General features: G+C 42.9%; 9 protein-coding genes across 11 annotated transcripts; 5 read left to right on the top strand and 4 right to left on the bottom strand.

Annotated features, from left to right (window-relative positions):
• The first annotated feature begins 425 nt into the window (after positions 1–425).
• LOC306779231 (L-serine dehydratase/L-threonine deaminase-like) lies at positions 426–2,998 on the top strand. Its single transcript, XM_079271060.1, has 8 exons — positions 426–479; positions 616–773; positions 942–981; positions 1,073–1,212; positions 1,423–1,514; positions 2,015–2,242; positions 2,339–2,463; positions 2,562–2,998. Exons 2-8 carry the CDS (start codon positions 621–623, stop codon positions 2,753–2,755), a joined length of 972 nt encoding a protein of 323 aa, XP_079127186.1. The 5' UTR covers positions 426–479; positions 616–620; the 3' UTR covers positions 2,756–2,998.
• A 1,958-nt stretch (positions 2,999–4,956) lies between these two features.
• hectd4 (HECT domain E3 ubiquitin protein ligase 4) lies at positions 4,957–46,305 on the bottom strand (the record flags this gene model as incomplete). Its single annotated transcript, XM_079270374.1, has 76 exons — positions 4,957–7,030; positions 7,552–7,774; positions 7,942–8,137; positions 8,256–8,422; positions 8,512–8,733; positions 8,863–8,966; positions 9,061–9,216; positions 9,297–9,416; positions 9,539–9,685; positions 14,192–14,382; positions 14,737–14,860; positions 15,483–15,586; positions 15,679–15,824; positions 16,019–16,242; positions 16,339–16,546; positions 16,635–18,034; positions 18,210–18,389; positions 18,492–18,697; positions 18,811–18,941; positions 19,046–19,251; positions 19,343–19,524; positions 19,616–19,776; positions 21,626–21,762; positions 21,881–22,018; positions 22,700–22,826; positions 22,920–23,056; positions 23,222–23,459; positions 23,614–23,777; positions 24,059–24,138; positions 24,288–24,436; positions 24,558–24,719; positions 24,846–24,949; positions 25,064–25,179; positions 25,401–25,570; positions 25,667–25,831; positions 25,960–26,142; positions 26,331–26,466; positions 26,588–26,790; positions 26,932–27,013; positions 27,110–27,296; positions 27,439–27,719; positions 27,848–28,001; positions 28,116–28,300; positions 28,407–28,553; positions 28,694–28,860; positions 28,979–29,123; positions 29,211–29,346; positions 31,328–31,490; positions 31,575–31,667; positions 31,777–31,881; positions 32,359–32,551; positions 32,621–32,866; positions 33,121–33,284; positions 33,411–33,515; positions 33,608–33,727; positions 33,863–34,061; positions 34,262–34,365; positions 34,473–34,626; positions 35,027–35,151; positions 35,570–35,698; positions 35,807–35,927; positions 36,079–36,184; positions 36,271–36,341; positions 36,494–36,636; positions 36,731–36,966; positions 37,059–37,199; positions 37,313–37,426; positions 38,177–38,338; positions 38,451–38,643; positions 38,747–38,917; positions 39,201–39,339; positions 39,897–40,005; positions 40,315–40,442; positions 40,528–40,617; positions 42,630–43,183; positions 46,159–46,305. The coding sequence occupies 76 exons, from the start codon at positions 46,303–46,305 to the stop codon at positions 6,894–6,896; spliced, it is 13,353 nt and encodes a 4,450-aa protein (XP_079126500.1). The 3' UTR covers positions 4,957–6,893.
• A 1,616-nt stretch (positions 46,306–47,921) lies between these two features.
• On the bottom strand, positions 47,922–54,516 carry LOC306779297 (group 3 secretory phospholipase A2-like). Of its 2 annotated transcripts, none has more exons than XM_079271162.1 (7): positions 53,901–54,516; positions 53,056–53,188; positions 52,201–52,335; positions 50,699–51,699; positions 50,179–50,308; positions 48,534–48,653; positions 47,922–48,387 (listed from the first exon to the last, which is right to left on the bottom strand). In XM_079271162.1, exons 1-7 carry the CDS (start codon positions 54,385–54,387, stop codon positions 48,210–48,212), a joined length of 2,184 nt encoding a protein of 727 aa, XP_079127288.1. In that variant the 5' UTR covers positions 54,388–54,516; the 3' UTR covers positions 47,922–48,209. The 2 variants fall into 2 exon arrangements, with proteins under 2 accessions (XP_079127288.1, XP_079127289.1); XM_079271163.1 differs by having other exon boundaries at positions 51,404–51,699.
• Positions 54,517–55,306: 790 nt separating this feature from the next.
• On the bottom strand, positions 55,307–71,682 carry LOC306778109 (rabphilin-3A-like). Its single transcript, XM_079269494.1, has 17 exons — positions 71,657–71,682; positions 63,630–63,731; positions 63,273–63,398; positions 63,004–63,133; positions 62,756–62,839; positions 62,500–62,668; positions 60,859–61,044; positions 60,551–60,733; positions 59,220–59,299; positions 58,999–59,073; positions 58,443–58,552; positions 58,191–58,317; positions 58,043–58,099; positions 57,780–57,934; positions 57,613–57,694; positions 57,357–57,453; positions 55,307–57,268 (listed from the first exon to the last, which is right to left on the bottom strand). The coding sequence occupies exons 3-17, from the start codon at positions 63,383–63,385 to the stop codon at positions 57,138–57,140; spliced, it is 1,779 nt and encodes a 592-aa protein (XP_079125620.1). The 5' UTR covers positions 63,386–63,398; positions 63,630–63,731; positions 71,657–71,682; the 3' UTR covers positions 55,307–57,137.
• A 1,404-nt stretch (positions 71,683–73,086) lies between these two features.
• Positions 73,087–78,283, top strand: vps33a (VPS33A core subunit of CORVET and HOPS complexes). The gene is made up of 13 exons (XM_079269862.1): positions 73,087–73,203; positions 73,509–73,574; positions 73,702–73,829; positions 73,939–74,125; positions 74,370–74,486; positions 74,580–74,754; positions 74,884–75,077; positions 75,534–75,660; positions 75,830–75,897; positions 76,088–76,225; positions 76,415–76,552; positions 76,654–76,822; positions 77,390–78,283. The coding sequence occupies exons 1-13, from the start codon at positions 73,102–73,104 to the stop codon at positions 77,581–77,583; spliced, it is 1,803 nt and encodes a 600-aa protein (XP_079125988.1). The 5' UTR covers positions 73,087–73,101; the 3' UTR covers positions 77,584–78,283.
• A 3,157-nt stretch (positions 78,284–81,440) lies between these two features.
• Positions 81,441–93,097, top strand: LOC306778888 (serine/threonine-protein phosphatase 2A 55 kDa regulatory subunit B alpha isoform). Of its 2 annotated transcripts, none has more exons than XM_079270612.1 (10): positions 81,441–81,501; positions 82,663–82,740; positions 85,428–85,525; positions 85,686–85,851; positions 86,043–86,155; positions 86,493–86,670; positions 87,272–87,436; positions 88,416–88,585; positions 88,732–88,823; positions 89,199–93,097. In XM_079270612.1, exons 1-10 carry the CDS (start codon positions 81,483–81,485, stop codon positions 89,476–89,478), a joined length of 1,359 nt encoding a protein of 452 aa, XP_079126738.1. In that variant the 5' UTR covers positions 81,441–81,482; the 3' UTR covers positions 89,479–93,097. The 2 variants fall into 2 exon arrangements, with proteins under 2 accessions (XP_079126738.1, XP_079126739.1); XM_079270613.1 differs by lacking the exon at positions 81,441–81,501 and adding an exon at positions 82,001–82,268.
• Positions 93,098–93,839: 742 nt separating this feature from the next.
• Positions 93,840–97,954, top strand: bnip3la (BCL2 interacting protein 3 like a). Its single transcript, XM_079269640.1, has 6 exons — positions 93,840–93,918; positions 95,017–95,290; positions 95,385–95,466; positions 95,554–95,660; positions 95,763–95,912; positions 96,357–97,954. The coding sequence occupies exons 1-6, from the start codon at positions 93,867–93,869 to the stop codon at positions 96,403–96,405; spliced, it is 714 nt and encodes a 237-aa protein (XP_079125766.1). The 5' UTR covers positions 93,840–93,866; the 3' UTR covers positions 96,406–97,954.
• A 1,227-nt stretch (positions 97,955–99,181) lies between these two features.
• LOC306778462 (dihydropyrimidinase-related protein 2-like) lies at positions 99,182–106,938 on the top strand. The gene is made up of 14 exons (XM_079269955.1): positions 99,182–99,444; positions 101,895–101,983; positions 102,115–102,299; positions 102,476–102,640; positions 102,860–102,921; positions 103,056–103,136; positions 103,224–103,292; positions 103,433–103,553; positions 103,654–103,810; positions 104,030–104,171; positions 104,291–104,461; positions 104,898–105,077; positions 105,204–105,411; positions 105,510–106,938. Exons 1-14 carry the CDS (start codon positions 99,403–99,405, stop codon positions 105,599–105,601), a joined length of 1,764 nt encoding a protein of 587 aa, XP_079126081.1. The 5' UTR covers positions 99,182–99,402; the 3' UTR covers positions 105,602–106,938.
• Positions 106,939–110,772: 3,834 nt separating this feature from the next.
• On the bottom strand, positions 110,773–114,574 carry adra1aa (adrenoceptor alpha 1Aa; the record flags this gene model as incomplete). Its single annotated transcript, XM_079269628.1, has 2 exons — positions 110,773–111,317; positions 113,677–114,574. The coding sequence occupies 2 exons, from the start codon at positions 114,572–114,574 to the stop codon at positions 110,773–110,775; spliced, it is 1,443 nt and encodes a 480-aa protein (XP_079125754.1).
• Between the last annotated feature and the right edge of the window lie 7,322 nt (positions 114,575–121,896).

Raw genomic sequence — 121,896 nt, 5'->3', positions numbered from 1 at the left:
ATTGTATTTAAACCTGTTTAGAAGACATTGCCATGCTGAGCAACCTCATAGTAAAGCACTTTATATCCCAGTCATCCTGAGACAGCAGCTGACGTCACCACACCGGATCGTTCAGGTTTGAACCGTCCTCACGGAGGCTGTTCCCGCTCCCCGCTTTTGGTAGTCGGGGCATCGGGGCCAAAATAGTCGCGACTCTTTTGGTAATGTCTGCGGAGCGTGCAAGTCCTTTAGAGGGGAAGGCAACACGCACATGACAGCGCATTAAAATGCCACGGGGGGGTGCAAAGGATGCGATAAGACGGTGAAATGATGTAATGACTGTTGTTGAAAACTGATTGGTCTGACAGTGGGCCTACTATGCCAAGCCCACAGCTCAAGTTTGTATAAAGGCACGAAATATCAAAGAGTAAAGTGAATAAGGAAGTTTGGGATCAGTGATACACAGTACAGTTTGTTGTCCTGCCATCGATCTGATACTGGTAAATTGAAGCAAACTTAAAATATCATCTTTGTACCCTTTTTATTTTTGTGAATGATCTTTGAAAACATTGATGTTTTGAATTATTTGGCCCTTGTCTCTTGAGAAATCATTTCCCATGCTGGTCTGTTCCACAGTGGTGATGAAGACCCAGCAGTCTCTTCATGTGGCCACTCCAGTGAGGCAGAGCCTGGCCCTGACTAAAGTAGCTGGGACCTCTGTTTACCTCAAGTTGGATTCATCTCAGCCTACCGGCTCCTTTAAGATCAGGGGCATCGGACACCTCTGCAAAACTGTGAGCAATTCTCCTCTGCTCTGGTGTGAAGTGTGTTGTCCTGTTGTGTGGCTGAGATGCTGAGCATAGATCCATCTGAACCAGTATGGACCCGTTTTCAGCTCTAGTCTGAACACTGGGACGATGTATTCGTTCCCTTTTTGACTGTAATGTTGTTTTTTCTTGTAGTGGGCTGAGCGAGGATGTGAGCGGTTTGTCTGCTGTTCAGGTAATAATTAAAGAAAAATCAATGAATGAACTGCCCATGCCTCTGTCGGTGTGTTTTGGTGTGTAACCTTTGGCACTTTTGGCCCCAACAGGAGGAAACGCTGGTATGGCAGCAGCTTATTCTGCCCGTCAGCTCGGGGTACCTGCAACCATAGTAGTTCCAAGTGTTACACCAAACCCAACAGTGGAGAGGCTGAAGGACGAAGGCGCCACTGTGGTTATCCACGGCAAGGTTAGTTAACATCATGGATTGTTTTATTTACATCAATCGCACTCGATTTTAAGCATAAATAGATACATGTATTGTTGGATTCTGGCAATAATTGTGTGCGCAGTTATTATAATTTTCTTAATTCTTGTCACCGAATTGTCACATTTAGAACAGACTGAGAATGCAAAATGATTCATCCGATGAAATGAAGTTGTATCTGGTCTCTTTCAGGCTCTAAATGAAAGCATTGAATACGGACAGCAGCTTGTGGCAAATAACCCCAACTGGATATTCATCTCTCCCTTTGATGATCCCCTCATCTGGTGAGACCATCTCTGCATGTCTGTCCTTCAGGGATTGCGACAGCATGTACGGTACACAACTACATGCACCGTGCAGAAATTCTCGCAGAGTAATCTCTCTGACGTAAGGCGATAAGAGACGAAGACACGATAAGACAGATTCTTCTCTTTTCTCTACAAATTGAATTGTTTTAAGATGTGCAACTGACTGATAGTAACGCCTGTCTTATCATGCGGGGTTGCAGGGGTTAGATGAGGTGTTATGTCAGATGCATGGTATCTTATCACGGTGCTACCTTTGAGGGACTGTCAGATAATGTAGCTACCCCACGTCACAGACCGTAAATTACGAACACCACTAAGGGCTACTATTGACATGATCAGCATTTTTACAGCGCACCTGCATTCAAGGAAGAATTATTGAAGAGAAAGAAATCAGACTGTTTCTTTCTTCACATTACACTACAATCAAACTGAGTTCAAAGGAAGTGACAGGGTTGGGTTGTGTTTGTGTGTTGCAGGGAAGGCCACACGTCTCTGGTGAAGGAGCTGGAGCAGGACCTACAGGAGAAGCCGGGCGCGATCGTGCTGTCGGTGGGAGGCGGAGGCCTGCTGAACGGAGTGGTGGAGGGACTGCGTCGTGCTGACTGGGCTGACGTGCCCATTGTAGCCATGGAAACCATGGGAGCACATAGCCTCAATGCAGCAATTAAGGCTGGGGAGCTGGTCACTTTACCTGAAATCACCAGGTAAAATCTACTCATGGATATTGTATTCAAATAACAATTTTCCTCGCGTAGTTCCTCTTTGTGTGTCAAAGACTAACCCTTATTTTTGCTCTCTAGTGTTGCAACCACGCTAGGCCTGAAGAGGGTGTCCTCACAGACTTTTAAACTGGTGGCCGAGCACAAAGTCTTTTCAGAATTAGTCACAGACCAGGAGGCTGTAAAAGCTGTGGAGCGCTTCATAGGTGAGTGCAACCTGCACCTGAACAGATGCGCAGCAGATCTAAAAATGGCACCAATCAGCTGTGAGACTGACCTCTCCTGGTATCTCTATTTTCTGCAGATGATGAGAAGGTCCTGGTGGAGCCTGCCTGTGGTGCTGCCCTGGCAGCTGTGTACAGTAACATTATCAAAAGGCTGCAGGATGAGGGCAAACTGGCTCAGCGCCTGGGCCCGGTGGTCATTGTGGTGTGCGGCGGCAACAACATCAGCATGGAGGAGCTAAGGAGGCTGAAAAAACAGCTCGGTGTTATCTAGCGTGGCCGACTACCTCGGGTCCTCCTGACCTTTCCTCCATTCCTCCGTCAGCTGGTCTCAATCCACAAAGCCCAATATCCATGTGCTCTATAGACCAAATCATTCCAGACTGTGAGACTATCCTGAGCACTGAGACTGAGACAAAAGTGAGAGTGAGAGAGCTGTGATGCTGCTCTGGTATAGAGGTCGTTTTTGACCGGAGAAACCGCTTTCAGAAAAACTATAACATACTGACAAATTTAGGTTGCATTTCTATTTGTATTGAGTGTTGTTCTGCTTTTGTACATTGAAATATATTTAAAAAATGAATAAATTATATTTCTGAATATGTTGTCCGAAATCATTTTCCTGCCTTGACAAAGTTCTTATTCCTGACTGCAGATTTGTGAAATACACATCAAACCTCTTCTTCACACCATGACCAAAAGCAAATGGACTTTTTAAAATGTGCTTTCTATACGGGAGCTAAAAGATAAGTCTGAGAGGCCGATATTAGCTTATTGCAGATATATTGTAGCGGTGTATGTCGGCCGATAAAAGACATTGCTTGTGCAAAAACTAAACCTGACGTAGTTAAAAACAGTGTCACAATTGTTTAGTCCTGCTTAGTATGCAACTTGGTCACAATTTGTAAAAAATCGAAGGAATCTAATTCAAGATTGTTTGCTTATGTCATGTAAAAAAAACAACACTGTTGGCCGATGTGTTGATATCGGTATTTAAAAATAGATTACCAGTCACGCTGTTCTATACACTGTATGTCTCTGATGACTAGAATGTCACAACAAGTCTTTAATGAATGGATCATTCTCCAAATAGATTTTGGAAATCACAAATTACACTCTTCAAAACATGCATCCAAAAGAAAACCAAAGTACGTTAGTATTTAAAATGTATATACTATGTCTACATGTATACGTGTTGTGTTTGCTCTAAACCACTGACGGGGATGTTTAAACATTGAGAGCACAGCGCAGTGCATTGGGGCCACAGCTTAATTACAATCTCAGCCATACCATGGAACTACTCATTGTATGACAATTCATTAATAGCGCTGGTCTCAGTAGCTTACTTTCCAATTAACGTCCCCTCTCCTCAGTGAGTGCTTTGGCAGGCACGATGCATACAGAACTACATTCTGAAGCAGCTTTGATCCCTTATGAATGAGTCTATCATGAAGTTTTTAAATTTGACCAGTAACTTTCAAAAATGAATCATCCTAGAATGAGTAGACAGCATTGTATTCCAGAGCCAGGTCAAGTGGCCTCACTGGCTTGCAGACAGAAGCGGTTACTGGGTCAGTCACATGTTGCATGAGCACCGCAGACATCGTCACACCTTGTGACTACGCTGAACGTCACAGCATTCTATTTGCTGGATTTTTAGGGATGTGGCACTTTTCCTGGCCACTCATTGATCTGACGATCATTAAAAAAGGGTGGTGGGTTCCTGCATGTCACAGAGCGAGACAGCTGTTCCTTTGAAAGCATCAAGTCAACATGCAGGAGACATTCCTAGAATTCCTCTTGGGTAACCTCGTAGACTTGGTATTAAAACTAGACATTTTCCATCAAAATATTAGGGAACTCGACCCATAGAGATGCTTATTTTGTTAAAGATTATCTGACAGACCACAGTTCTAAGAGACACATCAGTAGCTCTTTAATAATAGCTCAGCTGAAGAGCTATTATACATATCTCCTATCAACCGAGTTTGCAGCGGAAATATCTGACCTATTTTTACAGAATTTTAGCTGATGAAACATTGCGTCAATAGTTGTAGATGGTCCCCTTTGGATATAGCATATAACGGAGCTGGAAGGACAGGTCGAGTCGGTGAGGAGCATGACTGGAGATCCAGCTAGAACCGGCCTGGCCCAGCACTCGCTGCTTTCAAAAGGTGTCTGGTGACATAACCAGGGTTGGTCGCAAGGGGTCCTGACATGAAAGGCATGTCCTAAAGGAGACAAAGCATGTCTCACAGTCATCATTCATCATGACCAACAGTCATTGTCTGTGCACACATGTAAACAGGCATGTCCGCTGCAAATTACCTATTTTGCGAGAACATCCATTCATGACGCATGTTTTCCCCAAATTCAGATGTTTATCTGAGCAATGCCTAAAAGAAAAATGAACTGAAATAAAATGTACTGGGTCAATATTTGAAACACAAAGAAATGGAATTTGTACATGAAGACATTTTTTTTTTTATTGTGACACAGAAATCTCAAATGCCATCTGATTCTTTACATCTGTATAATCCATATTAGATATGTCAAGTTTCTGATGAGCAGAGGTAAGACAGTAAAAGTTAAGTTAATGCAACCATAAATAATTGTAATAAATATCAAGTAAATGTACAGCACACATTTTATCGCAACACCTCTTTGTATGGATATGTCCTTTTTATAACCTTATCTACCGCCCCGGAGGAGGAGGAAGTAGAGGAGAGAGCGTCCCCGTTAGCAGCGGTGTGTCACCCTTTAAAAGAACTCAACCAAAACAAAAACTTGCAAGCAATTCAACAATCCAATATGCGGCAAATGTTTTTCAGTTCTATCCAAGTAAAGTGGTGATTTTACTCATACAAGAAAACATGTTTCACCATGAGTAGAAGAAATTGAATCCATCCGAGTACAAGACAAAAGGTGTTTAGATTACTGGGTTTTTTTTCCAAAATTCATAAAAAATAACAACAAACTGGATATCCAACAGACATTGCCTAGTTTGCTCATTTTAGAATATTTTCTTGGAAGAGTAGTGCAAACCAAAACCAAAAATTATAAATTGAAGTGAATGAGCAATTAATAAAAACTGCCATCAAACATAACGTCAGTATATTTACATTTCCCCCCCCCCGGATTGTAACCAACAAAGAAAAACAGCAGAACACCTGTTCTTCTTTCAATAAAGAAAATTATGAAAATGCAGAACTCAAGATAATCCGCCGCCCCTCCCCCAGTCTATGTGTGTAGATCGTGTATGTTGGGGAGCGGGGGGGGGGGTTGTTGCACATTCAGTAGCAGTAGCACACAAACCATGTAGGAGCGCAGCTCTTGAGAATATCATCTCAGGAACACAGGGTTTCACAAACCTGAAACGCAAGCATATCAGAGCCAGCAGACCTCTCTCTCCTATCGCTCAATCTACCTGACCCAACATGCCGCCAAAGCTACTCCAAAAATCAAAGAGCAATTTCATAAACTAATAGATTAATATGACTTTTTACACGACTTAAATACCCTCTCTTCAGAGACTTGGATAAAATGTATTCAGTTTATATAGGCATAAGTTAGTTTGTCCATTAGCAGTTCATATTTTTTATTTTTTTAAACAGGCAGTAAACTACATAATATCCTGTACAGCACTTGTTCACATCTTGTGCCTGCTCATAGCTGACATGGTCAAAAATAGGTAGCGTCTCACATTTCTTTTTTTTCTGGTAGTAGTGGTACCTGCGTCTCAAACGTCAGATAATTCTCTGGAAATCACGAGTTTCTCTTCACACACATCCAGCATAACCCTCTGGAGAGAGGCTCCTACAGCGAAGGCCCCCGCAGAGGGGAGACAGAGGGAGGCAGCGAGGGTAAGCATTAGGAGTGATACAGTTGGTTTGTTGCCTTCACAGCAATGCAAAGTTCCGCAACTCAGTTTTTGCTGAAACCGTGCTTTCAATACTAAAATGTTATCAGAAAGAGGATTCAGCAGTCTTGAATTAAATTTGCAACTGTAAAGTGCTGATCTGAAGTCATCCTATTTAGTTGTTAAATTCACAGAACTTGTTAAACCCTCTGTTAAAAGGTGGGGGAAGGGAAAGGCAAACAGAAAAAAAAAAAAAAAGGCACGCCACAGTTGTTTCACTTCAATGCCATCCTAAAAACTCAGTGCAACCAGAACAGACATGTGTTAACAGTGTCAGATTATCGTCCCTGAATTCTTCACAAAAATGCGTCAAACATATCATGAAATGTAGTATTTGTGTAAACTGCAAAAATGAAAAAAAAAAAAAAGCGGGGGTAAACATGCAAAGCAATAATAGCCACCCAGAAAAAAAATAAAAACAATGTGTGATTTTGTTGAAGCAGCAGAGCGTAAAGAGCTGTATAGGCTTGGGAACATGGGGTTGTCGAGTCTTCTAACCGCTGAGAGGGTCCTCGCGGTAGTGGATGGCGTATCGCAGTTTCTCCAGCATCACATCCAAAGATGTGTACTGGGGCAGTTTCACCATGAACATACAGGTCTCTACGCGGATGTAGCGCGAATCTGGCTGACCTGGAGAGAAGAGAAACAGGAAGGTGCATCACAACAAAACCACCTACGACTTCGCTTGCACAATGAGTCTTGTTACGCATGTTTACTGCTGGAGTTTTACATGAAACTGGAGGGACAATGAGTTGCTGAGTAGCAAGTGTTCACGATTTATGTGCTGATAAAAGTGAGTGTCAACGTATCTTATCTGTAGTAAAGCTGAGTAGACAGTTTGTGTTTAGCCTGCCATTCTAAATAGTGACAAAGGAAACTAGGACAGATCCCAATTCTGTGACAGATGAGAAGTTCACATATGTGAACCAGTATCCCCTCCTGCATGGAACAGCTTTACATGTCCATTATACAAATCTATTCATTTAAAAACACAAGATATGACAAACGACATGTTCAAAGTCTGTCTGCGGTTACAGGACGAGGTGCTTTGATTATCACTATCAGCAGTTTCTGCACTCAGAAGAACATCATGCAGAGATAGCAGCCCTGCTGTCCAATCACGGCCCTGTTAAAACCTTGTTAGCCATTACCTGCAGCTCCATCAGGGGGGGCGATCTTCATGGGGTAAGGGGGGACATGGGCGGTGTCTGGCCCCCCATCCTTGCAGGGGCAGGTGAACGGTATTCGCTCCTGGTTGCAGGCAAACTTAATGAACTTGCAGAGCTCTTCTTGAGTGAACATCTCCAAGGCGATCCAGAAGAACTCGATGTGCTGGTCGGTCTCCATCAGACCCACCTGATACATGGTGTGAGCCTACAGAGGGACGCAGCGGGGAATACTCTGATTACATTCTATCAATACTAACCTGTCAGAAAAGAAGGTGTTTCTCATCTAAAACCATATCTATTAGCGATTGGCCCACAACAGGTTTGCATTATACATTTACACAGATTTCAACAGGCACTTTCCCACAAACATACCTTAAGGAACTCCAGGTTGATGTAAGGCAAGCCGCAGGTGCGCAGCTCCATCTCCAGGGGGCTGAGCATGGTGAGCAGCTGCAGGGGAATGATTGAACCGAGCCCTGCGCGCACCGCCGTCATACACTCTTTGTTCTGCAGCTCCCTCAGACGAAGACTCCGCACCGCCCGTGCGTACATATCTTTATTCTCCCAGCTTAACACACAAACAAAGCACACAATGTATAAGAGATGAAGACTTCAGGCTATTGATATCTAGGTCTTACTGATAACTAAGTTGATCGAGTTAAGTTTATCGGCAACGTTTCCTGTACCTGACGGTGAGGCTGCGACCACCCTGACAAAGCTCCACCTCATCACCCAACATAGTGACATAGGTGAAGGTGCAGCAGGGCCAGCTGGGAGAGTCTGGGCTTTCTCCTGAATGGTGTAGGGAGGAGATCTCAGCGCACAGGGCCTCCAGCTCCTCCTCATCACTCGTCTGCAGGGAAAGCAAACGTCTCGTTAAGGTCAATAGAATAATGGTATTAGCAGGAAACAACATTATGTATACACTACTGGTCCCTTTACATTTTCAAACTTTTTGACGTAGTTGTAGGTCAGCACATCGGCTTCCTGCAGGTCCTGCTCTGGGTCGAGGGACTCGCCCACCAGAACCTTCCAAAAAGAGCCCAGGAGGTCCAAAGGAAGTGGCACATCAGCACGGACGGCAATGCCAAGAAGCTGACCGAAGAAGTGCAACAGCTGTTCTTCTGCATAGCTGATAGGGCAGGGCGTCAGGATGTACTTCCCCTGAGAACACCAACAAACAAAGATAAAGACTACATCGTTTATGATTCACTTTCTTGTGCTAGATATGAAGAACAAAAGAGTGACACTGAAAGACATGCTGAAAACATGTCAGATCCTGAACACCCTTACCTTGTTACGGTTGGCTGCAGCACTGGGGCAGAGGAGCAGCAGAGAGAGAGCAGAGCTCTGTAACTCCTTACACACCTGCCACAGGAAATGTCTGAAGGAGCCACCTGGAGAGACACATTCATCAACGCTACAGACTGAAGAGCAGTACAAAAACAAAAAACTAAAAAGAAAAAAAAGATGTGAAGGAGAAATTCTAACTTGTGCCATGAACTTCCTCCCCAGTGAAGCGGATGTTGAAGGCATAGGTCGGGTCTCCGCCGCTGGCAAGTTTCACACAAAGCTGGGACGACGGCACGCAGGAAAGCTGGCGCGCTGCCTGGCATAAATACGTGTTCTCTGATGATCTGATCTCACCTGTAGAACAGATGAAAGAATGTTTGCAAAGATCCAATACAAGTGATATGAAATGGGAAACAAGAAAAAGGAACGCATACCTCCCACCATCTCCAGAGGGTCCAGTGTAATCTCTGGGGCAGCATGGTCAGCTGTCCGCTGTACTGTAGCATTCAGTACTCTGTTCATTACAGTCACCTTAGTGTCGTAGAAGATCAGACCTGTAACCAGTGGAGACAGCAGGTAGTGAGGGAGATTATACAGGTTTTAACAAGGCAGGTTTGCTACATAGGTCAAAACACTTGGGCCATTACGTCCCCTTGACCTGCGAGATCCTGCTCACCTTTGGCCTCACATAACAGCGCTGCAATGCAGTTTTGATAGGTCAGTGTCTGTCTCAGCTCCACTAGCGGCAGGAAGAAACTCTCCAGGGTGTTGTTGAGGGACTGCAGAAGAGCAAAGCGCAAACGCATGCTCTCCACAGGTACATCTGAACACACACACACACACACACACACACACACAAGGTAAATATACTAGACGACAAAACGAGCGTGACTTACAGAATGTAAGGCAAGGCAAGTTTATTTGTATAGCACATTTCAACAACAAGGTAATTCAAAGTGCTTCACATAAAACCATTAAAAGCATCAAAACATAAGGCAAAAGAAAAGGAGATTTAAAAACAATTAAAGAAACAGTGTAAGAAATAAAATTCAGTCGTAAAAAGTAAAGGAGATTTAAAACATACATTGAAACAATAATTGATGTCTCCCTGAGACATTACGCTGCACGCAATCAACCATACACTGCCGCAATTCTGCAATTACTCGCACACAAACCACGTCTGGAAAAGATCTCTGCCGATCTGCGTTTTATAGTGTACGCCTTGCACGAACTCGGTCCCGGAGGAAATGGCGATATATTGTGCAGTCCTTTTAAAACCATTAAAAGCATCAAAACATAAGGCAAAAGAAAAGGAGATTTAACAGCAATTAAAGAAACAGTGTAAGAAATAAAATGCAGTAGTAAAATGCAGAAATGCAGGAAATTGATTAATATAGTAATTGAATGTGGTTCAATTAAAGGCAGCAGCAAACAGAAAAGTCTTCAATCTTGATTTAAATGAGCTGAGGGTCTCAGCAGACCTGCAGCTTTCTGGGACTTTGTTCCAGATATGTGGAGCAGAAAAACTGAACGCTGCTTCTCCATGTTTAGTTCTGACTCTGGGAACAGATAGTAGACCGGTCCCAGACGACCTGAGGGGTCGGGATGGTTCGTAAGGTAGCAGCAGATCAGAGATGTATTTTGGCCCTAAACCATTCAGTGCTTTGTAAACCAACAGTAGGATTTTAAAGTCAATTCTTTGTTGGACAGGAAGCCAGTGCAAAGACATCAGAACTGGGGTGATATGATCCACCCTCCTGGTCTTAGTGAGGACTCGAGCTGCAGCGTTCTGAATCAGCTGCAGCTTTCTGACGGACTTTTTACAGAGACCTGTAAACACAGCGTTACAGTAGTCCAGTCTGCTGAAGATAAATGCGTGGACAAGTTTTTCCAAATCCTGTTGAGACATAAATCCTCTAATCCTTGATATATTCTTCAGGTGATAGTAGGCTGATTTTGTAATTGTCTTGATATGGCTGTTCAGGTTGAGGTCTGAATCCATAACTACACCTAGATTTCTGGCTTGGTTTGTGGGTTTTAACATCAGTGACTGAAGCTGAGCGGTGATTTTCAATTGTTCATCCTTGGTACCAAAAACAATTACTTCTCTTTTATCTTTGTTTAATTGAAGAAAATTCTGGCACATCCAGATGTTGATTTGTTCAATGCAGTTACCCAGCCCGTGTATGGGATTATAGTCCCCTGGTGACATAGTTATGTAGATTTGTGTGTCGTCTGCATAATTATGATAACACACTTTGTTGCTTTCCATAATCTGAGCTAGTGGAAGCATGTAGATGTTGAACAGAAGAGGCCCCAGTATTGAACCTTGGGGAACACCACATGTAATTTTAGTCAGCTCTGATGTGCAATCAGCCACAGACACAAAGTATTCTCGGTCCTTCAAGTAGGATTCAAACCAGTTAAGTGCTGTGCCAGAGAGTCCCACCCAGATGTTTAGTCTTTCTAGGAGTATGGCATGGTCGACCGTGTCGAATGCAGCACTGAGATCCAGTAACACTAAGACTGAACTTCTGCCATTGTCTATGTTTAAGTGGATGTCGTTGAAAACCTTAACAAGAGCAGTTTCAGTGCTGTGGTGCTGTCGAAAGCCTGACTGGAAAACATCAAAGCAGTTATTTACGGCCAAGAAGTTGGTCAGCTGTTGGAAAACCGCTTTTTCAATTATTTTACTTAAAAATGGGAGGTTTGATATTGGCCTAGGGCTGGGCGATAAATCGATTTAATCGATTAATTCGAATGTGTGCTTTAAGGCGATGTGTTTTATTGAAAATCGAGAAAATCGCCCCCACCCCTCCCCCCCGTTGGGTTCCCGTAGTAGAGTGCGCGCGCATTGTTTACAAACGAAAACAATGGCGGCCAGCAGTGAAGCTCTCGTTCTTAAGAGAGGGAAGAATGTGTCTTCGGTGGTCTGGAAATGGTTCGGGTTCGTGTCATCTGACACAGAACAAACAGCACCACGATGTAAGGTCTGTCTAAAAGCTATTGCTACAAAATCAAGCAGCACAACAAATTTAATGCAGCACCTCAAACAGAGGCATGCTGCCGAGTGGGAGAGGTGTTGTTGCCCTGAGGAGGGAGCAGGACCGCGGGAGCACAAGCGACGCCGCCGCCACCTCACAACAACAACCCAGCATTTTGGAGACATTCACCAACTGTACTCCGCATGAGAAGAAGAGTGCCCGGTGGAAAGCCATCACGGATGCAGTCGCGATGTATATCGCAAAAGATATGGTGCCCATATACACCGTGGAAAAGCCGGGGTTTATTCACCTTCTCAAAGCTTTGGACCCCAGATACGTGCTACCAAGCCGTAAACATTTTTCTGACGTTGCCTTGCCTCGGCTGTACAATAGTACACGCCAAAGGATCTCTGCGGAGCTGGAGGGGATGTCATTCTACTCCGCAACAACTGACCTGTGGTCCAGCAGGTTGACCCAGACACCGATCCACTTGACTGGTGGAAGCGTCACCAACTTAACTTTCCAAGGATAAGTACTTTAGCAAAGAAATACCTCTGTGCCAGCTACAAGTGCCCCCTCTGAGAGGCTTTTCAGTGTGTGGGGGGGCATTGTTACATGCCACCGTGCATGCCTGAAGCCAGAGGTAGTAGATAAGGCTTGTCTTCCTGGCAAAAAATATTTAGAAAAAACATGCACTACTGTTTAATACTGTTGGTTATGTTGTGAATGCACTTGATTTTGTTTACATGCACTTATTTACTGTGCAAAATATGTTATGTTGATGTTAGATCAGATGTTGCACTTTTGAAAATGTGAATGTTAAAGGGTCACATACATTTTATTTCATGCTGTGTTTGTATCAGTGTATTCAGTTAGAAAAGCTTACTGTAAAAAGTTACATTTGCACAGTTGTTTACAATGGAAGGCTACTATTTAATGCCATTTAATGTTATGTTTAATTTAATTTTATATTTAAATGATTCAGGGAAACAAAAGAGTGACCAAATACTTTTTGTATACTACAGGCACCTTTCTACAATGTTCAGGTTTTGTTTGCACTTTATTTTTATCAACCTACTTGGGAAAATCATCACAAAATTAAATAAAAAATTGTTTTCAACAGCTTCTGTCATCTGCAAAAATTTGGGGGGGAAAAAATCGATTTAAATCGTGAATCGGATTTTTTGTAAAAAAATCGGAGATTTTGTTTTTAGGCCATATCGCCCAGCCCTATATTGGCCTATAATTTTTCATCGTTGCGGAGTCTAAACTAACCTTCTTTAGGAGTGGTTTAATAACTGCAGTTTTTAGGGCTTGTGGGAAGACACATGAGAGAAGGGATGTGTTTACAATATGTAAGAGATCAGTGGTCATGCAGTTTGAAATATTTTTGAAAAAGTGTGTTGGTAGAATATCCAAGCAGCAGGAGGATGACTTCAGATGTTGTATAATGTCTTCTAGGCTTCTACGGTCGATTGAATGAAATTGTGTCATGATATTTGAATGGATGTTATTCAGAGATCGGGACAACACATATCCTGTGGTTGGTGTGGAGGCACTGACTGCTTGTCTAATTTTCTGAATTTTGTCAGTAAAAAAGGAGGCAAATTGATTGCATGCCCAGGTGGATTGGAGTTCAGCAGCTACCGACACTGGAGGCAAATAAGTAGCAGTAGCAAATAAGGCGTGTGTATTGTTCTTGTTTTTGGTTATGATGTCAGAGAAGAATGACTGCCTTGCATTTCTAAGTTCCAAATTATAATTGCGAAGTCTCTCTTTATAGATGTCACAGTGAACCTGGAGATTAGTTTTTCGCCACCTGCGCTCAGCTTTCCGACACTCTCGTTTCTCTATTTTGACCAGCGTAGCATTTCTCCAAGGAGATCTTTGCTTACCCGAGACAACCTTCACTTTAGTGGGTGCAATGGCATCAATAATATTTTTAACTTTAAAATTGAAGCCATCTACAAGCTCATTGACTGAGAGGCAAGAGAGGGCTGGTGTGGAGGAGAACTTCTGAATAAATAGTTCACTGGTGTTTTCAGAGATGTAACGCTTTGTCACAACCTTGGTTTGGACATTTGTGTGCAAGGAGATTGCACTCTCAAAGAAAACACAGAAATGATCAGAGAGTGCAACATCAGTCACAGCAACCTTGGAAATGTTTACACCTTTGGTGATGATTAGGTCCAGAGTGTGCCCCTTGTTGTGGGTGGGTCCTGTCACATGCTGAGTCAGATCATAGTTATCAAGGACACCACATAGTTCTATAAAATGTAGCAAGAATGCGGCCGTTTTGTTCATCTGGTTGACACAGAGAGTAACAAACAAAGAGGTTTACTTACTGAGCAGGCTGGCCACACGAGGATCAGCAGTATCACCGGGGTCCAGGTAGACTTCATGGGGGTGAAGTCTGGCTGGTGTGATGGCCAGGTGACGGCAGAGCCTGTTGATGTACTGGACCAATGCCACGTCCATTTCCAAGCTCCACTTTCTGCAGGCCTTCTGGGCGTGACGAGTGTCTATACAGGTGCACCTGGTAAAGAGGACGGCTGCGGTTAAATAGAGACCTCCCGTAATGTCTAGTCACTTAGCAATCGATCAGAGATGAACATATTCTGTGTTCAGACCTTTCTTTTTTTACAGAAATAGGCAAATGCTGCATTACACTTCGATAACTAGTGTGAAAATGACATCAATGTAATTTTTAAATTGCATTAATTAATGAATTTCATTCTATGGTCGGAGATTTTGAAATGAATTAGAAGTGACCCGTTTCTTTAAAGAGGGCACATTTCGTCACAACACAACCTGTTGGGTTCCCGGACAGCTTGTTGACGTTACAGCATGCAGAGGGCTGCTTATTGGGTGTGACATTCTCCAGGCTCACCTTTCAAAATGGAGGTCATAACCACAAGCCAAAATTGCCCTCCAGACGCTACGGATGTCCTGCTTGGCACGGTCAACAGCAAATTTATGGAAGCCTTCCAGTGTCAGGTACTTCTCCTCTGGAACTTAAGAAGACAAAGCGGTGTGTGAGGCAGCTTGGTTTCCACACAGGACTCACATTTACTCTTGTACGGTAGTAGAGCATCACAGCAGGGATACCAAGACCTACCTGTCATTTCTAGTTACAGTTGCACTCTAAATTATTCAACCGCCATTGCAAATTAGGTTTATTGGCAAAATGTACAAACTTTCAGCCGTTTTCAATAAACAACTCAAACAAGGACAATTTAAATAGCTCAACACAACAAATACTACAAGTGGTTTCTCCTAATTCAACACAAAATACCACTTTTAATGACTACCGCAGTCTCAAAATGATTCAACCCCTTCATGACAAGCATCTTTAGTACTTAGTAGAGCACCCTTTTACCAATAAACCTAATTTGCAATGGCGGTTGAATAATTTAGAGTGCAACTGCATATAAAACTAAGACAAAAGCAGAAATCTTTACTTTTCTGTCACTGGATTGATTTAACTGAGTTAATTGACTAGTTTTCATTAATTCTTGAGAAAAAAATGATTTGTCTCCGTTAGAAACATTTTGTAAACACTACTTTCACCCCACTATCTATAACTGAAACATACGTATTCGTACATATGATTCGTGTTGTCAAAGTGTGTCAAACCTTCAACTTTCTTAGCAGGAGATTTTTCCACTTCCTTCTCATCAGGTCTGGATTTCTCTGGAGATTTGGGCTTCAGGACGGTCTTCTTTTCACTCAGAGCCGTCCTGGCAGAGTTCGGAGACAAATGAAATCTATTATCATTATCGTGTCAAAGAGTAAATGTACCTACACACGTGCTGGAAAATATATCACTCACCTGACACTGTGGAGCACAGACTTTTCCTTGGTGGGAGGTTTGGTGATGGGCCTCTTGGCGCTCACTACCGTGCCTTGGTGCTGTTCTTTTCCTGCTTTGCTGTATTTGTTCTTATTGGGCTTGGGAGTGCCATACTTTCTGAGAATCTGATACGAACAAATCATATTGACACGCACACAAAGGAACATAAAGTACAGTTGTAACAATATACTTGTGGTGCTTGATGTCGGAGAGAAGCAGGGAAGAGTTTCAAAATGTTACACTTGAAAATAGACAGCAAAAATTCAAACGCTGAATCGTCCTGTGATCGTTTTTTTGCAATCAATGTATTCTGTTATACCTGAGTAAGCTGGTCCTCAAGTACTTTCTTTGGATGCCTGACGTTGGTGAAGAAAGTATGCAGTAGGTTGCCAGGGGTCTGAGCATTGATCTGCTCCTTGCTGAGGTAAATGTCAGACACTTTCACTGGCTTGGCCGGTGTGAGGCTGAGCATCTGCTCCGAGTGCACGCAGCTCTTAAACACATCTGTGAGGACATCTCGTGCTCCGGCTACAAGCTTGTCACCTTGAAACATGGAGATTGATTGTTAAATACTGGGCAGATACTGGCAGGACTAATGTCACTGTGCAAAAACAGACAATATGGTAATCAAACACCAACCTCTGACGGACTTGTCCAGGAAGTAGTCTTCAAGGGCAGAGCTTCCCTGTGTGTCAAACAGGCTTTGGTTAACACTGGAGGCTGTGAGGATCTCCTCATTGGTCAACTCCATTAGTTCCTCTTCACCTTCAAGACTGGACAGGCCGATCAGGTCACTGCTGTTGAAAAGACTGGCACGGATTTTTTCCACTTTTGCCCGAGAACGAACCTGTGATGAACGAAAGAAAGACTAGCGTATTTCAACAACACAAAATCAAAACAGCTTAGATCTATAATGGGGCTTCTAATCAACTCACCTCAATGACAGCATAACCCTTGATGGGCCAAGCCATGACTGCATTGCTCTCAAGTGAGGTGACGGTATGCATAGAGCCCCCATCCGACACGGACGGCGTTTCTGCGCTGTCGAGTGGTTCCCCCAAGCTGCCCAAACTCCCCAGGCTTCCTGTACTGCACAACGAAGTATCTAAACTCTCCTGACTCGACACTGTCTGAGGGTCTTGGGGGCCCTGCTGGGGGTATGAAACAGCCGAAGCTGCAGCAGCAGCTGGAGTGAGAGGTGGAACGGCTAACAGCTCCTGATCGACAGAAAGTTCACTGGGGGTGCGGGACACTCCCTGAGAGGAGCTGCAGATCGAAGTCTGGCTGGTAGAAGCTGAAGCGCTGACGCTCATCGCTGGAGTCACACTGCTCGAGCTGTCGGGACTCTCAGGACCTCCGTTGTTGGGGAAGAGTCGCTCGTGTTCAGGGCCCGCTTTTCCATCCTGAGGGCTCGAAACACCAGCTCCGGCTTTGGGCTTCTTGGGCTCCTCTTCCTGCAGAGGAATGAAGACTTCATCTTTGAAGAGCCCTCCGTGTGCGTTGCAAGCCCTGCGGATAGCATTTCGAACCACGGCCTCTTCCAGGTGCGTGGGGATACCCGAGAGCACCAGCAGGCGACTGTGGGCCGTGGGGCCCACCAGGGCTTGGCAGGCATCCGTCACTGCATCACTGGTCACACTTAAGCCCTGCGGGTCTTTATTAGCAAGATGTCGAAGGATCATCAGGAGAGTGAGGCAGCGGTGGAACCACAGCATGTCCTCAGGTTTACTACCCGCCATGTTCAGCAGGGCACTGTCGCTCTCTGACAGCCGTGCACCTGCACTTCCCCGCTTCCCAGAGACTGCTGCCGCCACAGCCGCCGCTCTCTCGCGCTTCATCTTCACCTTCTTACGTTTGGATAGCAGACTTGGGCTCTGTGGCGTCTGGCCTGGGGACGATGACGAGGATGAAGAAGAGTCGCTAAGGTTCGGGGCGCTGGTGGAGGACAGGGGTCCCACTGAAGAGCCACCAACATTGAGGGGAAGTGTCACCTCTGCCACAGCCAGACACACCTCCATCAGAGCGTGGAAGTAGGTGGAAAACCGGCTCTGCTCCGCCCCGAGAGCCAACGCGACACCTCCAGACGAAGACCCCCCTGCTCCGGCCCCTCCAGCGGTCCATCCCTGAGTCTCGCAGTCGTAGAGCTTTCGGAGTTCTGTCTGCAGGGCCATGAGCACTGCGAGGCAGGGGTTGAGCAGCAGAGCGATGGAGCTGGCGAGACCAGCGGGGCTCTTGCGCTGCTCCAAGTGGTGGATCTTCCGCAAAAGCTCAGCCAGCAAGTGAAAGACGAGTTCTTTTATGGAGGGAGCCAGATCAGTGGTCCAGAGCAAACCACCTAAAAATCAAAGAAAACCGTGAAAGTTGTTGAAATTCACATTTAGGTTTGGTATTATTTATCTTGCAAGCTTTTAAAGTTGTTCTATAATTGATGGAACTAGTAGGGAATTGTCAAATAGAGTTTTAAAATGTAAGGCGCATTAAAGTGTTGTCACAGCTGGTGGTCAACCTACCGAGTAGTTCTACCACCTGCAGCAACACAGATGAGGGCACCGTGTCCAGCTCGTCCTCTGATCGCTCATTGCCCTCACCCAGCTTCCAAGTCAATAGCTGTTCAGCAAATGCCATGGCCAGAGGAAACTCCAGTGGCAAGGAGTGCAGCACCAATTCAGCACCCGGAGGGGGTGACACCCCTAAAATCAAGACAATGGGATATTTAATCCTGTAATAGATGTATTATATGTTTAAGTTGAAGCAGCCTGTATGAATTCCCCTTTTTGGTTTCAGACACTCACCCAGCTTGATGTGCACCTTGTCAGTGGGTATGATAACAGAGGGGTATTGGTTGGTGGTGGGAGGGAGAGTAAGGCCTGTGTTGGTAGGTGAGGCATCTAGTGGATAGCACACCGCCTCCATCAGATTTAGCTGGCCATTTCTACGCACTTTGTGACCCAGGCCATACACCATGACTCGAGCCCATGGGGCCTTGTAAAGGCTGGAGCTAATGTAGCAGAAAAGACAGGAGATAATTTAAAAACATTTAACAGGAAATGGATGGTGAGAAATCTGAGTTAACCATGAATTGCTGAAGTTGAGCATTAGTGAGGAACTCACTCTTTGCGGCAGCCTAGCTGGCTCTCCTTGCACGATATGATCACAAACGCAGCGCCTGGAAAGCTGACATCCATGCTCACCTTTGACTCCGTCACAGGAAACTCCTCGGATGTGAACTGCTCTGGTGCATTCTGTCAAAATTAACAGAATTATATGAAAAGATTAGCATCTGTACAAAGCGAGTAGGTATCCAGAGGCAAGTTTATTAAATCAGGCATTGATTGGCCGAGCTAACCTGTAGGAAGCAGCAGATTTGCTTCGTGAGCTCCAGCAGGCTTTCCTCTCCTTGATGCAAGGCACGGGTGATGGCCACTGTCAGCCACTCCCGGATGGGCTGAACATTGCCCTGGTAGAACAGCTCTGAGGGAGAGCAGCTTTGGCCCTGGAGGTTGTGAAGCATGGACTGTGCCAGTAGGATAGAACTAGAACTAATAGTCCCATCTGCAGGAAGAACAACATCAGGGCAATCAGCACAGACACATTATTATTACACTGAGAGACCCAGCGATTCACAAGAAAGATAGATACTCACCAGGGAGGGGTGGAGCCAGCAGCTGATTGGACAGCAGCTGCAGGTGCTCTAAGGTGATGTCCCGTATAGCGGGTATGTGGAAGAGACGAGTGAAAGTGTGGGGATTCTTTGGGGCAAAGATGTTGAGCAAGGCCATACGGCAGTATAACCGAGCCAGCGCGCTCTCACAGCGAAGCAGTTCCCTGCAGCAAACCGGGAAAACAAGATTTAGTTTAGAGCACTGGTGCAGGATGTAATTAGGTTATGCTCATTCCCATTAGGTTCATACATTACCTGTGAATCTGAATGTTGCTACTGTCCAGTGAGACTAAGCCATTAGCCGCAGTCCGTCGCGATCCAGCAGGCGGCCGCTCCAGAATCTCAATAGGGTACCAATACCGCACGAGCACCCCCTCACTGCGCAGGTAGGTCTCCACCTGTACTAGCTCATTCACCTAGACATGTTGAAGACAAAGGCATATGTATATTTTGGGGGTTTTCATGTAAAGCAAATGTAATTTGTGTATGGCACATGAGCACTCTGTGTCTGCAGAGAAGGTGTTTCATAGGTGCAAATATATCTGGGCAAACAAGTTCTGGAGTAAACTAAAATTGCGTACTTATTGTGAAATAAATATGAATATTCTACAAAAAAAGTTGTTTTTAATTTATTATAGAAAAAATTAATCTATTTATGCCCAAATAACAGCTGTTTTTTTTATGGTCGCTCACACTGTAAACTTCATCTTTTGTTTATTGATATAAAGGAAATGACTCAAATGATGGATATGAATCAGTAACGACAACACAAAATGGTTGTATGAAAAGGAGACATTTGAATTGGCACCTTATTTAAGGAACTCATGGGAGCTAGAGAAGAGAATCTCTACCGGGTATTTCTTTTCTTTTTTTTCTTATTTTTTTTGGTTGACCAGCCTGCTAGGCCTGGGAAGGAAAACTGGTGTATTGTTTGATGTAAACATGTCTTTCAACGCCATGAGGAATGGGCCACGAAATGGCATAACGCAGGGATTCCCAAAGTGGGGTGCGCGAGCTGCCTCTAGGGGGTGCGCGAGAGGAAAAGTGTAATGGCGGTCTGATGGTGTAATAATATTAAATATAAAAAAAAAATGTAATTTTAATTTAAAAACTGTCAGGTGGGACATCTGAAGCTATCAGTCGTAAAAGAGGAGAGGGACAGAGAGAGAGAGAGAGGAATCGGAGGCGAGGGGAACGGAGAGGTGCGTTGGGAGAGACCGGGAGAAGAAATCGAGCCAGAGTCAGAGGAAGATGAGACGGCGCAGACTGGGAAAAAAAGAGGAAATATGATGAAAAGTATCTGTGTCTGGGCTTCACTTGGATTGGCAACGCAGATTCCCCAAAGCCACAGTGCGTGGTGTGCAGTGAGGTTCTGGCTAACAGTCTGAAGCTCTTATTTACGTCGCCACCTGAACACCAAGCATGCCAGTGCAAGCCCCTTACATATTTTAATATCGAAATTGGAGGAGTTACAAAACAGCCAAAAACAACTGGAGTCTCATTCATGTGTTGGTCTATAAATGACGCACTACGGGCTTCATATCTGGTCAGTTACAGAATAGCAAGAAAGGGGCTACCGCACACAATCGCCGAAGACGTGAGCTTGCCAGCTGCCAGAGAGATGGTGGAATGTATGATTGGGGAGAAAGAAGCAAAAAAGTTGTGCATGATCCCGGTGTCCAACAACACTGTGTCGCACCGCATCGATGCTTTGTCCGAAGACATCCTGGCTTCATTAGTCGGTCATTAATTGTAAATTAAATGTGATAATCTGCCTCTGAGCCTGTGCGTGTGTCCTCACATCCGTATTGCTCTTTAAAAGTGACGCCTTGTGTCACTGAAAGTTATTGAAACTTTGTTGCAGTGTTTCAGGGCGTTTTCACACCTTCAGTTCGTTTGCTTTGTTGCAGTTGCTCCTTTGTTCGGTTTGTGTTCACACTGCAACATTTAACAGCGGACTAAATCTTGTAAACAAATGCCACGCGCGAGCAAACTGTTCACTCATTTGTCCGATTCTTATGTGGCTATGAAGGCTTAAAAGGCTCTGTTGCTTCTTTTTTTTATTTATTTTTTTATGAAGGGGCGGGGGGGGGGGGGGGGTGCGCGAACCCGGTCGGGATGTAGAAGGGGGTGCGTGGCCTAAAAAGTTTGGGAACCGCTGGCATAACGCATTAATAAAATTATTCATTCATATATTCACACCAAACAAACCAGTTAGTTTATCAATACATTTCCAATGATGTCACATCAAGTGTTTGTACTTACAGAGTCCACATCAAGCACTACTCCATGCAAACTAAAGGTCTTCAGCATGCCCCGAATGGCAAACTTGGGCAGGGCTGTCCCTCCTGTAGTGCTGTTGGTGTTGTTACTGTCCGGAGAGCGGATGACCACAGTCAACCCTGTGTTGAGTAAGCACATTACTCAAACAAGCAGTTTTAATACAGTGCTTACTCACGATGTACGCTGAAGCTAGCTCATTTGAACTTAAAGGTGTATAGCAGTATAGGTGAATGGTACCTTTGCGGACTTTGTCAATAGTGAACTTGTTGGCCTCATCCTTGATATCCTCAATGGTAGGGAGGTAGAGGTCACGCGGAATGCCGCCATTCTCTTCATACAGGAACTCCACCGTCTGTCTTGCAATGTCAACCATGCCTGTTGTCAGTAGAATAGACCACAAAGAGAAACAGTGACAAAGTTATCCTTATTTAACTGATAATAACCACACATATTTCTAAGCCCACCGTAACATGAACAGAACATATGCACAGGCCCAGTATAGGTATGGCTTAGCCAATCTTCCATATAATACAATTTGACATCAAGCTTATGCTTCAAGCCCTTTAAATAGGGTGCGCACGTTTGTCAATTAATTTCATGTCAAATTGACCTTTAGCACTATTGTTACTTTACCGTGTTCTGATTCATCAAAGGACGACACATTCTGAATTATATTTAAGACAGTGCCCTCCTCGTATAGTCATGAGCTTACATGAATTATTAGCAATGAAGTAGAAAGCATTTTAACATTAGAAGAGTGATTCTAAAAGTGGAGCAAACATGCAGAGGAGGTGCATAACCAGTACAATTGGATACTGACAGAAATGTAATATTTAACATATCAATTTCTGTGTTGCATTCATGATGAGATTCAAACATTAAAATGTCTTATGATTGTTCATGACACCTGCTTTTTAACTAACCTCTACTGACCAGTCAAATCCTTGATCAAACGATGTTGGCAAAATGGGTTAAAGTGTTTTATGTTGTGGCAATTTGCCATGTGTTACACTGGACTTTTAGGTTATGATCTAAATGACTTTCTTCATTCTGTACCTAGCTGCAGAGCTCCTTTGATTTGGTCCAGGCCAGATTTTCTCTCAGCCTCGTTACGAAACCGCCTACGAATTGTAGGGAACACTTTGGTCTCCCAGGCCTTTACCAGCAAGGCATAGTGGTCCTCCTAGAATCAAACACAAATATAAAATAAACAATCAGTGGAAACTTCAAATTAATTTGTGTCCACTTAGTGTGGAGAAGAGGAGGCCGCACTCACTCTTGGGACATCATCGTCATCCTCGTCATCACTCTCATCATCTGCTATAGGAGGAGGATGAGGGTCAGGACCAGAGGTGACCAGGTTCTCAAAGCTCAGCTCAACTTTGTAATGACAGGACAGGTCGCTGTTGTACTCTGTACCAACAGGAAAGGACAAACGGAAAATGCAGGTTTAACAAACAATACAGAGATCGTATCACTGTGGGCCCCACCTGTATCTGGGGTATAGCTCACTCATAGAGGTAAAGGACAAGCATGAACTTTAGGAGGGGAAGGCTGAAATGAAGGCGATGAACATACGTTGCTGGGAATCTGTCACGGCTGCAATCCGACAAGGGGGTCCGTGAGAACCAGAGTCAGAGGTAACACTTGCACCTGCATCATTATCACTGTCTGAGGCCATAGCAAAGGGAAGTGCCTCAAAATTTGCACTTATTTCCTCTGCAAGGTCGACACACAAGTCAGCCGCATTCCTGTGTGCTTGGCCTTCTGCGTATGCAAACGGCCGGCTTCCAAAGTTGGCCCGGATCTTTGAGTTCTACAAAACAATGGAAAGACGAATAGAAGATTAACTGCTTTAACCCTGAGGGGAAATTATGTCACTGAAGCAGCAAAGAAAATGATTAAGCATAATACATATTAAATATTATAAGTGGTCAAATTACTGCTTAACAATATCAACAGAAACTCACCTTTTTCTGAATGTGCACCAGGGGCCACATTCCACCAGCCACATCCTCAAGGATGGGGCAGAGCCGCTGGCCACAGTAGGTAAAGTAGACCCTGCCTTTAGGGGCCTGACCAGGGGGAGGAGGAGTGCCCTCAGAACGCTCCCAGCCTATTCCAGCCACGTCGCCTGTGTTCATACAAACGTATGGTTACATTCGCAATAACAACAGGTAATGACTTATTTTAAAACATGTGATAATTAGATACAGCATGGGTTTAGGAAGCAACATATGCTTGCACAATAGCTTCTTTTTTTTTTAAAGGGCAGCCAGATAAGATGCAATACTTTAAGGAGTTTAGTTAAAATCCATAAGATACATTGCTGTATGGATTTCTCAGTTGACTACAACAAACAAAAGAGATGGTAGACTGTATAAGAAGAAAAAGATATTTTGTCTCCCGTCTCACCAGGAAGTAGAGCCACATCCAGCCTGACACTCTTCCACTGCAGCAGACTGGAGCCGTTATAATGCACTGCCCTACCATTACTGCCGCACACACACACACACACAGACAGACAGACAGGAGACGCACGCACAGAAAGGGAAAACCACAACAGAGAAGAATAGCAGTCAGCACTCAAGTCAGAGACAGAGCAGTGGGAAGAGGATCTCAGTGAATATGCAGGCAAACGTACTTGTGAAACAGACATGTGCCGACAGGGTTGGTCCACGCTCCGTCCCTCTTCTCTGCCTCGGTGGCAAAACCAAAGGACACAATCGGGCCACTGTCCTCCTCGGAGTCTCCATAGGAGACGATTTCTATCTCCCAGTAAAAGGACGGGGCCTGTAGGGGCAAAGAGAAGAACATGGAAGACTTTGGACAGGCTGCAGTATCAGTGCATGATTTTTTTTTAATCTCACTTATAGAACAAACTTAGATGGCATATATTAATGCATGTGCCCACCTGAATTGGCACAGGACAGGTGGCGTAGATGAAGGTGCCTCTGGGCAGGCCTCCTCCAGCACTTGGATCAGCCAAGAAGGTGACGGAGGTCAGACGGGATGAGAACATGCAGGCACGGACCGGAGGGAACACTCTGGATGGACACCAGGTGATCTCCTTGGGCTGATGAGACAAACATATCAAGAAGTTAATATGATGATAATAATAAACATTAGAAGAACAATAGGTCCTTCGCTCAGACTACGTCAGTGCTCGGGCCCTAAATATAAATCTGGTAAAAACTCCCACCTGGCGTCTGTCTGTCTGCAGTGGTGGAGGAGGAGGCCGAGCACAGTCCCGGTACAGCATTCTGACTCTTTCACATTGAGCCTCGACCATGCCGAGACGCTCCCCTGAAACAAGATGACAGAGCTCAGTGAGAGACGTGTCGCGGACCAAATACACTGTATTGTAAATGAAAGTTGTTGGCTGCTCAAATGATTGGTCATGCCAGTATGCATGCTCACCGGGGCTACATTCCTGGGCAACCAGGTTGAGAACTTCAACAGCAGCAGGACACTGCTGGATGAACTCCTCACAGAAGGAGCTATCCTCCAGGAGCTGCGCCATCACCAGACATGCCCTGAAAACCATTAAGAACCGGGTGATTTTTGTCCAATCTATGGTTTTGCAGTGAAACTGCCATTAGGTTTTTTAAATTGAATCACAGTTTCAAAGGGTTTCAAGTTCCCATTTTTTCAATACAGCACATTAAAACAACAGAACTCTACTTTAAACAATCAATGAAAACAAGTTAAAACTGATGACGAACACAAGTGCTCATCTACACAGAAGTTCACTAACCTGGTTCTGATTTCAGCCAACAAGCGTACTGCAGCCATTACTGGGCTGGAGCCATCTCCTGTAGCTGGTAGACAGGTGTGAATGGAGAGACTGCCCTCCTGTGGCAGAAGCATCGACTGCACTGCCTGTACCACCTTTTCTGTGATTGAGAGCTTGTAGAGGGGGAGAGCCTGTTGGGGAAGGGTAGAAAGAGAGACTCAAGTGAGATTGAAGCAGATATTTACATAAACATAAGGACTGTTGTGTTTTAATGATGAAACTTGTACTTCAGATCTGGGTGTGCAGAGGCGTGATATCGGTACTGTCAGGATGTCTGAGGCTTGGCAAGCTCTCCGGTACTCGCAAGAAGGGAACTTCACAGTGGCGATGCCCTCCGGCTCATTGATGGACATCACTATGCCCACACTGCCCAGGACTCCTTTACCGACGACCTGCAGAGGAATCACAGGAAATATGTTAACATTTTAAAGCTTTTGGGGGAAAATGTTCCAACATGTTAAATAGCTTTTTTCTGGGGCGAAAGTACAGCGTGTCCACCGATTCCTCTCCCTTCACTAACCTGGACTTCAGAGCCGATCTTAATAGTTTCTTTAAAGCCCCCAAGGGCACAAAGTGCAGCAACAGCTTGTCTGCCGATGGCCTGCAGCTTAGCCAGTTTCCTGCCACTGCTGCTCCCATTCTCCAGAATACTCTCCGCATACTTCCCCAGCTGAGGGATAAACATCAGGGCCCTGGACAGAACCTAGCACACACCCCAATGGAGAAAGCATTAGGTCTAATAGAAACAGCATCATATAGAACCACATTCAATCAGTCGAGACATTCTGATCATTAAAATTTTTTTACAACCCCATATTAAGCAACAAGTTCTCAATGACCATTAATGAGCAGAAACATTGTGCTGAAGTCCAACACACAGTAGTCCTTTACCTTTTCAGCGGTGCTAGTCCAGATCTGAGCGGTGTTGGACTCGGGGGCAGTGAGCAGGCTATGCAGCAGAGCAATAACCTCAGCAGCCATACTGTTGGCAACATGGCCACTGATAAACGGCCTGACAGGGTCCGACCTGTTCAAGATCAATTGAACACGTATGTTTAGGTGCAGTGTGACCACTACTCATTTACTGATGCCTAGAACTGAATGATGAAGAAATCATATATACAGAAAATGTATTCTTGTTTACTGACCTTGCCAGATCAGCATTCCTGTCCCTACACACGGCGGTCTGAGCCGTTTTCTTCTTGTCACCAGTGGTGATGCCTCCAGCGGCCTCCTGGGCTACAATCTCTAGAGGTGGACCAACACTCACTATCAGACCAGACTGAGCCCACTTGTTGGCCTTCCTCAGGGCAGCAGATGCCTCTTCTGTGATCACTTCACAGCTGCCACTCTAGAGAGGGTTTGAAACGGACAGCAGCGGTAAGGATGGCACTTGGAATAAAGCTACACACGGAACTTCTCATATTGTTAGTGTACGCTTTTAAATTCTGGGACAATTTTTATTATTTTTTTTTTTCAGTAAACCGCTGACCTTTGTCATGTCTCTGTCCATCTTTACCACCTTTTCCATGTTTGCTCCAGTGCCGAGCCGAAAGGGACGTCCCTCTGAGCTGCTGCATTTTGGAGCGGACGGAAGAACGCTCATGTCAAAGAAACCCAGACTAAGCTCACGAATGTGAAATGACTAAGACATTTGGGGGCAAACTTACCTGAGAAGGGGTTGTAGCACCTCATGAGATGACTGGTCCTCTCTCTTGTGGATGAAGATTGACAGCTTGCCATCAACCGCCTCGCCCTCCTCCCCAGCATCCTCAGACTTCAGAGCTCCTTTGGAACTGGCGCGGGACAGACTAGTGTCTGGCTCAGAAGAGCTGGGGGAGAGGAGGGTCTGACAGCCTGGTAACAAAGGTAATATTGTAAATATTAATAATACGATAACGTCATTACTATCCAGCATTTAAATGTTTTGATTTGCTTCCAAGGGCCACTTACTACCACACACACATCTATTTCGTACTCCTAGGTAAGAGAAACCAACCTGGTACGACATAGTCGGCCAGTTTGGCTAGCAGCAAGGCAGCAATGCGGGATGCAGGGTCACTCGCATCTTGTTGCTCAGCATCTAGCGTGTTAATTGAGTAGCTCCACGAGGGTAGGGCCACGTTCCCACAGTCCTCCACACTCATGAGAGGCAGGGCAGCTCGGCATAGCTGCAGGATGATAAGCACCAGCTTTGGTGAAGGTCTCTGATCGAGCAGCAGAGACAAGAGCTTAGAAACACAAGCCGGTTGGCTCAGGATAGCTTTCCCTATGTGGCTCCTGGAATACACAACAAAGGAACATATACAAACACTGTATAGATGCACACAAATATATACAAATAAATGATGATGTTCATACATGACCCAAACAAACGCATCGACCAAAATTACATCTCAACGTTTTACCTGGAAAGGTCATTGAGCAGACTGAGCACATCCTGTAAGGCATCATTGCCCGCTGCCTGATTACCACAGCACTCTGTGGCTCTGGCCAGGTGATTCGTCAGCAGGATGGACACCTGCCGGGCCAGACCAGAGTGCACTGCATCTGTAGACCCACCTTTAAAGAGGAGAAAAACAAAACATGGGTTATTTAGCTTCCATTACAACAAACTACCAACATTCTATTAACTATTAACATATTTTGAGTTATATTGATACAAGCATAAATTACCTTCCACCTTCTCCCACTCGATGCAGCGGTTAGCCAGCACCTGGAAAGCAGCCCAAGCCATGGTGGCCACCTTCTGCTTCTTGGTCTGCTTCTCATTTGAGCTGCATTCCCTCTGACCACTTAAACTACACAGGCTGTCCATGAGCTGGACCAGACCACTCCGAACTAGGCACTGCTCTTCACTCCTGTGACAACGCAGATGACAGACATAGGGTAAGGAATCGGAGGGTTTAGCAATACAGAGACAAATTAAAAAAAAAAAAAGAGAGGCTGCAAGATGAATCATCTTGCCTGGTGTAGGGGATTGTGCAAAGCAAGCCAATACTGTTGGCACAAGCAATGGGGTAGCGAGCACATAGTGACACTACAGATGTCATGGTCTCCCCAAAGGCCTCCTGCACCTGCTCTACCATTCCACCACAGGTCAACTCCTCAATCCTGCACGGATGGAACACAAACACAGATAATATTGTAATATGAATACTACATTGCACACTCTTGTATTGTAAGTCAGTGTGTGTACCTAAGTATGTGTGTAGAGTAGGGTGTGATCGTCGCTAGTGCCTCCTCTTTCTTACCTTGGGCCACCTTGCAGTACCATAGTGACAGGCCCCACCAGGTGGGTGACGCCACCAACTCTGACAGCAGCAGTGAGCAACTCCCTCATATGAACAAGCGCCTGCTTCCGCGTGGTGCCACGTCTCCATCGCGTCTGCGCAGCAGACAGAAAACTGCTGCTCGACACCTACAGAAATAACCGGTATAAAAAGGATCTCAATGTCAGATGCCAATTCACTTAAAGATTCTCATGCAGCTATGGCAAGAAAAAAAAAGTCACAGTGAGTGATGAGTAAGAGACTTACAGCCTGATCAGGATTAGTTCCGATAAAGGCGAAGAGCTGCCCGAGCAGAACACTGTATGTTGGTTTGTCACGGCTGTCCTCGATGGCCAGAGACTGCAGCAGGGTAAATGAGCTGCTGCGATGACTAGTAGGGTGGTGTCGCCGCCTAAAAAAAGGTTACAAATAAATTCATCCCTAGTTCACTTTTATGATTCTCAAAAATGAATTAGATCAAACAAAAATAGACAAATACCTTTGGGGTGCGTGCGTAAACTCCAAGTCCTGGTTAGCGATCATCTCCAAGTCGGAGGGTGCCGACATGCTGCGGAGGAAGACCGGCTGCTTCACCATGGGGATCACTGACTTGGCGTCTGACACAGATTTGGAGGCTGGCACAAAACGATTGTGGAGAAATTAGACAAGAATCAAACTCACCGCTTTTTTGTCTGCCATGACTGATATCTTGGGGGTAACTAAAGCGACGACCAATCATGCATGTAAACTAACAAACACTGACAGACGAAAATAATGATTCACAGAAATAAAGCTGTGATACAATATATACAGTGGGTACGGAAAGTATTCAGACCCCTTTAAATGTTTCACTCTGTTTCATAGCAGCCATTTGCTAAAATCAAAAAAGTTCATAAAGAAAAAAACTGAAATGTAGAAATATTTGCAGATTTATTAAAAAAGAATAACTGAAATATCACATGGTCATAAGTATTCAGACCCTTTGCTGTGACACTCATATTTAACTCACATGCTGTCCTTTTCTTCTGATCCTCCTTGAGATGGTTCTACTCCTTCATTGGAGTCCAGCTGTGTTTCATGAAACTGTTTGGACTTGATTTGGATCCCCCTGTCTATATAAGACCTTACAGCTCACAGTGCATGTCAGAGCAAATGAGAATCATGAGGTCGAAGGAACTGCCCAAGGAGCTCAGAGACAGAATTGTGGCAAGGCACAGATCTGGCCAAGGTTACAAAAGAATTTCTGCAGCACTCAAGGTTCCTAAGAGCACAGTGGCCTCCATAATCCTTAAATGGAAGAAGTTTGGGACGACCAGAACTCTTCCTAGAACTGGCCGTCCAGCCAAACTGAGCAATCGTGGGAGAAGAGCCTTGGTGAGAGAGGTAAAGAAGAACCCAAAGATCACTGTGGCTGAGCTCCAGAGATGCAGTAGGGAGATGGGAGAAAGTTCCACAAAGTCAACTATCACTGCAGCCCTCCACCAGTCGGGGCTTTATGGCAGAGTGGCCCGACGGAAGCCTCTCCTCAGTGCAAGACATATGAAAGCCCGCATAGTTTGCCAAAAAACACATGAAGGACTCCCAGATTATGAGAAATAAGATTCTCTGGTCTGATGAGACCAAGATTGAACTTTTTGGCGTTAATTCTAAGCGGTATGTGTGGAGAAAACCAGGCACTGCTCATCACCTGCCCAATACAATCCCAACAGTGAAACATGGTGGTGGCAGCATCATGCTATAGGGGTGTTTTTCAGCTGCAGGGACAGGACGACTGGTTGCAATTGAAGGAATGATGAATGCGGCCAAGTACAGAGATATCCTGGAAGAAAACCTCTTCCAGAGTGCTCTGGACCTCAGACTGGGCCGAAGGTTCACCTTCCAACAAGACAATGACCCTAAGCACACAGCTAAAATAACAAAGGAGTGGCTTCGGAACAACTCTGTGACCATTCTTGACTGGCCCAGCCAGAGCCCTGACCTAAACCCAATTGAGCATCTCTGGAGAGACCTGAAAATGGCTGTCCACCAACGTTCACCATCCAACCTGACGGAACTGGAGAGGATCTGCAAGGAAGAATGGCAGAGGATCCCCAAATCCAGGTGTGAAAGGCTTGTTGCATCATTCCCAAGAAGACTCATGGCTGTACTAGCTCAAAAGGGTGCTTCTACTCAACACTGAGCAAAGGGTCTGAATACTTATGACCATGTGATGTTTCACTTATTCTTTTTTAATAAATCTGCAAATATTTCTACATTTCAGTTTTTTTCTGTCAAGATGGGGTGCTGAGTGTACATTAATGAGAAATAAAATGAACTTTTTTGATTTTAGCAAATGGCTGCTATGAAACAAAGTGAAAAATTTAAAGGGGTCTGAATACTTTCCGTACCCACTGTATGTATATGTGTGTGTGTATATATATATATATATAAAAATTTGTTAAAGTCAGACTCCTGTATAAGTTACATAACAAGTTGATGGATATTTCGACAACATGCAATTTAAACATCTGATTGAAGGAACAAATCTCTAATCCCAACCCTGCTGCCCAACAAGGTTAGTTATTAATAATGACTAATCAGTAACATAAGAGGACACATAAAAAGATCGACCTGGACCTGGTGTGCCAGCAGGTGTGGTGGTAAGGCTTCTGCAATGTGGAGCGATGGTAACATGGAGCAGCAGCTCAGTGCGGTTCAGCAGACTCTTCACCAGTGCCTTCGTTTTGGCCAGTGAGGTGCTACTTCTGTGATGCATGGTGTTCACCTCTTGAAAGAACTTCTCCCTGTAATTGCAGACATGTAATGTTACGACACAATCTGACCCATGACATCTGCTATTTTGATACGATATTTTGTTAATTACTTGCCTCAATGCGAGGACGACATTTTCCAGATCACTAAAATCGAGTGGGACCTCCTTCAGCGAGCAAAGTAGTTCCAGCTCCTTAATTTTGTTCTGTTACACAAAAACAACAACAACATATTATGAATATCAAAGCGAATGGTTGTGGTAATGGTATAATCTCCAGAGGAAAAGTTAGTAATTGTGTGTAGAGCAGGAGTACCTCAAAGAAGTGGTAGTCGTGAAAGAAAGGAGTGTTGTTCTCCAGCTTTCCCTGCTGGGCCTCCTCTACCTCATTCTGCCACTTCTGTTCCAATTCTCCAACACTCTGAAAGTATCACCGGAGATAATTAAACACAGTAAGACTCCCACTATTGGTTTCTGCTCAGGCTGGTAGCCTGATCTAAACTCAGTTTCTCTCTTCAGCCTCATCCTTATTTTGATTCATACCTATTCTCTTGTTTTTAACATTACTAATTTTTCCAGGTTGTAATTCAATATACTGCCTAGGGTGCAAATATCTCCCCATTTTGTTGTCATGTCAGCAGAATCCTGGTGATTAAAGATATTCTAATTTAATGTAAATATGGCTTAGCTTTGCAACAACACCTTTCAAGTCGCCATTAATAACATAGCCTGAGGCCAACAGGACATGCTTTATTAAACTGTTGAAACTTTCTTTAATAGCCAAATTAAAAAACAGTCAAGATAGCAAATACGCATAGAGCGTCTTCCACTAACAGCCAGCAAACGTAACTTACGCATGTTAATTGATAAAATCCTTACTGTGTTAACAGACGCTCACCTGCAGCTGACGCTCCATAGCGTTGATCTTCTTGAAGGTCTCAGCCATGATCTTACAGACCAGGTCGTACTCCTCCGCGTGGTCCTCACGGTACTGGTAGTTGACAAGTGACTGAAGGGCATCCACCAGGCTGAGGTGCTTTATGACACAGGACACTATAACCTCCTCCATAACATCTGGCCTGATCACCTCCCTTACAGAAAAAAATGTTATATTAAGATGATGTGAAAAATGATAGACCGTGACAGCGCGGCTCTCTTACTTGATGCTGGGACGGAATTGTGGCCGAGCCCTTCCAGACACCTCTCGTAGCCTACCCATGATGCCTGGAGGGAGGCGGATACGAGGCAAGTCAAAGTAAGTCCCTGGCATGAGGCCTGGGGGTGGGATGAGCACATCAGAGGGGTATGTGAACTCCCGATCCTCCTCAATAGTGAGCGGCAGAGGGGAAGGGCTGGGCGTGAGAGCAGGGGAGATTGCACCATTCGCTTCCACCTGCCACTGACACCTAAAGAAAGAAAAAAAAAAAAAAACTCTCATCAGCCTGTCATCTTGGCTGGCAGCAGTTTTGCTGTGTTAAACGAGGTACCACTGAAGAATGTCTACTAATTGTGGTTAATTTTATGCAACAATCACCAAGCCAAATTCTTTGTATGTGCAAACGTACTTGACATAAATAAAACCGTTTCTGATTCCAATTCTTACATTGTATTATATTTATCACACTAGCAATCAATATCCCTTGGAGACATTTTGTGTCACCTTTGCAGCAGCTTCGAGCAGAGCAAATCCTGGCAGGCTTCCTCCTCTCTTGTCACCTCTGGCCCGTTGTAGAGAATGCGGAGCATTGAGCAGGCCAGCACTGACAGACCGAGGGCAAGGTCTGCCAGGAAGGGGAGGCCTCCAGATACATCCTCAGATGACTCCTGAGAGCAGAAACAAACAGCATCTTCAGAATTAACTGTTGTTCTTCATGTTCCACGCTGACTGCCAGTTTGATTCAACAACAGTATTACAGCTGTTTGGGACATGCCAGTGCTCACGCGTTTTACCTGAGCTCTGACAGTGCAGGAGAACCCCCACATGGCTTTATCGGGGGTGTTGTGTTCACGTCCACTCCTCATCTCAAAGGAAAACGTCACCGTGTCTCCTTCAACCTGAAACAGGGCACAGGGCCCATACAGTCTTGAAGAGCTACATTTTGTCTGTGTGTTCACGGTGTATGTTTGTGCCAAACAGCTTATTTTACCTTGACAAGGTCTTTGGGCCATCCTGTCCCCAAGACACTGCGACTGCCATATCCCAGAGTGTTCCCTCCATACTCTGTTACCTTACGACTGTTGGTGTTGGGACCAGCATAGATAACCAACTAAAATACCAGAGAATACATTTAGTGCAAAATATCCCCAAGAGGTGCTTTGCTATGCGTGCGATTGCACACAGTGTATGTAAGAGTTACAGGGGATGAAGGCCATTGGACACACGGTGTATCATGAGTCAGTACCTTGTCATAGTCATACTGTGAGGAACAGCGAGAATCAAAACGAAGGTACAGACAGCGGGCCCCCGGGATGTGTACCGTCTCCTTGAACTTGTAATTGTCCCTCACAGGGTGCACCGTCTCTACCGTCTTCCCAGCAGCCCATGGGGCAGGGATCTTCAGCCCAGTCAGAAAACCGGGCTCCTCCCGCTCGTCAAGAATTCTAATATCAAGGATACAAATGAATAGAAACTGAGTTTGTGAAACACAAAACAGCTGGTACTTACGTTAACCTAAGCTCTTCTATGTACATTTCTTCATTAAAATACTTAATTATGCAGCAAAGGGATCCAATATATAATCAGGCGGATTCAATGAGAATTAGTTGTGAACAGTCTCATGCTGGACCTTCAGGAAACGTACTTGTCATCAGCAGCACAGGCCTTCGCCCCCAGCCCAAGAGAACCACCCAGAGGTGGAGGCTCTTCAGTGAAAAGTGGAGATTGAGTCTTTAGCACTAGGGCAGTCTGGAAAACAGAGATTGGAAATGAATACTTGAATGACGACTACTTTTTGTACTCAAGAACCTTTAATTGAATGCAAGAATTGCCTTTTGGACGGGCAAGACTCCAACCTGGCTGGTGTAGAGGACCAGCTGCACCAGCTGAGGCATGAGGGCGTCAGCGAGAGTGAGGGTCTGCAGGTTGGGGTGCATCAGAGAGGTGAGCAACACTGGCAGCAGGTGCCCAAGCATGGTGGCCTTCGTTACCTGTTCCAGGCCTTTCAACCTGAACAAGAAGAGAGAAGGCACAGATACAATGTTAGGGGGATGAATCAAAGACAAAAACAAGACAAGAAATAGGGACATTTCTAGAGGTAAAACAAAGCTCTGCATCCATAAACGATTTCTCACGCCCTCTTATATTCTTTGTCAAGAGGCTGCAGCATTAGCCAAATTTAGCTTTATCTTGTTTTCACAGTTAAATAGAGGCAACTAAAAGAACATTATGTCTGGTTGTATTTTTTGTCAGTGACATGGTTTTATGATAATAGTTGACACCACAGATTAACATCAAACGTCTGCTCATGCAATATAATAAAATTAGTCGATTTTAAGAAGGTATCCAGCACCATCATTTCCCACCCTGAAAAGGTATCTTTAAAAAAAAGATGCAGTTAAAAGTTCACCTGGTTTCTCTGTCAGCGATGTCACTGTTAATGAGAGCTGTGGTCACCTGCTGCAGGGTCTCCAGCACTTCATCACATCCCACCAAGATCTTGGTTGCAAGGGATAGGATGCTGCTCTGCAGCTCCTGAGGACCACACACACAATATGCCCAAATTTACGTAACACGGCTTTCAAGATGTTCAACGATCATCATGCAATACCAAAGTTATACAAACAGAAGTTCGTTACTTTTATGTCTGCATATTGAAACAAACATTCTTATGAGCTTAATCTGAGCTGTTTGATTACATGGGACTGTTCCGCTTCCATCCTTTTATCAGTAGCCGTGATTAGTGATAAGAAGAAGAAGAAACAACACATCCTTAGTTGGTATAGCACTGTTAACTGATATTATTATGAGTGCAATGAGCACAAATTACTCTGCAGTGGAGTAAAAGAACATTCATCTCCCGCTGCTCCGTTTGGTGGGTTGGTCTCTCATTGACAGACGCACAACAGACTCCACGTGCACAGAGGTAGGGGTATTTAAAGGGGGTGTTTACCTGTACCTTGATTGTTTCCCCTTGTATGGAGCTGTCACTGTCGTCGCCATCATCCGGGCGGATAAGAATGGTGTTACTGAGGAGGTGGTTCTGGACAGCCATGAGGTAGCGGAGACTAGGTGAGACCACCTACAGAGAGGGAAACAACATCTCTCGTTTGTACAAGTGCAATCTCACAAAACATGTGATCTGAATAAACACAGATGGCATTTCGTTCTGCTGAACTGATATTCATACTGGCACAGTGGAGAGCAGCTTCTGGAAGTCGTCTCGGGCGACAGTCTGACATTTGGTGATGACGAGGCAGGATTCCCGGACTACAGTCTTGAGGATACAGTGCAGCAGCTCATCATTCAATCTGTCAAAGAGAGAGATTTCTTTCACTTTGTGATTCACAAATATAGACCTACAGGGAGCAAACTTGTGTTTTTAAGCTGTGCCATGACATTGTCCTGGGCTGTTATCAAAGCCTATTGGAAGTGATACTGCACTCTATAGTTACAGAATACCTGTAGTAGTCCTCTTCTTCACTCCCAAATCTATTCTTCTGCAGTTGGTCTGCCAAGTTGGTGAGAATGACATCACGAAGTTGAGACAGGCCAGTGTTCCTTTCACCTAAAAATACACAGAATATTAGATAAATTCACCACAAATGTTTAAATGGCAGTTATATCAAAATGTGTCTTTACGGTCATAGTCACCCTCAGTTAAAACCAGTTTCAGCAGTTTGTTGAGTTCAGCCTCCCCCTGATACAAAGTATTCAGGCCTGAACTACAGAGAGAGAGAGAGGAAGTAAACAAAGAAAGCCCAGGTGAATACCATTAAGATCACTGACATTTTAACTATTACTTCTGTTTGTATCCATTACACACATTAATTCCACATAAAGCCTATATACTGTACATGTGGAATTTCTGACTTACCTGATGGCCAGGCACACTTCTCTCTGAATCTCTGCTCCTATCTGATCCATTGGAGCCATGAGGAGCTGCCACAGGAGTAGGCCTGACCGACGCACACTCTCCCTATTCTTCTCTGACTGAGGATTGAAAAACCTAAACACCACCTGGACAGGACAGAGAAACAAAAACAACTCAAAAACACAGAAAATGGCTGAGTCATTTTCAGAAAAACTGTCCCCAGCTAAAGTGCCAACTGACCTGGAACACCACCAAGATGCAGCGGATGATGCACGTGTCTCCATTGACCATGGCCTTCTCCATGATGTCGCAGATGCTGCTGAAGTGACGGGCCTCGATGGGGTGCTGTTTACCCAGTAGGGCCCCCAGGGGCAGGCTGTTGCTGCTGGCCGCCAGCAGGTTGAGCTGATGGATACACATGGCACCTACATGATGAAGCAGCTGGTTGATCACCTCGCCAGTGGCCACAGTTTCCTCTGTGAAAGGACAGGTTTTTGCAGAAGTTCAAATGTCTGACACAAACCTGATACAAAGAGCATCTGCTGGCTTCCAGGCTGTATTTATCTACCTTTGGGTTCTTTGATGACATGGCTGACACCGAGCCTATGGCACACATGATGGAAGGCTTGGTTCCCAGGGTTGCACCACTGATCTATGTAATCACTGGAGCAGGTCCAGATCAAGTTGTTCAGTGCGTCATAACATGCCCCTGAGAAGCCAAAAATTACAGAATAATATGTCATTTAAAATGGCCATGCATTGTGTGACTGTCCTCTGCGAGCTTGACACATAAGAGTAGAATGAACCAAAAGCTGAGCTCACCTAGCCCCGCCACCTGGGCTCCTCTGCCTAAAGAACTGCCGGGCGCATCAATGAGGTCTGCACGGCTGCTGAACTGACCGTCAGCCAGGTTAAAAACCAAGCTGGAGGCTAATACTGATCAGAAATATAAAGTTAGTGAATAAACTCATTCATTGTACAGTACAAATCACTGGGGGTTCTACAATCAATGTTCTTTACCACTTTCATTGATTAGTCAGTCGAAAATAATGCAATTCATATTTTACCAGAGCTTTTTCACAAAGAATGGAATGCGGCCGCTGATAGCAACATGAATTTCGCATCATTTGCAACCGCTATCTGCTCCGTCTCAAGGTCCGATTCACAAAAAGTTATCTCGCTAATGATAGTGATAAACATGCCCTTAAAGTTTTGCAGCTGAGCGCAGTTTGCTTTTTGGACTGCAGTCATCCACACGGCAAAGTGTACCGGTAAATAAGCTTGAGGCCAATGGGGCAGGTGCGTGGGGTCAAGCTGAGCCAGAAGCTCTTCAACATGTGTGTCACTGCGCTCAGCGCTGGGCTTTGTGAATTGGAAGGTTTTTTGCAATGACGCTTATTTGCATGGAAAAAGACAGATTTTGTGCTAAATTGTACTTCATACCAAATTGAAATACATTCACAGGAGCACAGGACGGTATTTGCTCGGTAGCTTTGAGGATTTAGCGTTTTAGCGTCACAAAAATCACACAATGCTTTTGTGAATTCAACCCTTGAATGTTATGTACTATACGTATAATGAATCCTTACTGGACTTCATGCTGTTATCAGAATATTTGTTATCCTCCAGCAGTCTTTGTAATGTATCTTTACAATAACTAAAGATTCCAAGTGTCTGTGTTCTTACTTTTGAGAGAGGACAGGCTGCTGGTTCCTCCAAATAGGGAGCGAGTGGCAGAGCTCCCAGATACACCAGGAGGTGAGACCAGCGTCACTAGATAGGTTCCACACACATACATAGGGGTCTTTCTCAGCGTCTTCAGAGGGAGTCCACAGCTCGTGTTCACAGCTATGAAGGAGTGAAACAGAAAAGTGTCACCAAAAAGTCTTCTAATCCGTATGTATTGCACATTAGAGCACATATGGTTTTTGGATGACTAAAAGTTGTGCTGATGAATTACCAGACTGCTCCTCTTTGACGGTGTTGGTGATTGCAGAGCCTGTGAGAGCAGCCAATGTGGCAGAATGGGAGGCCCGGAAGCGTGACATTCGACTCAAGAGAAGCTCATTCAAGCACTTTGAAGACTCGCCTTCCTTGCGAGTTAGAATAACCCTCTCCTGCAAGATGTCTGCAACACACAGCCCTGTCTGTGTCTGCCCCATGGACATGGGGGGGGGGGGGGGGGGGGGGAGAAAACATCAAGGATGGAACACGGACATAAAAACCACTGTATATGGCAGGGCATATACTACTCACAGACAGGTGAAAGACATCCATGAAGACAGAGTGGCCTTTCTGCGTCTTCTCGTTGAGACTGGCTGGGGACCAGACCCAGTACAGGTAGGTCCCATCCGAGCAGAGGTGCAGCGTGGTCATGCTGCTGCCCACAGGGAAGTGGTGGGCTGGCATGGGCACAATCTGGCACACCTGAAAAGCACACAGTGATGACTATGCTTGTAATTTCAAGAAGAGCTGGTTGAATTCTAATCACCGGCTTTTTTTAGGCCCCTATCTTTGTACGAATGTATACATGTATATCTTCAGCGCTTGCATTTGCATTGTGGCTTTCTTGCATCCTGAACAGAGAGAAATGCAGCCTCATTGTGGGCCTCCACGTCTTGTTTGTATGATCAAATCATTTTGCACACAAACACCAAGACTTACAATGTCTAATTTACCGAATGATTCTTGAAATGAAAGTCTACAGTACCTGGAGGGTGAAGGGGTCAATGACCTGGCACAGCTGATGAGGCTTTGCATCAAAAGAGGAGGGGCGGTGGAGGAGGCGACCGCTGCAGAACACCACCCAGCCAGGCTCCAACTCTTCATTTCGACAGTACACAAAACCCCTGCACAAACACAAACACAGAGCATCTATTTACGTGTACTAATGACGGTGGACCTTTTTTGTCGAAACCCCAATTCTTCCAACAGAGTTAAGCCTCTTGTTTACCCTGTTCAGTGCTGACAATGACTATTACGTCCTTCAAGAAAAGAGTTGGCGTGCTAGTTCAAAGCTGTTGTGGGTCTACAAATCTAAATGTTTGCATGCAATTACTAAGAATTGTACTAATTGCTGTCGTATTTGTCCCAATGAGATGATTTCCTTTTAGAAATGTGTTCACCGTTGTTGTTTTTTAAGGAATCAAGAGATATTTCTAGCATACAATTAACTCATAGGCCTAAACCTGGCACATGTATCTTTGAACTCTAAAAACACACTGGGGATCCTGCCACAGTGAGGCCTCTCCCAAATCAATCAGAGACAGTTCGGGAGGATGTGACTGTGTATCGCAGATAATGGTTTGAAAATGTCCAGGAAATAACACAGTGCGAAGGGATGCGTAAGTGGTATTTTTAGTGTTCACCCGCTCTTTCTGTCAGACGAGAAGGAGAGTCACATTACCTCAGTGTCCCGTGTAAACCAGAACCCAGCTTGCTTAGTCCTCTTCCCGAGGAGTTGGTGGTATACAGGTAGAGCCCGTCTGTGGCGAGACAGCGGCCCAGGTCGGTGTCTGCAAGACGCAGGGACAAAAAACAAATAAATAAATAAATACACATATATATATATATATATATATATATATATATATATATATATATATATATATATATATATATATATATACACACACACACATATACACACACACACACACACGCATATGGGCAACGACAGACAGATGACAGATAGTCATGATGAAAAGTAGGGGGAGCTATCAACGGGGGAGTGGAAGAAGTGAAGAGTGGAAGCAGAGAATTCGGGTGCTGAACAAGGTCAAGGCACCGGTTTGCTTTGCAGATGTTTTTTGAAGGGTTTTTACCTTTACTCTCTGCTCCTCCAGCAGAATTATCAGGTGTTGGCAGCATGTCCTCAAAACCCCACGACACACTGTGTTTGACCCCCAGAAGGCAGGATGGAGAGCCTGGGCCTCCTTCCAGGAGCAAAAGTCTGGAGCAGGAGAGATACAGGCTGGTTAAAACGTTGGGAAAGTTACTTATATGTAATTTGAAATGAGCTTGAATACCGCCCTCACCTGTACAGGACATCTGACACAGGGAGCTGGCCCAGATCACTTTGTTTCTGCAGCAGGTGAACTGTGTGGATGAAAGTCTTCAGAGATCCCCTGGAGAATAGTTTAGCACATTTGTCAGGAGGCCTCAGCATGAAAACACAAGTAAAAGCTCATTGTTAAGCATTTCTGGAACTGTAAGTGGAGCAATACTCCGCTTGCAATATGGAGGGGACTCCATGTAATGTGCTGGGCATTAAAATGCCATGTTTAAAAAAAGAATCTGAATGAAAATCTCTTTTCTATTAGAATCCAGCAGAGAGCAGATTTTGCACTGCGACCCTCAGCAGGGTGTAATGAGCAACCTACTGACGTTTGTGCAGTGTTCATTTAGTGCTTCGCCTCATCCAAGAATCAACTATTAACTGAACACGTTCAAGTCGTTCTAGATTCAAGGAAAAGATCTATGCGAGGAGAGGTCTGCTCAAATGATATTCTGACATTCTCTGGTGCAAAAGAAGGGCGGTTCGGAACTGCAGCTTTGAAAAACAGCTTCAACTGGGCATAAAAAGAAAAAACAACATTATTTTAATTAATACAATGTCTATCGTGATTACATCACTTTTACTGCAAACAACCTCACATGTGTGGCAGCAATGGAGCTAAAAAATGTAAACATTTCGACTTGTGTATCACCAACACGTCACAGTGTTACTGGGAAACTGGTACGATCCGGGGAACTCCTGCCATGTGGCGTCGTTTGATTCACTGATACATGTTCCACAGGCAACAGACACAGATGAGTCACATGTCACAGTCCCCTTCTCCACCCGACTCTGTAAATATCTTATCAACAACTGACGTCAATGCACATGGCTACGCAGTCTTTTTGCTTACTTTGCCTTCTCACGATTGTACAGGCGACCCCATCAGAGGTGAGGGGCGGTAAAGCCGATAGCTCTTTAATTAGCTCCCACTATTGGTTGAAAAAAAGGGGGCTGGATGATTCCCCACAACAAAGAGCTCTGCCAGCCCGAACAGAGGGGGAACAAAGAGTGGAGAGTTCTGGTTTCGACACGTCAAGATCCGTTGTCACCAGCAGAAGTCAGAGTTCAGGCGCAAATGCATGAAAACAAGCACATTCGGTTCTTTTGCAGGCCAGGTGACAAACACAACAACAACAAAAAAGAATACATTGCCATTGAGCTGACAGAGTGCCCACTAATGCAAGTGTGTATAGAAATAGCAATCAACAAGTTTACTGTTGCATTCGGCCAGATCCTTCATGCAACATGTACACTGAAGAGAGAAACGAATCAGTCGGTCACTTTAGCTTCGGCTGCCAGGAATAACTGACTCTCTGAATGCTTGTGAGTTACTAATGAAGTAACTCAGTCGTGTTGTCACTGAGATACTTTCTTCTCCACTGTATCTTAACTAGTGGTGTAACGGAGATTATAACGTTATCACGATGTGTAGCTCGTAAAATGTAGTGTTGGTGATAAACTTGAATGAATACAGTTGTTTGAAGATACATCATTAAAACTTTTTTGTTTTAATCCTTCAAAATACAATCTTTTATTTCCTTATCATTTTAATTGTGTGTTTTTATGAAGAAAAAAACCCCAATATGTTACTATAACAAAGTAAAAGTATAACATTTAGAATTGTTGATAGTTTACACAGACTTCAGAGCAGTTTAAAAGATTTTTGGGATAGTGGCAAAGAAATAAAATCGTCTGGAGCCTTGTAGACCAACTGCTATAATCAAACAACAAGGGGAACCGTATCTGCCAATATGGATCATCAATGATCGGCAGTTAGTATTAACGGCAAAAAAACTTGATCAGGGATCTCTCAAAGTTATATTTGCTCCCATTTTTCTTTTCTGCTGATCCGAATCATGATCCGATCCGTGAGTTTATGATCCGTTGCACCACTAATCTCCACTGTATTTAATTCTCAATGAGTCCTTGTTACTTGTGTATAAATTAACAATAGGCCCTCTGTGAAGAGTTTGGCTACTCTATTAACGCTTTACCGAATATTGTTGCTTCACTACACCGTCTACAACAGCCAACAGAGGGTTCCTAGGAATCAGGACGGGAGTAAATGGATGGCCTCACCTGGCACAGGCAAGTGCCACAAGTGCCGCGGCAGCGTTTTCCCTCTGCCTGTGTGTGTGGAGGATCTGCGTCTGAGCATGTCCCTGCGGTTGGCCTGACTCCTTGGCTCCATCTTCCAGCCAAGAGCAAAGCAGCCCCTCAAGGCCGTTGAGGCAGTCGGCGGGCTCTTTGCTGAGGCTGAGCGGCTGGCAATCCCGGAGGCAAGACAGCAGCACCTCTGCCGTGACGGCGCAGAGCGCCGGGTCACTGCGGGTCTGCGACTGCAAAAGGGGAAAGACCAGCAGCAGGCCGACCCGGGAGGTGAAGGGCGCCTGCTCGGGTTGCTGCAGCAGACCTTGCCTTTTGAGGAGGGCCAAGGTCTCCTCGTCGGCCCCTCCGGTGCCCTCTCGCTCCTGCTGCTCCTCCAGGGCCAGCTGCCGCTGCGCCCCCCACAGGCCACGCAGAGCATTGAGACGGTACTCCAGCAGCCGGGCATACGCATTGCTCTGATTCCCACAGACGGCACGCAGACGCTCAGCGAGCTCTACCGGGTTCTTCGTCTCAAATGTTAGAATCTGGAGGACAGGGGAAGATAGCAGGGACGAACAGAAGGAACAAATTGTTTATTTTAACAGCAGTCAAGATTGTGATTTGTCTGAGATAGCAGACATACACACCATGTGATTACTGGTCTGGTCTCTCTAATGCAAATTAGGTTTTCCACTTCAGAGTGAATATTCAAATATAAAATAAGAGCTAAGCAGTGGAACATTTGAATTTAACTGAGAAAGATTTGAATTTGGGCTTGTGTTCTACTTTACCAGATTGACCTCACATTTGGCTTTATCCATAGTCTGTATGCTGAAACAGCAAGGAGATGAAAGTCATTTTAGACAAAACAATGGGTAGAGATGGTCTACCACCAGTAGTCCACATCGTATATTACGTTGTAGGCTAATATGCAGTCAATTATTTTGTAAAAACTAAGTTAATTATGTCTTACATGGCTATAATCCATCAGTAGATCTTCCAGTATTTCCAAAGTACAACTATGAATCACCTCCACAGAATAAACTCTGGTGTCTACAGTTCCTTGTACTGTGAAATATTGCTCAGCGATAGGCTACCTCAAATGTGCCGTGCTATCACGAGTGAAACAATGTGCTTCATGTGCACTTAGGCAGCATTTCAGCTATTGATTACACTCCGTGGCCCAAGAATCATGGACTAGAAAAGAATCCATTATACCATTTAGCAGGCACAATCTGTATTGATTCAATTTCAGAAATGCTACTAATGTTACAGTAACACGCCTTGACTGGATGCTGGGCCTTCTCCACCTTACTCTGCAAAACACCGCTTATGGGTAAAAATAGTTGGCATCACAACACCTACGAACTCAGCACTGAATGACCAAACCAGTGAGTCCTGAAAATAGACGCAGAGAGAAACAGAACATATCCTAGAACAAGAGGAAAGACCTATGTTTTGGTGTGAGCTTTGATCTACTATACACAGGAAGGTTGACAACAACAAACATGGCTGCTTTATTTATATGCAGATGTGCTATATACACATGTGAAAATGGCCAGATTTCTTTACCATTAGATATGATTTTGACTTTCTATATTTTTACGGGCATGATCCCATTTCCAAAAAGTTTTAATTAACATGCAAACCTAATAAGTCTAACCCACATTCGGCTACATGTTAGCGTTTGTGCTCAGGTTAAATGATCTGAGGGATCCTGGGGACATTACCGTGGGCATAACGTAACCACACTTTGTATTTAATACTGTAGGCACCAAATCCATCGTATATATGGAAGTTGAACATTTTGACTTCATAAAACGCCATATGTTCAATGTCTTAACAATTTAGTGTTTCTTGTTGTAGGTCAACATGACTGGCACTGTTAGAATATAGTGAAAATGAAACACTGCCTGCTAGTTTAGATGTTTAAAAGTAAAAAGCAGCCCTGAATTCATGCTGCTAAACCAAACAGTGGTGCTCTCAAAAGAAAAGTCCAGCTGTCAGTTATCCTGCCTTAACCAGTAAATCAACATTTGTTCTTCAGAAGCTGCGTCACTGCATGCATGTTATTCATTTTTACTAAATGAAAAAACAGCGGGTGAGGGGTTCAAACCCTCCCATTCATATTCATTAATTAACCAGTGGTTTGTCATCTGTCAAAGCTGCTGATTGAACATATGTACTTGTACTAGGACGGCATGTGGCTGATGCCTGAATAGTAAAGTAGCCATCTGCAGCTGTTAGTACAACTCGTGCTGAATATGATGTGGCATTGAATTGTAGAATAACAAGCTGGTTATTAATAGCACCAGTTAAAACAATTGGTCAATAGGTTAGGTGAAAAGAGATTGTGCTCTAGTAACACAACCAGCTGAATTTGTACAGTTGAATGCACCACACTGTACATTGTAAACATTAAATCTAGCAGGCAGTGTCTGTTGCGGAGCACAACAAGCCTTACACCAACATACTCCCCCCTATGAAGTGTGTAACTGTGCCAACTTTCCACTTCTCTGATCACATAGCTATGAGCTTGACTACTGTTATAGCATAGCCTACTCTAACACAACATTATATGGAATATTAGCACAACAACAACATTAATTTCTTCAGGATATCAATTTTCATTTTGAGTGTTTTAGCTTGCTTTATGTTGTCCGCAAAACAATTGTTTAAAAAAGACATTTGTGCTTCTAAGACAGGAATTTGCCAGTTGTCAGCTCGAAGTTTCCATCAGCATCACTGTAAAGACTCCACAATCTAGCAACATAGGCACGTCCGGCTTTCGAGATTTTGCCTTCAAAATAAAAGCCTAAACTCCAGATAAACATCCACTGCACTTTAAGGCACATTATACATTTACACTGAAAGTGAGATACTTTCTGCTTTGCACAAGGCACAAAACTAAAATTAGGGACAACTTGATGAATACAACAATATCGATTTTTTTTAGGTATAAAAAGCCCACACAGGCCATACAGAGCATATACCTAACATCCAGCATGTGAGATAACATTGCTTCTTTGTGTTTAGGGAACAAGAGTTCAGGGCATGGGTCATGACTGCGATTTTGTATGATACCAACGTACTTAAGCGGTCTCCACACTGCCATTTGAGGATCCAAAGAGATGTCCACCGTGTGGTGCAATCTGAGAAGTTGCCCGTCTATGAAAGCTGCTGCACTGGCACTACTAATAAAGTTGAAGCTTTGCAACTGAGGTACAGAGACTACATGCAATTGGGTGATTGCCACCTCGTATATTTTGGAGGAGATGACAGGAAATGATTTGACAGTAGTCGTCTCCTTGACAGTGGGCCAATAGCATACAAGCAGGAATCTTGCTAACGTTAGCCCTGCCGTTGTCACTTAGTGAGGGTGTGTTGCAGCCCGTCAGTGAAAACACATGAAACACTTTACGTTCAAAGACACATACAAAAGACACCCGTATCATAGCAATGAGTGTGTGTTTCTATACACCGTATGAACATGTGCCTGTGTGAGATGGCATTCACCCACCTCTTGCTCGGTGTCCCCCTGCTCCGACACTCCAATTTCACTGGGCAGCTCGGCCAGATCTGTGACCCGAATGAGTCCGTCGTGGAGGAAAATGGTCTCCTCCTTCACCGAAAGCCACTGGGACGAATCCACAGCCCCGGAGCCCATCGCTCTCTCCTCCGACAGTGATGCCAAAGGGGTCGAACATTAAAAATTCAGTGACAGAATGACAGAAACGCCCTAGTTCGCCTGCTAGCGAGCAACAATAACAAAACTGCCGCCCTCTTATCTGACAATAGTTTTTGACGGGGCCGGCTGAAACGTTAGTGCTACAAGGTGCGAGCTAATAGGGCAGACAAGCAACGAACAGACAGTTGTGGCAGTTCCTCTTCGCATAGCCTGGGTGTTCGTGTCGTGCTAACGGTAGCTGCTAGCTGTCTGGCTCGGTTAACGTTAGCTGGACGCGATGCTAACTTACCGTAAGGTATCGTTATAACGTTACCGAGCAGAGTGGGCGTGACACCCGTACTAAATCCGTTATTGCGCCGCACTGTTAATACGAGTGTCTTTTCGGGACGAAGACAGCATCTGTAGTGAGCTCATTTCACAGCACAAGTGTGAACGCTAACGGCCCGGGCGCTGTGTCAGTGGCTGGAGAAGATAATGAGAGTCTCCCAGCTGTCAGTGCGACGCCATGTTTCCAAGGCCAATTTGCGGCTCCCAGCATGCACCGCGGGCCAGAATAAAAGCTGTCAAAAATTCACGAGTTGATTTTGGTGTCTAACAACACATACATGTAATAATAACACAAGGGCAATGATCATGTATATTAGAGGTTTGTTATACAATTGTAAAATAAACCTCAAGGTTTGGAGGAGGAGTCATGGTGACCTGTATATTTGCTGTCTGTAGTAAACATTTGACCACATTTTAGAGATACATTATTGCACTTGTCATCCTTGATATTGAGCTGTGGGACACTACATGTATTCTTTGTTTTTTTATCAAATAATCTAAACGTTTACAGAACAGTGAGAAGTGAAAAATCTTTGAGGTGACAACTACGGTCTGTTTTTACTTGCCTATTATCACTCTATAAAAGTGTACAATCAGGTAAAAGCAAAAATAAGTGGAGAAAAACATTTTTATATTTTTAACATCAGAATATAAATCTTTATTGAGCCTATGACAAAAAGAATACCATACAATTGGGACCGCTAAATTCTGACACCTGGCCCTGGTGACATTTGTGGGAGGTAAATATCTGACGATTGTCTCGTTTCACAGGGATTTTGAATTTATTTCAAACAACTGTTGTAGCCAATTTCCATATCATACCTTTTAAATAAGAATACATGACTAAAACACTGATGCAACACATTGTAAGAGCTAGATTTCATGAAATGAAATGGCAGATGAGGTTCACATTGTACTGGGAGTCTTTACAAAGCGATTTTGGATCAAGGATGTTTTAACAACGTTGCAAACCACTTCTACATCACAAAATGAGAGTATATCACACGATATTGAAGTGTTACAATGTTTGTTTAAAGATGTATTCCTAAGGTTGTACATTAAACAAAGAATTTGGTGTTGCATTTTTCTCATATAGGATTATGATTACTGGCTGGTTGTGGGTTGTTTTGGAAAGCAGTATGGATCTAGTTATTTTTTCCTGACTGAATCAACATGCAGTGCAGGTAATAACATGCCACTCTGTGATAATTTTTATCTCAAACTAAATTTAAACAGAAGCAAAAAATAAGCATTTTCAATGCACAAACTGATGTTTTCAGATTTTATTGCAGTTCTTTATAAATATACAAAATGTACATCCATGGCATACTTACAAATATTTCATGTTAAAGACTTTGAACACTTTTAACTGCCATTTTAACACCATCAGAGAGAAACAAAAAACGCTGCATGAAAAAAAAGCTAAATATTTCATGTTAAAGACTTTGAACACTTTTAACTGCCATTTTAACACCATCAGAGAGAAACAAAAAACGCTGCATGAAAAAAAAGCTTATCAAATTCATTGTTGCTATTAACAGAAGCTTAGTTTAAAATCATGTGAGCTGTGCCACAACATCAGCTTCCCTAACCAGCCTCAGGCATCGCTTATAAAGACGAGTAGGAATGCCTCTTCTTCTATTATTGCCTGCATTTTGCACCCCAGCAGTGTCTTTTTCCTCCATCATACTAAGTGCTTGAAGTAGGTCAGAGGCTTTAGAGAAGCCTCCACAGCTGGAAAAGAAACATAAAAAGTGTCAGAAACCAACCTGATAATCGATTATACAAGCAAACTGAGTTCACACATGAGACATGACTGGCACTGCTCTAGGCAAAAGTTGTCTAAGATTAACATGAATAAGTTTATCTGAGCTTAAAACCTTTTCCGGCGGTGGCATTTCCTCTCGTTTGGCAGTTTGAAGCAGTATTGAGAGACGAAATCCATTAGTAGCTTGGGGAGAACATTGGGTTGCTTGAAGCTTTCAATCAGAACAGCCAAGCTGTAACAGCGACAAAAAGACAAGCAGAGAACATGAACAACCTCGCATACAGAAATAAAGTGAGCAACACGGCAGGAATAAAACAAAAGAGTGTGATGTATATCCAACATGCATTGGTGCGTGACTCAGAGAGAGACACAGACAAAGAAAGAGAAAGCTGCCTTCCTCACTCCTTATAACATGCTGGGGATAAGAATGAGCAATAATAGTCTGCATGCATGTGCTGCTGTAGCCTATGCGTGAGTGTTGCACACAGTACAAGGAGTCACAATACATCATCAAACATCACTATTTGTAACCTGCCTTCATTCCAAAAAGTATAGGCCTTTTCACGGGAGACGTGTTGACTAATTATAAATACACATGTGTCATAATCATAGTTATTAATAACACCTGTATTTACCCTGCACTCACATGTCAAATAGCTGCTGTGAGAAGGACCTATTGAGCTAGCATGCATAATGCAAGACCTGTTGAACTGCCAAAACTAAATAATATGCCGCCATCGTTTATGTCATTAATATCACCTGTGCTTTTCCTGCTGTGACCGGCCAAAATATATGCTGTGAAAAAGGTTTACTGTAGCTGATTCACTGTCACACTGTCGTGGGTTACTGGGACAGTTAATTGAACAAAGCCATTGTTGTCATTATTTGTAACACTTGTGCGTTTTGTATTATGACAAGTCACAATGTCTGCTGTGAAAAAGGTATATTGGCATATATTTCAAAGAGTATGACTGGACAACAACAAACTCTAAGTTGTTGTTTTTTTCATTCAGTTTTTTTATTACCTTGGTCTCATTGTTATTTTTTTTTCAATTATGCCTAGTTTATTATTAAACTGTACTCCCCCTATCAGGGTAAAGAATGTGGAAACTCTGCTGGAAACAGCTTAACTTTCAATGGCGCCACCACAATTGTTCTTTAAACAAAAAGAAAAAAAACCCTGTTGTGCTTCATTTAGACCTTGTGATGAAGTTGACCTTCATCACACTGCAATGTCAAACCTTGAAGGAGCTCAGGAATGCAAAACAAAGTCAAAATGGATGAACAGCGTTCAGTTTGGATTGGTTCAAAAGCTGTGTAAGGCTTGTATTTCCTTGGCCTCAATGGACCACATTGTAAAGCTGTTTCCAGGGAGGAGAATAACGTTATGCTGAACTATTGGTATTGTGGCCAACATAAGACAACACAAAATCAAAAATATCTAATATTACTATTGTTTATCTACAGCAGTAAACACAGTAGAACATTGGCCTGTCTAATGAAAAAGGATCACTAAGTTTTAAGGATATGTTGTCTGAGTAAAACCTGGGCCCATTTCAACTTAAAACATGGAGTGGACAAAAAGGTATGTTCCATGCTTTACTCAGTGTAGATATCCAGCTCCTTTGTAAATCAGGCCCCTGGCATATATCTGAATGATTTTAAATTCAGGAAAAAAATATATTTTTCATCTGTGAGACTTGCATATGTGAATATATAAATACGAGGAAAAGCTAGCAGGGATACACAAATGTTACCGGCTGGTGCAATCACAGTGGTATGCAGTCTTTGACTCCACGTTCTGCAGATCATACTTCTTCTCCAAAGGAAGGATGTTGTATTTACACCCATCTAGATGTTTGAGGCTTCCACACAGGAGTTGATTGTCTGAAGGAGTGTAAAGTAAACACTGGTTATCTCCTAAATGATCGAAGTGTACCCACATTTCTTTTACTGAATCAAAAAAGTTGTATCATCTGTGGTGACAATTCTGTCCCACCTGTAGGGGGCACAACGAGATAGCATGGTAGCTCGAGCTCCTTACAAGAATAATGCCCTGCCTCCTTTTTAGGTGCAATATTCCCAGTGCCATTGTGGGCTCTTTCAAAATGTAAGACCTTATCATCAGCTTTTCATAGTGCCAGCGTTGCTCATCATAGTATCATAATAATAATGTCTAAATACATGGTTTTAATAGTGTAATAGGCTGAGAAGAGGCCTTTTATGCTGAAAAAGGCCCCACCAGATGTGATGGATTTCTCAGCTGCATGCACTCACCTGTCACATTATCTAATGCAATATTGTGCTTCAGGCTTCTTCCTGCATGTGTACTTTGGGCTATGGTGCTACCCATGGCCTCCTGGCGTGTATTATTCTGCTGTAGAGGGGAATCCATCGGCTTTTGTGGCTTGCCTTCCTCATGAATGGAGGTTGCTATCTCCGGTTTTGTTATGACTGCCGTTGCAGAAGTAGCTGTACTCCAGAGTCTTTTTAGAGTGTCTTGTTTGGGTGTTGCTGTTGTCTGTGTGAGCCTCAGAGTCCTATCTGTTGCTACTTGGATTGGTATTCCATTTGTATTTGTTGAGGGAGTAACAGTTGTCACGCTAGATGTTGTTTTTTGCTTGAGACAAGTTTTACAATGAGGCTGAAATGTGTCACCTCTGAGAGGCATCCGCAATCCACAACGACTTTGCTTTGGAAATGTTTTGTGACTTTTGGTCACTGCCGTGACGGCTGTTGGTAAGTGTAGCTGCAGCGCTGGCTTCTGTGTTAAATATGGGGCGCTTTGTGTTGTAGATGTTGTTTGTGGATAAGAGTTTGTGTTCACCGGTGGTGGAACTTGGCTTCTCTGTGTGACGTAATCCGACAGGCCCTTACTGTTGCTCTTCTTTTTTCCAAGTCTTTTTTTAATCGGCACCATTGCAGTACTTTTAGAAGCATTTAAAATATCCATTTTCATTGAAGGACTAGTGGTGTACACACCTGACATCATGGGCATTTGGGATGGTGTTGTATCCAGTTTCCTGTGTCTTTTACATCCTTTCCCTTTTGTCCTTCTGAGGTAGAAAGTGTCTCCTCTGGATGTGTCTCTGGAGTTGCATCTACGTTCACTTTTGGGGGACTTTTTGCGTGGGTTGATCACAAAGCTTTCGGTATGCTTCTCCTTGCTACTTGCTACCATGTTGCTGTCAGTGTTGTCCCCATTATTGCTTGTAACATCAGCGTAGGGGAGGGGGTTTTGGAAGACAGCATAGGGAGCCTTTTTGGCTACTTTACACCTATAGAGAGCAACAATGCATGTTAAAACCAAGCCATGGATAACACTTTATCTGCTGCATTTTTAACGTTGATTGACTAAGTCATTGCATATTTATTTAAGTTCGAAGAGGTACACTTTGTATCGCTATTCGGGATCATGAGCTGTCATTTGAAGGAAGACTGTTACACTAACACTGTGAAAGTCAAGAATCAGTCACCCACACAAATCTTTGATAGTTATTATATTGTTTGTCAATGCAGTAGCATTAATGTTCTTGTTTGTACGACAATTAGTAACCTGATAAAGAAAGTTGTGGAAACAGAGCAGAGGTTTGGAATGGTGCCTTTCATAATTTAGTGAGTTTTGGAATAGTGTCAGGCATGTTATTACAAGCAATCTGCTGCTCTGGCTTTCCACATAACCATCCCTGCATTTTCCACTGAATCTATGGTGCACTTACTGTTGCGTCAAACAATATCTAAATTCAAACTTTGGGAAACCACATCAGTGTGTCTCTTACATTCCCCACCAGTACATCTCAGTGCATCGCATCTGCTGTTTGAGCCTGAAGCAGGGAACCTGCAGGATGTTGAAGAAGCTGTAGCCCACCATGCTGGAAATGGTATCATTCACACCGAGAAGGCACTGTCGAAACCTGGGTGGCATGAAAAGAACAAGCGGAGGTCAGGCAACAGTCAAGTCAAAACTAAAACGCACAAGGAGGATAAATATCCTTGACTGCTGCCTTATTTTGTCTATGCCTTTCGGGTAGACCAAACTGTTTATACATAACCTTTTTAGCAAGGAGGTGAATTCTTGAAATGAGTGTCAGTTACTTGCGAAAGAACACCAAGAGTCAGAGGGCAAACATATTGCACCTGTTGTAAAGATGTAAAGTCTGAATAATACAGATGTCTCTGCAATGTTTAATGCAGTAAAAAGGAGGGATGTTATGCCCAGCAAACACAAAAGAAGCGAGCAACGTGTTGACTCTTGACATCGAAAGATTTTCCAGAGGGCTGATTGCAGTGATATATTTATTACTCCTGGATGAATAGTAATATTACATGCATGGCCCCAGGTTCTCGGTTAACAGTTAATGGCATAGTCACAAGAAAAATATGATACTAGCATTACAGAGAGGACACTTTCATGAGTAAGAAGTGTAAGGTAGGAAATGCAGATGCCCACAACTTCTGCAACACTTATAAATTCAGCCTTTGAGCGGGTCTATCCTGACTTGACCATGCTTGCCAGAGCATTATGTGGACAGGTCGGGGGGAGATGGGGGTCGCTGGTTGCAGCAGTTTCCCTGGAGGCGGCAAATACTTAGACAATGCGTTAGATAACCAGGGGTGTGCATTGTGAGGCTCACCTTTGGTCACAGTCACAGTGTGAGACGCTAAAGAGGTTGGAGTTGAAGACTCCATAATTCACCGTGAAAGACAGGATGACATGCAGGCAGTGGTCGTGCTCACGGCAGCATCTATCTGCACTCTCAAACATCCCTGTGCAGGCAAACAAGATTTTAATTCAATCACATATCAAAGGACACTTTACATGGAAGCAAGTCCTCAAGAATTGCTTGCCGAATTCAAAATCAAAAAGCTTAAAAGATATTTGGTAATTAAAAATGTGCAGGTTGTAAAACCATATCTCTCATATAAAATACCTATCAGATATGAGGTGTGAGAGATATGGTTTTCCAACCTGTAAAGGTTACAGTATACTGAAGAACATCTTTTTGATGTAAATGTCAAGCCCACTTTCATTTCAAATTTTTATTTTACATTTTTTGCAACATATGTATCAGGTCCACTTAATTTAAATAATATCCCAACAATGTTGTTGATTTGTGTCGTGCTTTCTGCATTGACATACATATCAATTCAGTTCAGTTCAACGCCATTCAATTCAGTAAAACATACCAATCGTGATCTTTATCACTCTAAAGTATGCAAATCACAGTTTGTGTTTTTAATGTCGTGACACATACCAGTGATATTTGCCTAACATGAATATGGGGACTTCAATGTTGAAGTTCATAGTTACTGTTTGATAAATGTATAATCAATATTTTATAACACTTTAATCTCCTTTGGAGATCACTCTACAATGTCAAGGAACTGCTGAGGATTTTAGAGCCAAACAGAGTTTACCCGAGGTACACAATGGAGGAAAAGTAAACAAAATCATAAAATCTGAGTTCATCATCCTCACCTAACTGTTCGTATCCGGCCGCTTTGCTACCAGTACCACACCACAGCGTCCCCGGGAATATCCATGCCCGTTTCCTCCGAACTTTCCCCCCTGTCCCATCTCTTCTTGTGCGCTTGGCAAACTTTGACACACTGGAGGAGACGAGCGCGCACGGAGAATCCGGAGACAACAGCTTGCTGATGTTAAACCTCTGGGTGATTTCTTGGTCCTGGGTGCCGCTTTTGTCGCAAATACTGCAGTATCTGTCCATGACAATTGGATTGGTATTTACCTCGCATATTACCGCTTGCGTATCCTCGGACCACAGGCTGACGTACAAGGAGCGCACACCGGCCGCGTCCTCGCGCAGAAACGTGATGCGCGTCTGTCCGTGTTCTGCAGGACTCGATCTGAGACAGGAGTGACCTGATCCGATCACATGTTGTGCTTTGGATAAAATTAGCGACGATAAGACGAAAACAACTTGTAGCATGCACCTGCTTTGCATCTCAAAGTAAAATTGCTGTATAATTAATCCAGCAAACTTTGAAGGGTTAATTAAATGAAGGTCTGAGTGGACGAATTATTCCTCATGAAATGTAGCCTCAGTGTAGCCTTTTCTGCACCAACCGGCTTAAAGGCGTCTGTCTCTATATGATGAAGTCATGTGAGCCTCCGGCGTAAACGGTTTGAGCTGAGAGCTCCTGTCATTGGTCTTCCACAATGGAGGCTCGTTAGGAATATGACACGCCTCCGTATTGCGTGAGAGTGCGTGTGTGGCGTGACTCCGACCGGCATTTTATAAAGGCATATTGGCAGATTTGCAAAGTTATAGATTCCATTTTTAAACTAATCAATGGGCTACAGTTTTCTGACATATCAGATGTTTTACATTTTATTAACCTGTACACAATTTGACTATGTGTGTAAATCTGGAAACTCCTGTACACTAGACATCAGTCTCCACCTGGATTTAGGACAAAAGCTGCAAAGCTGACTTTACCTGTTTCCAATTGTAAAGTATAGAGCGACCGTTTTAAGGTGTGGCTAAATAAAGAATAATTCTGACTGAAGATCTATTGTTTGATGGTTACATGCGATTAATTAAATGTTACGATAGGCTGGTAGCATTTACATTCAAATATCAAGCAAGCAAACATATTCTTTCTATATCCTTTTACTTTTTTTCTATTGCATCCTTCATTTAATCACAAAAGTCTGACCTACTTGTAAATATACTGTATGCAGCTGCACTTTCATCTTCTGTGATGGTCATCACTCATAGTCACAAAAGCATACCTTGACTCTGATAGGTTCTTACGCAAAGGAGGCTTATCACTTTTCATTCGATTTTATTGATCTGTGTAAACTTTCTGCAAAATCTTTACATGCAAAGTTATTTGCAAACATACATATTTCCCAGTGCATGCACTATCTATGTACAAATACAGAGATAAACCAAGAAACATTCCACTGAACTGGCAGAATCAAGTAGAAGACAGCGATGGGTTAAACTCAAAGAAAAGCCTGTTAGAAAATAAAACTCTTGGTTATTTTGTATGTTGATCATCATCTGGTGATCACTGTAGTGTAAGTAGCACAACATAGGACAGTGTGTGATGCTACTGATGGGTGTTTGAATCACGGCCACATGAGTGGCTGTGCAAAGAAAACAAGACACTGGAGAGATTGGAATGCTTCTGTACAGAAAGTCTCATTCAACAGATGACACTTAATTCAATATCTGCTACTGATAGAGTCGGATAAAGTCTTGTGATGATGTGCTCAGGTGATTATCAGTCTATGCTGGGGATGCTATCAGACCAGTTTATTCAGATTACACCATATAGTTACCATGCAGAATATGGCCTCTTGTATATAGAATGTTATGGGGATTAAGTGTAAACATTGATGGAAATACAATAGCATTCATTTCTTACAAAGTATATATATCTTGAACCACAAGACCTTTCATGCATAGGTTTTTTTTTTTTCCGTCTTTATTGTGTATATTTTGACATTGGAATAACTTGCAAACAGCTGTATAAATTGAGGTCATTCCACTTTGTAAGGTGTGATTTACTTGGTTTGCTGTGATTGGTGAACAAACACACACACACTAAAGCCTAATGATTGGGTGTGGCAGAGGGGAAATGGGCCCTGCTGTGCGCGTTGGGGTAAAAGCGGACTACCCAGGCACGCCAGAGTCAGGAGCAGTGTGCATGCAGGTAAAGCTGCACATATGACATAACCTGTTCCACCTTCTCTCCTTGTTAAGTGGAGCAGCCGGATTTCACCGTGTGCAGTCAGTGTAAACACTACTGTAGGAAACCTCTGAGGTGTCAGAGTGAACCACGAGCTTCAGAAAAGTTGAGGAAGCAGGAGGAAAATCCTTGTTCCTGCTAATTCTCACCATAACAAATAAACAAACAAAAAACTTTTCTCTAAATCACACAGTTAATACTTCTCACAAATCATAATTCACAGTTTGAATAACTATACATAAAAATCCGAATGTTTAACTAGATGTGCCATATGTTTTAATCACAAATCAACAGCAGCTGAAAGATTCAGCTCATGGTCCACTGACATATGAATCATCTGTATATATTAGATGTCTATCCTAACCTGAGCAATGTATCCGTGTGTAAACATTTCTTCATGGAAACACACAATATGTTCAGGACAGTGGGCACAGTTGAAATCTTTAATGGTGCAGCTGCGTGTTTTCTTTTGTCTGTGGCTTGGCATGCATATACAGTTCAAGTGTTGCACTACAGCATGATGTTATCCCACAAGAAATCCCCCCAAAAAACATATTCCCTGACAGGCTAATGAATTTATGAGCCCAATCGAGGCTTTTACAACTTAATTGATGATTTTATTTTTACCTCAGATGCCCTTACATATTGCTTTTCTAGTTCTGTGCCAGTCAAGTTCAGCACAATATATAACATCACTGACAGGCATGATGGTCCTTGTGCAGCTGTTCACATATGTCTTCATTCAATTTGTGAAATCTCAAATTCATGTATGCCTTGATTTGTCCCAGAGGCAGATTAAGTATCAGCACAGGCAGGCAAATTGTTAATAAGAAGACTGGAAAGAAGAGGGTACATCAGGGGAAGGGAGGTGAGTAAGCCTGTGTGATGGCCAGGTAGTGAAAGAGTTGATAACACAATGAAGGTGCATTCAGAGATGAATGCAAACCAAGTTGGGAGGTTTTAGCTCATGCTGTATGTGTGGGGGGGCAAATGGTTAATCACTAGTTACGGGAGTCTCATTATACAAGGTGTGCCAGCGCTCAATCCTCTTGTCCTTGTTCTTCAGACACTCATACCAGTGCTTCAGCCTCTCTCCTTTGGCAGTGATACCCAGCTGACACCCACCTGTCAGGGAGGAGTGAAAGGCAGGCGTTGGTGAGCAAGTGGCAGTTGTACTTTTAATTCATCAAAGCAATTATGATCAAATACTTACCGATGTAGTCGTTGGACTTCCCAATATCGTAGTCCCAAACAGAGATATCTAAACTCTTCTTGGCCAGGTCACTGAGTTTAATCTCATAGCCGAATTCCTGAAATTCGATCAAGAGATACATTTTTTTTTCAAGCCACTTATCAACATTTTTCATACTTGAGTTGCCAAGAATATCAACCCAAATGATTTGATAATAATTTGGGAATATGCTCATTTTTGTTATTTGCAGCCCTTCACCTTGAACTCTCTTACAAACCTCATTAAACTCTGGGTTTAAAGTCCTCTTCTTGATTTGTGTTTTGCACTTGGCCTTCTTCCCCATGTCAGGTTTCAGACATCTGAAAATGTAATACAATTAATTTATTCCATTTCTAGAGTCATACATTTAAAATCTAAACGTGTGTCTAATCCTGCTCTACCTACATTTTGACATACGGGTCAGAATAGCCATTAGCATCCATGGCAGCCAGGTGAACACAGCGTACAACACCCACGAGGAGACGATTCTGCTGGGTGCTGTACATGAGGGAGATCAGGATCCGGCCACGCTCCTCTACCTCTCCGCCATCTTTCCCTGGCTAAGACAGAAGAGGGAAAATAGTTCAGTAGGATGCATGATGAGGCTTTGCAAAAATTCTCTGGAGGAATCTGTCATGTTCAGGCATGCTTGGAAATAAAAGCATTGCCTCATCTTCGTAGAGAGCGATGCCTCTGGCTCCCCCGGCTGTTGCAGTTCTCTTTGTCTGCGAGGGTGGAACCAGATTACAGCAGGTCAATAAGAGATTCCGACAAGAAGAACAAAGCATTTTTTGAATGCAATTGAGTTTCACTCACAGGGATGACTCTCTCCAGACACACGTTGAAGTTTTTCTTCTGGTTCAACTTCAGTTTCTTCAGCGCCACTCGGGTTTCCCCAATAAACTCATTGTGCCCGAACTTGTCCTCATCACAGACAGACAGCCTGAAATCGAAGGAGAATATAAATCACACAGGCCTCTCAAACCTTTAAAATAGTCAACTTAGGGCACATTATGTTTAAAACATTAAAACAGGGTAATTGAAGACCGGTTGTGGTGTAGTGTTCACCTGAGGGTCTTACGCTGCATGTCGTCATCTGTGAGGCCATGGTAGGTGAGTGTCTCATTCCACGCAGGGTTGCGGGTGTTTCTCAAGGTCTTTGTGCGCAGCTTGTTAGACTGTTAAATGCAGGTTAGATAAAGACAAGGTAATGGAAATATCTCCTAGCATGTTAGCGCAACGCAAAATCTCACACGTCTGTGGTTTGTGCTGTTTAATCACAGGAAGAATCTATTTGGTGCTTCCTGTCAAAAGTTGTTTTTGCAACTCAGACGTGCCTCATTCTCCAATACAGCACCGTATAATTACACTATAAAAACAATATACCTTCACTACATCTTTTACTTTATTTACGATGTCTCCATATCTGTTTCTAGATATCATCCACATGCCGATTTTATGTTGTTGTCAATTTAGACCACAAGGTGTCAGACTTAAGCTAGCAGAAAGGGCTGTCATCTCATCTCAAATCACCACCCTTCATTTCTTTTGCTTTGCAGGATATTAAGGTAATACATCTTTAATAGGAAGTGAAAGCCTAGTGTAGGAAAGGTGCGTCTTTTACCTTGCTAGCCCCAGGCAGCAGATGAAGTTTAACATACGGATCTGCCAGTCCATTTGAGTCCATGGGCTTCAGTCCCTGAGGAGAAATGGAGCACCATGTCCATCACATCATCATGAACAGCAGAGGGCAATTAGGCTAAAGTGCCATTCATGAGCCTTTTAACAAAAACCACTTGATTGTAATTGTCCTTATGTGTGAGAGAGTGAGGAGAATAGTGGTACCTTCCCCTTGAGAATGCCACAGTGGAGGCTGTTGCTTTCCTGTTCATAGTGCAGACTGAACTCTAGAGAGCCCAGGGTTGCTGAAAGAGACCCAGAACAGTCGTTACATTAGACTACAGAGAGGCTGCAAGTGTGCGCTTGAATCATTAAGAGTATAAATACAGGGAAATATTCTCTTGAAATTAAACAACACTCATTCTTGAGACTAGAAGTGAGACCAAGTACCAGCCCAGAACGGACAGAAAAATAAAATGATATGCAGGGGCATATCATCCAAAATAAATCAAATAAACATCAAGTCTCAAAAGGAAGCTGTTCCGAAAAATAAGGTTCTGGGTAAGAAAAAAAAGACTAAAATGCTGCCCACACAGATTTTCTTTGGAGGAGTTTCATGGCCCAGCATAGTTGTTGGGGACCAAATGATCAAATGTCATTTGTTAATTTCTCTTTTGTAACTGTCAACTTTTCTGGGCTGAGATTCACCCTCAACTTGCTGCTCCAAGAACACAAAATGTACTTCCAAGACTAAAGTCTACAACCATAAAAATAAGCAGAATTAGCTCACCCACCTTTATCTAATGATCAAATACATGTATAGATTTGATTGGTTATACATCAAAGCACACAATCCATCAGACCTCAAAGTCTGATCATCAGACTTATCACATTCAAATAGTGTAAGTTATACACAGTTGAGCAGAGTGACTGGAACTAGTCAGCAGCTCGGGGCCAAACTGTTCTCACCGTCACAGACACATGAAACCATTTCCACTCCCTACACAAGGGATTGAATTAAACACCAGGGGAATCTATATCCCGTTAGCCGTTGTATCCCAAACCAATTGCACAGCTCCACATACCCGGACCTCAATAAAATAAATTAACACGCAATCCCCCAGAGAGAGAGAATAAAGGCCGTCTGACGCTGCAGGCGCGGAACATGAATGGCATGGCACCATTCTTATCATTAAAATGGGATATGGGATATATGAAAAAAACGGTACAATTACGTAGCTTATGTATCACTATTGATTTAGTGGTTCACGTCTTCCTCTGCTTTAGTTCCTTGGATATTGATCACCATGCTTCGAAAACACATGATGCGTATCATTTGTCATACGCAGCTCAGTAGACACTGCCAGAATGATACATCCTGTATGCAAAGACTATTGGCCAATCTATAGATATGAATTATTACCAACTCAAATCAAGAATCAACACGGTATCCCCTTAAGGGAACAGCAACGCAATCTACACTGTCATCAACACCCAAATCACATAAATAAACATAAATCACTCATCACTCAAGAGTGAGCATGTGGAGTACTCACTGGCTTCATCCGAGTCATAGTCGTTGGCCTCCTCCTCCTCCTCAGCTGGGGGAGGTTGCTGTCGGGCAGGAGGAGCACCGTAGGCAGCGGGCTGCCTCTTGTCCTCTCTCACTGCAGGAGGCGCTCTCTGCTCTGGAGGAACTGCACCAGAGGAGTAAGCCCCTCCATCTCCTGCCACTGGACCTAAAACCACATTCAATCATCTGTGACTGCAAAGAAATAACACCACTAGGGATGCAATATTTGGTGAATGCCTGGGACTCTTTATAAGTACGTGAAGAAAAGATTGTGTCCTCGCTGTCTCTCACCCTGCTGGGCCATGGTGGCTGATCCAGCAGGCTGTGGTCTGGAGCTCTGGACGGGAACCATCTTCTTCATCGCCACTGGGCTGCCCTGCCCCGCCTCTTCAGGGCCAGCACCGCCCGTGGCCATGCGCACAGCTGATGGTTTAGGGGCCACAGGTGGGTAACCAGCACGGCCCTGTGGCTCTGGTGCTAAAAATAAGAATGAATAGCATGATACAGTAAACCCACAGACACACACCATACATGGGGGAGACGTGCTTAATCACACCAAGTCAGGCTCCTGCTGCAGTGGAATCTGTAACACTCCCCAGTCTCTCTGGATACTTTTGATGTTGCAGCTTTTTTGTTGCAAAGGCATTGACCTACATACAGTACACTACAACAAGCTGTGGCAGCCGACTACTGTACATGCAGAAGATACAGTAGTCTCCTCGTCTTTTCTTATGGGGAAAATCACATTGCTCGGGTAATCACACTGAAAGTGTGAAATGATGTGACCCATCATGCCAGCACCACCTGAAGCCTCATCCCATGTCACAGCATGCACCTTCCGACAGCGTAATTGAGCTCTCCATCCCCCTCCTCGGCAACAGTGGGCGGTATTGCCAAATTTGGGAAGCAGATAAAAGGTTTGAAAAGAGCAATGAGAGGCGGGTTGTGAGAAGACTTGTGTGCAGATGCTGATCTAATGAGACTGAAGAGGTGGCAAAAATGCTATAGTTGCTAGCTTTAGGAGTAGAATACAAGCTTAACTGCATGATGGTTCTTCCCAAATGTTAACACAGACAGTTTAAATGGCTTACAGCCAATGTTAGGTACACTTGTTGGATAAATGGTGAAAAAAGCGTAACGTTTGGAGTGCTGCAGGAATGGGTCCGAAATCTCGGAAATGAGTGAGCATTTTTGCTCTTCCGACTCCCTCGTCTTGAGATCTATGGGTTCTTTGTTAGATGCCTAAAATGAGATAGAACCTTTTGTTCTACGATATATAATACGTTGAAGCTTTTACGTGTCTTTAAAAAAGGTGATTGCTAACAAGTGGCTCAATGAAACATCACCACGCAGATGATCATCTATCTTGCTGAACAAAACAAAACATATCATAAACATGTGATAGGCACAGCATTTCTGCAATTAATCAATGCATCTAAGTTCAAAGGAAAAATGAAGAACAATGTGCCATTCTACTGTCAGTGGCACACCATAGACATTGACAGCATGTCTCCCAGCAACACAGGCCACCAGATGTCAGTCTGCTATGGGAAACGCCCACCCAGATGCTTGAAGTGTTCGTGTCCAAAGATGGGTTTTACCCCCTTTTGAAAATATCCTATTGCGTAAAATGGAAAAACATATGAACAATAGCTGTAGTGGTTATTTTTTTTGACATACTCAAAAATGTGAAAGCCTTCAGATTTTAGTTTGACTAAAAAACAGTCCACAGGCAGCACTGTTCACTCACAAGCATGCTTGAATAGAGTGGCAGATCCTTTTTTAAAGATTTCTAGACATTGAAAACTTGAAAACGTGAAACTTGCTGCACAAAGGCGGGAGAATGACTCGGACTGATGGTTATAAAGATCTGCATGTTCCCTAATGTCAACTGAAAAAGACTGCAGGCTGAAGCTGAAGGGGCAGATCTACCTGGTGGTTGTGGTTGGGTTACTGCCTTCCTGGCCCCAGAGGCTTTGGGCTCCTTGGGCTCTGCCGCCTCCTGGGCTCCTGTCTCTTTTCCTTTAGATAATGGCATGGGCGATGGCAAGAAATGTTTGGGAAAACCTTTGAAGAACCAGGCTCCAGACCTCTTCCACACCTGAGAAATAAATAAATTCATGTGTGCTACAGACTTTCCAACAGACAGATGAATTATTTTATGTGTTCACTGGTGTGAGACACTCACCTCTCGCTGTTCTCTGCAGATCTTGCATAGCCACACAGCACGTGGCCGACTGCTACACTGTGTACCACACTTGGTACACATGTTCTACACGACAGGAGAACATAGAAAATTCCAGCTGCTCGCCATTTACAATGCTTTTGCAAATAGTCATAGACCATGCCGATTGTGTTTCCTCAAGGTTCGTATGATATGCAGCAGGGAAGCAGGTTTTTTTTTTGCTTGTAATAATTGGCTGACTCATTACCTACCTTTTTGCAGTCCTCACACACCACTGAGCTGGCCCCAGGTGACCCAAACTGCTCCCCACACAGCAAACAGCGGGACTGTCCATCCCCACACACAGTCTTCTTCATGTCGTCCAGGCGATTTATCAAGCGCCTGCAACACCAAAGGGTAAAAGTACTTAAAATGTCACCGTTAATCATCCCAGGTATAAAATGTCCTCAATCTCAACAGGCAATTTTTGTTTTTATACACGCCCTTCGGAGAAACCGCTGCATGTTTTGCAATCTCTCACCCAATTCTCTCCTGCTCCATGGTCTCCATTTTCTCAGCACGGGCAATCACATTGTTTATGATCTCTTTCTCTTCATCTGTCAGGTCTGGACCAGGACCAGGGCCTGGCTGCATGGTCCAGTTCTCCCTGTCGGACAAACATATTCTCCAGTTGAGGTTACGCACACTGCTTTCGGAACAGTAACATATCAGATGTACATGATGCAGATAAGGAAGGTGGATTAGGAGTTTGTCTACTTACTGCTCTTTATCACTGTGTCAAAGATGGCACATCAGAGGAATGCAGGTGAAACAAAGGAGAGTACAGGGTGGGTTGGTAGACTCATAGGGAAGGTTGACAACATGAAAATGTTCTGACTATCATGCTTACCTAGCGTGCATGGTCCTCTGCCTGTCGTTGGACTGCCAGCGATCCGAGCTGCTGCTCATCACTGTGTCCGTCATGCTGCACTATCACAGCCTGCAGGTGGACAGACACAAAGACAGAGATGAATTCAGCGTGAAACGATCTTGAGACAAAGATGGCAGCTCTTCCTGACATTCGTTTAAGAGCTCTTAATTTGGGTGGGAATAGATGTTTGTTTCTTTTGTTTTGTTTTTTTAAAGTTTGACTTGCGTCCAAGATATGTATGTTGAGTCCACACGTTTTGCTATTCTCTATCCTTATCTCATGCTTATACAGCCCTGACTTAACTGCCACCACGGGCAGCTCTGTCATGAAAAAGGACATTGCGTGCAAATTTGTGAGCCACCACATTGCTGACCGGGAATTGGCAAGTCACCAGATACACTTCCTTTAATTGCCACACAGTGCTGTAGGGCTAAATAAAGGCAGCTAATGATGACCCTCACGTTAGTGGCCATCATAAGCCAAACAAATGAATACCAAATAAATCTATTAAAGTTTCCAGAAAAGTAATAATCTTCCCTTCATCTAATTGCTTCCTACGAATTCAAGCCTGGAATATCAACAAAATATCATATACCAATGGCAATGTAACCATGTTTCCTGGTGCCAAATTTACTGCCTAATCAGTACCATCTTCTCCTGCCAAGCCTGTTTTATCAAATTCTTTCCACAGACATATTCAAGCAAGTAATGGACACAGGAAGAAATTGCAAAGAAATAGCGCAAACAGAAAAGATCTGTCAAATACAGACTTAAGCTATGCTTGGTTCTAACAGGGTTAGCATAGTGTGAGTATTGCAAAGGGAACAAAGCAATCCCTCCTGTGCATTGGTGACCAGAGTGAAATTACACTGAAGTGGGTGGTGTCATATTCTTCCAGTTTGTGACTCCACACATATCAAAGAAACAGATGGTTCCCTATAGCAGGAGGGGCTCAATTATGAGTGTGTGTGTGTGTGTGTGTGCGTGTGTGTGTGTGTGTGTGTGTGTGTGTGTGTGTGTGTGTGTGTGTGTGTGTGTGTGTGTGTGTGTGTGTGTGTGTGTGTGTGTGTGCGTGTGTTTATGGGTGCCCCTGCCAATTGTCTTCGAGCCTCTGTCAGGCAATTCATGGAGTGATGCTGCAGCAGTAGCCTGGAGGATAGAGCAGTGTATGTCCTGAGGGAAAGTGCTTGCAGCCAAAGAATGAAGAAGGAGTGACGAGAGGATATAAAAGCCTCTCTGGAGTTTCACTTGTCCAGATTTGTGATGGTGCAGGATGAGGAGAGGGCAGGTATTGGAGAGATATAGTAAGGAATGCATAACGATAAGGCTAAAAGGAAAATCAATCAATTTCACTTGTCCTCAGCTTTTCACAGCACTATAGAAGCTTGGAGAAAGTGAAGGGAGAGCGAAAGGGAGGGGTGCACCGCCGTCTCCTTCATTCAGCTGCTCGTATTAATGCTGCGTAACGTCGTGGTACATACCTTTTGAGCTGTAATCTGTTGCTGGACTGCTTGCAGGAATCAAAGAAAAACAGCAAATTTGCTGTGCTATCAATAGACACTCTGGGTGTGTTCTTTTCCCTCTGATGCTGAATGCATCCAACCAACAGTGGCAACACAGTCTTCAGCGAGCATTTGTCGTTTTCCACTTCTCAGTAGCAGTCTGATGGTTCACACATCACTCTGACTGCGCGGCATATATCATATACACCGAAGTTCTCAATAATTAAAAAATGAATTATCCCACTTTTGTCCAACATGATTGTCCTGGAGAGGTGGATGGAGAGAGACAGATGGGAGCCAGGCATTGGGCTGGGTAATCACTGACTCAGACGAGTCAGAGCTCTCTGGCGCTGGGGATAGATGTTACTGCATCACAGAAGTGGACTCTTTGCCGAGGTGACAGTCCAATTTGCACCCAGGATAGTCTGACGGATTGTAGCCACACTTTTCTCATAAGGAGCTGTCACTATAGGCTTTGATTATTCAGACACGGAAAGGCTTGGTTTCACTTTCTGTACGTGGCTAAAAAAGTGGTGCCAAGAACTGTGCAAGCAACCACACAACAGTTTCTACAAATACACCGGTCATGAATAGCATCAGATTATGTGTGAGATGACAACAGGAAAGACCGGAGGGAGAGCATGGACTCAAGCTAGTCATCTGCCCAATCATCATAAGTCATCCACGCAGCAGGATCTCTCCTAAGTAGAGCTTCTTGTGAGGGTGGAGAGGACCAATTTAGAAATCTGCGTCTCCTCCTCGGGCCCCTGGGAGGATAGTCGATACAAATCTGCATCCGTACATCTTCAGGGATGTATACATACGCAGCTCCCAGAGCACACACTACCGATTTTACATCCATTTTTAGAAACCCGGCCATGCATTCTCCTTGGATACTTGAAGTGAATGCCCAGTGTGAGTAACTAGTCTTATGCACATACTCTAATGGTGTTATGTGACTTTTGATGGCAGGTGTATGACTCATTACTGCAGAAGATATGACTCGGAAAGGAGTGGACCTGAATAAGAGCACTTTGTTATGGCTGACAGCCTGTCAATTTTTTCAAGATTTTGTTAATTGCTTGTGGGAACAAGAGCTGAAGAATGCAGGGAGTGACAATGAGGCAGCAGGACATTGATGGATGATCAAATATCCATAAACATGGATTCAAAGGGGGGGGGGGAGCATCTCCTCTATTTCGAGAGCAGCAAAAAACAAAGTGTAAAAACAAGGTTTTAATTGTAAAATGCAGCCCAAAGAGCAATTATTACTGGAGCGTGACTTTGTCGACTCGACCTGTACTTAGTAACATACAGTATCTAACATATTATTTTATACCCTCCTTTGTGTCCTATTTGTCAATGTATTGAAGATACTGACATTGGAACACAACGTGGTACTGCACTTAAATTCCAGGGCAACAATTCCCTCGCCATCCTCCAAGAAGCCAATTTCTAAAATGGGTTAATGAGAATAAAAGATCAATGCGAAGTCCCACAATTGGTTTCACTTTAATTAATCTTTCATCAGGCCTCCATTCGTATTTCCATGCCTAAGGGCTACAACATACTTACGGAGATCGGATGTCGCCCTAAAGCTCTGCTGTAGCCAACACCCAATCATCCACCAACACCCCTTATCATTGGCCAGCAGAGTCCCTGCAAGCTTACATCAGCACTTTCCTCCAAAACATTTTCCAAGATGCTGATTCTAAGTAGATGTCAGAGTTGATATTCATGTCAGCATAGCATATCCACCCTATGATTTAATAATCCTGGTGAAACCATGCATGTTTTTTTCAGGTTACTGTGACCATGAATGTTTCATCAGCCGTAACACGCCCTGCTTTTTCCTATTAAAGACCCACTGACCTTGCAAACCATACACAATTTTTCACAGTGCAGCAAAAAAACTGAGCTACTGAGCTTTTTTTGAAGTTAGCTATTACTGGGCATAGTAATAGCCCTATGTGGCTTTATATTCACAATGCATCATGTTATGAAACACGGTTAAACCAAGCAACAAAAAGGGGATTCATCTTTCCAAAAATAATGGATGTTTGGTGTAAAATGTATGTGATACTATGTCTTCTTCTCTTTTTTAACTATTTAAAAACGGTGATGTAAAGGACATACATTTTCATTTAAAATATTAAAACTGCAAAACAAATCTAAGTAGCCGAGTTAAAGAAGAGAAGGAAAATAACATATTTTATTTCATCCTGATTTTTCTTCCTCTACCATCTGGTCTGGCAGTAACTCAGATTGTTTCATGTATTATGAAACAGAACACAGGCTGAGATCCTCAGACAGGAGAATCTTGGCCGGTCTACAGTTTCAACTCAAGTCCTGTGGTGATCTGGGACATCATGCCAAATCAGGGAAGACTCTTTCATTAAAATCTCTTCTTCAGTCACATCTATAAATACAGACTTATATATGAGCCGATCAGAAGTAAAAAAATGTACCAAAATCTTTGGGACAGAGGGAGGGCAACATCAAATCTAAATTAACATAATTAGCAATCATACTGTCTCAACTTAGAAAGCAACATTTTATTGATGATTAAAAGGTACAGGGCTTTTATGATTAAGAATTAAATGCAACAATGCATTGCCCCAAATGTAAAAATGTAGAAGTAAAGCCCATTAATGTGTACTGCTATGCATATTGTTGACTTAGGAGTAATTTCCAGACCTTTACTAAAACGTCAACTAGTTGACAATACCTTGACTCACACATAGGCTACATGTCATCAAAAAAGTACAACCAGCTGCTCCTTCACATTCTGTGGTGACACGTGGGCTGGTGGTAGGTGGCTCTAATGTCAAAAAGAAACGCAAAGTTTGTGCAGTTTTCATAGACAAACTTAGAACTGGTACCACCACACAGCTGACAGGGCCATGAACACAAGTGGTTTACTGTGGATGATTGGAGCACACCCAATTTAAGTATAATTCCCTTTCTACTGAATGCTATGTCACAAAGATGTTTCTAACCAACTCTGCTCAGTATTTCAGTTGCTGGTGTCTAATGCTCACACACCAGGCATGCAGGGCGAATGGGGAGACAAGGTAGGAAGGAGCAAATAAACACTCCCAGTTGCATGGCACAACGACTTCCATCGCCCATAAGGGGACTGTAAGCTGCCAACAACACTCTGGCCAACACTCTGGCATCGTAAAGCACTGCACCAAGAAACCCTCCACTGCAGGAGTAAAACATCACTCAGCATTTCTTAATTATTTAAAACTCCGGCCCACCATTGCTTTCCTCTGTAAGTCCCCTCTTTCAGGCATTAGTGCACGCTTTCTGTACTTGGGCCTATATAAGGCATTGTGTACAGAACAGTGGATTTGGGTAGGGGGAAAAAAATCACAGAGCTTAAGACAGACATTATTCCACTCTATTTCGGGAAACAATAAGGATGTTTGTTGGTCTTTTAGGTCTGTGTCATTGACAAATTGTTCATGTTTTCAGTCAGACAGTGGCGTTGACAGGAACCATCTGTGGAACCACCTGTGAGGGCTCTTCACCCCTCGGATGTGTGAGTGCTGCACCGTTTCAAAAATGCACACTCTTGGCAGGCATGTCTCCAGGTCCCGCATCGCTGTAGAACAAACAGGAAAGACCATCCAGTGACAAACAAGCTACCGTGCTGTTATCCTGCCTCACTGTTGGCCCTATCAGACCTTTTTCATTCTTAAATCAACTCACTGAATTAGCAGTCTATATCCTATAGGTTTCATGTGTAATCATCCTCAAATTTATCTGAAAAATCAGACATGGAGCAATACAGCAAGCGTTTGCAGTAAGGCTCAAATGTGCTCGGCCAACGGGGATTTATCCCAGTAAGACCTGGGACTTTGAGTTCTAGCTGCTGATGCATTGGCCAGTCATGCTCCTTCAATTTCCTCCCATCTTATCTCCGGGAAACAAGTACGACCAGACAGGGGCATTATAGTCACACGATGCATCTATTTCCTACTAACCAGCAGTGACCTGCATCTGGTGGTCTGTTGAGATATGGTTCTTAACCTATCAGATCTCCTATCAATCCCTCAGTGTGACGGCTATTATTCTTTGTTGCTCTGCTTTGAAGATCTGGCACGGTTCAGCTGCTGGATATCTGACCCTCCCTCTGGTCCCACCAGCAAACTAGCAGGTACAATGCCCCTGGGTGCTTTAAGCAGATCTCTGTTGGCAAACGAGAGCTTGTTCTAGCCGGAAAACACTGCAACACTAACAATAAGCTTTGGCCCAACTGCCGAGACAAAAAGCAGTGTTCGGAAACTCGGCTATGTGACTTGAAGTTTGTTGATTTAGACTTCACCCTGAGCCTCTGGGGCAATAGCCTTATGCAGCTATGTACGGAGGGGATTCTAATCAAAGATTATATTTGGTAGTGGACAGAAAGGTTGCTTATAGCTGGCTGTTTTTTATAGATTCGACCACAGCCCAAATCTCTTTTGGATTTTTAACTCCTTGCTCTCTTGAGGGAACTTTGCTTAAAGGCCACATTAATTACAACTGTCTTTTCCAATGTGCCACAATGCTTGGGCAGATCTAATCACCTGTTTCAGAGTGGATGGGAAATCAATCCTCATCGAGCAGATTCACCACATCCACTGCTCGGATTAGAATTTGAAGACGAAGCCGCTCCCTTCTGAAGCTCGGCCGCAAACAGCAGCATAATCTCTCTGATGGAACAAATTTAAAAATATGCTCGAAAGTGAGGCACAGAAACCAACGCATTTTTCTAACATGTGATTTGGGTCCTAAGCGCCGAATATGGATCGTGAAGAGCACAGAGGAATATAGAGTCATGCACCTTTACCAACTGTGGCCATGGTAACGGCAAGATCAGAAGACGAGAATCAGAATGATTAAAAGCTGTGTGCGTGCATGCGTGTGCACCGGTTTATGTGTTTGTAGTAGACGATACAGTACCTGTGCCAAATTTCAAAGCCCATGCAGCGGAACGGGTCATTGTTGCAATAATAGTGCCATTGGATCATCTCTCGTATCGATAAACATGATCGCAATTTGTCAAAAATGATGCATCTTGCTAGGATGCTTGGAAATACAGAATGTTTAGAGAGGAAGACAAGCTGAAGACACGGGATTATGGGTACAGTCGCTTTGTATCCTTCAGTTTTAAATTATGCAGTTAGCGTGCAGAGCACTTACTTCATCCCTCCATCTTTTTTCACCTTTTCCCTTAACACCCATGTTTCCTAGTGCTCTCCATCTCTCTTTTTTCATGTGATGTATCCGAAAGCATCATTTTACCCTTTTCTCTCTTGACTAATTCCAGTCTTTGCCTGGACAGAAAACAGTGGGCTGGCAGAGAGACTGGGTAATACACAGAGAGAGTGGTACCAGCAGAGGGGTGTCGTCCAATCACTACTGTGGTTGCTCATGTGAGAGGAGGCAGCTGCAGATATCTACCGTTCATTCAGTCTTTTTTCTCCCCTCCCCCATCTAATCCTCATGCCTCCTCAGGTCTGTAGGAGGAGTTGGAGACGGTGGTACCAACTGAGAGGCTGATTCCCAGCTTCTTTTTTGCTGTCCTCTTTTCATATCGACACCAGTAGCAACACTCACTGCTCCGACCCACGAAGTGTAATAAGCAGGATGAGATAACATTACAACAAGTATGCGAATGAAACACCTGTCCTGTGGCACAGCTGGAGTTGAGAGCTGCCCTGCCCACGTCAGTATTTAGAGGATTCACTGATGTTTTCCTCTTAGTCTGCAGGCACATCAAGCCCCACTGTACACTCCTAAAAATCCTGCAGCAACCACACAATCTCCCACATGATTTACTATGTCTGTTTTCTTATGTCCGATCTACAACAACGAAGCACCCGCGTTTTAGGAATGCAGCCAGCCAAAAGTCTTGTTTTAATTCATCTTAAGAGGGATTTAGCAAAGCCTATCGAGCTACACCAAGACTTATATTCATCGGCCATTCATGAATAAACTACGAGTACATCACAACATAAAAGCATGCTGTAGTAAATCAATGCAACAATTCGAAATAAGGAGGTAATCAACACGTCTGTATGAATGACAGGAGTATTCTGCTGCAGAGCAATGCTTTCAGTAAGGCATGTTTTCCCTAAAACAAAGGACTCAATCAAATGTTCATTTACATAATTTGTACCTCATATGGGTTAACTAGCAGCAGCTTAATTCATACTGAGTTGCACTGCATGCAAATGTTCCTTTTTCATTCAAATGACCCAGTAAGTAATAGGCTCATAAAGGCATTCCATCAAGTTAATAAATACGGGCAATCAAATGTGTTCCCTCGAAATCATTTCAAGCCCCTATCTCTCTCTTGTGAATGAAATGCTGCATTCATTCAACTTGTAAATGAGAATGTTCTAACGCACTGAGTCACTGAGCAAACGCAATAACAGCACAGTGATTTTAGGTCAAGGATGCAATAATTCAAAAAGCTTCGAAGGAGATCATACAGCCTACCTGAGAATCCAGCCCTGCTTTCTCTCTCTCTGTTCTCTCGGGGAGCTGTCAGGGAATGATGCGGACTAAATGTCTGTGCAGCGCCTGGATGCGACCACAGAGTCAGTCATTGCGCATGGTGCCTGTCACCAAAACCAGTGTTTTTATTTTTTGCCTGGAGTAGTAGTCTGTTGCTCGAGGCACAGCGGATCACCACAATGCGTGGGAACCCGTATTCTATCCTGCGTTGAGGATGGAAAGCCCTTGGTACCCTGGGAAGGAAACCCCTGGATCTGAAGTGATAACACTGATGCTTAAGTGGGCAGTCGTCGCCTGATCCGATTGTCTCTTTATATAGCGCATAGTGTCTAAATGTATCCCATCATCAATGCTGCCCAATTGAGTTATTTTCGATTTGAGATCATGTGCCTATATGGGCTGTGGTGATTTGTAACTGCGCTTTATGGCATTTTAACATGTACACAAAATAATATGGTTTTTCAAAGTTTAATTGGCATTTCAATGCGATGGCTTTGATCAAATTTAGCTACTATTCTATTTTCGTCTTCATTTTTAATTTTTTTTTATTATTTATTTTTCCATACGGTGAAATATCGTTATGGTTCCTGCACCATGATACAAATGTGCTGGCACTTTCCTTCCAGTCGCAACTATTACATTTCCAAATGTAACCACTGATATGTTCAGTGTCTGAATAGTAAGATAATATCGCCACTTTGATTCTTGCTGTGCAGAGGTTACGCCATCTATTGGATTGAGTGATTATTGCACCTAAGAAAGGATTAAATGTACCTATTTTGCTTTATCAAAACATATATTACTGTGGAACATGGGTGCACTCGACACACAAAGTGCTGAAACACACTCACTGTCAAATTTTTTAGGTTTACGTCATTATAGCCAGAGTTTTTCAACACGGTGCATGTTTGCCACACCTACACGCGGGGAAAGACTGGAGGTGAAGCAAGAGGATCCTACCCTCCTACTTTCGTATTCGCATTTCGTATTAGAATACTAGGTGAAGGTTTTACTCTGACACATGTGGTCTACGCCATAGACTGTATATAAACCGAAATATAAGTTTATTCTACCGATAGTTGTGTGCATGTCGGATGCAGATATTCCTCAGAACTGCCTTTTTTTCAAGTTGTTTCACGAGCACCCAATGCGCACGCGTAACATAAAGTAGCTGCTACTTGACTGAGGTGGATAGTGTAAATACCGTTAGCATAGTTCTACAACAGCTAACTAACCTGTTTGCTGGTGGCCGTTATTCATGATACCTTTCGACCGTTAAGGGAGTCTACGTAAACTAGAAGGGATTCGGGTTTAAGGGGAGACCTGTGTGGTTGTGAACTATCTTGATGTCGTATCATCTTTTGTCACGTGGTTGAGTGTTTCCGCTGTAGTCACCTGATTTGTTATGTTGACGCTGATAGAGAAACATGGCCGCCCACCTCTCGTACGGTAGAGTCAATTTAAACATTTTGAGAGAAGCAGCACGAAAAGACCTTCGAGAGTTTTTGGACAAATGTGCGGGAAGCAAGGTAATGAAAACATGGCCGAAACAGCGACAGTTATACATATTGTCCATGGATCCCACCGTTAAGCTAGCCTCTTGTAGCTGTCAACGCCGGTCGACACCACTTGCAAAATATTTTACGAAGTAGTTATGTTTTGAGTAGTTCAAACACGACATCGGATAATAGCTACATGTTTATCTCCTTGTTTTCTTTTAAACTGTCTGCATATCTGTTTATTATCGTAACAATTAGCTGGCAGCTAAAGGTAACTGCAAAACCTTTCCGCATACAGGGATCTTTCCGTGATTTTATGTGCCTTTGCTTTGTAGGCCATCGTTTGGGATGAATATCTGACGGGACCTTTTGGATTGATAGCACAGTACTCTCTCCTGAAGGTAAGTGCTTTCTGTGCACAGTGTTTGTATTGTGAAAGGACCCAAGATACAGTTTTAGACGTCAAAGACAGTAGTGTACCATCTCTAAATTAAACACATGCTGTATGTTTACTACTGTGTTTATCAGGAACATGAAGTGGAAAAGATGTTCACCCTCAAGAGTGGCGGGCTCCCCGCTGCTGACGTCAAAAATATCATTTTCTTTGTTCGTCCAAGACTGGAGCTCATGGACATCATTGCTGAGAATGTATTCAGGTCTGTTTGTGCGTCTCCTTTTCAACAATGCTAAAAGCATTTTCATCAAGTCCCGTCTGTCGCTGTTCATAGTATTTTAACACTTTTGTCCTGGATTGTGCCACTTCAGTGAGGACAAGATGCATTCGCCACGAGACTTCCACATTTTGTTTGTGCCTCGGCGGAGCATGCTGTGTGAGCAGCGGCTGAAGGAGCAGGGCGTGTTGGCCTCCTTCAACAACATCGACGAGTACATCCTGGACCTGATCCCCTACGATGGCGACCTGCTCTCCATGGAGTATGAAAGTGCTTTCAGGGTGCGTTTAGCTTGTACACCTCAGATATGCATCAGCCTTTGTGCTGCTCTATTAAGTATCTATGTGTTGTTATAAAGGGGGGATTAGATTTCAAATCAGTTCAATGTTATGACATAATGATAATTACTGTTCAAATTTGTAAGATTTATTGAACTCAATTTTAAGAATTTCACACTTCATCCAGATTTACAGATGTGGTTTATGTGTAGCTGTCATAACATGTGTTTTCCTGTTTCTCGTACAGGAGTGCTACTTGGAAAATGACCAAACAAGCCTTTACCACACAGCCAAAGGCCTCATGACCTTACAGGCCCTGTATGGCACCATCCCACAGATATATGGGAAAGGAGACTGTGCTCGGGTGAGTGTTGTGCCAAGTGGAAATCATTATGTTAAACTGCAGCAGCCGGGTGAGTGAGTTTGTTTGAGAAGGAAACTCTCTGCTTGTTCTCAGCATGTTGCCAACATGATGCTGCGAATGAAGAGGGAGTTTGCCGGCAGTCAGAATCAGATCCTGCCGGTGTTCGATACTCTGCTCCTCCTGGACCGCAATGTCGACCTGCTCACCCCTCTGGCCACACAGCTCACCTACGAGGGTCTCATCGACGAGATCTATGGAATAACTAATGGTCAGAATAAACCTTTGTGTGAATGTCTGCTATGAACGCACTGTTATAGTCATCTTTGTGCGATTATTAAATGTCCGCTGCTTCTATTTTTGATGGCCAGTCCTTGTTTTTACTCCCTCTGACTCAAAGGTTACGTGAAGTTGCCTCCTGAGAAGTTTGCGCAGAAGAAGCCAGGCGAGGCGAGTAAAGATCTACCGACAGAGTCCAAGAAGATGCAGCTCAACTCGGCAGAGGAGCTGTACGCAGAAATACGGGACAAAAATTTCAACGCTGTCGGATCAGCGCTCAGCAAGAAGGCCAAAATAATTTCGGCAGCCTTTGAGGTTGGTCTTACCTCATCTTTGTATATTTGCCTGCTCTAAAATGATCATAGTGTAATTTTCATTACAATGGTGTAAACATTGGATAACCTCCAGACATCTCAGCTGATCTGGTTGTAATCTCTGTGGCATTTTACCACAAAGGTCAGAACAGAAATCCATGATGTTAGGGAAACGATGACAATCGCTTCGAGATAAGATAAATTACCAATCGATCAAGCCTCAACAAGACCAAACATATTGCTATTCTTTCGTCAGCTCAGGTATTTCCATTGTAATACAAGCTACATTAGTACAGATAAGCTAAATGATGCACCATCAGAGGCGTTTAACCCTGGAAAGCAATGAGTATGAGCAGGCTGCGCCTTGCTGATGGAGGGTAGAAAGAAAGTAAGAAAGCTGCAGTATCCAAATTATTATCAGCTCTGCATGTCGATGGATATTTGTTTTGTCTTTCAGGAGCGGCACAATGCGAAAACAGTGGGAGAAATTAAGCAGTTTGTGTCTCAGTTGCCCCACATGCAGGCAGCTCGGAGCTCGCTGGCCAACCACACGTCTATAGCAGAGCTGGTCAAGGATATCACCAGTATGAAATAAGCCCTTCTTTTCCCCTTCAACTGCTTTATAATTTATATTTTCCTGGTTTTAAGAATTTTAGAATCCCGTATTTCTTTGTTCTTACACCATTGTGTGTTTAATGTGTCATCTTGGTTTGTTATAAAGTCATACAATCAAACTAATGACTCATGTTTCAGCATCTGAGGCCTTCTTTGATAATCTAACAGTGGAGCAGGAGTTTATGACTGGAGTGGAAACAGACAAGGTATTCTTCGTCTATCTGCATGTTGTTTTTCCAAAGCTACAGAGATATACCATTCATTTGATTTTACTGCAGTTGATTGAAATCCTCAAAATAATAGGAAATTAGTCATTACGTCTGTTATTCAAGTAAAAAGGAGAAGTGATTTATATGCATTATCTATGGGTTCTGATGAACGTTGTGTTGCTATCAGGTGAACACATACATAGAAGACTGCATTGCCCAAAAGGATCCACTGATCAAGATACTGCGTCTGGTGTGTATGCAGTCAGTCTGCAACAACGGCCTCAAGCAGAAGGTGTTCGACTACTATAAGAGGGAGATTCTCCAGGTAACACAACGATTTGTTTTTGATGGTGGTGTCTTCTTTGTGCGAATAATGTACACTCCTTATGCATCAACAAAGAAAAATATGGGTGACTTGCAGTACACTATGGCTTTATTGCTCAAAAATGATTATTTAATGAAACTGGTAGTTGATGATTTCTTTAATAATGCCTTCATTTGATCTATTCTGAAGACCTACGGTTATGAACACATACTAACACTGAACAACCTAGAGAAGGCAAGTCTTTTGAAGCCACAGACCAGCTCGAGGAACAACTACCCCACGATAAGAAAAACCCTCAAACTGTGGATGGAGGACGCCAATGAACAGGTACATGATTTAACAAACTGAGAAAGAACTCTGAGGATTAAACCTGTGCGCTTTTTAAGGAGGACCTTCACCGCTCTGCCTGTGTTTTTGGATTTCCTCAGAATCCCAACGACATCTCCTACGTGTACAGTGGCTACGCTCCGCTGAGCGTTCGACTGACCCAGGTCTTGGCCAGGCCCGGCTGGCGTAGCATCGAAGAGGTGCTGAAGATGCTCCCCGGCCCGCACTTTGAGGAGAGACAGCAGCTGCCTGCCGGCCTTCACAAGAAACGTAAGGACTGATGCAAACTAGGTCTGCTGTTTGTCCTGCTGCTCGCCAAACAGAATAAAAAGTTAACGACCTCCGGCCTGCTCCGCTTAGATAAGACGCAGTCTTTGTTTCTGTCCAAGTCGACCGCTGACCGGCAGCAGATTGATGGCACAAAGCTGACAATGCCACAGAGCCGCTGTTAGTGTCTGCGCAGCGCTTCATTTGTCAGTAAACCACCAGGGCTTTCCTTCCGTTTCCTCCATCTTTTCATATTGACAGTAGTAGGTGTTGCATTGATGTGGTAATGAATTTAATTATACACTCTGCTTGAAATGTGCTAATTAGAACAGCGAGTTTGGGCATTAGACAGTTGACTTGTTTCTACATGCTCGCCTCACATTGGACTTTAAAAGGTGATAATAAAGGACTGTAGTCTAGGGGGAAGGGTGAAGGCAAAATTAGTGTTTTCACAATTTGGTGCTTTCATATTCAGTTTTATTTTTGTTAAAGTAAGACGTTTGCTGACAGTGGTAGTTGTTTTTTACCTTTTTGTTTGAGTGACATGCTTCTCCTTTTACTGTCGCACAGGTCAGCAGGGGGAGAATCGGACAACGCTGGTGTTCTTCCTCGGCGGAGTGTCGTACGCAGAAATAGCCGCTCTTCGTTTCCTCTCTCAGATGGAAGACAGTGGGATGGAGTATATCATAGCCACCACAAAACTCCTAAATGGTACGACTTGGATCAAATCCCTCATGGACCGGCCTGAATCCCAGATCCCCTGAGTCACCTGCATGTACACCTGCCCACATCAAACAACCCAACCATCCATCGGAAAAACTCAGCTGCTGTTGTTGTTTCTTTTTATGTCCACATCCGTGTACTGCAGGTGTTTCATTGATGTCTGAGCAACAACAGGCTCTGTAAAAGTACCCTGTGGAGTTTTCTTTACTGTGTTTCGGACCAAAATGTGATGTGTAACCCGTTCAATGCATTTGCCTCTTCCTTTTGCAAAGCTGATTCATTGACGATTTGAAGTAGTGCATTGTCATATCCATGTTTTCATGCTTTACTATGCTTTTTTATCCACAAACTGCGGCGCAGTGGAATAGTGTGAAGCTGGAAACAGGAATGTGTTTCACGCACCTGCAGCCACATGCGTGTGCATGATGCAAACAACGTTGACCCACTTGTGAAAACATTGCTCCATCGTGCTTCTAATGGTCAGAAACTCCACAGGGTACCACGATTGTTTTCCTGTCCTTGATTTGCACCCAGACAATATACTATAGAGCTGGTTTAATGCTACTGTTCATTGTCCTCGCGCTATGTTTCCATGACTGAGTTCTACTATGGAGCGACTGTAAATATGTATGTATGATTTCAAACTTTTTTTGATGCTTGAGATGCTGTTACACGTAAGATGATTAAAGATTCACTTCTTCAATGTTTGAAGGCTTTTGTGGGCTAATAGGTAAATAAAGTCCTCACTAACTGAAATTCGTCTCTTAAATTACTTGAGCATCTAGGAAACCATTTTTGGTCAGTTTACGAGATCATTTTCAGAAAGCTGATTGTGAATAAGGGAGAGCGGATGAAGGGCAGGGATGGGGAGTGTATCCGTCATCAGCGGTCCAGCTCTCTGGAGGAGCAATTAGCGCACTAACAGGCCCCCGATCAGCCGATAATGGCCCTGCGCTGTCTGGAGAGCTCAGCCCACGGCAGCCGATGATTTGACAGCGCAGGACACTGATTGAATTAGGAGGCCATTTGCTCCGTGTTCCGGTAGAGGGTAACTGTGCTACAGGAGGGTGTTTGATCTCTGTTTCAGTCAATACCGCCTCCGTGCCTTACACTATGAACATATAGGGAGACCTGCTGACAGCACTCTGGTTTTTTTGGTGAACTGTTCTCGAGTAAATCTATGTTCATTTCCTCCATGCTGATTGGCTACAGGACTTGGAAACTGCTTTGATTCAATGGATTTGAAAATACTTAATTCTGTGATCTTCCACTAAAATCCCTTTGTGTGAGGAGCAGGTGCACTGAAGACTTAAACTCCCATTAGATCAATCCCAGGGGATTCAGATCTGTGATCAGTTCTTGCCTTTGGCTCCTCCTCTGCCACAAGGGCTTGAAACGCTCAACGCAGAACACACCAACTTGGACTTCAGGGCTGGAAGCACAGGAGCCCACTTTATAATCAGTTCCTGCCTCAACAACACCAAGGTATGAAGTTTTCTTTTACTGTATTATTTCATAGATATAAAAGATGTCTTTAGCTTGTTTTTCATTCATTCATCTATGTTTTAGTTTAGTTTAAATCTGTTAAACCTTTACCAGGACAAGACATCAACACATTTTTGAATAAAACCGACTACATTTTATTAACATTATTATAATGCTATTGTATTAGCATGATTGTATTGAATTTTATATTTATTTTGACTCCAACATGGTTCACATATGAGCTTTGCAGCAACTTCATGCAGTCCGAGGAACATATGATATTTAATGTTACTCAGCAAGCTGCATATCAGTTTCTGCATGTTTCCCTAAAAATATCTGAAGAGAGTTTAAAACATCACAGATGCTGATGTTCAACGGTCTTTGTTTGTGACAGATCAATACTGAACCCACTTAGTGCAATTTACAGATCAATTATTAATAGTGGTCTTGTGACTCAGCATCTACAAGGCTAGGAACAAGCCAATTTGCATCTCTAATATAAATAAACTTGAACACATTTAATAATACATAAAGCACTAAAATAAAGTATTTATAACTTAAGCATGGGAACAAAGAACATATGTCAGTTGTTTTTTGTCCGATTTCAAGTAATATTGTTGTCATTTTTTTAATGACCTTTCAAATGGGCCACCCAGTTGGAAATTACAGTTTTATATGTATTCTCTTGTATTCTATTCTGAAATTTGAAAAACGTGTGTGTGTTTGCAGAATGGGTCGAGGTGAGAACATTGGACACCTGGTTCAACCTGGTCGCAGGCAGAAGACACAGCAGGAGCCTCTGGATGTGGACCCCTTAATAATACGCTTCCTCCGGACATTCAGGGAAATCCTCAAATTTGTTCTCTTCAGCTACACTGTGCTGTTTGGTGCTTTGCTCCTTGCCAGGTGGACCACTTACTTTATGGTGGGAAAGTAAAAAGAAAGTGACTGTTGAGGAACAATCCTGTTTTCTGACTTTGAGCTCATGAATGAAGTTGACCAGGCAGACCTGCTTGGGATTTGTTGTCTATGCAGTTCCTATAAATTAATGTCTCCACAACAACAGCTGCAGCTGGAGTGATCAGCCTGAATTATCATGTTTCCTTATTTGAGTCACCCTCTGCAATAGTGCTCACGGCTTTATTGTAGTTTTTTGGAATAGTCCAAACAGGGTTTTGCAGGCATATCGAGCAACCATGTAATTTTAGAAACTGTGATATCTGCTGAGTTGCAAAAATTACCACAGTGAAGCTATATAAAACATGTTTGAATGGTTGTGTACCATACAAAAACAATATTGTGTATTCTTGATTGATAAAAGCTTGAGTGGTGTTTGTTTTTTCCATTGGGAAGCACATATGAAAATTGACATCAAAATATTTACGTAAATAAGGAATATAAGCAGCAGCAATTCAATTCATTGACTAATTTATCCTAAAAGAATCGGTGAAACAAAGCTGTCCCTTCTGATGGGATCGTGTGTGTCAGGTCCCAGAGGGCCTTAAGGTTTACTGCATGTGAATTCATTCATTTCATATATTGCAAATTATTTTTCAATATTGTACGCACAGCACAATATTAACAGAAATAGTTTGGGTCCTTAAGAAAACACCTGCATTTTTACGTAACACCCTTTCATGTAAAGTTAAAATGGACTTAAATCCTTTATCATTTCAATGCATACTGTCCACATGGTGCATATTCCTAAATAAATGTGTGAATAGTCAAATTGTCCAAAGCTGGGGTGCCCCTGTGGTTTAGGGGATAAAATGCCGTCCAACAATGTCCCCAGTTTTTTGCATCTATCTCGCTTCCTTGTTTCCTGTTACCTCTCTGCTGGCACTATAGGCATAATATGCCCAAAAATAATTATTTAAAAATCTTTACCATATACCTTGGACACGGAGTGGGATTGGGAGAGCGATCGCTCACCTTCTTCATGGACACGGAAGACATTTTGACATGTCACTGTGGGAACAGACAATAAAATGAATAACAGATGAATTCCATTTAGCTGCTTCACTGTCAGGGTCAAATTGTGCACGCTGTCTCATAGTCACGCTGTCATGGTGGCTTATCGGGACATTTAAATAGTATAGAGCCAACGTTAATATTAATACGAACACCTGAGCTTTTCTAGCTATGAAAACTCAAAATGTCTGTTGTGACAAAGGTCTACAATGTTTTTTGCCCTTGTGGGCACTTGCCCTCAGTGCAGGTATATGTGCCTGAACTTGTGTCTGCACGGGAGCAGTTAGTTTATCATTCACTTTTACATATGCACCGAGGCGCCCTTTTCAGAGTGGCATCCGCCACAACGGAAGAACAGCAAGTGCAAGAAACTGCGGCAGATGCACACAATCATGCAACAGTTCCTGTGGAAGCTCAGTGGTAGTTGCAGGTGGAACCCGGAAGTCCTTGGTTTTTTAGGGTGTTTTACGCGTGCAAACCAAACATGCAAACGCTCGGATGTTGTAAGTTGTCCGGAGCACCACCCCAAAATGTATTAATATGTATTATTGACATAACTACAATACGCAATATAGTATGAATTATATTTTATTTTCCACTTCGATTTAATTGTTTTAATGTTAAAAGTTAGCATTGTCTTCTAAATTAAATCAATATAAAATCGTATTCCGTTTTGTTTGCTTCACTTTTGCTGTTAAACCAAAAACTAACCCTGCGTTCGATTTTAATTACTGTAACAATCAACATGGGCGGGGGTTAGACATTACAGGGTTTTCAAATTTTAAAAAGTCCTTGTAACTTTAAAATAAAAATTAAACGCACTATCAATATGTCAACCATGTGCTATCCGGGGACAGGAAAAACACCCATGTCGTGGACGGCTCAGGAGTAAGCGCGATTCAAATGTCATGGTGCACCCTCGCCGCTCTCTGTGTGATGCCTGCTGAACGCCGCCCGCGTTGCGCCATTTTGAAATGCTGGGAGAGGCAGAGGCGAGGGAAATCTCAAAGTAGAGTGCAAAGTCTAACATTCGGTGCTTAAGGATTGTAGTTTACTTTCATTGATTTAAAGCAGTTTCGTGCTGTCTGTAGCGACTGGGACGACGACTTGTGCGGTGTTCGGAGTTAGTACGAGCAGCGGTACTACTGGTTTATTACTGGTTTACTCCTCCACTGCTCCTCGGTCAGAACCACCCAGCAGACCCGGGTCAGCAGCTCCAAGTCCAGGGCCCGAGACAGATACCCTCTGTCTGAGCCGCTCATCATGGCAGGTAACTAAGTTAGAAGGCAAACACTGTCAGAGTGTCTTATGCTTTATTAATATTCAACGGTTTAATATCCTGTTCAGCGTGGATGATGCGTTTGTCTCTCTGTTGTGGTGAACGTTAACCACCGCAGGCTAGCTAGCAAGCTGGGATACTTCCAATATGCTAGCGTGTGTCATTGGCCGTGTGGAAGTGAGAGTTTTCCCACAGAAAACCTGCTTCAACCGTTACCTTTGCTTGAGAATATACTACGCAAGTTAAAATATGTCTTCCGCATGGCGAAGCGTGCGACCTTCTTCTCATAACTGATATTTGAGCTAAGTTAGCGCCTGACTGTAACGCGTGTAAAGTTGTCTTTTTACGGCGGTGTGTTACAACTTTGTGTTTGTGTGTCATGTAGGGGCCGGTGGTGGGAACAGTGATGTGCAGTGGTGCTTTTCCCAAGTCAAAGGAGCGATAGATGATGATGTTGCGGAAGGTAAGTCCATGTGTTCACTTAACGTTAGCAGTGGCTAACCCCGCACTGTCCGGTCTGCATCATGTGCATGCTTGTTTTGAAGTTCGCTTTAAAGCTACTGCTACACGTTTTGTTTCAGGTCGCATGCATGTTCTATGAGTGCTGTTGTAGTGCATTCACCTGTCGTAAAAGGGTCATTGGTGTGGAACATACCTGATGATCGACCAGTATGCCTGTTAAACTAGTAGTGGTTATTTTAGCAATCTGTTTGCTTGTGTTAAACTTCAATTGTGTCGCTATTAAGTCCTACTTTCAAAATGGGCCATGTCAAAAGAAAAGCTTTCCTCCTGAACTCCATCTATATCCAGCCACGCAAATGGTGTTATATTTTTAAACTTCTACTGCAAGACCCAATACCATGGAGGTGAAGGGGAAATTCATGTGTGGTGCTCAAAGCATCACAAAATGCCATGCCAAATTAAAACTATAACAACAAAACGTGCTTTCCGGAAACAGTCTTGGTTACTTGATAATTCAAATTAGGACAGCTTTGATTGAACTCTTTTCTACCAAATGGTACCGTACTGTAAACATAATTATACATGAACTAAGATCATATCTGGAAGATATCTAGAAGATTTAGAACAGCTTCTTCCACCAGGCGGTCAGGATGCTGAACTCTCTCCTCTCGCTCCCCCTCTCTCCCCCCCTGCCATCTCTGCCATCTCTCCCCTGACCTCTCTACTCTCCCCCTCACCCACCTTTCCCCACTGCCTCAAATGGAACATACCAGGACATCTACTCCCCCTCACACCCCTTCCCTCATCCAGCACCAGTCACTTTTTATTCTCTGCTGCTACTTGTTAATCCTTTATCTAGGCCCTTATGTTCTTAACTTTTTTTTTCTATTTTATTCTATTTTATTCTATTATATGTTATATGTTCATGTCTATATTACACTGTGGGACTGCAAGAAACGGCATTTCAAATTTTCTGTATGCATAACACATGTGGAAACTTTGACAATAAAGTGAACTTTGAACTTGAACTTGAAGATTTGCCACAATTGTGGCCAACAATCAACGAACTATGATCGCTGTATGGCGCTCTCTCCGCCGTCTCACCATGGAGCATATTCATTAAAATAAAAGTCAGAAAAAAAAGTCTGCGCAACATCATAATACCAGCCATTGTAAACACAATTATACATGAACTAAGATCATACAAAACATTTATTTCTCTCACTCAAAAACACGCACACAAAAAAAACTCTTGAACAAGTTTTGTAGAACAAGTTTTGTAGAACTGTAAAAAAAAAAAAAACGAGTCTGCATTTGGGTCCTTGAACACACCACATCATGAACTGGGGCAAATCCGCCCCTGAGCTTGCGTTGTCGTCCTCATTACGCTGTCCCCTTAATCTCGTACTATCCCAGACTTTCAGAACCCGTTGGTGAAGGTGGATTCTGTCACACTGTTCCGAGCTGTTAGGATCCACTGGCAGACTTGAGAAAAAGCTGATCTTCTCTGCTCATAGCTCTGAATAGCATTGACGGCTAACTGGCTTGCTGCTGTTAGACCGGAACCGGAAGTTGCGGTTGTTGTTGTGGCGGAGAAAAGCTACGGAAAAATCTGTATATAAAGCGCACCGGACTATAAGCCGACGCCTCAAAGCGTGGGGTAAAAAGTCGCGGCTTATAGTCCGAAAAGTACGGTAGTTCCCACTAGAAACCACGGATGACAATGATGTCTGCGATTAGCCTTTACTAACCACAACATTGTGTCTGGAATGACGCTTTGCTGCATTTTATAACTGCCTGCATGTCTAGATGCCACGATGGATAAAAGAGGAAATCTTGTTTGTGTTTTAGTTGAAGTCACCCTCGTGGTATTATGGCTAATATTTACACAGCAGATAATTCAATGAAGGATACTTAATGCACATAAAACGAGATCCCATGGAGCGGGATATTTTATATATGCCGTATATACTGTTACTTTTACTCCGATATGAACAGATAAACCAGTGGTGGATTGTAACTACTCCTTTCCCCCATTGTGCAAATACTTAATTCACCAGTGCCATGAACACCTATGTTTACAGTAGATGATGGACTTTGTGTGTGAAGGACTGCACAGTTGTTGACAGTAAGCTTTGCCTCAGAAAAGGTTGACATGTGATCCTGTCCTTGTGTCAATACATAGCAGTGCACACAGGCTGAAAACACTACAATAGTGTAGTACTCTTGCATTATATGAAGGTTGTATGGAGTCGGATTGTATCAGGCACTTTGTGTGCTGTGTTAGGAGAACAGCAACACTGTAGTGTATATTAAGGTTTGCACTAGCTCAGAATAGTGCCAGCCTGTAAACAAGGATTGATTGTTGTATCGTAGGATTTGATCATGCTTTTTTTAAAAGTCCTGAAAAGCCTCAAATGGCAAGTGTTGAGTAGACTTTTAGTTCCATTGCACACTTGTACATCACTGCTGTGTGGTGTTTTTTTTACCTTGATTGATATGCTTTTCAGGGATTTTTGGTATCATTAACAGGAAATAAGTCATTCAACCAGAAAAGCCTCGCATAACGGTGCAACATTGAACATGCCTCAGATATACACAGCAGGCTCCCTGCTACAGTAGCAAGTAAGACTCAGGAATCCTAGCTAAATACAAAATGTCATTCTAATTACACTACCTCATCGACAGCTGACATCATATCTACTGTTGAGTTCAACCACTCCGGGGAGCTACTCGCCACTGGGGACAAGGGGGGCCGTGTTGTCATCTTTCAGCAGGAGCCAGAGGTAAGTTGTGGTGACTCATGTGACAAAACTAGATTTACAGATGTTCAAATCTTTGTTTTTCTCATTTGATAAATTCATACATTTAGACTTTAGGTCGATAATACCATTTGAAATGAAAAAAACAAACACTCACTTTGATCTGTGGTCTGTCATTGTTTAGACTAAGAATCAGCCACAGTGCCGAGGAGAGTACAATGTTTACAGCACCTTCCAGAGCCATGAACCTGAATTTGACTACCTAAAGAGCCTCGAGATCGAGGAGAAGATCAACAAGATCCGATGGTTGCCTCAGAAGAACGCGGCACAGTTCCTTTTGTCTACAAATGGTTAGTGAACCAGTGTATTCTCACTAAACGTATTCAATGTAGTAAGTACGAGTCAGTGATATTTAGCTATTCTATGTTCCATCTTGTCTTGTGGAGACACCGTTTGGCAGGATTTTAAGTTATCTAAATGTACACACTCTTTTGTTACTTCAGATGAGTTTTTCATGACTTCCGCTCTCTCTCATCGGCAGACAAAACCATAAAGCTGTGGAAAATTAGTGAGCGCGACAAGAGACCAGAGGGCTACAATTTGAAGGAAGAAGATGGGCGATACAGAGATCTCAATACTGTCACAACACTACGGGTGTGTATCGATTGCTTTGTCCCTGTCCCAATAATGTTGACCATGTATGTATTATTAATTATCATTAACCATGTTTTAATATGCTGCAGTTGACTGTTCTCTGTTTGCACAGTAGATTGTGCCTTTAGTGAAGTGTGTCTATAACTTTGAGACTAATTGTGTTGCACTATTAAAAGCTTATTCAATTTGAATTAGTTGAAGCAATGGTAAAGTATTCTTGCAACCATTGTGACTTTAAAAAAAATCATGATAACCGTAGTTCTCAAATAAATGCTAATATGATTGTCACAAATTCTCCCTGAAATGAATGTGATGCTAACGCTGCTCCTCACCTCAGGTACCAGTATTCAGGCCCATGGACTTGATGGTGGAAGCCAGCCCGAGACGAGTGTTTGCGAATGCTCACACCTACCATATCAACTCCATCTCCGTCAACAGTGATTGTGAGACGTACCTGTCTGCGGATGACCTGCGCATCAACCTGTGGAATCTGGAGATCAACGATCGCAGCTTTAGTATCCTTTTGTTTTTTGATTCCATGCAGCCATCATCTTCTGTAGATCTTGACATAATTCTAATAACCCTTCCAGGCAATTCTAACATCTTCCATGTGTTTAAAGAAAAAAGTGTCAAACCTGTCCATGTTAAAGTTAAGTTTGCAGGAGTTCACTTCTGACTCATGTTGGATTATAATCCCACTCATGCATCTTGTTCACTCGCCCACCATGCTTCAGTCAGACTGTGCACCACTCGGTCCCCATAACAACACTGAACCCCGCTGTATGTTCTCTTATATGTTAAGACAGTGAATGGATCAACCCGATTCATTATATAGGCCATACAAAAAACGATATTGTGGCTTGGTGCTGGTCTACCAACAAAAGTAGACACTGTTTTAAGGCAGACTGAACACAAGTACAAAATATATAATGTAATTGGTGTCTACTATAGTGTCATAAATGATGCTACCACCAGATGTCCCCCCAAGTAAGGATTTTTATATGTTTGTACTGGTTAAATAATAAAAATGTTTTTCTTTCATTTCGTTTCCGACGGATCTTTTTAAGTGGTTGAAATGTCTGTTTTCCCCTTTTGACCTTAACCACACTTCTTCAGATATTGTTGACATTAAGCCAGCCAACATGGAGGAGTTGACGGAGGTGATCACGGCGGCGGAGTTTCACCCCAACCAATGTAACACCTTTGTCTACAGCAGCAGCAAGGGCACCATCCGCCTGTGTGACATGAGGGCATCGGCACTGTGTGACAAGCACACCAAACGTAAGCCGATGTCATTTACGCCGTGTGTTTGCAGGGCAGCTGTTAATTCAGAGGCGTGTCTCTGTGAAACTGAATAACAGACAATGAAATGGGTTGTATTTTCTGTGCTGACTTTAGTGGAAGACAGTGCTTTAAAGCATATCAAGAGCCTGCAAATCCCTGATCTGACCGTTTTAATTGTGAGGCCAGTCTTTACGTAAAGGGCAGTGGCAATAGTATATTTATAAAGCAACACAAATGTTGACTAGAGTTGTGTTTAAGTCCCGGACAGTTTGGTTGGGAGGTAGCATCTCTAACAGCTGAGCACCAGCATCTGCAATGAACTCTGCTTTAAACAAGCTTGCAGTTTCCTGCAGCAAAGTCTTAATTAGTGAGGCACCGTACACCTGTGTGAGCTCTGTAGTCTGGAAGCAGAACGTTGAGGGAGATATGGCAAATTTTCATTCAGACTATAGGCCTTTCCCTTCATGGACAATATGTTGACTTGTCACAGTAGGAAAAGCACAGGTGTAAATAATGGAATCAAATATTCTTTATGTCCATTTAGCTGCTTTGATTTCAGGTTCCTGGTGTTCTGTACGCTGACTCACTGTCACTCTCATTGTAACATCATTAGTGTCATTAGAAACACCTGTGCTGTTCTTACTATGCTAAGTCCAAATGTCTCCTGCAAAAAAGGCTCATTGCCCAGAAAGTACAAGTTGTAGCTCTTAAGAGTTTTACAATGCTGGAGCGCCGGTAGCAGCCAAATAATAATTGATATTTAAAGTGTTCACAGAATTTAAATAAAGGGAGGAACCTTGAGTTTAAAAAAAGGAAAGAAAGATTAATCCCTTCATTTCTATGGCAGTAGATGAGTTTGCCAGTGGCAGTTTCTGCATTAAATTGAAATGTCAGGCTACAATGTTATCTAGCTAATCACAAGTAATGGCAGTTAGACGGGGTATACTAATGACATGCATACTTTTCTTTTTTTAAGAGTTTGAAGAGCCAGAGGATCCAAACAATCGTTCGTTCTTCTCTGAAATCATCTCATCCATCTCTGATGTAAAGTTCAGCCACAGTGGACGCTACATGATGACCCGGGACTACCTGTCCGTCAAAATCTGGGATCTCAATATGGAGTCCCGGCCAGTAGAGACATATCAGGTCTGTGACTTAGTTAAAAAGTATTTATTGTTCCATCAGTTTCTTTTCTGTAGATAGTAAGGCCTTTTAATTACACAGAAGTCAGTTGTAATGTTATTTTCACTTGATTGTAACTACAGCGCCTCCTCGTCACATTCTTTTAACAGGTGCATGAATATCTCAGGAGTAAATTGTGTTCCCTCTATGAGAATGACTGCATCTTCGACAAGTTTGAATGCTGTTGGAATGGGAACGATAGGTGAGTATCTAATCTATGATAGGTATTTTATTTCGGAGTAAGCAGAAGCCTTTTGGGTAATTGTTGTCACTCTGGTAGATGTCTATGGTTTCTTCTTCATGCCTTTTGGATTGCCCCACATTTTAAATAGACATGTAACACGCAAATGTTTTGATCCGCCCCATATTTGACGCAACTGAACTGGCAAACAACATCGGGCTTATCAATTACTGTGGTTATCAGCTCAGTGCAGAGCGTAAGGCTGCACATGACTCCACCTGGGTAGCAGAGGGGTTTTCTACTTATGTTCCTGGTATTGGTACACGACCAGAGAACAACCCATTTTGAATTGTTGTGTGTTGTACCATCAATCACTAATGCCATGTCTCTCTGCAGCGTTGTGATGACCGGCTCCTACAACAACTTCTTCAGGATGTTTGATCGAGGCTATCGGCAGGACGTGACCCTGGAGGCGTCGCGGGAGAACAGCAAGCCACGCTCTGTCCTGAAACCTCGCAAAGTAAGCACAGGTGGGAAGCGCAAAAAGGACGAGATCAGTGTAGACAGTCTGGACTTTAACAAGAAGATCCTCCACACTGCCTGGCATCCTCTGGACAACATCATTGCTGTGGCCACCACCAACAATCTCTACATATTCCAGGAAAAACTGAACTAGCGTTTTGTTGAGCCGCTCAGATCTGTTTTCGACATGAGCCCCCACTGCTCTGATACACCATACGTACAAACAATATCTGTCCTAAATCCCAAAATCTTGATATTGATCTGCCCTTTGTGACTTAAGTATTGAATGTGACTTACAAACAGTGGCATAAACACCATACATCCAAGCAGGCCATCGCAAGGACGTGCTCCATGTGTATGACAAGTATAAACATGCAGGGGTTTGTAGAGTCCAGAATTTGGGATTTAGTGTCATGGGTTTTCTCCAGCAGGAGATCTCGGTTCACTACGCTACCATTTGCAACTCCACTACATCCCAAACCAAAGGGAAAGTGTGTTTAATACACAGGTTTGGCTAGATTGTTTCATTCTTCTGTTGTGCCATCGTGACATGATTCATGTGTATGTCATAGCTACCATGTTTTATTAGTTTGAATAGGAAATTCTTTCTACTGGCTATACGTCTTTCTGTCACCAAGTTTCTTTTTCGTGCTGGCCTGAAACACTGCTAATACAAGCTGTCAACACTCCATATTTGCCCCAAGTATTTGTCAAGTTGCCAAGGCTCCCTCACCGCCTCTTTCCTAATGTACAGTATGGTTATGCAGTTAAAGGACTATTCTCATGTTTTAGCTCATTCTCTGCAAAAAAGATTAACTTGCATTACTTCTAACCTTTGTTAGCAGCGTACCAATATTTATTAGATGGTTTATATTCATTTCGCTACAGTAAGAAAGTCAACTTGCATGCAGTAAGTCAAGCGTACCTCAACATCTGACACGAAAAGTCAAGTTCCCTAAAATCAGCAAGACAATGGTATTGTCCTTTATCGTTTAGGAACCATCCATGTTTCTTAATGTTAGTCTTCTGGAATAGAGTTTCTGATACAATAGCTTGTAAATATATTTGCTGAACAAGCTGAAGTTCTCAATCGTTATGCTTGAGTGTCCATATTTCGACTGAATGTTCACCAATGGATCACTCTTCGCGAGCAAGTTTCAAGCCTGTAAGTTGACTTTCATTGTGCATTGAAATGACTTCCTTTAGGTCTGCAGTATTGTCTTTATAATTTCTACTTAATGGCCAAAAAAACCAAACACCAATGTAGTCCTTTAACGTGGTCACAGGAGTGGCGTCTGGTATTGTGCTTTTAGGAGAATGAATGAGAGCTAACCATGCATCCAGTAACCGGTCCTGTAGACTGAAGTGTTGTTCATTTCAAGCTGTCTTGCAGACGAGGTGACTGGTCATATGCTGACTACCATTTAAAGCTCAGGACAAAAAGCTTCCAGTCGGAATGGCAGAACGCCGTGACGTTTCCTAATTCTCTCGTGGTCGGTGGCACCAAAATTGAGCACGGCTGCCAAACTTCCCCACAAAGCCTGTCGTGTTGTTGCAGATCGATCGCTTTAATCTCTGGATCTAGTTTCTGGCTTTTTTTTTAATGATGTTTTGTACTGTACCTGGTGATAAAAATAATAATCACTATAGCTGATTTATTTTTGTATAAATTATGGCAATAGGATTACAGTCTGATCACTGTAGTTTCTTTAGCCGTCTATCTCGGACTGATTGTAGATGGAAGATCGCCTGATGCGGTTACCTTTATGTCGTGACTTTGGGACATTTTGTTCATTCAAGCGGGTATTTCTTTAAAAGCTAGACTTGTGTGACGTTCCTCGCGTGGGATGTCCAAAGAAAAGTACTTTCAGTTGTCAGTACCTCTGTAGTCATAAGCACTATAACAGTTTATTTTTTTTTTATTTGGCTACCTGTAAATTATGTTTGTCGAACTTATTTGGGATGCTTCGGAGTTGGATTCTCAGTTCATTTGGATCTTAACGTTCTGTTTTTGTGCCATGGGTTTTGTTCATTAATCACTTTTGCTCATTGTGAAAGAATAGGCCCCTGTGGGTCCAAACGGGAAAGACATTTTAAATCAACATGTAATGTTAAAAACGCTGGTTTTCTCTAAAGCTGGTCAATTCAGTCGGCAGTGCAGAGTTACTGATTTTTGAATTGTTGTATGAAATGTCTTCTCTCCTGTGATGCAGGAGGACACAGACGTGTTTATTTAAAAATGAGAATTTGTGAAGCACTTGGTTTGATTGCTTAATGCAAGTGGTCGTCAATGACTGTATTCAACATGGGGGGGGGGGGGGGGGTACTTAATGAATTGTGCTGTTTCTCTGCTACATTTCGCTTCATTCACACGCTGCTGATTTTCTCTTCTGGAGCCGACAGGTTGATTAAGGCACAGCTTTCCACTCCATTAAAATTGTTTTGATGACAGATTAAGCCATTGAATCAGGGCACGAAGCATATTGATCCACTGGATCATTATGTAAGTAAATGTGTCACTCCTACCTCTAGAGAACTGATTTCCCATCACTAGGATGCCACTAAAATATCTACCCATCCCAATATGGTGGTGCTGTGGTTGATTGTCTCTCTCAGGGCTCTGGGTAATGTCCTCTAGTAATGAGACTAATCTTTCTTTTTCTTATTTTGGAACCTTTTTTGAAACGCTCATTTTCTTTAGTGTGCTGCAAGTTTGTGTGTTCAAGTGATAGTCCTCATGTCATATATGTATGAACCTGTATAATGTGGCACCTTTGTCCCATTCCTCGGTCAAGGATTGTCCCGTCAATTAGTCGATCAACAAGGAGAGCTGTCCATTCAAAATGTGAGATCCGTGATCTTGACATTGTCCATTCATTAAAAGGAAGCATTTACTCACTTTCTGTGAAATAACTATTGTTGAGAAATGTTTGAAAATACAGAAATCTGGATGCAGATTACAGAAAACCAGAATTGCCACGCTTCGTTTACAATAGAAAGATGTTATGATGTAACATTGGCTTTTTAAAAAATTCCCTTTTTTGCAGGCCCAGCAGAGGTGGTCTTCACGGACCGTATGAGTTTAGGAGCGTTATTGCAAAACGGTCACTGAGAAATCCCTAACCTCTAATCTTCACTTTCCCTTCATATTGTCTTCATAGCTGTTGTTCGAGGCTATGCTGTAATCCACAAAGACGTTTAGAAAAGAACCCTAATGCCTTGCTTATAGTGTAAAGAAGACCGAAGATAATCAAGTGTGTTTCTTGAACGTTCTGGTGAGCCAGACAGGAGACTGCTCAGGGGAATCTACCGCTGCTCTGTGATCAAAACCGCTTACCTTTTTAAATAAAATACAAAAAAAACAAAGCAGCTTTTCAGGACTTTATTAAAAACTGCCTTATTTACAAGTAGATCATACACTTTTTGAAATTCTAGTTGCTATGTTTTTTTTGAATGTCAGAAAAACTTGCTCTACACACGGGATCATCAAAGTGCAAGGAAACAGCCTAAATTGGAGTTATGAGGTTTTTCCACTTGAAGCAGCATTATATACATGTCTAATGTGATGCAGGAGTTCAAACAAAATGCACTTTTTATTTTTGTGAATTTCATTAATTTGTATGTTTTTGTTCATTTCTTTTAAGGGACTCTTGAAGAAAGATTGTGGGTTGAGAGTTTGGGGGGATGACAAAAAACTGCAAATGGTTCATTGTACAGATATGTTTGTCTTTGTCAAATGGAATCAAGAACAATTGAGATGAAAAGTAATAAAGAATTTCAAACCTGAGTTCTGAATGAAAGACCAATCTGGTTCCTGTATGAAAGACTGTTTTGTTGTAAATGTTAAACTGATCACATGGAGACTTGCCCAAGATGTGATTTGTTATTATAGAGATTTGTGTTGTAAAACTAAGCATGCAAATATATCAAAATAACCATGTGAAAGTATGGCAAGGATTATATTAGGCCCATTGCGTCACCAAGGCAGAGTTCCTGCAGCGCTTTAAAAAAGGACAAATTTCTAAATCCCTGCAGTGGTGCCAGACATTGCAGATCTTACTCAAATGTCAAAAAAATGTATTTACCATGATGACTTCTATCCAATTCAAAATACACCAACAAGATCCTTTTCTGGAACTGGAGGAGGGGAGATGTATGCAGACCCCTCCTCTTCAAATCTACAGGAAACACTAATGGAAAGGCCTTCCTCCCCACATTAATAGTTCAGTCCACAGCACTTAATTGAAGAGCCTCACTATTATCATCTATCCTTAAACACTCCAATGATGGTTTGTTTTGCTCATAAATGCTATCAAACGTTGGCGGTTTTTTATCAGTATTTTAGTGCATGCATGCATACATTGTATTAAAGATCACTGTAAAACTGACTGTTATGGAAATTAATACTAAATTTCCTATTACTGATCCATATTATTCGTCTGTTATCTGTATGTGGTCTGGACTCTTGGCTGATGCTGCGCATGCGCACATCGCAGTTAGTCTGCGTGTCATGTTGATGAATTCTAAAACTGGGTCGTCAACATGTCCACCGCTGCTGCTCAACAAAACAATAACGAGGAGCCCGGGCTTCACGGTATGTACCGCGGCCAGGTCTCCTGCGCACCACGTTACAAAGACGGTTTAACGTGTCTTCAATAGGTGTGTGTGTCTGGGAAAATCTTCGTTTAATCAAGATTTTATTGTAAAAGTTACATCGGCTTCGGTGTTTCCTCTTCTTCTAGGAGGGGCGGAGGGTGATGTTGTTCGACGTCACCGCGGACTAGCCAATCGCGTTGTGATACATGTTTGATTGATGGAAGGGCAGCCAATCACGTACGCACGCCAGCAGTGGGGCGGACTCTAGCCAAAATGAAAACAAGTTTGGGACAAAAGACGAAATAAACGTTGCTTTTATTTGATGCTTTTTTGTAAAAATAACCCGATAAAACCCGATAATGGGTCCTATCACTCTCACTCCTTCTGTAGTCCACTCGCCTGATTGTTCAACAGGCCACACAGTCTTTCTGACAAATAAATAAATAATAAAGGAAAACAATGGTAGGATGATACACCACAGACGCATTTTAACAATACACTGGCCAAAGACTTGAATTGATAAACAATTGCATTAAAACGTTTGCTCAGACGGAAAAGCGGGGCGTGCGCTTTATATGTGACATCCCCGCTGGAACAGCGACATGCCTGGGCAAATAGTCTCACATTGCACTTCACACTTATGCAAGACATCACATGAGAGCAGCACCGATGACCCGTCTGTAGCTGGGTAATCGGTCATGTATACGTGCGTCGTCGAAATAAATACATCAACTCTATATTGTTTTTAGCGAGACCAAAAGGGAGGATGGGGGAGGGGCTCGTGCTATAATATAGTTTATATTGTGTGGTACTGGTAACCCAACACCGCTGGACATGAGAGATTGCATAACCCCTTTCCGTCTGGAAAAAACAACAACCGTGCAAGCCGTTTGTGGGGCAGTGGCACAAAGAAATGCATGCAATCATGGATGCATTGCACAGCCAGTTCATTTGAATGCACAGTGTCAGTGGTGCAGGAAATGTGGGTCAGCTGTTTCCATTAGAAAGGAGGCAGAGGCGTGTCTCTGTGTGGCGTGCAATCTGCTAGGTTTAAACACAACAAGCTAAATTTCCTCTTGACCTTTGTGTTGCCAAGGCTCTTGGGTAGAGCTGGAGCTGAATGGGAACACATCAGGGACCCAGGGCGTGCAGACCAATCTTCCAGAGACACCCGCTGCAGACCAAATAAACGCCAATGCTGGCATGAGTCAAACTCTGCAGACCTTGGAAGGGGTGCCTGAGAGTGATGAAACCCTGATTGGAGGACTAGAGCATGTGCCCTCCTCCTCCTCGATCCACAATGGAGATATGGAAAAGATTCTCCTGGATGCACAGCATGAATCCAGCCAGAGTAGCTCCTCCTGTGATAGGTAGGAATAAATGCCATTATATGCGCTTTAAAGCTCAGGGAAGCGTTTGGTGTAGTAATTTATTTCTTTTTTTTATCCCAATATTGTGACTCAGTCCTCACAGGCCACCAAGTCCAGATCAGGATGAGGGTCAGATAACTTTTGATGTGGAGATGCCCAGCCCACGAGATAGTCAGGTAAAACAACATATTTAAAAGTCCAACCCCTTTTCAGGTGTTTTCATTTGACACTAAAGCCTAATTACTTTGCCGCTATGTTTGCAGTCAGATGACGACAGTGCAGAGAAGGACAGAGAGGAAGACATCCTGATGAACAAAGAAGTAGACTGGGTCGCTGACTGGTCCAGCAGACCAGAAAACGTTCCACCAAAGTAAGCGGACTCTCACGTCCAGAATCATTCACTGACGGTGGTTCAGGATATGGTTTTCTGAAGTTAATTTGCAGTAGTTGATTGCTTGATTGTTCCTCGCAGGGAGTTCCACTTCAGGCACCCGCGACGTTCAGTATCTCTCAGTATGAGAAAGAGTGGGGCCATGAAGAAAGGTGGCATCTTCTCTGCTGAATTCCTAAAAGTCTTCATCCCTTCCTTATTCATCTCTCACATTCTCGCTCTTGGCATCGGGTGAGTCTGAATTAATGCAGTTCTATCGTCACGCAGGCACGCGATGCAAGGCTTGGCATTGCATCGAAGAAAAGTTAAATTTATTCAATCTGCACTGATGTTTTGTACTTGTACAAAACTTGTTTTTTTTCAGTGACTCACCATGTGCCATAGGAAAGGGTCAGTACGGGCTGTGTCATTGTCAATTTATCAGTACACTGCTATTTTGGTTTTCAAGATGACTGTAATTTGTGTGTCTGACGCCTGTCTACTTGTTATGTATTCATAAAACAGGCTGGCCTGGATGTTTATGAAAATGTGTTCCTTCGTTTCAATTGATCAACTACTATGGATTCATTTCTTTATTTCAGTCCTACATCCTACATGTCAGCATTGTCATTTTCTGTACGCATTATCTCTTTCTTTTTTTTTACATGCAATTCATTTCAGTGTTTTGTTTTCTAGTGTGTACATCGGGAAGAGAATCGCCACAGCCTCCACCAGCTCTTACTGAAGAGACGATGCAGCAGTGCCTGGATGTTCTCTTGTCTCCCGGCCTCTCAGCCATCCTCCTGTAGTCGAGCTGTTTCTCTGCATCTGTTGTACGCCCACACTTCTACTTCCAGTCAGCCTTCAATTCTGTCACATTGTAGATGTAGTTGTAGCGTTATACACATGACGTAATGTGGTTGCACTCCATCACATTTTTGACACAGGGCAACATTTTACCCAGCAGCTGTCACCAACTTCTTCCACCAGTAGATGACAGACCCTGTTAGAGCTGCACAGTATTAGTCATCCTGTTCAACTCAAAAATATGTGACAAGGATTTGATGTCGGGTGGCTTGAGGGTTGAAGTTTTCTCCACTTGTTTTGATGTTCTGTCATGAGAAATCTGGACTTCTCCTAAGCGGCATCTCTCCACTGTTGTCTCAGTTGGCAGAGTGTACGAGCCTAAAATATGCGCCATATCCACAAAACAACAAATTGAATTGGCCCTGGGAACAGAGCGGACTTTAATCACCTTAACTTGTTGAGCTAATCATTCAAGGTGCAGTTATTGGGGGGGGGAAACAGATGATGTTGCACAGTGGGATTCGTTTTTAAATCCCACACATTTTTGAGAATCGAAGTTGTATCACGTTGACTCCTGAGGGCTTCTTTTAAAAGCTCTTTTTCTTTTCTTTTTTTTGGAAGGTTGGAAAGCTTAAACATTGATCAAGTGCTCTAGCTTTTTACAGGGGGGTTGTTTGAGTATATTATGATAGTGGAACCTAGGGCGGATGGCAATTTACCAGGCCATATGCTATTTTTATTTGTTTTTGCCTACATAGCTTATTCTTCAACATAATATAGAAGCAATGGCAAAGTGCCAAATTTGTATCTTTCACCACTGCACATTGGTTATTTATCTTAGACTGTTCATTTTATTTTCTGATATGTTTAGATATTTAAAGATGTTGGTGTAAAAAATAATTTAAACTGTGATCTGCCCCATGTTATAGACACCTTTTGACATTGTATACTTTGTTTATACATTGATATTAATGCATATTATGTCATTATTACCTAGCTTTGTCTCAGCGTATGTAATGTGTTTTTGCTGTTGTTTAATTGCTGAAGTGCAGTGGCAGAAACCACCACAGAGGAAGGTATTTCCAGGGGCCTCGATGAAGAGTGTTATCTGGCTTTTATGTAGATTACACTGTGCAATCATTTCACATTATATGGTACAATAAATCATGTCCTGTGTGCGTAGAACTTAGAGTAATACTAGAGGAGCATTTCCTAATGAAAATGCATGTGACCTCTGTATATAGATGCTGATTGGATGAGAGGATGATTCTTCTGTCAAAGGTTGTAAATGGATGACATTATAGAATCATATGAAAAAAATCCTCCACCATAATGTACAGTATTCAAAGCATTGGTTTGAAAGCTCTCAAGATGCATTCAGGCTTTAGTGCATTATATAACTCACAGTAACTCATAAACTGTCATAACAGGCTTATGTACAGTTAATCAGTGTGCAAAACAACATTTTGAATAAAGTTTGTACTTCATACAGCGGCTGAGATATAAATACAAAGAGTGGATAGTGTTCAATAGACTGAAATGCATTATTTAAGGCATAACTAATAATATGGCGTATCATTATGGGCTCCATACAGAGGCTGAGACATTAATACAAACAATACATTTACATTTTGACATGAATCACAAAGAAAAGAAAGAGAATGTGTGTAATTGCTGCATGTCAAGGTAAGTTTTCAGAAAAGATAAATCACATTCAGGTGTCACAACTCCTACATCCTCTTCTAAGTCCATGCCCTTCCCTTCTCGTTTAGGTGAGGTTTAAACTCCTCTTCCAACTTATTGTCCCTTAACTCCTGTGGTAACCTAGCTCTGTTAACACAATCATTCCAAAATAAATTCCATATTACTTACTTATTTGTGTTTGTACTACATCTTAAGATGCATAAAAATAGCTATGCATTTGTAACTTTTTTTTAACCCAGGAAAGATGAACTGAGAGCGCTCTCAGTTGTACACATACTAATCTGGAAGGTGCGTTGTACTTCCACAGTTGGCCGCGCTACAGTTTGGGGCTAAGGATCCGGCTCAAGGGCCATGTCTCTACAAAGCATCTTCTCTTTGATTTGTTCATTGTCCATTATCAATAACAATGAAGAAAAGATGAGGGGGCAACATTATAAATGGATGTGATGCATTTTTAGTTGCTTATAATCCTGTCCTTGCATGCCTGACTCGCATATTTTAGTCTAGTCCGTTGTGGTCCATCAGAGAGGTCAGATTTTGCCTTTTGATTGCATGGAATTTACCCTTTTTTTATCCACTTGACAGATCGTTGCTTGTTCATAGGCAGGCAGGCCCTGCTTAATAATGTAATAGTATTATAATGTCAAGTACCATATCAGATTATGTTCCATCAGTGCTAAGAAGCAAGAATCTAGGAGTCAGATTGGTATCATAATGGAATCATGACATTACATTTTGACATTGCTCACACACTTGTATATAATGTTTTAATTCTTCCCAACTATACACAGGGTAATTAAAAGTGTATCCATGTCAGAGACAACTTGGATTACTAATATAAGGTAGCCTGTAAAACAGATTCAATTAAACAGGTGATGCTTAACCTGTTTACCCCATACTGATAACGCAGCAGGGCGGGGCAGTGCGCATGCGCGATACCTCTTTGTGGCCCTTCTCTTGTTAGTGCTTGCCTGGTCTTCAGGGACCCATTCCAGCAGCAAATCCAAGGATAGGACTGTGAGGCAAAGATATAACCACGCATTTGTTATTATCTGTTAGGCTGCACTGTGCAAACCGTACATCGTCAGATAGGCACCGATCGCCCAGTGCGTCGACTTGCCAACAAGCAGAGCATCCATTCATCCTTTCATAGGCAGCTGAGGTGTTCCAGTCTAGCTAGCTTAGCGTTAGCCGAGAGGCAGTGGACAGCTGTGTCAGAGGGATCTTCAAAATGTCGGGGTACCAAGGAAAGAAGAACATTCCGCGAATTACAGTGAGTATTGTTTTATTACATGAAGAATATGACATTTATCCGTCGGTAGTGGTGTTTTTTGTTGTGTGTAACGTGCGGTGAGCCTCAGGATTAGACCAAAAACTAGCCCGACGTTTAGCTGTCGCGTCCATTCATTGACACCGACGCTGTCACCAGCAGCAGCAGCAGCAGCCGTGCTTCAGCTCATCACACCGAGAGGATGAACGATGATAACCAGCCAGCGGGGGGGGCTTGCACTTGCAGCGAGCTCTTTGGCGTTTTCTAATGTGGAGCTTTGGTAGTACGTGTCTCTCTTTGCTCCTTTAGCTGCCGCTCGTAGCTGTTAGCTCTCCTCCTCTGTCTCCATGACAGCATCCTCAGCTCGCAGGTTCCTTCACTGTCATCCCCTCATCTTTCATCCTCCATCCTCTGACATCTTGCTCCCTTCATTGTCTTCACTACGTCTTTGCAAAAACTTCAAATTCTGCAGCTATAGGACAAGCTCGTTATTGATTCCTGATTTCTGTGATATACTGTGTCAAATTGAGATTTAACAGTTCAATGTCTGTTTTGCGTTGCGGTGCAGCTTTTCAACCAGACAGCACAGCATTAAGGGCCTACAGTAGGGATGCCGGGATAGTTAAAAGAAGTAAAACCTCTTTAGTAAAGTAGGTCATTGGACAGCACCCATCCAAACAGTTTTTTCCCCTCTAAGCTTTCATCATGCAGCTGTTGTAGCTGAAGGCATATAAGGAGAAACTTCTCTAAGTTTGATCATTTAAGAGCAATGTCTCAGCTCGGGGGTCATGCTCTGTTTTGATCTGTTGTCTAGGACTCTCTCACAGGTCCAGGGTCATAAACATAGAGGCCCTGACATCTCACACACAACATGCAGACATGCTCCTCCAGACACCACTTATTAGTTTGGAATGAAGCAGAATCTGCAGTTTCACTCTGCTGAGCTTTTAACAAAACATCTACACAAGGCTTTTTCCCTGAACAACAGTAACTGGATTCATTCAAACATACAGTCGTATCTAGTACCACCAAAGTACCACCACACAGTCACTTTATCTGTTCGCAGGATGACAGAAACATATTCATTATTTTAAGCACTGATTCATTTTCTGCAGTCAATTAAAAAGATAGTCACAATGAGCACACTTAGGTTAATTTGGCTAAAAAGACAATAAATACAACTGGGAAATGTTTTTTTTAATATTTCTGCAGATTTTTGAGTTTGTCAATTTCTGTTTTCTTAGATGCAGCTAAAAATAATACAGTCTGATGATAATAGTCCTGCAATAAATCCTACCTTCATGAAAGAACATTATGTTCAGGTTCTGTGGTGCTACTGCATTGAATTGTGTCATACTGACAAGTGTTTCTATTATTTTCTACAGTGTTACAAACAGTTCCTACTTCCATTTCGAGTACAGCCTACGCTCTTGACACGGAACCCTTCACGAAGTACATTCAGTTCTTATTAATCAATTCAGTTGTATGACTGCAGATTACAGGATGAATCACGAGGGGCCGTTTTTTTATTGCGGAGAAGTGCGTCCGTCCATCTTTAACCTCGTATCCTGTTCACGGTGGCGTGAGAGCTGAAGCCGATCCCAGCTGACATCGGGCCAAAGGCAGGGCAAAGAAGCGCATGTGTGTTTTTATTTTACACAATGACACATTGATTTATAGATTTACGGACTGCAGCAATGCTCAATGAAAGCCATTTTGAGCTGAGGTATGGATCATCTCTGACCAATTTATTCTATAGTATACTAATGGCCTCATGTCAATAATACAGCCATGACTTTTAGTGCATTCCCGCTGTCCCTGTCCACCCTCTCTGGACATTAGAATCTGAGTGTTTCCTGCGTTGAGGTTTGCAGTAAACTACTTGTGTCTTCATTAGCTCTCCCGACTGTCCTCAGAGACCCTAGCAAGCCTGCAAGAGAAGTAGGCCAGCCTCTGGCCTGCGAGTCCTCTTTTCATCTCATACAGGTTGAATTAATTGTGGCGCTCGAGAGTTTGTGCTCTTACTCGAGAGCTTGGATCAAGACTGGCCTCAGATGAAGTGTCTATTATGTGTGACGAGATCATGTAGGATAACCTCTCTATAAGTTATAGATTCAACAGGATGACGGTGTGGATTGATCTACGGTTTATGTGCGAAATGGTGACTATTAGCTATGACCAACATTAGCAGCATTGTCTCTGCTTCACTAAAAATCTTTCTTGTTCTCTGAACAAACAGGGAAATACTCTGCGCGAAATGAATCACTGAAGTTGTCCCAAAGTTATTTTCTGTTAAGTAAGTCATTTGTCTTTGAAATCGGTCAATTTTACTCTTGACTTAAGGAATGGACTATTAGCCACACGGGATTAAAAGAGATGATTTCTCGCTCTTTTAGGAAGCTGGATCATTTTGTGGTTTGTGGATGATGTAAAGTTCTGTCTCCTCCTTTCAGAGTGACCGTCTCCTCCTCAAAGGAGCAAAGATAGTGAATGATGATCAGTCATTCCTGGCTGATATCTACATGGAGGATGGAGTCATCAAGTAAGTTCGATTTGAAGATTGGAACCTAACTCCTACCTGTTACTCTGACTCTTGGAGTCTAGATTGTCTTTGTTTTTATCACGTTCCCTTCATTCATTTCATGTTATTTTCCTTTCATTTGTCTCCTTCAGGCAACTCGGCGACAACCTCATTGTTCCCGGGGGAGTTAAGATCATAGAGGCTCATGGGAGAATGGTGATGCCCGGGGGCATCGACGTGCACACCCGATTCCAGATGCCTGACCGAGGCATGGTGTCAGCAGACGACTTCTACCAGGGCACCAAGGCGGCCCTGGCTGGGGGGACGACGATGATCCGTATGTATTATCTCCGACACATTCCCATGAGTGTTTTTCAACCAGCTTTAAAGCACAGTGGTACCGTCGCGGGGATTATAACATTGCAGATGTGCTTGCCGCCGAGCGTGTGATTTGATTACGCGGTTTGCCTGCGGACCTTTTTAAAATCCAACCTGTTTGTTTGTGTTTCACAGTTGACCACGTGGTGCCGGAGCCTGGCGTCAGCCTGGTTGCAGCCTTCAAACAGTGGAGGGAGTGGGCTGATAGCAAGTCCTGCTGCGACTATTCTCTGCATGTGGACATCACCGAGTGGAACAAAGACACTCAAGAAGAGATGGAGGCCCTAGTGAAGGATCATGGTACGCCGGCAGATTCCCTCTTCGCACACATCGAGTTTAAAAATGAAGAAGGGTTTCTTGCATGGGGAAAACTGACTACGAAACAGTGACTGAAATGTTTCTGCTGTAATTTTTCTTATCCTTTTGATTTTACTTTTCCCCTTTGCTCTGGGTTTCCCCTCTTTTGCTCTCCTTATTCCACCTTTTGGCTGTTTTCTCTCATAAGTTTTCTATCTTCAGGTGTCAACTCTTTCCTGGTCTATTTGGCTTATAAGGGTGTTTTCCAACTTTCTGACTCTGAGGTACGCTCGGCTTCTGGTTAATATTAGCGAGCTCTGCAGCTGTCTGTCACAGCATATGTTTTTGAGTCTGTTAGAAGTCTTTGGGGTGGAAGCTGGCGACCACGAGCTGATCTGTTTGTACCGTTTTCTTTAAGATCTATGAGGTGTTCGGTGTAATCAGAGACCTCGGAGCCATTGCACAGGTGCATGCTGAGAACGGAGACATCATTGCAGAGGTAACGGAACCACCAATACAGTTGGTCTCAGCCGTAAGCAGCTATTGCCATTTTGGATTCTAATGTTCTTGTGTGGTATCTTTTTAGGAGCAGAGACGTATTCTAGAGCTGGGGATCTCTGGCCCTGAAGGCCATGCACTCAGCCGCCCAGAGGAGGTAAGATGGAGCACTGGCCTCTCGAAAGAGAAAGACTTTTGTGATCGTGTACTTTTAAGATCAAAAGATGCAGGATACAGTACAAGCAAGAAGAGCAGCATGGAGACCAGGCTGATGAATCTGACTTTGTGTGTCTGCAGGTGGAGGCCGAGGCAGTAAATCGTTCTGTCACCATAGCCAATCAGACCAACTGTCCCCTCTACGTCACCAAGGTGATGAGCAAGAGTGCTGCTGATGTCATTGCTCTTGCCAGGAAAAAGGGTAAGAATAGAAATTTAGATTTTTCTTTTCTTTGCATATCTTCTGTAGTCTGTCTGTCCTTTTTTTGTTGTGCTGACAGCCTCCTGTCTCCTCCTTTTAGGTGCGGTGGTTTACGGAGAGCCCATATCTGCCAGCTTGGGCACAGATGGTACCCATTACTGGAGCAAGAACTGGGCAAAGGCAGCAACCTATGTCACTTCTCCACCGCTCAGTCCAGATCCCACCACCCCCGACTACCTCAACTCTCTGCTGTCATGGTAGGCGCTCTGTGCCAGGACCTGAAGATAACATGCCAACATTTGACGTGTGCTACTGCTGTGTGCTGCATTCTAGTTTTACCAAGCTATGCCCTTTACGTACGCCTACTTAATACAAAGAGAGAATATTAAGTTTAACAGATGAATGTCATGCTTTTATCACGAGTAATTGGCGATGTAAAACGTGTCCTTAGTCTTCTTGCTTTGGTTCTTTTCTAGCGGGGACTTGCAGGTGACTGGTAGTGCTCATTGCACTTTCCAGACATCTCAGCGTGCAATAGGCAAAGATAACTTCACCCTAATCCCAGAGGGCACTAACGGCACCGAGGAGAGGATGTCCCTAATCTGGGACAAATGTGTGGTGAGCTCGATCCGACCCACTTGTCACGCATTCCAAAAATTCCTCTCATGAAGTACTTGGGAGCAAATGACCTTGTCAGCCTTTGCACACGTTTAGATGCAAATGTGTTGTCCTAATAGGTGACTGGCAAGATGGATGAGAACCAGTTTGTGGCGGTGACCAGCACGAACGCGGCCAAGATCTTCAACCTGTTCCCTCGCAAGGGCCGCATCGCTGTGGGGTCTGATGCCGACCTCGTGCTGTGGGACCCGGATGTCACTAAGATCATCTCAGCTAAGAGCCACAACCTGGTCAGAGGGTTACTTTGCCTGTTTTCACTCTTATTCACAGTGTATTTTCATAATGTACGTGTCCTAGACATGTTAAGACTTTATTGTTTAAGTTTGCGCATGATGTGTGCATAACATGCTGAAGCAGCTCTGTTAAGAAGAGAGGTGCAGCGGCTGTTGGAGGCACTAACACAGGAGCAACAATAGATTAAGTGGCACAGAATAACACACAATCCAGGTGACAATTAGCTTTGAGAATAGAGTTCACAGTCAAACACCAGTTTAATCATTTAAAAAAGTGAACTTAATTTCTTTATTGTTATTATGTACTGTAACAGTATCCTGTGCGAACAGACAGAACAACAACTTTCAGATGTACTGCTACACAATGTCCTATTGAAAACCAGTTTACATTCTGTATTCAGTAAAGTTCTTTCTTTTCTTTTTTGCTCCCCAGGCTGTGGAGTATAACATCTTTGAGGGCACAGAACTGCGCGGAGGACCTGTGGTGGTGATCAGCCAGGGCAAGATTGTGTTGGAGGAGGGCAGCCTTCACCCCACGGAGGGCTGCGGTCGCTACATCAGCCGCAAACCCTTCTCTGACCACGTTTACAAGAAGATAAAGGCTCGCAGCAGGGTGAGTTCTGATCGCAGGTAGTCGCACCTCCGACCAGGCGCACTAATCCAGTTATACAGAAACTAAAATCTTCCAATACAGTTAGCCGGTCAGCTTCTGGTCTGATTGATTGGCCTGTATGTTTAGCTCACAGAGTTGCGAGGGGTCCCCAGGGGCCAGTATGACGGGCCGGTGTGCGAGGTGACCGTGACTCCCAAGGTGATGTCCACAGTCTCCTCAGTGAAGACTTCCCCTGCCAAGCAGCAGCAGCAGCAGCAGCAACAGCAGCAGCAGCAGCAGCAGGTTACTCACCAGCCAGTGCGCAACCTTCACCAGTCTGGCTTCAGTCTGTCTGGTGAGTGAAAGCACACGTTCGTTCCTGCCAGCCGGCCTTGTTCACAACAAGGCAATTAGGTTATAATGTGTTTGTTCTATGTTGATTTTTTTTTTTAGGCGCCCAAGTTGATGACAACATTCCTCGTCGCAACACTCAACGCATCGTGGCTCCACCTGGTGGGAAAGCCAACATCACCAACCTCGGCTAGGCTCTTTCCTAAACTGAGCCAGGGGTTCAGGGCAACACGGGACCAGAGGCCACTCTTTCCGCTGTCACATCACATCTGGTCACCTCTGACTCCCCCTGCACCCCACACACAAGCACTCCATCCATTCTTATTCACACACTACCATGATGTCACTGTGCAAAAAAAGAAGAAGAGAAAAGCACTATTCCACACTGTTTCATCTTTCCTGCCATATTCCATTGTCAAAGAAGGATCAAGTGAATTGAAGCAGCTTTTTGTTTTGGTGTTTTTGTTAAACCCAGTTTGATAATTGATGAAATTAATTTGTTTACATTTCTGTATCGTTTTTGCTGTACTTGTTTGAGCTGATAAGTTGCCCTCTTGGCTCAGAAAATTGACAGAAAAGAAGAGGTTAGTTTGACGAGCAGGCGTTTTAGAAACTGCAGGTGTTCACAATCGTTCTCAATGCGCTGTTCATTTAACAGATGGAGTGGAGTGAAAAGCCTCCATTGTCCATTTTGTAACACCGTTGAGCTGTAAGGTTGCTGTTTCAGTACAAAAATGTTACATAAATCTAAATGCTCATCATGAAAGATTTAGACTGAAGAACATAGTTTCTGCATTTCAGCACCTAATTATGTCTGAAGTTTGCGTTATTTGATCTTTGTGTAGATACTGTGTAAAACAGAACAATTCACCTTCCTCCTCCTTTTGAATTGTAGTTCATTTGTTAAAAAATAATCAATGTATCTTTTTTATCACGTTAAGTCATTTTGGAAAGCGCTGACTGCACTGAAAGGGTATTTTATGGTTGAACTACACCTTCAACTCCAGCCTGAATATGGGAGAGAGAAATGGCTGGCACATTACATGTCGTCTTGAGTCGCGTGAACCTTTTCCCTCATCTCATCATTTGGGTTTTCCCTCATATTTATTAAAGAGATTGTCAGGGCAACAAGCTTCCAATAATCCGACCGGTGTATATTGTTCAGGATACAGACGGACGCTACGAAGAAGCTAGACGGGAGCTTTGCCGACAACTTCTCTGCACCTGGTGCTATATGACCATTGCTGTATACGTGCAGATGATGTCCACACCCAACACAGCACTCGCCATTCACCCACTTTTGACAAAATATGTTTTGCACTCGTAACAATCCAAATGATAAAAAAATGTATGTGAGCTTGCAACTTTTTATTTGTGTTGGATATGTCTGTATGTTTTAGAATACAAACTACTTGCCTGCCTGTTCTGTAAGATATTGACAGCACACTGTATCTATGACGGCTCTTTAAAGACGTGGAACCATGATCTTTGAGACCTGATAAAAATGCTTCGGTATGTATATGAAATCCCCCCCCCCCCCCCCCCCCCCCCCCCCCCCCCCCCCCCCCCCCCCCCACAGTGCGTTGATGATGTGTCCCCTGTTCTCGGTGTTGGTGTCGTGAATGAATTATCAGATATCCAGTTTCTCCTTTCTTACCACCTCTAAATGCCCAACACTGTCGGCACCTGATCCACTCGAGGTTGTAACTGTACTCGCTAAACCACAGCGGGTCGTCAGTTTCACGGCACGGTGCGGCCATACTGTAAAACACTGGATTATTTCTTCCTCATTGCCTTGTCAAGTGTAAGTTTTGTATGCCAAGCTATAATGTGAAGTGATTTACATTTGGGGAAGCGTCATGGTGGTGGTTATTGAGTTGTGATGTTGAGCACTGTGTTGCCCCTCTCCCAGCAAGTGTGATACTCTTGGTCATGTATGTTTTGTAGGATCTACCAGGGTTTTGGGGGGGGGGGGGGGGGGGGGGGAAATCATCAGTCTTGTCAGCATTTGACCCTATCTGTGTTGACTTCAGTGGATTAAAATAATAAAAATGAAAGCTATGGTATTGTCTTTATATATTTATATATATATAGATATACATGAACAAGTTAACAAAAATGTATTGAAATGACACAGTATTCTACAGTATCCTAAAAATTTCATTCCTGGAAAAATATATAATTTGGTAAATTATGAGAAACGTAGGGATGATGTTCATAAACATTTAGGTTTTGATAGTTTATGAGTCACCAATTTTTCCATGAAAATTAACTTTAAAAGACTAGAAACTGTTCGTATTCCTCCTAATTTTGCATTTTTGCTCATTCAGCTGACAAACTGCACAATTTTTTAAAAACATGGGTCCTGAGTGGAGCGATGTCATCTAATTTACACATTTTCCATTTTTAACGGAACTACTTCTCTACATTTCAAAGCATTTGTCTGACAGCATACTGGTTTCATTGCAGATTGAGATTTTACAAACAAAAACATTTGATGAACTTATAAAATATAATGTATTGTTCCTGTTTTTCTTTCATTTCATTCGCTACTCAATGAGCTCCAAGTGTGAAATGCTTCTTGCTCACAGATGTCTCAGTATTTAGAATCCAACACTCGGATATTTAAAGTAACAATCCACTCACAGAATGATGTATGTGCCGAGTTTAGATGAGAAGGCTGTTTTCTCATTCAAGTTTCTCTGTGCTGTACATGAACTCTCAATTTAAGGTGTGTACATATACAAGCTGGTTTTGTGACTTCACAACTCGTTTGGAGATCAGTCGTGGTCCAGTATCCAACCTACTCTAGCATGATGTGGGAACTTTAATTAAACTTCCTGCGCATATTGACTGAGAACAGACTTCTCAGTAACGTAGGACACATCTTGTGTTTCCACATTTGTAAATTCAAGATTTTTCAATGGGGAGTAGATGTCATTTTTAACTCTTTAACTGAACTTTTTTGTGCAACAAACATATCAGATGCAAATAGATATATTTTTTCACATTTTTGTAGTTGTATTCTCATAGGGGTCATTTTTCTGCATCATGAATACTTCACTCTTGGTGCAGCATTTTTGAATGGTGTATGGCTACTTTTACTTTACTTTTCATCAAATAATTGTAATTAGTTAAATAGAAGTTCACCAACGCAGCACTGTCTCCAACGTCCTTATGATAATTATGCTTTTACAGACATTTAAAAATCCTAAAACAGTTTGACATGGAACACAAAGTGACCTCAAATTAAAATGTGTCACACTCCACCCACATCCGCTGTGGATGGAGTAACTGCAGATAGGCAGTGAGACACTAGGTGGAGGCACAGTCGTGATGCGCAGCATTTGCTTTTTAAGACACATCACCCACAGGGAGCTGCCGGTAAAATGAACTGAGCAACTTCACAGTGAATGCACACATCAGCAACAGCCAACAGCTCAGTGAGTGATGCCCCCTGGCTGCTTGACAGTTGTCCAATTAGGACTTAGCATGATGAATGCACTGATTGAACCTGAAAGGGGAATCCTATAATGTCAATAACTTTACCGTCACTAATGAGAGCTTTAGAGAGAAAACTAAATGCACCAGGAGGACTACCCGAGTCCTCCTGGGAAAGGCAAACATGAGTCACCAGCAGTGCTGTGCTTTCAATCCACTGGAACGCAGACACTACTATTTTTAGCATTCATGATTAATTGTATTCCCTTTCAGAGTCAATGATTGTAATCTTTTAACATTGATCATTTAAACATGAAAACATACAATTAGGGAGTATGGTGAAACAAATTGGTGGTGTTCTTGGTCTGTTCCAATCTAATATCGGACTCCTGCAAGGATGCAGATCTAATTATGGTATTCATTACAGCTATTGCATTTGGAAGATGAAATATCTTTATCAAGCGTGGCACACAGATATCTGTTGGCTGAGGTTTTGTTCATAATGCCAGCACTTTCTGTAGAGAGAGAGACAAAAGAGGGAGGGGTGAACTCTGTCATCTGAATCATCTGTAGTTTATTGCTGGTGCTGGTAGCTTCCTCTCCGAATAGCATCTGTGCAGAGATGGTGTGATGTAAAGGTTCACAGACGTGTCAGTCAATGACAACGCGGACACAGACAAGCACTCTTGCTGCATTGCCGTCCCCTGTGGGTAAGCTGTTGACGCCACTTCTACTGCACTTAACACACAACTGCATCCCGTCCTTTTCGCACTCGCAACGGGAGTACATCTTGGTACTACAGAAGGAGAACATAAATCAATCGTTGGCAGAGAATGTCCTCTTGTCCTTTGATGCCGCTTGGTACCCAGAGAGACACTAACTACACACTTGTTTTTTCTCCTTTGCGCTGGAAAACAGCACCCCCGCAGCAGATCTCATAAAAGTCTTTGCATATGGATGGTAACTAAAAAAAGTCCTGAAACAAGGAGTACAGCCTGAGGCAAGAATGTCTGAGACTGTGTATGACTTAACTTGACATTTCTAAATCTGGGGGATTTTTTTAAGAGGCTTGTGGGCCGGTCAGGATTGAGGTCAACAAACCACAAGGTCAGTTGAAATTCCACAGAAGTATGTTAAGACATCCACCTGGCACTGCTTCTCGGTACATGCGATTGTAGACATGTGAATAGATGAACTGGATGCTTTCAGGGGCTGTATTCAGTGAATCATCCAAATGAAACCACAGGAGTCCACAAATGCCCTCATGAATCCCTTTCTTAGGAATATGACATACAAATTTATTGTAATGTGACGTGGGAGCAGCAAAGTCCGTTCATTTTCACTCTGTACGGAGCAGTGTACAAACAGTATTTTGACAACAGGAACAGCATTAGGCACACTTTGGAGACAACAGGAGCACCACTGACCAGCATTTTTTGAATTTTTGGTGAAATCATGCAACATATAAAGTTTCCTATGAACATTTTTTATACATTTGAACTGTTCTTCGGGAATATAAAACATGTAAACACATTGTAATATTGTGTTCTCTTTACTATGAGGAATTTTTCTTTTGATCCACTAGGGATTCTTTTTTATTTTTACAAAATTTGATACACATTTGCTTTATTTTCTTCCCTTCTAAGCTGTATTCTGCTACAGTTTGTTTTTAGAAAGCATAAAAGCCATCTTCTTAAAGGGGTCAAATAAAATATGTATGATAAATGTAGATATTTTGTTTTTCTTTGACAATCATACATCCAGGAAGAATCACAAAATGTTATCAAAGCTGAGATTTTTTTAAATATAAAAATTCAAAGCAGCCACCAGCCAATACAACTCATCCAACTGTACAAAAGGAAATATATTCTCATCTGTGACATTGAAAGCGGAGTCATGACTAATGGATGAAGGATTATAGTGGCTATACAGGCTCTCCTTTTTCTGACAGGGACAGTTGGTGGATTTTAATGGTGGGAAGGTTTCCGACTGGAGGCGGCTGGGCGCAATTTGACCCCTGCGGAGGAGTCAAGACACAGCAGCAGGTCCGATGGAAGCTTTTACTGCAGAGTTTGGCCACTTTATCCCTGCTTGTCTTGGCCGGTCCTGATCCACCTGAGGGGCCTCCGGGAAAGACATTCCACTCCCTGCTGTCCCTGGAGGAGGGGGTTCTGGACAGGGCCATGGAGGAGGAAGGGCTGAGTCGACAGGGCGCCCCCCTGCTGTCCAGTCCCAGAGTGAGGGGCTGACTGTGACCCTGAGTTTGACTCTGACCTGCCCTCAGATGATAATGGTGTGGGCTGGGTGTCTTTCTCAGACAGTGACCTCCGAGTAAACTCTGGAAAGCTTTCTTAAACTCCTGGTTGGAGCACGGGTAAATGATGGGGTTGATGCAGCTATTGAAGTAACCGAGCCAGAACGTGATCTTGAAGACAGTGTCTGAAGGTCTGTATGCGGGAAAGATGGAGCCTGTGGGAACATTAGGGTGATAAACATTGCATTAACAGGACAGCAGAAGGAACGACAATATCCCAACCGAATGAAACCGAATGAAACCGAAACAATGATCTGATTGACGCTGAAACGCAGAGCAGAGCTGAAGGGAATTGCAGAGTTGGTTGATTCTGTAGGTAATATCTGGATCCTCATGAGCAACCCGTGTTTTAAACCTACAGGAGTGTAACTTTCCCCCTTTTGTTGTGATGTAGACGTGTACTTCAGGGGGTGTCAGTACATCCTGACATCATTGTGGTTAAAGGTGCAACAGAGTGCACTTCTGACCACACCCGGCCACACCCAGAGTGAAAATTTAATTTTTCTTTTCATCAATCACTTCATGGAGTTATTCTTTAATTTACCTGAAATGTCAAGGAGAGAAGAGGGCAATCCACAAACAAACAGAGCTAAAACAACTCATCATTTTCAATTTTTTGACAAGATCAAATTCCCACGATTCATTTTTCTCAAAATAATGTGTAGGCTGCTGCAATAAACCAAATCAAACAATCATGATGTATCCAGCTCTACGCGACAAAACCAAACTATTGCTTGGTAATTTACTCATACATCTCTCATTGTCCAGAGACTTGTGGCAGCGGTATGCAGTCTGATGCCAGGATGAGATGGGGAGCATTGGTAAGCTAAGGCTTTTTCTTATTTCCCAGTCAAGAAAAGCAAAAGCCAAATGGCAGCAGCTAAATTTACAAGCATAATAGCATTGAATAAATAAAAAACAGCCCAGAGGGATTTGTGAGGGTTTTGTCATATATCTCATATTTCCTTCTCACATTCCCATCATATTGACTCCAGTCTCCAGCACATACAGTTGCAAGCCGTGCGAGTTCCCCTCAAGCACACTTCAGGGACAGTAGGAGACGGGAACATCAAATAAAGTCTGACACTGATGTGATGGCTTTATCGGTCAGTCCTGGACTGCCATTGTGATGAAGTGAGACAGGAAGAAATTACTTTAAGCTTCATTCAAAGATATCCGTTTGAAATATATGTTGGTCGGAAGTGCTATGCTTTTGTTTACAGAGAGGAGAGCACCTGTGCCAGTCAGACATATAAACATTTTATTGGACCTATTTATAGAGCGTCTTTATAGAGCGTCTACCTGGCCGAGTCACAACATTTACTAGGCTGCTCAAGAGGCCACAAGGCTCCCATGAATGACAGTAAATTCAGAGTGTGCCCACAAAATAGCAATTCAATCATCATTAAAATCGCTAGCACTTAAAAACCTGGCAGCGGCATCAATCGATCTATAAAATTAATTAATGCAGGAGTTAAGTAGCTTTCTTGAAGTGGTCTGACTCATATGTGTGAGATTATTCAATATGTGAATCTGTTTTTAATATGTGAAATGGTATTGATTAAAAAAGGAAAGGTGCATAATACGAGATCTCTATTGCCTCTCAACGGCTCTGAACATGGCGACGTGGCTCAAAGCTAACAGAGCACTTAGCACTTTTGCTAACTGTGTTAACGTGAGGGGGAACGAGAGGGTGGGCACTATCTTCTGCAGCAACGCCGTCGGTTAGGGCAACTTAGCTGTAACTGCCGTATGAGAGCAGTGTCGAGCAACGGCCATGAGCCGAGTGGGGTACGCTCATTCACTACCGTGCATTAAAAGTCTATGCAGGGCCGGCCCGGCCATGTCAACAAAGCAAGGAGGAGCTCTGATAACAGCACACACAAAGAGAGCAACTTCATTCTCTGCTCAGGTAGACATTACTCCACTACATCTTTACAGAGCAAATATTTTTTTTGCTGCTATATTAATGTTCTTGACGACCTATATTGCTCCTTTAAAATACCGGTCCTGTGCATCTTTAAAGGAATAGTGACATTGTGGGAAACATGCACATTTCCTTTGTCACCGAGATTTCGATGAGAATACTTTCATATCTGTTCAATATTAATCTGGTGCCAGGAGACAGTTTAATTTAGTTCAGCATACAGACTGGAAACGTGGGAACAGCTTGGCTCTGTCCAAAGGACACAAAGTCTGCTTTAACGCTTTTTTTTTAATCTTTGGTTTTAGTAACATGCTATCATTTGTCAAGTTGTGAGCTTTAGGTGCTGGTGGACTTTTTAAAAACTTTACAACACACGGGGGAGAGTGACTACATTCTCTGCGCAGGGAGACATTACTCCACTATATCTTTACATCACACATAGTTGTTTGCTACCAAATGAATGCTCTAAATTTCCAGTTGAACTTGTTTAAACAACTGTTGCTTTGCTCAAACAAATGCTACATAGATCTTGGGCATTCTCTGAAATGATTGAATATCACATACAAGATGAACATGACAATACTCACCGATGGGTAGCACCAGGAAAAAGGGCAACCAGCACAACACGAAGCAGCCAACCACAATGCCCAAGGTCTTGGCGGCCTTCTTCTCACGCGAGAACTTGAGCAGTCGCAGGGCGAAATGTGTGCGGCTGCGAAGGGACTCGTCCTCTAATACACTTGTGTTGCCTCTGTGTATCCTGAGTGTCACCCGCTCTGAGTCGGACTTCTCTGTTTTGTGGCCCTCTCTCAGGCCCCGGCTCTCCCTGTGAGCTACCACATAAACCCGACAGTACATGACCAGTATGATGACCAGAGGGAGGTAGAAAGAGCCCACAGCAGAGAAGATAGCGTAGGCGGGCTCCTCCGTGATCTTGCATATGGACTCGTCCTCAGGTGCCGGCTCTTTCCAGCCAAACAAAGGTCCAACAGATATGATGACAGACAGCACCCACAGCAGCATCACTGCCAGCAGCGCCCTGCGTTTTGTCACTATCGATGGGTAGCGCAGAGGGTAGCTGACTCCAATGTAGCGGTCAACAGAGATCACACAGAGGCTCATGATGGAAGCAGTGCAGCAGAGTACATCCACAGCTGCCCAAACATTGCAAAAGGCCCGTCCAAACACCCAACGATCCACAATCTCAAAAATAGCAGAGAAAGGTAGTACAGCGGAGCTGAGCAGCAAATCTGCCACTGCCAGATTAACTATAAAATAATGTGTGACTGTCCGCAGGTGTCTATGGCAAACCACGGAGAGGATTACCAGGATGTTACCCACAATTCCAAACAGAATCAAGACGCCAAGAACCAGGCCCAGAACCACAGCCTTGACCACGTTAAGCTCTTGGACTAAAACCTGGCTGCAGTTGGAGCAGTTCTGTGTTGGAGGAGGTGGGGTCATGTTGTCCAGCACAGGAACCATCTATTCCAATACGAAGCGGATGCTCGGCCCTGTCCTGCGTTGCAAAGGTGGACTGTAACACCCATCTATTTTATTTCACAAAGGGACATCAGTGCATTCTCATAAAAGCCATTTGAGTAATGATCACATTAAGTCGGTCTTGTCACAACATCATTTGAATGATGATGCCTCTGCCAAATGAACTATTACGCACATCAAGAAAAATAAAACTCCAGGACGCATGCAGAAACACTGAGAGGGAAGTATAATATATGCAGACCAACATTTACTGTGCTGAAATCAGGTAATCCATCTTGAAAATGTTAGTGATGTTGAAACAGTCTGTGATTATGCAGCTGGTACAAAAAAAAACCTGTTAGAAAAGCATTATAGATGGGATACACAGATGGGTGTTCACATCTCAGAAAATCTCTCTGCATGTTCTGTGAACCAAAAACTGCAGTTTTGGAATACAATTCCTTCAAAGTCTTAAAAATTGGAGTCAGAAACCACTTTTCTGTATAAGGCGGCAGGTGAGCAGTCGTCAACATCCAGGCTCTTCAGTGTTGAACCCAGAGACAGATTCAGCCTCAACACAGCAACACGATCCAGCGCCTTTAAAAAGAAAGACAGAAGAATCTGCTTTGAGAGAATTCACACATTCATCATACAGAAAAGCCCAAAAGCATGCATTCATCCTTGTTTTGTGTGTTTTGTAACTTTTGCACTTCTTTTCCATGTTATCACGGCTCAGATCTATCAAGACTGTGGGCGAGAGACAACGTCTGAGCCACAGCTGCTGTCAGATCAATGTGTCCACGGACTCAAGTTGTGCTTATCGACAAAACACAACATGAGGTTGAGTAAGAAAGAAATCAGAACTAACCATATTCTTTTTCCACGGAACCATCTAGGAAGCTTCCCCACAATTAAAACGCAAGATGGCATTGAGCCAAACCAGAATAGCTAGATAAACCTGACCTTGCTCTTAATCCCTCCACTAAACAAATCAATATCACACTGTGACCTTTTTTTGCACCTCTTTATGATATAAAGCTACAGCCAGCAGGCAATTAACATAACTTATGGAAAAAGCTAGCCTCGCTCTGTCCAAATGCAATCCACCGACTAGAACCTAGAAGTCCAGCCCATAACACACCAATTGTCATTAATAGATGTTTTTTGTAATTACATAACAATATTTAACATGTTAATTGGGGAGCTTTAAAATATGGAAGTAGGCAGATTAGTTAGTGGACAGTTTTGGCACATATAAAAGACAACAACAGAAGATAATCATAATAAATATTAATTATTAATTATTTTTTACTGCTTTTTTTGTTTTTTACTGCTAAGCTAAGCTAATTGTCTGCTAGCTCTAGCTTCATCGTTACAGCACAGATGTGAGAATGTTATTGATCTTCTCCATTAATCTTCTCATCGAACACATTTTCTAAAATGTTCTATTTCCTTAACTTTTGTGAGTGTACCCCCTGCAACTGCATGCACTCGTAATTGTACATTGTTGTTTTTTCGGCTTTGCATTCTGTAATACAGTACAAATTAAATTAAAGTAAAAAAAGAAAACCCTCTTTTCCAAGCCATGAATATACTAGGCTATTTTCATTGTTTATATAAATTGAAAAATGCAGTTGCTCAGTTGGATTTCGAAGTGACAATGTTGTGCACTGCTCCTCTAGAACTGTTGATTGTGGCCTGAATCGCTCTCTCTGACTTTGATGCATCAAATTAATTTCAGCTTGAATGCTCTGTCCATTGGCTTCAAAACAATGTCTTAGTTCCATGTGAAGTCCTCCTCTTCGACAGAAGTAAAATTAATCTGGTATGAGCAGATTACTGACATTTGTAATGTGGGTGTTCCTCACCGAAATGCATTACATCAGACTGGTGAAAGTAGTGCCGACATGTTGATGATTTGGGGATTTTGTTAAGCTGCTTTATTTGTGACAGGGATCAATTAAAAGTTCGTCTGAGTTGCCCTCTTTTGATGTTTATCTATCTATCTATCTATCTATCTATCTATCTATCTATCTATCTATCTATCTATCTATCTATCTATCTATCTATCTATCTATCTATCTATCTATCTATCTATCTATCTATCTATCTATCTATCTATCTATCTATCTATCTATCTATCTATCTATCTATCTATCTATCTATCTATCTATCTATCTATCTATCTATCTATCTATCTATCTGTCTGTCTATCTATCTATCTATCTGTCCATTCTTTCATCCATCCATACAGATTCACAATACTGCAGAGTGTGCCAAGGCAACGGTGAGGGTGAAGGCATTTAACAGTCCCCTCAAATCTTTAGCCCGCACTCCCCTCCTCCATTGCCCCTCGCTACACTATTACAGTCACGATTGGCTGACCTTTTCCTCTGTCCCCCACGAACTGCTGCTCTTCACTGGATGTACACCTGTTTAACATGCTTAAAGTCTGCCTTTATGTTTTTGGTTGGCTCCTCATGGTGGCAAAGCCAGCATTAAAGCAGCCATCATAACGCAGCTCCCGAGAGCTTCTCCCACCCACTCAAGCAGAGGAAGGAGGTGGACTGCTGGTGCCTCTAATGTAATTACGAAAGTAAGGGTTTATCCACAGGAGAACTGCAGGAGCTCATTAAACCATCTTCATTTTGCGCTGTAAAAAATGATTAAGTTACCTCCGCTTAAAATACCTCCAGCATTGAAATAGTTTGTGACTGTTATATTAAACGTACTATGTTACAATGAACTAAGCTTGATTGATTTAACATAAGACAAGTTCAGTCATATTGAACTTGACTTGATTGAAACCACATTGCTCCTGTTCTTTGTTTAGTCGCTCACCAAAGGCAGATGTTTATGTCAGTGACAGTAATGAGATGTATGTGACAATTAAGGCTGCTCAGTGACTTTATGACATTGATAATATATAATATGGGAGTAAAGATTCAAGTGGTTACTAATCATCATGTTTATCCTTCTTTCCCTTTTTTCATTAGAGAACATGTGTTGAAGAAGGGAGACTAATTTCTTGAGCGTCGACCACATTACATGTCGGGAAGATTTCCGATGAACCTGAAACTTAATACGAGTACTTATTGCTGCTCATACTTTACAATCATAAGACTGAAACTTGATTAAAATAATTAATAAATAAATGCTTAAATCACATCAGGTTCCTGATTCACTCAATTGCAGTTTGAGTTTGAGGAGTATTAGGATTTCAATTGTGATGAATATGGATCCAGGTATAATGTAATGCACAGTGGATAGGCTCTTTTCCAGCATGCAGAGTGTACAACACATATCTACAGTGGGGTTTTTCCAGTGACAGAGCAGGTGTAGCCTATGGGCAACTAAACCAAATGAGCAGCTCTATAATGAATGAGCTGAATCTGCTAGATGCCTTGTTCCCGACCATGTATAGTAATGTGACTTGACTTTTGACTTTTGTTAAATGTTACAAGCATGTTTCTCCACCACAGGATATTCTACAAATGTATGTTCTTGGCTGTTTCCCAGACAGACAAAAAACAATCTGTTGAAGTGGCTGATGAGCAGCTGCAGCTCAGAGTTGGACAGGAATCCAGAATTATGTTGAGGACAGTGGGAGACTTGCAGCCTATATGTCTGCAGCTATTTTAATTGGCCAGGAGTAAATATCGACTCTGGCTCTGTTGCTCAGCCTCTTCACTGAGTGCGGAGTAATTCCCAGCTCTGTAAGATGAAGCCACTGTGCGGGAGCGGGACTGTAGGTGATACCTGACAGAAAGTGCCATCCACCTTAATAAAAATGGCGGAGACAGGGACTTGTGAAGGTCTGCAGTCATTGGAGACCTCATAGTGCATTTCTCTGCTACACCCACTGTTCGACAATAATACGACATTCGAAGGATGGTACTTCATCATCTTAAGGATTTAAGTGAAAGAGATTGATTGATTATAAAACAATAGAAGTAGCATCATATAAACTAACAAGCCTTTTTGTGCAACCCAGCCGTGTTATTTTAAAGAGGCATCTCCCGACTAGAAACACATTAAATTCGAGATAAATCACTTAATTGCGTTACAAATCATAGCAATTTAATTGAAATATAACATAAATCAACATTATTTCTAGATACTTTTACATTTATAAGATAGCCTTCTTAAATTCTGAGAAATCTTTCCTCTTTTAAAAAAAATCAAAAGTCCGCTCGTGCGATGAGAAACAATACAAATGTTCAACATATGCATTACGAGCGCGGACAGCAAGTTACAGAAACGCCTCAATTAAATGAGCGATAATTGGTATCAAGAGACAAAAATCAACTATCCCCTCAAAATGATTGCTTGAAGTTCAATTTGCCGGGACTCACCTCAACTTTGAGTTTCATTCTCAAATCCCGACGGATCGCCTGAGCCGCATTTGGACGCGGTTGTGATTGCCGACTCGCGCTCGATGACGGTGAAAGGGAAAGTGCGCTCATCATGGAGAGAGCCCTCACATCGGCCGGTATAAACGCCCGACCTTCAGGTGCTCCAAGTCCCTTCAGATAATGATGAGTAGCCTACCAAATGACTCACTGCTTTCTCCCCGAACCACTTTCCCCCCGGATAACACCACCCACCCAAACATCCTCATCCTCATCCTCACATCACCCCCCATCAGCATCACTCCCTGTGCGTCATCACAGTGACTGTTTTCACCCAACATGACTTTTCATTCACAAATGTCTCGTGATCGAGTGTCACTCACGTTGCCTACTAAAGAAAAAGTTGTTGTCGTTTTAGTTACCATATCAGTGACGCTTTGGATTACAGCACAAATTATTATTGTGTAAATATTTTGAACATATGGGGTAGCGGTAAAATACTATAGAAACATATCGGCTACTTGGGATAAACAAGTGATGGATTGATATAATAAAGAAGCTTTCACACATTTGCCGTCATGCTAGTGCACTAAATGATGGCCATTTCGGTATGGGGTATAATATGCACTTAGCTTTTTCTGTAAAATGTCTTTGTGTTTTGAACCGAATAACACAGAACTATTACTTACAACATTTGCAGCATCCATCTGTTGCACAACTCAGTCATTGTTAATCCCTGAGGTGTAACAGTCAATTGCAATTATGGCATTGCAATTTCAACAGGCATTTTATTATTCAACACTTGCACTTTGTATTTCTTATTTTTTCAACGAAGTTATAATGAAGAAACATAGAAACAGGCACACATGAATAAACACAGCACATTGATTTGTTATAATTGTTTTTTTTTTACTGATTTGTTTCTTCCCACTGCGTATAAATCCTCTGTTAAGACAGTTGGTTCATTCTTTGTTTTCCTGTTGGATCCAGATATGAAGGTATTACCTGAGGCTACCGCCGGCTCACAGCGAGAGATGTTAAGCCTCTCTGTGAAGTAAATGTTTGACCGTTTAAAGTGCAGCTTCTCTGCTCAATCAATGACGGAGCTTTCATCGTATGCTCTATGTCCTTATACCTGCTGTTATATCCAGTGGACAAATCCACTTTGTATCAAAAGCAAAGTTACAAGCACACTCCTGAAATCTCTAAAAGTATAATCGCATCAGCAATGCGTAACATGAATAGATTATAATTTTGCGTGCACAATAAATGGATTCTTTTTTATCAGTGTTTTTAAAATGGAAGAAAAAACTATTTTCACAGCAATTTAGGTTACAATTATCATAACATTTAGGGAGATTTTGTCTCATTAGTGTGCATGCATGACTGTCTTGCACTGACACAGACAGATCACTTTCTAAGTATTTGTTCAACTAACAGATCAATTATTGTGTAATTATGTTTCCATTTTAACAACCTCATGCTGAAAAAAGATTACAAACATAATGAAGCAGTGAAATGATACATGTTTCTTCTGCTTTGCTGGTTGCCTCGATTTGCATCTTGTTATAGGGTCTATCGTGCTATCTAACCTGCTGGAAAAGCAATTATATGTCTCAACCGCCCGTGCAGTGAGGCGGGCTGTTGAGTTCGAAAAGACACTGAAATCAATACCTCTGCCACGGAAGACACATTTCCTGTCACAGGGGCAACAAACCAGAACCGAGCATTTAATGTTGGCATTTACAGAGACATTCACCTTCATTGCATATCAAGAGATTTCCTCACGTATGGCTCTGCCTTTGACAACATCTTAAGAGAAAAGAGGCACAGATTCCAATCATCACAACAGGTAAATGCAAACAGCATTATGATTCAGGGCACTTATGTGCTTGTCTAACCGTGACGTATATAGCGTTAGAAGTAAAGAATGGTATAAAAGGCTAATTCAAAATGGAAACTGCTACTTCATGTGTAATCATATTCTCGAAATCACTGGACCACTGCAGTTCTTTCCATAAACCATAAAACTGAGATGACATTGTGAAATAAAGGTGATTGAATATGCCATCGTAGAAGAAGCCCCTCATGTGGAGCGTCCAGCAGCAGTGAGCTCTCCACCCAGAAAAACAGTTAACCTGCAGAGAAAGAGAAAAGAACACGTAAGACAAGAGTTAAAAATACTACTGTAACTGCAACCATCCTGTATGACAGTACATATATGAGCACGAATACAAGCAAAGGGCAAAACCACAAATCAGCTCAATTTCCTCCACATGTGACTCAAAGAGCCTAAAAATAAAGGACTTGTGTTAGTCTTTGCAAGCATGTATCACATTTTGAAAAGATAGTTGCACGCATTTTTATTATTTCTGAAACCTGGCGGGTTTAAATGTAAAACAGCTGTGCCACTGACATTGGATGATATTTAAGTGGTATAATGGTTCAACCTTTTATTGGGCTTCAGTTGTGGTGCTTTCTGCAATAGCTGTAATGAAGACAGACCTAATTATCTCAGCAGACAGAACTCCACTCTGAACAGGACTCTAATTGCCTAAATGCTGCTCTCTTACTGTTCAGTGTCATACCCCAGGGTTATTCACCCCCCCCCCCCCCCTCTGACCGGTGACACTGTCATCTGATTAATAAATCACAACTGCAGCTGTCACTTGAGCACCATTGTAATTTGTATTGTGAAGTACTTTGCACAAATATTTTGCAGGAAAATCCCATTGAAATCCTAAAACCCACATGCATGTCAGCAAAAGCGACAGACAAGACAAACTAAATAATGCATGAAATGGCTGAAAAAAGGGCAGCAGGGTTACTGAGGTACATTACTCCAGTCCCATTCATTTTGAATTTTTGAATGTAAAATAATTGCAGTTGTATCTGCTCTTGTGGATCGTTTCAAGGCTGAGATGCAGATTATTTAAATGCCAATTTCTCTATTCAGACTAAGTAACGGTAAGC

Source organism: Melanostigma gelatinosum (assembly GCF_949748355.1).
Source record: "Melanostigma gelatinosum genome assembly, chromosome: 6".
NCBI classification, from domain to species: Eukaryota; Metazoa; Chordata; class Actinopteri; order Perciformes; family Zoarcidae; genus Melanostigma; species Melanostigma gelatinosum.
Note: the sequence above shows the minus strand (reverse complement) of the source record. Positions and strands in the feature narration are given on the sequence as shown.

What these genes read in the sequence shown, in the direction of transcription:
- LOC306779231 (XM_079271060.1), top strand. Translation starts at nt 621, where the DNA reads ATGAAGACCCAGCAGTCTCTTCATGTGGCCACTCCAGTGAGGCAGAGC. An exon ending in TTTGATGATCCCCTCATCTG is followed by an intron (nt 1,515 to 2,014) that starts GTGAGACCATCT and finishes TGTGTGTTGCAG; the next exon opens with GGAAGGCCACACGTCTCTGG. An exon ending in ACTTTACCTGAAATCACCAG is followed by an intron (nt 2,243 to 2,338) that starts GTAAAATCTACT and finishes TTTGCTCTCTAG; the next exon opens with TGTTGCAACCACGCTAGGCC.
- LOC306779297 (XM_079271162.1), bottom strand. Translation starts at nt 54,387, where the DNA reads ATGCAAAGCAGGTGCATGCTACAAGTTGTTTTCGTCTTATCGTCGCTA. An exon ending in GGCCGGATACGAACAGTTAG is followed by an intron (nt 53,189 to 53,900) that starts GTGAGGATGATG and finishes TTGCCTGCACAG; the next exon opens with GGATGTTTGAGAGTGCAGAT. An exon ending in CACTGTGATTGCACCAGCCG is followed by an intron (nt 48,654 to 50,178) that starts GTAACATTTGTG and finishes TCGCTGTTACAG; the next exon opens with CTTGGCTGTTCTGATTGAAA.
- LOC306778109 (XM_079269494.1), bottom strand. Translation starts at nt 63,385, where the DNA reads ATGCAGCCAGGCCCTGGTCCTGGTCCAGACCTGACAGATGAAGAGAAA. An exon ending in CTATGACTCGGATGAAGCCA is followed by an intron (nt 59,300 to 60,550) that starts GTGAGTACTCCA and finishes GGTCTCTTTCAG; the next exon opens with CAACCCTGGGCTCTCTAGAG. An exon ending in ATGCAGCGTAAGACCCTCAG is followed by an intron (nt 58,318 to 58,442) that starts GTGAACACTACA and finishes CTTCGATTTCAG; the next exon opens with GCTGTCTGTCTGTGATGAGG.
- vps33a (XM_079269862.1), top strand. Translation starts at nt 73,102, where the DNA reads ATGGCCGCCCACCTCTCGTACGGTAGAGTCAATTTAAACATTTTGAGA. An exon ending in GGAAAGGAGACTGTGCTCGG is followed by an intron (nt 74,487 to 74,579) that starts GTGAGTGTTGTG and finishes GCTTGTTCTCAG; the next exon opens with CATGTTGCCAACATGATGCT. An exon ending in TGGAGGACGCCAATGAACAG is followed by an intron (nt 76,553 to 76,653) that starts GTACATGATTTA and finishes GGATTTCCTCAG; the next exon opens with AATCCCAACGACATCTCCTA.
- LOC306778888 (XM_079270612.1), top strand. An exon ending in GATCAACGATCGCAGCTTTA is followed by an intron (nt 86,671 to 87,271) that starts GTATCCTTTTGT and finishes ACACTTCTTCAG; the next exon opens with ATATTGTTGACATTAAGCCA. An exon ending in GTGTGACAAGCACACCAAAC is followed by an intron (nt 87,437 to 88,415) that starts GTAAGCCGATGT and finishes TCTTTTTTTAAG; the next exon opens with AGTTTGAAGAGCCAGAGGAT.
- bnip3la (XM_079269640.1), top strand. Translation starts at nt 93,867, where the DNA reads ATGTCCACCGCTGCTGCTCAACAAAACAATAACGAGGAGCCCGGGCTT. An exon ending in CCAGCCCACGAGATAGTCAG is followed by an intron (nt 95,467 to 95,553) that starts GTAAAACAACAT and finishes CTATGTTTGCAG; the next exon opens with TCAGATGACGACAGTGCAGA. An exon ending in CCAGAAAACGTTCCACCAAA is followed by an intron (nt 95,661 to 95,762) that starts GTAAGCGGACTC and finishes TGTTCCTCGCAG; the next exon opens with GGAGTTCCACTTCAGGCACC.
- LOC306778462 (XM_079269955.1), top strand. Translation starts at nt 99,403, where the DNA reads ATGTCGGGGTACCAAGGAAAGAAGAACATTCCGCGAATTACA. An exon ending in ATGGAGGATGGAGTCATCAA is followed by an intron (nt 101,984 to 102,114) that starts GTAAGTTCGATT and finishes TGTCTCCTTCAG; the next exon opens with GCAACTCGGCGACAACCTCA. An exon ending in TGGGGGGACGACGATGATCC is followed by an intron (nt 102,300 to 102,475) that starts GTATGTATTATC and finishes TGTGTTTCACAG; the next exon opens with TTGACCACGTGGTGCCGGAG.